The following is a 107,429-nucleotide window of genomic DNA, read 5'->3' on the forward strand; positions in this document are numbered from 1 at the left end:
AATAAGAGTAAAGTGATCACTTAATTAACAAATCTGTTTGGCTCCTGTAATAACTGTTCTTTTGCTTTGTACAAAGAGAGATTCCTGCCATAAACAGAGTGCAGGCAAGTTTTGTATCATTTTTCCTGCGAATATTGCTGAGTATTGTACAGATGACTGTATACTGAGTCTCTGGGATTCATCCATAAGTAACCATTACTTTGCACTACAGGAGTTTGCAATTACTTTCCCAGCTTCATTCTCTGTTCTGTGGTGTTTTCTTTTTGCCTTATACTGAAATGGAAGCATCCTGCTGTAAGCACCAGTATCGACTTAGTCATCCTTATTTATTTATCACTCAGAGTGTTCCTTCTCAGCAGGTCAGGAATTGGAAAATTCATGAACCAGGCCCTTCTAATCTGAGTAGTTTCCCCAGTATCATGATTAGCAGATTTTGTGCTATTAGTGAAAACTTTTTCCTGTTTCCTTTTCAAAATATGAAATATGAAAGGAGCAGAAAAATTGGTTTATGCAAATGAGTCCTTTACAACTACAGAATATGTTTTGCAAAATGTAAGTTGAAATCTGAACTGTCACAGAGTTCAAGTTACCTTTTTGTTGTATTTATTCCTTTTTTCAGAGGGGTCATGTATCAGCAAGAAAGTTGAGAAAGAAGACATGTAAGAGTAAGAAAATATGTACTTTATGAATGGTATTTTTTACATCTGGCTTTAAAAATCTTAGGGTTCAAAGTGAAAAATTCTGAGCAGAACAAAAACATCATTAGTAATTCAGTTGCTTTCTTACTGACCAGCTTGTCTTGACAGGCATGGCTGCGTGTTTACATACATAACTTGGACACACAGTCGAAGACATAAACTAAGATATAAGGACATTTTTTGTAGTGTAAGTACTGCATGGGAATGCAGTCACATAAACATTGTGATTACTCAGCCAACTGATTAGCATATTGTTAAGAGTGTGTATTTTCCTTTTCAACTATAAAAGAAACAGGACACATTAAAAAACCATGGAAAATGAGATATAATAGGCTTGTTACCAAATAAAGTCTTGTGTGCTGTTCTTAATTTGTAAGAAAGACTATATTCACAATAGATTTATGGCAGCTATACCACAGTTACAAAGACTTTAGTGTATTCACCCTTCTTATGCCAGGAAGTGATACACAGGAGGTGATTTGAACAAAACCAGGTCTATGAGACATAAGCACAATGTGCTGTGGCCTTCCTGGTATTGAACTCAGCAAAAATGTTTCTGTGGAGTTCCCAGCCAGGGTACCACACAAGAATGCTTTTGCTATAGAGACATTGCTTACTTAAGTATGTCTGTTAGTATTTCAGTGACTATTTTAACAACCACTGATGATTATTCAACTGGCCAGTTTCAACATTGCAAAAACCCCTGCTCTAACTCTACTTGGCACATGGCTGAGAGGTCTGGAGGCCATGCTACCAATTAAATGGCTTTGATTGAATATTTACCCTATTCAGTAGGAAGTGCTGATGTTTCAGTGCCCTAGTAAATTCAGTGGGAATTTTAATTTGAAGCTGAGTTTGAAGATCTCACTAACAAACCTGGTGTAATGAAACAACAGACAAGTCTTGAGGAAGAGTAGGGGATTGGATAGGAAATGGTGGAGGAATTAAGGTAACTTTTACCTTTCCTTCCATAACCTCTCAGTGGAATCAAAAAAGGGCTACCAAAATGTAAATTGTTCTGGATGCAAAAGTATTTGTCTTTGAGCTACCACGTGAGTGAACACAGTCTGTAACTTACTGTTGGTGGTCTTGTTCTGGCTGCTCAGGAATGTGCTGAATAACTTCATAAATCGTACTTAGCATATCCTGGCCTGCAACAAAGTCAGGGCCAGGAACAGATTGACTTGAAACCTAAAACCAACAAAGTGTATTCCTACTGTAAGTACAAATATGAAAAGATTCAACAGAAATTAAACTGTTAATGTAACTTGTAATTTTTTAAACTTTTCATCAAAGTTTTGCTTGTGGATTGAATAGGAAATCTCTCCTAGTTTACATTTAATTTTCAGTAAGTTCTTGTCACATTAATAGTAAGGCAAGTATTAGTTTTAAATTCATTTAACCCCTTTAAAGATTTAGGATGCAGCTTTTGCATTTAATACAGCAAATGCTTCATATTATTGTACCACAAGTCAAGAAAGGAACATTTAATAAAGAGAAAAGCAGGAGAACAAACAGTAAAAAAGCAGTAAATATTCAGGGCTTGGGTTCAGCATAAAATTCCCACTGGCCCATCAAAGAGAGACAAATGCATGGAATTTCCATAAATCAAGTAATATTGGCTGTTCAGCACGTTAAGTATATTAATTTCCTCTTATTCATGACAACAGATTTACCTAGACTCTACATCCATAAGGAATTATCAGTCTTTCTGCCTATACCCAACCTCCAGTTCTTCATTATCTACACTTTCTAATTTTCTCCTTTCTCTGCTGACTAAAATGAATCAGTGGATCAAATACTGGCTTTACCTGCAATGCTATACATTTGAGTAGCTGAACATAAATTAGTAGAGTTTTTCCTGTTTCTTGAAATTTTACTGGAAGTTATAGTAGATTTCATTGCTTGTACATCCATCCTGTTGTTCCTGGCACTGCTCTCTCCCTCCTGACCTGCTAAGGCCCTGATCCTGCCAGAATGTGATATTGTGATATGATCAGCTTAAGGGATATAGAATCATAGAAGGTTTGGGTTGGAAGTCCCTAAAGATCATCCAGTTCCAACCCCTCTGCCATAGGCAGGGACATCTTTCACTAGATCAGGTTGATCACAGTCTAATCTGACTCTGAACACTTCCAGGGATGGGGCATCTGCAACTGAGACAACTTTCAGTTGCCTCGCCATCCTCACAAGTAAAGAATTTATTTAATCTAAATATACCCTCTTTAGTAATAAAATAATATTGCAGTGTGCTTAAGGCTGTGATGATCTAGGGCCTGATCTCTAAACTTAATAAGCCTCTTACTGGCAGAAACTGTAAAAGAAGCAGTTCAGCTGCTCTATTTTCTAAAAGTCATTTATCTCTGCTGCTGTAAAAGTTTGCCCTCTCCACTAACATTTGCAGTAGCACTTTAGCCCTATAAATGTATATTTCAAACTTCTAACTCCATCAGAGAAGATAAATTAATCTATGGCTGTTTTTTGACATGATGTATTATGAGTACTAATCATAAAAATAAATTAGGTGTGACAACGTGACCCTGTGACCATGCTTTACGAGCTCTCCCTTACCTGACCAGATCGATGCCCTCCAAAGTTACAAGATTACATTGCTGACAATTTTCCCTAGCAAAGAGAATGCCTTTCTTCTCTTTCCTCCCAGTTTTACCATTGTCCCTAAATTTTATGGCCCTGTTTCTGATTTCTTTTTGGTCCTTTTACACTATATCAGAATGGTCTCCAACTGCTATGCAGTAATGTCAGCAAAGACAATGCAAGGAAGCAGCAAATGTTGCAGGACTTGTTTTCTGCTAGCGAAATTCCTATGCTTAACTCCTACCCTACAATACACAAAACCAACCAAATAATTTTGTGAAACACAGCCGAGACGTAGCTTACATTTACACTTAAAATAACTCCGAGACTTTTCTGCACTGCCAGGGCTGAATGTTGCATGAGCAGAAATATTAAGGTCAAGGGAGAAAATGGCATCACAATAGCAGGCTTGCCTGTGTGACACAAGTGGCTACTTAACTACCCAACATTACTAATATTCTTCTAATATAGGGTAGTTGAATGAGCTTGGTTATTCCTTATTCATTATGTTGATTATGAAGTACTGAACTAGTAACACAGGAAAGAAAGAGCAAGTACTGTGTGAACACCAGCCATGAATATGGTGTCATGCACACATCCATAAAAAGCAACAGAAGAAAACCCACAGAAGGATTCTGGTACAGATATTTATTATAATTAGAGAAATAGAAGAGAAACTGTCTATTTATGATGTAAAATCACATACCCTAGAGCCACTGGTAAGATTTGGAAAAGTGATGAACTCATATATCCCAAAATCATCCAAAGCACTTTCATGTCCTAAAGTTAGAACAAAGATTTAAAAAAGAAGATGTAATATGAACCTGGAAAATAATGACTGGCAAGGTATTTTGCCCTAATTTTTTAAACACCTGAACACTGCTTATGTGATCTGCTTTAGACCACTTCCCTGCTGAGCTCCTAAACTGGTGTGGAGAGAGGCAGGACAGCAGCAGAGCTGGTGCTTGGTACTTGGTGATTTCCCACACCTTGGACCAAGTGAGGAGCCTCTTGCTAACCTCAGCAACACTTCTGGTAGAGACATTCATACTCTTCCATATTCTGGAAGGCTAAAATGACCAATTTACTTTCATTTCCCATAGAAAAGAGGCTGAATAAATAAACTCAGCATATCTAAGTGTAGTGAAGCAGTACCATCTGAATGTTTTACAATTCTGAGAATAATAAAAGGGAACATGGTACCTATAGATGTCACGTTATTATTTGGGAGTTCAGATACACCTTGTATTTAGGTGTATTTAGGTGTAGTTAGTCTACCCTCCCACTGTCCAGGAGATGTGAGGCTCTTGGTTGTGTCTTGGGCATCATTCCACATCAAAGGTTACAGCACTAAAACCAATGATGAATTTCCATCCTTTGCTATGATTTTGATGGACTCTCTGTGCTCAGGTGAATGTCCTACCTTCCTAAGCTTCATATACTTCCCTCTAGTTGTGCATGTAGCAGTTTATGGTCTGCTCTGATGCTTTGGTAGAAAGGAATGGGAGTAAAAGTGATATCCTTCCAGAGGATGGCTGGTGTCTGGCATCTCCTGCCTAGGATCAGGTGGGAAGCATAGTGGAGAGAAAAGAGGCAGTGAAAAAAACCACTCTGGGCCCTGATAACACAGAGAAAGGCAGTACAGAATATGATAGAAGGTTATATTTGTATACTGCAATGTCATTAACTCATGATTTTGATAACAACTGATGCCATGAGTATTTTCAGTTGTAATCCTCCTATGGTGTATCACCTCTTACTGCTATCCCACAATAACACTGATTTGTCATATTGGTGACAACAGTGGAATACAGGTGTTCCAGTCCCAGAATACTGGGATTAATAGGTAGAATTCAAGACAGCAGTACATACTGCTATGAGCTCCAGGCATGAGCTAAACCCATGCTGACTTCTCATTTAGGTCTGATCTTAATTAAGCTATCATAGAGGTGTGCAACGCAACATGAAAACACACATGTCTTCCTTTTGTTTTATTTTTTTTCTGTATTTTGTGATGCTCGTTTTCTTTTTCAGAGCATTACCTGAAAATGCCTGTGCCTTTCTGTAATCAGCCTCTGCCCTAGAAAACATAAACACATTTCTCAGTTTGACGTCATAAGCCAAGGAAAGAAAATTAATATGATAAAATGCAATTCTCTGGATGGAAAGTACTTTAAGATGTAAGATGAATTGTTTTTCTACCTGCTCTGTAGCTTCTGTTGTATCACTGAAAAGAAGAAAAAAAAATTATTCTTTTTGCTTCAAGGGTCCAAAAGAAGAGCTGGACTGTGCTTAACTTTTACATACCTTTATGTGGCTGATACTTTTTCCATAGGAATAAAAAGGCCATAGCTAGGATCAAAAATAATGAAATTCCTGTTATTACTGCAAGAGAAGACAAAGATTTTCCTTTCTGGGCCAGCTTTTCCAACCCTGTGACAAAGAAGATGAGTACTGTATTTAGTTCCTTGTTCTTTATAATGTGCTACAATGATACTGAAAAATGCATCTTTTAAAATTATTCTGAAACTAGTAAAGTTGCTTAGAGATAGAAAACAGATGCATAATTTGGGTCTTGATAATGGGTAATATTTATTTTTCCCCACAGATCTGAACTGGAAAAGCAATTATATGCATATCAGAAAAGACTTCAAAGCAGATTAGAGCCTGGAGCTAAATGGAAGTCATTAATGTAAACCACAAATTACAGCATCAAAAAAAGAAAATGTATATTATAACTTGAGGTATAGAGGAACTGAATTACCAAAAAGGAAGTGAGTGAGCAACTTGTGCTAGATTGGAGAGAAATCCTCCTAACAGTTGGGAGCTCTAAAGTAGGAGAAGACAAAAGATCCATTTGATTTGTTGTAAAGATTTTTAGATCACTGACAGTCTGGTTATTTATCAAACTGCATCTGAAAGCAATTAATTATCACAGAATCACAGAGTGAGGCTGGAAAAGACCTCTAATACCATTAAGTCTAACCTATCACCAAAGATCAACATGGCACTAAGCTCTATGTCCAGTCGTTCCTCAAACACCTCCAAGGATGGGGACTCCACCATACTGTTTGTATTTATTTCTAAATATATTAAAAATATTTCTTTCCTTTGCTCAAGTCTTTTTCTGGGATATGCATTAACAGGACTTTTCCATCAGGATATTCTGATACAACACATACACAAATTGCATATAATTACATACCTAGAAGCACATGGAAAACATTTGTAATGAATTTGCAAAGACAAGAATGTGAAAGTTAGGAAATGCCAGACGTATCTGCTTGTGCACTCTTGATTTCCTCCTTTTGCTCTGAATTGTGCAGAATTCATGTAATTAAAGGACAAGGCACAATCAATACAGGTAAATTAATGTTGCATATTTGCTAGTGCCAGATTTATTAGTACTATTAAAATGTGTATTATTCAGCTAGATGTGTTCCCAATAGTCGATGAACTCCTCTGCAGAGGGCTGCTTACATCTACTTAGACCTTTGTGTAATTCACTGGCATTGTGCTGGCTACATGTGCAGTGGTTTTCATGAAGATTAGATATGAAGATTTCTAGACAGATGTGTCCTAAAAATACGGGAAAATAAATCACTGCAATTTCACCAGTTTTTAAAATAGTCCCTTGGTGTACTGCTTTCCTTAGGAAGAAAAAGCCCAAATGCTGGAGAATCAGATGAGTCCTTAAAAATGTTCCTTAAAGTGAGTAATTTCAAATGTAGACTCAATAAATCACATCTCTATAGACATATCAGCACAGAAAACAAAGAAATGCTCTTTGCATGCATCTAACACACTCAAGCTGACTAAGCTTGAAAAGTGAGCAATGACAGGTGTACATGAGATACCTCATCTTATTTTAGAATCTTGGCTGAAAATGGATAACAACTTAGTGCAACTACTGATATAACTGTAACTTATTAAAATAATTGTTTCCTAGATAATTTTTAGGATTAATTAGGCAGCTGTCCATAGCACCATATAGGTGAGTTTCTGTCCCATGGGGAAGTTGTGTAAGGTCTTCTGAAACATCAGAGTTCCTGTTGCTTCTGAAAATGGGGTTTCCAGTATTCTGAATGCCATAGTCTAGCCTCTGTATCTAGGATTATGGGGGTAAGGAAAAGGAATATGGACAATTTTCATAGTCTTTGCTTAGTATGTTTATTCACTTGCAATGTGAATTTAGCCTGAGCAGCATCACCGAGAATGAATTGTGTGTGAATTCATACCTCTTAGAATCAGCCAGTCCTGCTCTGCAAAGTGTAGCCTTGACATCTCCATTTAGTGCTTTTTGAATAAACACTCATCTAAAAGAAAATTGCTCCAGAGGGGGGAAAATATCTTTTTCTATTTTTAAATACACTAGAAAAAATGTTTTGATAAGATGTAAGTAAAATATTTGTAATTAGGAAATCTACTATTTTAAGTGCAATCAACCATGAAGCTGTGGAGTCTTCCTTCCTTTTTGGCCTTTGAAGGGAAATCTCAGCTAGATGTTACATGAACTTCCTGGAGAAATGTCATGTTTATTTCTATAAACACATAGCTCTGACTGCATTTTCTTTCACTAGTAACCACAATATTTAGTTTTTGAGTGTGGTATTCTTACTATGAAATTGCAACCTGTATTCCTCCCAGCATACTAAAAGCCCTGGATTCATGATGAATCAGTAAATAGCCTGAATCATGGACATATCTTCTTGTTTACCAAACTAACAAATTTGTTAGCTCTTTGCTCAGCCCACATGAAATTGCTTTGTTAAATTTTCTAACAGGCAATCTAGTAATTATTGTTGAACATTAATAGCATATGTGCCTTATCTGAAAACACTTGTATCCATCTGTATTGAGAAGAGACATCAGACTTCTTTGATATCTTGTTCTTTGCTCTATGCTTCTGGAGATTTTCTGAAAAACTGCTTTGTTGCTATTGAACACAATCATAGAGGAGCTGAGGTTATACTGTAGGAGCAATGAAGGTATGTGTTCTTCAGAACCCAGCAATCAATCCAGAGGTTCATAAATATGACAAGGAAATTATTTACATGAACATTGTAATAAAATCCCACAAAATTTCAGTGTCTTAGTGGGTTGTGTTCCAAGCTGTGTCACACAGCAAAAACCTTATCCCACAGAATGTCCAAAAGCCCCTTTACCATATTCTTAGCGAGATGTAAATTTCAACACATATTCTAATAACGACTTCCTTTTTCTGGGGCATCCACTCAGATGTTACACTTTACAGCAGTAAGGTTACATTCTTACCTACAGACGTAACAACAACTGTGAAGTGAGTTTCATCTCGTTTCCCAGTCACGTTGTTAAAAGCACAGCACATGTAATCCATTGTCTTCTGGGCCACTTTATCAGATACAACTTCCAGATGGGGTCCATATTTGATTACTTGAGTGCTATTGTCATCCCTTTGAATCCATGAATAAGTATTTGGTGGGTTTGAATCTGCTGAGCAGTCAAACACTACAACTTGCCCCACGTCCACTGTAAACACTGCCCCTATATTCAGACCTTTGTCTGATTTGACTCTAAGTCCATAAGGTCCATCTGCATTGGGGAAAAAAAAGAGAAATACAGTGAGAAAATGAAAATCAAAGTATATAATTAAAAATTAATCAGAAGTGTATCTCTAAAGTTAGAATATTTAAGTTAGACTAGCCTTTAGAATGGCTGGTATTCAGTTATTTCAATGAAAAGGCTTTCAGTTCAATAACTGGATCTGTGCCAGGCTTAGCTCAGGCTACACCCACTTAATACTGGTCTAATTGCTGTTTAAGGAAAAAGCATGTGTCTATGTATTTTCAGTATGATAAAAAGAATGAAAACTGAAATCAGTTGGATTTCTATGAAGTAAAGGAGCATGTCTTCTTCAGGAGCATATTTGATTTCTACTTCAAAGCCAAACTTACTGGCATAAGTAATTTCCCAACAAATTTAAAAGTGAACAAATTGGCCTTGTAATGTTATCTTCACTGCAATAATTTACAGTACAAAAATTACTAAGGGAACTAACATACAGGTATAATATTAAGTGGGGTGTGCCTTAGATGAATTCAGAAAAATTTTTCCATAAATGGCTGCCAGAATAAACTTTAACTTTCCCCCTGTTTTAGTAGGTTTGTACTACTAAATAATATTTTAAATAATTAAATATTTTAAAATACTGAAATAATTACTACTGTAATTATGCTTTTTTCAAGAGCAAGTTATTGTACTGAAAGTTGTTTTTCTGAATATAATTAGAAGAAGCATATGTTGTTCTAAAGTCATGTGTTCATTACTCAAAAAACTGAGCAGATGAGTATTTTTAGTGCAATCTGCATAGGAAAATGAGAAGGGGAACAATATATTTAAATATTATAAGAATATTTCTCATGCTGTTTTTACTCGACCATTTCAGATCATTGGGGCTTTTACATCTTTACACATTAAAATTATTTTTACAGTTACTTAAGTATAAAAATTTATGTAGAGAATATAATAATTAAGTATGCCTTATTAAATAGCTTTTTATAGTTTAAAAAACAAAACCAGAAACCCCTAATAATTTTAATGTTGTTGATTCCCTGAGGACTTGCATGAATAATCAAAAATGCACAGAACTAATATGACAGAGCAAAAGAAGAAAATATATGCAGAGTGTTCCTTTGGTAGGATCCCTGAAGATCAGTAAAGCTGTCTCATACACAATGGTGTAGCACAAAACAGGCACAGTGCTGTGCCCATTGCAGACAGTGGAATCTAGTAAAACTTCCACCTTCCTGTGGTTGTCTGGGAGAATTAAATGGGAAAATCCCTGCTACATGAAGCTGCACACTTGTATATTTCAGACTTTATTTCCCACCAGGAAATTCAGGACCATGTTAGAATGTTCTCTAATACACACTTCTATTTACTGTTTGCCTTTTTAAATGAGATTTATTTATTCTTCAAGAACACACCTAAGCCACCAGCACATAGCACAAACCATGCCATTTTGCGTGCACCTCTGTGGTTTTTTCCTGTTTGTTCAGGCCTAGACAAGAGACCACAGATCACCACATATGACCTCAGTTTAGTTCACTTTTAAGTAAATATCTATATTTCACAACATAAACTTGTCAATCTTTTAATTTTCTCTATTTATTTCCTAGGGGTAAGCTTTTTGCAGTCTCATTTTAAGGAATGGCCAACATCATGCATAATATTTTCTTGGGAAATGCAATACAAACTCACTTCAGCATGAATTACTGCTGCTCCAACCTACATTGCAGTGGCCACTCTGAAGAATCATGGCTTTTCTTTTCACAAGTTCTAGATGCTGGGCTGCTTCCTCACAGGCTCTGCAGCTCCTGAGTAATTTGGTTTATTGTCTCCAAGAGCCAGCTGGACCTGTAATGACCATTTCTGTGAAGTACAGACCTATACCCCACTCTTTTGGCTTGGCTGGCCTCACTTGAGTTGCATGTTTCTGTGGAAGGGGAGCTTGTCACAGAGGCTCACCTCTTATGGGTATTTACTTCCCTTTTTTTCAGATCTGAAAGGAGAAGGCATGTACTGGCCTTTGATGTTTTTCGTAAATGAATTAAAGCCCCTCACAAACTATGTATAGGCAGGAATGTTTTTTTTTTTTACTTTTCAGAGCAATTCAGTGGTTCTTCCAATCCAATTCTCCCTTCTTAGGAGAATTCTCTTTTATTTTCACAGGTAATATGACTTAGATAGGTGTTAACAGAGATTATTGGTAAGAATAGCTGACTGGTTTACATGTTGTCCTCACTGTAGTGGGTGGTTTGCCACAGTCTGCAAAAGAATTAGAACTGAGTTCTGCTTTTTTATCAGTATCATAACTGTGCAGCATAAGAGATAACACTGAGAACTATATTTTAATGGAAGCTGCGAGTTGAAAGAAATCGTTATACAAACGCTGACAAACACTGGCTGGGAAAGTAAGTTGGAAAAAACCAGAGGGGTTATCTTAAGAAATAGCCAAATCTTGGCAAAATCTGAAAAGTGACATTCCTTGCTGAAGTCAACACAAGGATTGGGTAACACTTCTGTTTTGCCTGGAGCAATATTTTGCCTCTCCTGGGCATTGTATCCATCAAGGTCTCTAAACAATGGGTAACTAACAGTTATACACAGCTTCAAGGATGATTCTGAAATGTAGGCAATTAACCATTCTCTCACTAGTACTAAGTATATTCTATCTTTTGGAAGGCTTGAGGAAGAAAATTCCACTTAGCCTTCTGAGTTTAACTCCATCAACACAGTACAACAGTGTCTGCTGCAGCCTACAGGAAAGCAGCTTCTTCCAGTCTTGAAATAATTTGTTTCTGAGTCACATTACTGCAATAGCCATGTTCCAGGCTGCATTATCATCATAATTAATGGAGAAGCAGGACAATATTAATAAGACATGAATTAAAAACCATTTTTCATACCCAGTAACAACCCACAATGACAGCCTTCATGGATCCCTCAGCTCTATTTTCTCTTTCCAGTATTGCTCTCTACAGAAGACTGCCTCTTGTCTCAGTAAAACCAGTTAACTAAATGATGTGTAAAAGAATAAATCAATCTTTCTGAGTAACAATTTACTGCTCCATGGGAATATTTCCAATTGCTCCCATCACTATGAGACAGGTGCAGTTTCCAAGCAGATGGCAGGTATTTACCGTGAGCGACCTTTTCTTTATCACCTCCAATAACTCCCCCACAGCAATGACATATGGCAGAGAGAGATCCTGGGGCCTGTTCTGGATTGTTATTGACAACTGGGAGCTGGGAGACAAAGTACTTCTGCAGGCAGAGGCTGAACCAAATCAGGTGACTTCATATAGCTCAGGAAGTAAGACCCCAACTCCCATCACTGACTTGGATATAGAGACTTTAAATATCACAGGTATCTGAAGTCTTTCAGCATTGCATTGTTTGCTCTTAATATATTTTTTAAGCTGTTATATTATGCACAAAGCAAACCCTCAGTTCTGATGAAGGACATTCAGAAAATGCATATAACAATAATATTTACACACACAGAAAAAAAGTGACTCTCACAGTTTTTGATAAAGATGTATATCACAACCATTTAAACAGCAGAAGATACAAGAAATGCGGACACTTAAGTAACTTTGAGATTTTAAAATTCTTGTAAACAGTAGGTCAAAAACAGGTTTCTAGTTTAGAACTTAGACAGATTTTTCAATTTACTGAAAAATGCATGCAATTGAGTGAGGAAGAAGGGGGGAAGCAGTACCAGAGCTGGGACTGAAGGGCACACACGTTGTCAGAACAAGTGTCCCAGACACCTGCCAGTGCCATCAGTGCTTTGGAGACAATCCCATGTGTAACAGGTCAGAAATTCAAATCTCACATGAGCTGTGCAACAAACAGAGCTGTCTGAAAGGTAACAAGGGTGGCAGATGCTTTTCTAGTCTGCTCCTACTTCATTGCATGGGAAGAGGCTGTCAGGATGGATACCATGTCCCAAGCTCTGTGTAGGTACTCTTTGAAGACAGATCCGTATAAGACCAATTCACACCTCATTAAAGTGAGAAATGCAGTAGAGGAGCTGCATTCATACACCTTCAGGTCTCATTCTTAGGACTTCAAGCACATAAGTGAGCTGAGATTGTGACTCTAGAAAAGCAGGCATATAAAAATGTGCTACCTCGAGGAAAGAATGTGATGGATTTTTTTTTTTTTAATTACAGTAATGATAAGTTAAAGCTCTATCAGTGCTGGTTATTTCCTTGTTTACCATGATTCCTCTGTCTAATGAGATGGAAGCTCAATTAATATTTGCCCTGTTTAGGACTCTGCAACTGCTTCTTCATCTTCAAGTCTGCACTGCTGTCAATTTTATAAGCTCATATCTAACAATGTTCTTGTTAATCTTTTTTAATTTAGGCAGTCCTTTTCTCTTCTCCTGGTGCAGTGTGGAGACCCACCCCCTCCTCCAATACTTTAGATGGAAGTCATCCCCTTATGCAATGAATTCTTCAAGTTATAACAAAAATCTCTGAACAATAGCAGAATAGACAATCAGAAATGAAAGGAGATGAAAGGAGGAGGAGGAAAATATAAGAGGTAAAGATGTAAGAGATGTAGGCTCTGAATACGTTGGTAGTGCAGTCATAACAAGTTGAGCATAGGCTGCCTACCAGCTGCCACAAAAGCAGGAAAAAGCTGCTGAGGAAAGCAGGAATGAGCACCAGCCCTTGGCAGGACAGGAATTCAGTTCCAGTCTTTGCTGTGTCCCTTCCAGACTGGGCCATGGGGCAAACTGGCTGTATCTGAATAGGACTGGTGACAAAGTAGGTCCCGGCCTTTCAAATTTCAGCTCTCCTCTGAGAAGGATAATATGACCCCTGAGGACATGAGGATTAGAGCATAGCAGGTGACATATGTGTACCATGTGCTACTTGAAAACAGTGGAGGCACTGGGAATTCCTGACATGGATCAAAATGAGAAGGCTCTAAGATTTATTTTCTAATCAATCTTGATCTTATCAGCAGAAGTTCATGTCTTTTATTCTCTGAAAGGTGTGCCCATTTATTTTTTACTAGCAAATCTCATCCCAGCTCTATTACTCTGTCAAAGTCATTCAGTCCTCCTATTTAATGTCATGAATGAACTTCATTGAGATACTGCCTATCCTCTTTCTGGTGCCATTAATGGAAGTATTAAAAAAGACTGGACTTGAAATGATCTTGAGGAAACCCACTAATACCAGTTCTTCAGCCTGGTACTTCCTGTGCTTAGCTTTTTGATACTATTTGGTGTCTTCATTTATAACAACATTTTCATGTATAATGATCTCATTATTTTTTTCTTTTGAGTCACCATCTGAAGACATCTCTGGAAATTTTGAAGTTTCTATTTGAATTCTGCAATTGAGACTGATCTTTATGACTACACAACACTAAATAATTTTATGATCCCGTCTTATGTTAGAGCTATTACAAACAAGCTCATTTTGAATGCAAGCTCACATACAATGTTGACTCCACTGTTTTCTGCCTGTTTTCATATTTGGAGGCACTCCTTCCAGCAAAATCATTCATACAAAGATAATAATTAATATTTCATATACTCACAATATATGGTTGGTGCAATTATCTCACTTTCCATTGCACTGACAGGGTTAGATACCAGACAGCTGTAATTCCCAATGTCTTCTTTTACGGCAGGAACAATGAGAAGTGTAGCATTGTTTGATGAAAAGATATAATTAGGGCCAGCATGAAGACGCTTCCCATTTTTCATCCACTGGTAAACTACCCTTGTACCTCTATCCACAGTACATTTTAGGGTAATATTCCCTACATACTCCACTACTCCTGAAGATGGTTCAGTATGTACAGTTGGCTTTGTGACTGGAACTGTAAAATAAAGAGATGTGAAGAGTTGTTAAAGTGACAAGCCATTATATAACAGTCTTCATGGTCAAGGTGATTCAAATAGCAACCATCAATCTTTCTCTAAATTACTAATATTTAACCTTTAAGTGTACTTATCTCTTAAATACACTTAAAGGTTAAAAAAGAAGACATATTCTCAGCTGGTGACTGTAAGAATTGTATATAAATAAATAAATATAAATGGTACATAAATAAATAAAACCAGACTGTTTATAATACTGGTAATAGGATGAAGTCTTCAGTCATGTGTACCACGGCCTCTTGCCTCATATACAAGTCACTGAATCCACAGAAATGAAAAGAGCACAAAGCATGACACTGCTCACCGTGTGTGACCTCAGCATGATGCCAACAGCTTTGCCCACACTGGGCACCACTGAAATCAGGGCAACCTGTCATGAGGATGTCTGCAGATTGGGATGGCTTTGGGAGTTAAATGGCACCTACAACTTTGTCACCTCAAGATGTCATTCATCTCATTCCTTCCAACCCTGAACCCTTCAGTTACAGGATTCCCTCTGTATAATCCAGAAATTACAGAAGCCTGCTGTCATCCTTTTAGATAATTCTTTTCCATTTTTTTTTTAAAGTCCCCAATACAAAGAGCAGAGGCTAAAGAGGGAAATTCAGTAAATTTATGAATTCAGATCTGGGCTTCTTTTACAGACTACAGCCACCAGCAAAAGTCAACGGCTCCTCTTTGTTACAGGAGGTAAAGTTGTTCAGGGAAAAAGACTATTTGAAATTCAATGCATCCTCGTGATAGCACAGCAGAAACTTATGAAATCTTATTTTTTGTCTAATGTCTAATATCATCTTAAATGTTTCTATGCCTCTTCAGATTTTTACTTATGATATAGAAACACCAGTCAATATATTAATTTTCTTTAAAGATGACATATTTTTGTATTCCCTCCACCAGCAGTAGAAAAAAACATAATTGTATGCATTTTTTCATGTATGGTTTCATTAAATGAGACACCATTGCAACTGGATACTCAGAACCAGGACTTCAAAACTATAGCAATTTTATTTTCAAAATGAAGATACTATCTTTTACCAACTTACCATCAACAGCTACTTTAATCTTTTGACTTGCAGCTATGGTCCCATTTCCATGGACATTGACTTTTACAATGTAATTGCCTTCATCACTGAGATGCAATGGGTTAATCCTCAAAGATGCATTCGGTGGCATAAGGGTAAACTTGTGCTGGTATTCCAAGTCTGGAATTACTCTTTGATTTACAGAGCCAAGCAAATATTTTGGATTACTTTGAGACGTCTCAAAAAGCCAAATTATCTGGATTTCAGAAGCTGTAGCATTGAAATTGTAGTCAACAGAAAGATGAAGTGGCTGCCCCTCAATACCATGGATGGTATGAGATGGTACTGTCAATTTCAAGGCAGAACAAATCCCTGCATAAAAATGAAAGAACAAACAAATAAACAAACCCAAAACACAAATGGAAACCCCAAAAAACTCAAATGAGAAACTTTCACAGTGAAAAAACTCTCTAGGCTAAAACTTACATTTTTTTTGTCTGGTTATAATTCAGTTTATAAGTATGAAAGGGGAAAGAGCTCATTCACCTTGGTGAAGCTGGATCTAACTACAGAGCTCTAGCCTCATATTATACAAAAAGCCAAAGGAAGGATCTTTTATTGATGAAAGTTTGACAAAAATGAGATAATGTACATTTACCTAAATGTATAAAATATGTTCCCTTTAAAATATTTCGTATTTCTAGGTCTTACACTGTCTAACACTCTTGGATTGTAAACTGAGACTTTATGATTTTTTCTGGGTTGGTTTGGCTACAGAGGAGCTTCTTAGGTACTCTGCCAGTTACACTAGGAAACTGACTGAAAATCTGACAAGCAGCACTTTCATGAATTCTGACTAAAACTATATATAATTATTATTGCTGACTGCTCTGTACCTGTAAGACTAAATTGAAGAAACAATATAAGGCTTGCAAAATTCAAGTATTCTAGTCTTAGGAAATTGCCAGAATTAAGCCCTGCTGTTGATATGCACAAAAGTGAAATTTGCAGCCACATGATAAATTCTGTTTTTTAAGAATTCTGTCTCTGTTATGATGCAAAAAGGCCACTCCTTGGTTAATCACTGTCTTTCCAATACATTTTTTAAAATAATTTTTTCTTGTGCTGGCCTAAGACATATTTATAGAACACTATTAAAGCTTTAGTCTTGGAACTAAGTGATTGATTTTCACATTAACTTTTCCACAGCACTCATGAGAACAGCATTGATGTAAAGAGTTGACATTAATGAACTGACCTCACAACACCATTTTAACTGATAGGACTTTAGAGATGAAGAATTTAAGCCCAGAGAAAATTAACTGCAAAAATACAGACTCATCTTGGATGATCAATTTGAAATATAAAGGATACGATTTTTCAAAATACATATAAAAATATTTTGGTATGTTCAAGATGCAACTCCAACTGACTCTAGTTGCAGGTTTAATTGCTCAGATTTGTGACTGCAGGTGGTAAAAAAAACCCTAGGAAAAAAGCAACCTCTTATAAGCAAGAAATGTAAAAACTGTGATGTAAACAATCCATCTGCTACTGCATAAGAACACACTGGAGACTGAGAACGCAGTGCCCTGGTTAGCATGCAACACTTTCACCATGCACCATCTATCCTTTTCCTGCTAATGATCACTTTTGGTTGGACTTGATGATCCTTGAGGTCCCTCAAACCTGAGATTCTGTGCTTCTTGACATGCTTCCAATTTCCTGTAATGAAAAAGTAACTTCCCAGCTGATGTACATGGAATGTATTTCTTATTTCTACCTGGAAAGAGCTGGGTGGGTAGGGAATAGCAGAAGGAGCAATGTATGAAAAATATGTGACTGTGCTCACTAATATAATGCAGAGTTAACTTTGTTTCTTACATTTCCTACTTTCATCTCATTATTCTTTATGACAGAAATTGTTAAAGATTCCTTTATGTCTAATTTCCTAGGATATGTGACAGAAAAAAAATCAATTCAGTAGCATATTATGGTATCTGTAAATGTCTTTTGGGTTAGAATAATAAAATTTCAGTGCACAGTTGTTTGCCATGAGGTAATGGCAAACCAAACTTGTTGGGGATGAGGGTGGGGACACAAAAAGGGCGTGGTGGTTACAGATGCAGCAGTAATGCCAGCAATTAATGTCAGAGCTACTCTGGAGTGTGAGTAGTCTGGCTCATGGGTAGCCAGCATGCTGTACAGAATCTGCCCCAAAGAAGTAATTTTGTGGCTGGTTCCCTTTTCATAAAGCTGAGCAATATTACACTCAGCTAAAGATAGCTCACAGCATTTCTGAGGGCACGGCAGGGCAGCCAAAGGGAAACACTGCAGAATACTAACAGGGAAATACAGAAAGACAGTGAAATCCTTTGACAGAAAGCCTGGAAAACCCCCATTAATGGGGCTAAGGAGGAAGCAGACAGAGGGCTTCAGGCTGCAGGGACTTGAATTTGCAAAGGACTGGCTGGGGTTCAGCTGAGATAGGAGAACAGGGTAAAAAAAAGAGGAAGAGTGTAGAAAAAATGTGGAGTGGCTTGAATGGAGGATACATAGGACATAGATGTTTACATGCTTAACTTTCTAGATTAAAAACCTAAACCAGCTGATGCACATCACATTGAAGCCTGCTCCTCTACCCCTTTAAAAAAGTATTTGTACCCTATTACTCTTGCAATTTTCTGACACTGCACAACCCTTCAAGGCTTGCTAGACTCTGGTTAACAGGACACATTAAGTATTTTGTTGGTTATTCTAACACTTCTCAGATGTTAATATGTTCCCTGACAACATAACAGTATAAATCAGATTTAAACTGCTCTTGTCCACTTGAAAAAGAGAGAAATATGGTAACTCCTCAGTAGAATCCTTTATGAAATATTTAATGCCAGAGATCTACTTATATAACCTACCAATTATATAAATACCCATTTCAATTTTTAGATCAACTGGAATAAAGTCAAACACATCTCTCAAACACAGAGAGATTTGTAATTAAAAGATCTGTCCATATACTTACTCATTTTTTATGTATGATGCCGTTCAATTTTTGGGTTTATTTAGCTGTCAATAGGTGATTGTGTTGTTGGACAATATGCCAGTCAAAGAAGTAGTGCAATCATAAAATATGGAAAACAAAGAATATTTCTCAAAGATCTGTTAATGCAAAAACTTAACATAACCTAAGCAGGTCTTGTGAGCACCAGGATAACTGGGACCACCAGTATGGAAGGTGACAGCATAACTGAGTAATGAAAACAGAATCAGGGCTGGAACTGATTCTGTACCTTCATAGCAGCTAAAACCTGTTGGAATAGAAACTGCAAATTAACTTTGTTCTACTTGATTTACAAAATTTGCTCTGTGTAGTGTCTTGGAAAGATATTTTGACATCTGCAAGTAAGGAAATTCTTTTAGCTGGGACCAGAGGTGGTGAGGGCAGAAAGCCCATTTTCTCCCCAGCCCCTTCAGGAGTGGCTTTGGATAACTCCAGTTCTTGTTGCTCTCTCTGGCTTTGCTGGGGTGATTTTGTGGAGTGCCAGCATCCCACAGGAGCTTCCCCATGGCTGGAGGGGCGAGGGAGAAGGCAGGCTGAGACTGGGGCAAGTTATTAGATAATGGTGCTCTGTCAAAGGCAAGGGTTTTACAGTGATGGAAATATTCCAGTCTTAGCAGAGATCATGTCTTCCGCAGTCTGGAATATTCTTTACTGAGAGGGCTATCCTCTCCACCAAAAGTGTTGTCAGGCATTAGAATGGGACACCCAGGGAAGTGGTAGAGTCATCTCCCTGGGGATACTTCAAAGATGCAGATGTAGCACCCAGGAACATGCTTTAATGGAGGAATTTGCAGTGTTAGGTTTATGGCTGGACTTGATGCTCTTTAGGGTCTTCCCTGACCTAAAGGGTTCTATGATTCACTTGTAGTAGACTAATTTTGATTTTTAATTTAAACTGGAGACTGTTATGACTGATCTTTAAATTAAAGTTAATAGCAAAATCAAGCCAATGTGTCAAACTAAATTCATATTTTTCAGGCCCAAATCCCATAACATTCAAGCCTATGCCTACTGCTTCACAAATATAATACACTTTTCTTCCCAAGATGATGAAATTCCAAGATCTAACTTTTGTATCATGATTGTAAGGGCTGTACCACAATGACCTCCATTTGGAGCTCAGTGATCTATGCTTTGCTTCCATTTCACATTTCTATCATCAGTATTAGCAAGCACAACAGAATCGTTGTTGACATAAAACAAGGGCTGCAGTTTTAGTTTAAATAAAAAACTATGACATAACTTTTGAGTTTATGGCATAAACTGAAACCTGCTTAGTGAGATTTTAGGTTTCTCAGAATTTAACATGCACATCTCCTTGTCAAAGTGAGTTTGGATTCTCAACTGCTTTTCACCATTGTTCATGTAGCCCTTCAGCTCTCCTAAACTTGGTGCAAAATGTCACTAGATCAGTGAAATATATATTTTTTCCCCTTTTTACAAGTATGTTAATTTATGGAACAAAAAACCCCAAACAACCCAGATGTAAGGTACAGGAAAGCTGTAATTTCTATAATGGAAAATTTGGGAATATTCTTCCTTAGACTGGGATTTTTCCCCAAGAAAAGGTTCCACTGAGATTTGTTACAGGATTTAATTTCATTTACTGAGGTAAATGACTTTAGTGGCCTTTGTGTCATATCTCCAGTGCACCAGATTTCACCATGATATGAAGTATGGGCATCACATTTCCTTCACTAGAAAATGTGTATATCTGGGTAAGGATGTAAGGTTCATGGTGAATGAACATGTACTCTAAGCACTCTGTTTGCATGACAGTAACTCTTGCAGGATTTTAATGAAATATATCCAATAAAGTGGTAAAGTAGACAAAGCACAAAATCACTGCTTTTTATCAACCAAACATTTTTCATTTTTAAAGAAGAGATCTGATAATCATCATATAAAACATCAATCATTATGAAGCCAAAAGTCTTGAAAAAGTTTTGAGCTCCAAATCAAGGAAACTAGGTGACTCTATAATAAGCTACAACTGTGAGCTTCACAAGGAAGATAAAAGTTATTCCTATACATGAAGGATTAGAGGATGCACTACATTTGTAATATTATGTATTTCCTCAGTTGACATTTACAAAACCAATTAAATATAGAAAAAGGTAATTACAGTAGTTTGTAGAAATAAGCTTATCTAACATTTGATTACAGGATATTTCTGTCAAAGTACATAGAACATCTATTTTTTATCCATTGCATGGATCACAAATGCACACTTACAAAAACTGCACACAGACACCAAACAAACACACTATTAATGGGGAGATATTCTTCAGCTGACCAAAAGCTTAATTTAGTTTCAATACCAAATATATTTAGATGTTACACATAAATTAATTAATAGTAAAGAAGTGAAAAAGAATGTTTCAGGGCTGTCTCAGTAAATTTTTAAACAAGTGTGTAACAGCTTCTGTATAATCTTTAGTTTAGAACCTGTCCAGCCTTGTTAAAAAGAACACACAATGTATATGTTACTCAATAAAATGTAATAGTATGTATTTAATCAATACCCATGTTTTTATATGTAGATTATGTGTATTTAACCAATACCAAGTTTTACATAGAGATTATGTATAGCACTCATTTTTGTTCAGCTGCTAAAACTTTAGCTTCACCAATAAAACAAAGTGCCACTATCTGATAAAAAGCTTTTAGGCTACCTTTCTGAAATCAAACATCTGACAATACAACAGAAACATCTTTAACTTTATAAAGACAAATCTAACAGAACCAACTCACATTTCCACAATGACAACCAAATATAATTCATACTGCATCTTACCTACAAGCAGAAAATATATTTTGCACTGTAAGTCCCAAAAGAAGTTGGCTAAAGGGCTCCATGAAAGCATCCTGTCCCACACAAATGCCACCCTCTCAGCACTGAGCAAGGGCTTGGACCTGCAGCTGCTGGTTTATTTGCTAGGGAAATCAGCAATGAGTTAACAGGTCCTATCCTGTCCCCTGCCTTAGGTGATTTGAATATGTGTATACAAAGAACAAAGGGAGTGGAACACCTGTTAGATGAGGACCCATCTTCATTGCCTCTGACTTTATCATAACCCTTCCCCAGCAGTCACAGCAAATATGACACAGAATGTAATAAATGGGGCACACAATACAAAGTACATTTAATTAATGGAAGTAAGTAAACGCACCAGGTGAACAGATTATACTGTTATTAACTTCCTTTAGTTACAGTTTCATAAAAAGTACTGTGATGCTACATGCTTATTTCAAACTAAAATTAGTATTCACAATATTTTTTCAGAACTTTTAAAATGATAGCCTCTCATTTTCTGTTACAACCCCCCCGTTAAACAGCTGTTAAAGAGCCTAATTTTTTTCTTAGCACTTTCAAGCCCATAACATTTCTGTATTTTTTTCCTTAATATAAGTATAACTCAGCGAAGAGTTAACTCCCTTTCTCTAAACAACATGTGATGTCAAGTGCCTATGACACATCTTTGAAATGAAAATCCTATGGCAGGAGTGGACAGCTTACTACAGTTGTTAAGTGCTGATTATTGTTTCTTCTCCATTAACTTACACCAGTTTAAATTAACATTAATGTAGGGTTTGGATTTTGTCCAAAGCTGTCACTCACCATACAAATCAGCAGCAAACTGGACAGACCCTCACAGAGCTGTGTAGTAACAGTTTGCAACAGCAAATATTAGCAGCGACAGAGACGGTTTATCCATAGAAAACCACACAATATTTTTCACTAAACAGCACTTAGGCAGACTATTATGGATTAACAAACATTAGGCTAGACTGCATTCCACTTTGTGCAGGAGCAACTGGTAGGAAGGAGTTGCCTCCCCCTCACTGTGTGCTGGGAGCAGGGGTCCAGCAAGGTGCTAAGCCCCCAACAGAAGAGATAAGCACTCAATTTTTACCTTAGTTAAAGAGAGGTGAAAACACCCTGGTGCTTCCAGGTCCAATATAAGAAATACAAAGGTTATCCCAGGTTAATAAAGCAGAAGTTTAGTGATCCTACCAGAAATATTATCACCACCTGACATATGTCAGGAGATGAAGAGGGTACTTCATGTATTCCCAAAAGCGTTCCATTTTCCTGCCAACCTGAATGTTCTTGTTTGGAAGCTGCTTAATCCACCTAACTTTAGCCTTGATATATCAAATTGCAACCTTTTATAAAACCTAGGTTAGAAATTATTATCAACCTGATTTCACCATGTAACAAAATACTGGTCATAGATTCCAACTAAGTTCTAACTGAAATAATGGGATGTTTAGTACTGGAATAAAACTTGTGTTGGCACTTTAAATGTCCCATATGGGCAAAAAAAAAAAAAAAAAAAAAGATAAAAAAGGAACAGATAAGCACAGTTATGTTTTTCAATTGCGTCCTGTAATTTCCAACATTTGAATATATTATTGATGTTATTAATATACTGCAAGTTTTTACACAAACTCACACAAATGCATGTGGAAAATGGATTTTATTTTCAGTAGCTTGTGTGAGTTGTTAAATGGCATTTAGACTTAATACAAATAGAAGCAACTAAATTAAAGCAACACTGTTTGCAGCACCAACAATCTGCAAATTTGAGTTATTTTATTAATGAGAAGTAACTTTGTTACATGCTAAACTTGTTAGAGGTTTTCCACGAAACAATTACACGGTATTCCCAATGGCAGCCAGAAGCAATGAGCTCCTGCCAAAGGAAGCAGGGACGGCCCATGGCTCCCGACCCTCCCTTTGCCAGTGTGTGGTTTCGAAGGCACCTGCTCTGACTGCCCTACCGGGCACCAAGCCAGCAGCTGCTGCGGCGCTGGGCAACAGCAGGACCGGGAAACACACGGAGCTGACCTACGTGCCCTGGAGAAGGAAAAAACTCCTTTTCCTACAGGCACAGCCCATGCGCAGGTGGCCTCACCCTCGAATGCTGCCTCCACTTAAGCAAAGACTGTAGGATAAATTCTTTCTTTTCTTGTGCTGATATAAATTAGATTTAAAAAGCTATCTGGTGGGTTTTGGTGTGTGTGTTTTTTTTTCTTTTGAAGTTACTATCAATACAACTAAATAAGAGTGACACAAGCTTCTTTTGCCCACGCAAAACTCCATCCATCACCCGTGATCAGGCCAGACACGGTCTGTGCATAACGCCCGAAAGAACCCGAGACAGCCCGGAAATTCTCGCCTATTTGTACGCTGTAGCTTGTCTCTACACACAGAACCGCGTTTAATCTCCTGAGCTAAGCACGTCCGAATGTACACACCCGAGCCCCAATACCCAAACACCGCAGCTCCAGGGCCCGCCCTGCCGCCCGCGCTGCCGGGACTTGTAGTCGTGGCGGCCGCTCGGGAACTACCGCTCCCAGGGAGCCGCGGGCGGGCGCGGTCAGGTGGCGCCCAACATGGCTGCGCCGTGCCCCGGCGCCTTGCGCGGCCGCTGAGCGCAGTCGAGGCGGCGGCGGGGCCATCATGCAGAAGATCAAGTCGCTGATGACCCGCCAGGTGAGCGGCTCTTCTCGCGGGGCGGCGGGGTATCGGGCTCTCCTCGGGGCCGCCGTGCCTGCCCGGGCACTCCGGAGAGCCGCCGGTGCGCGGGCATCGCCCTCTGCCCTGCCGGGGAGGGCTCGGGCCGTGCGGGCTCCTGCTGCTCACGCATCCGCCTTGTTTGTCTGCTCCGAGAAATGGAAGCGTGCTCAGGTGCCACAGCGTAGCTCTTGTCACAACAGAGACATCGTTGTTGAAGATGACAGGGCGGGCCCGTGTCAGTTTGCTTTTTTGACATATAATTCTGAGCGCTGGGCTGTGGTTCTGTAACATGGCTTTGTCTGGCAGCAAATGCTTTTGCTCCAAAGGGAGGCGAGGCTGAGAAGGTGCCAGGGACAGATTTTGGTGGGCACACAGTGAGTGTGTGCCAGAGCACTCGGAGTGTGTCTGTCACCTCACTGCTGTCTGCTACTTGTACCGATTGTCTCCAGGATTATGTAGATCTAAGCCTACTTTTGGACCAATATTTTTAAGATTGAGAAGTGTATCAGCAGAACATTCCAGTTATTCCCATATATAAGATATCCCTGAAAATAAGCCTCTTTATTTGTGTCTTATTGGAGAACTTAAAAAAAAAAAATCACTTGTGTCACCCACATCAGATATTCTAGATAGTTATAGAAAATCATGGGAAAGTCAGAAGCTTTTTTTCCCCTTGAACTATGCCCTCGGAGTTGTGATCCTTATGCAGGAGGCAGGGCTCAAAAATGAATACTTGTGTGAAAGTGGAATTGCCAGAATAGTGTTCTGTTCTGCTTCAGTAGAGGGTTACAGGGTTCGTTTTCAGCTGGACTGGGAGGAGTGCTGGGAAGCCTGCCCAGTGTGGAGATGATGTTTTCTGCAAATGATAACAACTTAGGCAATTTTCAGTCATTTGAAAGGATTAGGTTCCATTTACTATTTGATAAGTGAAACATTTTATTTCTTCTGGAGGTGAGTCACTAGAACTGCATATTTTTGAGAGGACTTGGGGAAGATTTTGTGTGAAGTATGAGAAATGCAGCAGTTGCTTTGCTTATTTCTTGCTTTGAATTTCTGATGCGTAGAGGTGAGTCATCTTTGGTGGCAACTGCAGAGGGAGGATGTTTTGAAGTGATGTGTGACAAAATCTGAGAATCAAAACCAAAATGGAGAGGTTCTGCATCTTGGGAGGATGAAACAGTTGTAAAATGTAGTAGTTAGCACTGAAATTATGTACAACGCTTTGTCAGTTTCAAAGAATAAATACAAACTTTCTCACCATAAACTGATATAGTAGGTCCTTTTAGAAATATGGGTACCCAGGACCAGAAAGGGGCTTGGAAAAAATACTGTTAACATTGATCACAAGAGAAGGAAGAAAGTCTGCCTGAAACTTTTGACTCACAGGAACACACTGAAGTCTCAAGGGAAGCTGGAGTCAGAACCATATCTGAAACTTGAGTGTGTAGATTCATTTCTGCTTCTGCCTAGGGAGCTGGGAGAAAATATACTAAGCAGCCTGTTCTGTGGTATTGCTGCTTGAAATGGTGAGATGCTGTTTCAGGTTGTCAGGAGAAGTGGGTGCCCCATCCCTGGAAGTGTTCAAGGCCAGGTTGGATGGGGCCCTGAGCAACCTGATGTAGTGGAAGGTGTCCCTTGGAACTGCATGATCTTTAGTTTCCTTCTAACCCAAACCTTTCTATGAAAATTGTAAATATGTTTGATATTCAACAAACATACATGCTATTTATGTGGCTATATGTGTTTTAAGGAGTAATAATTATATAAAGCAGCTAGTGTGGATTATGCAACCTTTTCAGTTCAGTTACACATAGGGAAAGCCAGTCCTAGTAGTGGAATATGGTAAGTAGAAAAATATGCCATAAAGCAGAAATAATCTTGGAATAGAGTAGCTGGCACCTAACTTGAATTCCGCTATTTGATTCCATTAAATCATAAAGTTACTGATACAAAGTATGCTATGTTTTTTGGACACATGCTCATTCTAAAATTTAAGATAACATCTGGACATTGACAGGAGGATGTGAGTGAGTTTGATAAAGAAAATGTTAGTGAACTGTACTGAAAAGGTACATATTGCAGCATAAAACTGGAAATGCTTAGATGTTTGTGGAACATAATTTATATACCGATGGTCTTGCTGAAATGTTGCTAGAATGAGGTCTTAGCCTTCCAGCTGCATGTCAGAGTATTTATTAAGGGACATGTAGATACCTATTCAAAATCAGGTAAGACTTGATTGCAAGATGCATAAAGGAATCAAACTGAACTGATTATTAAAATTATTTTAAAGGGTCTAAGAAGTCCTCAGGAGAGTGTTAATGACCTCAGTCCTATTGAAAACTTACGGATTCCTACAAAGGTATGATACAGCATCCCTCCCCTCCCACTCCCTTGTAGTTTTTCATTTTACAGTTAAATGAGTTATGTCTTCTTTTTTTCCTTAATACCAGCTTTACTGTTGTTCTTTTTTCAGTTTTATTTCTTGCTGAAAGTCTTTTAGAGTGTTTTAATGAAAGAAAGAGCTGTGAGACAACTCCAAATGGATTTGTATGAAAATTTTTTCTTGAAACTTATCACTGGATGCAGATCTTAATATTATTTGGGTTTCTTGCTGGAGTGAATTAAAAAAAAAAGAAGAAAAAAGAAAAATGCCTTTTTGAATTTTACTTTGGAAAGTAGATGCTGCGTGGATGGCCTGTATAGTACTAGTCTGAACATTTAGTTTCTTAATGATTTTGGTGCTCTAAGTATATTTTGTAATTTCATCGTTTTAATCTTCAGCATGTCTAATTAACTTCATGTTCTACTTTAAAAGTTAGATCTTTATAATAGCAGTAGTTTTTGCTATTTTTTTAGGTCTCACTATTTAAATTAAGCCACCTCACTGTCATCTCACAAGTCATGCTGAGTAATCTGTGTGTGAGGGTACAATTGTCACAATAATTGGGTGTTGCTTATTCCCTGTTGATCTGAGGGGAGGATTCACAAGACTTCTGTAGTTGTTGTCTATTATTGTCTGTGAATTTGGTCGTTGCCTTTAAGATACTTAAATTACTGACTTGAATTTAGATGACCTATTTTACAATAGTTAAAAAATCAAACTGAAAGACCCCTTGTGTTTCTTTGTCTAAGTACTCTGTAATATGTTGCCTGTGCTGAGGCAGGTCAGAGAATTAGCATTGCTGTATATTTCAAAAATCAGGTGAGAGTCTCTGAATTGGTACATTATACTTTGTGAAACAGTGGCCAATATATTGATATCAAAGAGCAAAAGTATTCAGTTGCAGCAATGTTGAAAAACCTGTCACATCTCCATTGCTTAAATTTCACAATTGCAGATTCCTGCCACTCCCTGAGCAGACAGATTTTTGCCAAGTTGGCTCTCCAGGTAAAAGCAGATGTAGGGTATCTTGGCTGGATTTCCATTCTGTAATGGTTTGATCTTATATGTCTGATAAGTCTACACTGTATAGCAATAACTGTTTTTATTTAACTCTTGAATCATTAAAGTCTCAAGCTGTTTTGATGACAGAATGGTTATGGTGCTGCACTTTTATCATCACACTTCCACATTCAAGTTGGTGTCTCCAGACTGATTTAGGGCAAATGTTACTGAAAACTTCAAAAGCTGCATTAAAGCTATACAGAAGTATACAGAAGGAAAGGCTGCAGGGTCAGCATTAATTAGGGCCAGTATGAATTACTGGTGAAAGGACAAGCCATTGGTTAGACAACCCTAGGTACAAACCCATGGTTTTTGAGATGAGGAACTATCACACTAGTTTGGAGGTCAAATGGGAAATAGGGAGGACAGGAAGAAGAATCTGCTGACATTCCATCCCCTAAGAGCAAAACCAGCAAAATAGCAAAATTCTTTTGGGTCTTGATATCTGAAAGTTGTTGATTTGCTGACTGTTTGCTGACTGTGGCCAGCATGATGAAGTGATGACTGTACTCAATTTTTATTTTCAGGCAATGAAATTGTTAGGCATTTGGACATTTTTGTGAGTACATGAATGTATTCACTCACTTTAACTGGTACTCCAGTAATTTCTGCAACTATTTTGAAAAAGTTCAATTTTTATCATATGAAGGCAAATCACCAGCAAACTTGTTTAACTTGTTAATACAATCTTATTCAGCCAGCTCACTCACATAGGGAAGTACCTCTGTAAGTGTACAATAGTTTGAGTCTCATAAAGTCTCATAAAGTAGAGAAGCCAAATCTGAACTGCAAGGCTGGATATGACAATTTGCCCAGAGAAGCTGTTGATGCCCCATCCCTGGCAGTGTTCAAGGACAGCTTGGATGGAGCTCTGAGCAGCCTGGTCTAGTGAAAGGTGTCCATGACTGGAACTAGGTAATCTTCAGGATCCCTTCCATCATTCTCTGATGATTCTTTGATGATTCTATGATATCTAGAAGAGAAAGTTGTTTGTAGAAGGACATAGCATCTATTTTGACTGAAATACCTTACTTCATTGGCATACCCTGATTACCCAGGGAAACTAATTCTTTTTGAACCATTCTGTTATTGTTGTTTCCCAAGCTGATAACAGTTTTGTTAGCAGATTCTCTCACAAAAGGTTGAGGTAGATATTTTGCATGCTTGAATTCAAGTGTGTTGGATTAATGGTGAATTGACTTTCAATTAGGTTATGTTTATTTTGATGATAATCAGCTCATATGCAATATATAATGGTAAATAACAGTGAGACTATTTAAAAAATGTTTTTCCTATAGATAAAGGAATGTGGGTTTCTATTTCCCAAGCAGTAGCTGAGTGCTTTTCCGGAGTGCATTAAGTAGCAGTGTGGCTAATATGTGTTCTATGGATAGAACATATCCAACTTTGTTGTTCTCTCCATTAAGAAAGTTGTTTTCAAAGTATAATGTTTGTTTTGGTAGAGTGTGAGCTTTTTAGTAGGTACTCTACACATATTGAATAAAGGAAGATCAAAAGGAGGTTCTGAGCATTTTCTATGAAAGACAGGGAATACCACAAACTTCTCTGTGGTACTGCCTTCCCTGGCTGGGGGAGGGAGGGGCAGGGAGGAAGAGCAAAGTAAGTTTATTGATATAGTTATGCATTGTATTTTATGATATTATAGACATTAATTGTTATATAAAACATATAGAGAAATATTAGATTGTTTTATATATATAGTTATGTATATTGTTATATTGAATATATACTGTTATAATATAATATATATACATTAGATTAGATTCTAGATGAAGGTTCTTCACCCAAGGGTGGTTGAGCACTGGAACAGCTCTCCAGAGAAGTGGTCACAGCACCAAGCCTGTCAGAGTTCAAGAAGCATTTAGACAGTGCCCTCAGGCACATGGTGTGACTTTTGGGGATGGTCCTGTGCACGGCCAGGAGCTGGACGTGATGATCCTTGTGGGTCCCTTCAAACTCAGTGGATTCTGTGATTATAAGACAGATATAATCTTTAAATATATCTTTGTATATAGATAGAATTCAAAGATTGTGTTTGCATGTGTGTATACAGATACATATATAGAAGCTTTATTACTTTTATTTCACAGTGGTGCATTGTTGCAGCATAGCTGCTGATTGAATCTGTTGAGCACAGCCCTTATCCTTGGATATAGGATTGGATTTTAGCAGAGGTGTTATTCATGCTCAGAATGGAGGGATATAAATCAGCAGCATATTCATTGGTGTGTTTTTGGTTCATAAAAGAAAGGGATCAGTATAGGTATAGGACCAATCAGTATAGGGCAGACTTGGCCCCTGGTAACCTCCAGATAAGTGTGCATAGGCTGTTGCTGAGCTTCAGCTTTTAACTAGATTAGAAACTGTTTAGAATTTTTTTTCTCTAGGTAGTATCAGTTAACTTTTTTCAATGTCTTCACTTCCTAGTCTTTTAGCTGATAGTGACTGGAGTACAGAGAGTGTTTGCTTCTACTCCTTACAAGTAATGCTTCATTCAACAGGGAAATATTGGTTTTGCTGCTACAGGCAACATAGCATACAAGGAGAGTGTGATGCACTGGGAAATAGCTGGGTAGACATCTAAAACTTGCTGAACTGCATTTCAGATGAGTTTGCAATGAGATGACTCTTCTGAAATACATTTCAAGGAATTGCCACAGGCTTCTAGACTGTAAACTCCTATTTCCGTAGAACAGGAACACAAAATGATGTGAGAAGTGTGTGGATGTAAGCACTGTGTTTTATTTAGCAATGGCTTCTTGGAGCACGCAAAGCTGTCAGACTTCTTTTTCCTTCTTTCTTTTCCTTCCTAGCTGCTGTCTTTCACTGATCTATTTAGGTGACATAATGAGAGAGGCCTGCTGCTGAAGGTTGCACTAGTGGTAACCTGACAGGATAAATTGTTTTTCTGTGAAAGTATGATCCCAAAGTACTGGGGAAAAAAAGGTGCAGTTGGCACCACAAGTCACACGAGTTTTAGGTAGGAGGTGAGGCCTCTTGCTGAATAAAACTTTGGAAAAATGAGTAGCCTGTGAAACAGTATCTTACCAGGCTGTGTTGGCCCATTATTGATTGAAGAGTTCCTACTGCTGAATGCATATGTTAGCCTGGACAGGTGGATTGAAGTGCATATTGTGGTGTCCACCCTGCCAATATGTTGCTTTTCCTGACCTCCTGTGTATCTATTAATTCTGTTTAGCAATGGCAAAGTTTTCTGCAAGGGTATTATCATGAGATTCCTGCTGTCACAATTTTTGACAGGCTTTTCTGTTCAGAATAGCACTCGGAATTGCTGAATTAACATAAAATGTAAGATGTTAAATGTAAGATGTTAACTGCTGACTTTTTTTCTTTTTAAGGAAGATACTTATATGGCAATAGCTAGACGAGTTTTGGGGTGGAAAAATACTTTGAGGGATTTAATAGAGCTTCTCTCTTTTCTTCTACTAAGTGTGTGAGTACCAAATCAACAGAGCTAAACTGGCCCTTTGCCAAGACCCCTGAAACTGTGGGCTTATTTCTACATAGTAAAATTGTTTTTGTATATGTGATTGAAAGGATGAGGAAAATAGAATATCAGCAAATAAACTTTAGCTAGGGAGAGTTACCTCCTTCAGTGGTGAGTGAATAAATTTGCCTTATTTCAAACTACTGGAGTGTGATGTGCTGAAAGCTGCAGGTTATCATGGCAGAAAGTCTGGTGTCAGATAATGTAATTTATGGCGGAGCTAAAGTTTATCCTGGAAAGTTATAACTAGACTGCTTTTCTAGAAAAAAAATGAACGAGGTAAAGAAAAACCTTGTCATCTAATAAATATTTTCCTGAGTAGTGTTTTGGCAAGAAACACTCAGATGAGTGATCTTTCTGTGACAGAATAAAATGGTTTCTTAGCAATTTTCATAGGCACTCCAACATCAAATCCAGAATATGTGTCCATAATAGCTTGCTTAATATATCTTTAGCAAATGTGAATCACCACTGACCTATGGTATTGAGATACTTTTTCACCAACATGACAAGGTATCACTAGCCAGAATTTCAAATGATCCTAAGCATTTCTTCTTTGATTAGTTTTTCATCTTTTTTTTTCTTTTAGGAAACAGCCACACAGGAACTTGTAGGCAAAGATTAGATGATAAATTCAGTTATTCCATTTGCAGTGGTTCAGTGTGTGAAAAACGCCAATCACTTGTTTTTAAAAGTTATTTAAAAGTTTAATAGTAATAAAATGGTTTTAAAAATAGTAATACAGTTAGAGTAATAATAATTTGGACAGTTTGAATTAGGACAATATGAGACAATAGAAACAAAGAATTACGGATGTCCGGGTACCTTTTTCTGGGCAGCATAAGCCCGAAAAAGGACACGTTTACAAAGGATTAACCCTTAAAACTAATAGCCTGTTGAATATTCATACATCTCATACATGATGCATAAATTCCATTCGAAAAAGGATTCAGTCTGGTCATCATCAGCTTCTTCCTTCTAATCCTAAGGCGCCTTCCATCCTTAGCCAAGCAGGAGGAAGTCAGTTTCTTCTGATAAGAGAACAACAAATTCCTTTTCTCTGAGAGATTTAGGTGTCCTGTGGCTGCTATCTGGTGTGAGTACCTCATTCCTTTCTTAAAAAAATATCCCACTTACGTAGTTCCTATTTTAACTACAAAAGTTACCTTTTAACTACAAGACTACATTTATCATATTATTAAAATATTAATACGGCACTACTAATCAATACAACAAAATACATAGAGTAAATATCTGCGTAGAGCCATATAATAGGTACTTTTCACAAGTGGACCCCGTTGCCTGTCTTGGATAATTTTTAATTTTAGTTTCATATAACTAAAACTCAATGTACTGTAAGATGTGAAACTGATTTACAGTGAGGTGTACATTATGGAGCTACCATTACAGCTATATAACGATATTATTTCCTTGTTTCTCTCGGTGTGTCGGTGCAGTCCATGTCCTTTATTGGCTGGCTGTGGGTTGCTGCGTGCACCTGCTTTGGTGGCAGTGACTGCATCAAGCGTTTCAGGGGGAGACCGGAGGCGCCTGGGCGGGAGAAGGTGGCTGCTGGGCAGCCCTTCTCCGGTTCCCCGCTGCCTCTTCGGTGTTTTTCTCCCGTTCCCCGCGGCCCCATCACGGCTCGGAGCCTCCTGGCTGCGGCCTGGCCCGCGGCCCGGCGGGGGCGCCCGAGTACCGCCGGCGGCAGCACCTGGGGCCTCCCTCGGCCTCGCATGCGGCCTCTCGGGGACGCGAGATACACTTGGAACCCGTTTTTCTCTGTGTCTGAGTAGTTGCTTTTTATTTCTCCACCGCCCCACCTTTTCCTTCTTTTCCCTCTTTCCCCTTGCTCTTTGCCTTTCCTCTTTCCCCTTCTTTCCCTTCCTCTTTTTTTCTTGTGAGAAGTATTTCAGCGGTGGTTCCTCTGATGCTTTTCCAAACCGCTCACTTGTGAGCCCTTGGCTGCCTCTTAGTGCGTAGAGAAGCAGTGCCTTGCTGTGTGCTGTAAGGGTCACTTTGTCTCCGAACGTCTGCACATTGACCTTATCTCAGCTGACATGCAAAATAAGCAAATGGGTGGCTGTTCAGTCATTTAATCTAAAATTGGATGCCACACTGGTGAAATAAACCTTTGAACTCTTTGTGATGAAAATACCAGCACCTTGCCCCACAGGAACAGCTCAGCATTGCTGGGAGGCTCAGGGCAATTATGGGACTCTTCAGTCTGTTACATTGCTTCACCAGAGTTTAGTTTCATTATCAAGCAGTTTTATCCATTTTATCTTTACTTTTGATGAAAGAATATTCTAGCACTTCTCCCTTTTGAGGCTCTGATAAAGGATTTTTCATTCTTTTTGTGTGAACGATGTCCAGGAGGTGACCAGTGTTAGTTGTAATGTCCAGTGCAGCAGAGGAAGAGGAGGGTCAGGCTGAGTCCTTGCTTTGCTTCAGCCACTGGAAGCATCTGGGTTGTTGGGGAGGCCTTCCAGAGGAGATCGTGACAGCAAGGAGGGGGATGCTTATTTCTGCAATATTGGCTTTCAGAAGGCTGACAGCACATCTCTGCTTAGACCACTGTGCTAAAATCTGAGAGCTGTTAATCTTGTGAAAAGAAGGCAGATCTGTTCTGGTTTTACCTGTAGAAATCAAGTGTTTAATGGCATATCTTTTATTTCAGTGAATGTGTGGGCTGAACTGAAAAGTTTTGCATTTGTAATGACACTGTCTACCTGTCATTTACAAAGAGAGTTCTTCTGTTTTAAAAAATTCAGGTTTTATTTGTTTTGGTTTTGTGCAATTTTTTTTTCTCCTTCTGGAGAAATAGTTTGCCAGTTTATTTTTAGTTTATTATGAGAATTTCTAAAGGTGAGGAGGAAAAAACTGGACTCAGCATGCAGTTGGTGCCATAAATCAATGAAGAAGTGTTTAAGTGGCTGCAATGTTGAAGCCTACACTGTTTTTTGAGAAGTTTTAAATGTCTTGCTCTCCCTAATGCAAGCCACAGTGTACTGTACTTTCTGTATTTTGCCATTGCTTCTTGTGTTAATGTTGGAAGTTGCTTTTGGAAGATGTTAGTTTTGTTAAAAGGTCGTTCTTCCTAGGATGTGTTATTACATGATGGAAATTCTGTTTTGTTTTGTGCAGGAGGAGCTCAGAGAACTACATGAAGAACCACCTGATCCTCAGGCACAACAGGAAATAATTAACAGCATTGAAGAAGTTTATTTTTCCAATGACTCCTTTGATATAGTGAAGTATGAGTTAGAGGTAAGCTGCCATCTTGAAAGAAAAAATGGTAACATAACAAAAAATGAAGACCAAAAGTATGCTTGTTTCAATTAGCTTTTTTTTGTTTCTTAGATCTTGTATGAATACAGCACTGAACTCCCCTAAGTTATCTTGCAGTTGTGTGCAGCTTCTAGCATAGAGTATTGGTGCCTATATATAATATATAGTCTCTTCTTTTAATGTAGTAGAATATGCTTACAGGCATTTTGTAATTTAAACTGAAGTGAAAAAGTCAAGATAGCGGAGGAGACAAATCTGTTCTATATTTTGTGTATTTTTTTACCAAACTGAGAGAGCCATTTTCTGTGATTGGGTGGTTGTGTGCATACATATATGATGTAATATGAAGTAACTTTGAGGTAATTATAATACTACATGAGGCAATTATGATCATATGTTGTATATTTTAACACTAATTGATTTCAGTATCCATCATTTAAAACAATGGATTAATTCTGCACATTAGATTACAGAAGTCACAAGAATGTTTCTTTAATGAAACTGATTGCCTAGCTAATGCTGTGTGTGAGTTAAAAACATTTAATTTCTTACTGATTTTAATTTATTATTTAAATGCAGAGGCTTCCTCCAGTACTTAGTCTTCAAGAACTGGAAGAGTACAGAGACAAACTAAAACAACAGCAAGCTGCTGTAAGTGAAGTTTTTTCCTCTGTACCATTACACAATTTGTTGTCTTGTGTGTAAGTCTAGCAAGAAGTGTAACTGAAAAAAAATTGATTTCTTAACACATTAGATACTAAGTATTTCTTTTAACATCATGTTGTGTGCCTTTATAGTGGAAAATCATCACTAAATCATACAATCATATGAAATCATGGAAGTAAATCTTAGTGTTAAGTATTGTAACAAAGAGCAAATGTGCTAACTATTTCTTTAGAAACTTGACTTTTTGAATGTTTATCTTGTAATGTTCAACACAGTGCTGAATAGTGGAGTAGTATCTCTTAGAGGGATTCCTGGCAATGTAAGACTTAAAATGTTTTAAAAACTCTCTCCTTGAAGTTGCTGTTTTGTCTTACTTTTCATTTGCCAATATATTAATTGTTCACAAAAGTATTTAGTGAACACTGATAGAGAGTTATTATGTAATAAACCAAATGAAATTAATGAATAGTAAGTATGAGGTATGAGGCAAAATTGGAGTTGCAGCATTTGAAAGGTGCTTGTTATGTTGCAGACTTTAAAATTTTCTATTAATGTATTAATTGTTGTTCCATTACTCTTTTGAGGTGTATAACATGGTGGCATTTGGAGAATATCTGCAAGTGAAATAGAAGTAGTAATCCTAATTCATGTTTCAAATAAATGAAATATATAGGAGAATCTTGCTTTGTTAACAATACATAAAGCAAAGGCAGAAGCCTTAAGCTGCTTTCCCCATAATACACCTAGGAAGTTTTGTGAAAGATTAGTGAGAAGTTGAGGAAATGAATATTCCATATTTCTCACCAAGATTTATAAGGAAAGAAGTTGGAAGAGAGTGAGAAGTAGTAATTTTTTTTGGTGTGTTTGTTTGTGTGATGGTGGTGTTTTTTTTTTAATTTTAAGATGGTGACCTTGTTTTGCAAGGAAGTGCTCTCAAGACTGAGACAACTTCAGTGAGATATGCTGCATAATCCTGATATGTGTTATCAGTGTCTTGGCCATTTTTTGCTTGCAGGATTGGAACTGGCTGCAGCTGAGGGAGTAGTTTCAGGGCGTGGCTGCTGCCAAAACATTTGAACGGGAAAGTGCATGCAGCTAATGAATAATAGGGGAGAGAACTGAGCACAAGGCTTCCAGTAAATATGGCCAGATGTGGCTTTTAGAATATAAACAGGTAAAAAATCTCAAGGCCAAAACCTTTGACAAGAAACATGTGCCCAGTTCCTTCCTCACCAACTTCCCCCAGTCAGGATTTGTCCTTGCTTGTTTCTTTCTTAATTTTGTCAAAATGTTTTTCTGGTATAGGAAGGAATTTCCTCCTTAAGCATGTGCCAAAGTGCTAAAATGTCTTATATATTGTGTTTCATGTCCTTATGTTATATTTTCAGGTAGAGTGTGAGAGACTGTTGCATGTTTGCTTCTCGTGTCTCAGTTGTGATCCATTTACCTTGTGATAGGTCATTTTAGACCTACCTGCCATAAAACATGTTGGTGTCTTTCATGGAAGACAAAACTGTAGAATGTTGTATGTTGTTAGTTCAGTCGTAAAAATATTTTAATGGTGAACAGATTATTAGATAGAGGATTCAAGAAGCCTGTTGACATATTACACAATGGCTCTGCTTTTGCAAAAAAGTAAATACTGCCTTTTTCACTTCAATGTCTGTACCTAGAGCTGGCAGAGAAATTTTTAATAATAGTTTGGAGATAATACCACATTCTGAATTTCTCTAATGCAAAGCACTTATATGAGTGTGAATTACAGGTACTAGAGGTCTGATTTTCACCGACTTACTGATTTTGCACAGCTGATCTTGGTCATCCTGTTGTTTTTGGGGTCACTATAGACTTCTGTAGTTTTCTCAATAGTTTTCCATTCCACTGAAAGGATCCCAACTTGCTCAAACATTTTCTAATGTGTGTATCATAATAACTTTAATTTGTAATTGTCTTGTTACAGGCAGTTTGAATTAGAAGGGCATTTTAGTTGTATGTCTGCTAGACTTCATTTTAATTAGCAGTCTAATATCCTTAGCTATGTTGTTTTTTCTTCAGGAGATGAAATATTTTTTTACTGATGTGATTAAGAAAGAGAAAATTGTTTGTCCCTTCAGGAAACCATGATAACCATGGTCACATTCAGTGCTAGCAGCTGCATTTCAGGATTCCAAGACTTAGCACAATTGTATGGAAGATGCCAAAAGGTGTGTGACAGTTTGGAAATAAATGAAATAACTGGGGATAGTATTGCTCATCTGAAAAAGTATCTGAGAGTTTGGAACCTCAGAAAGAAAATTAGTACCACTAAGTACTGGAAAACTAAAAAAAAGTGCCTATGGCAGGTGCTTGTCAATGTTGAGATCGTTATTAGTCAAGGGTAACTGAGAACTGCAAAACAAAAAGTGTAAAAACTGAGAAGAAATGTATCTTTTATTCATGTGTACTGCTTGAACATTGCTTAACAGTACTAGAGCATTGAATAACTAGCAGGTATATCCATGTTCTAAAGTTTTTTACAGGTACAGGACTAGTATGAAGAATATGTTGAAAAAAGAAGGTGAAAATTTCACAGTGCATAGACTGTGGAGTGAACAAAATTTAAGAGCCCCAGGGTCATGTAGGCTTGTGTAGCATTCAGCTTGATATTACCCTATCCTGACCCCTCCTCGCTCTGGAGTGGTTCTTCTGCTGTCCTGCCGAGGAAGGAGTTATTAGTTATGGAACAACTAAAAGATTAAGAACAGCGGAACAGTTTTAAATTTGCTCTGTGGTTCTGGCCTGCTTTTGATATGGAAGGAGGAAAGCATAGCTGGGTATATGCCCCTTGTCCATTGCCCCCTGATGACACTGGAATACTTCAAAGACCATTTATGTGCAAGTGCTCTTCCAGAGGATGGGAATTGAGCTTGTGGAGCCAATATAAGATTGCTGCAGGAATGGTGACTGAAGAGCTCAAATCTGTGCTATGTTTAGGCAAACATAGCAGTCAAGCAGTCAGGTTTACAAAAATCTTTATTTCTCTTTGCCAGTAGTGCATTGTGTACTGACTGTCATCACCAGCTTTATTTTATTTCCATTTCTGAGAGTATTATTCTCCCGAAAGAATATAGAGCAATACCAATATTTTCTTTGTCATGTATGAAACCATTTATTTAAATATTTTTAGTCCCTGATGAAAACCAAAACTAAATACACTATTCTCAAGCTGGCATTTATAAGACTGTTGCTGTTGGATTTCTTTTGAAGTGTTTGTGGACAAGAGAGGTAGCAATTAAGGTAGCAATGCCTGGTTTTTAAATTGAATGCAGACAGCAGCTCTTAGGAGCATTCTACTTAGAATTATACTCAGATCAATGGAGAAAATTTTAAAATATAGATATTCTGTGTTCTAAAGGAAGGGTATAATATGTAGAGGATGCATATTCATTTTGACATAGTTTTACTTTAATGCAGTATCAGTCTCAAAGGTAGGTGTCCTTATGTTAAATGTGTTGTGGTCTAACTCTAGATGGCAATGAAGTATCACACAGCCTCTCGCTCACTTCTCCGGGGGGAGAATGGGAGGAGTAAAAGTGAAAAAGCTCATGGGTTGAGATAAAGGTAGATAATGCAGAAGAAATAGCTAAAAAATAGGTAAAGCAAAAGCAAGTGAAGCAAAACAGGGAATTAATTTACTGCTTTTCATGGGCAGACAGCTGTTCAGCCTTCTCCAGGAAAGCAGGGCTCTATCATGTGTGGCATTGAGCATCCTTCCCTTCTTTCTTTTCCCCAAACTGCAAATGCTGATTGTGACACTGTACATTTAGGATATCCCATGGGTCAGTTGGGGTCAGCTGCCTCAGCTTTGTCCCCTCTCAAAGGTTTGTGCACCCCCAGCCCGCTTGCTGGTGAGGTGGTTTGAGGAGTAGAAAAGGCCTTGATTCTCTGCAGGCACTGCTCAACTGGAACGCTTCTGTGCTACCAAAACCGGTTTCAGCCCAAGTCCAGAACAGCCCCATACCAGGTACTTTGGAGAAAATTGAATACCCCAGCCCAAGCCAGCACACCATTGTGTGTATATCATTGACTTAAATTTGAACTCTAGCAATAGCATGAGCAAAATGTAAACACTTGCAGTGCCCCAAATTATTTCTGTTTGCTTTTTTAGCTTGTTCCTTAACAAGCAGAGTTAAGTGAGTAGTCTAAAAATGTCCACTAATTGCTAGATGACTTGTGAATGTTTCTCTTATCTTGGTTCTAAGGAAAGCTGATCATAATTTTTACAATTTTTTTATATGTTGTTGTGGAATATTTATTAATAAATTTGAAAAATGCAGAACTTAATGGTAGAGAATCATAAGCTTGTAGAATTTTAGCATGGGCATGGCCTGCTTAGTTGAGATTGCTATGTATCACATGGAGTGTTCTTTTTCAGGTATCTAAGAAAGTTGCAGATTTAATCCTTGAAAAACAGCCTGCATATGTTGAGGTAAGACAACTAACAGTTTTCAAGAATAAACTGCTCAATTTTGTGCTGCTATAATGCTGCAGTTGTGTTGTTATAGTGATTTGTAGTAGGGGTGCTAGTGCCTGGTTGGTAACCAGCTATTTTTGTATGCTAAAGCTCTGTCTCTATAGTGAAAGCCAACGGTGTATTGAGTTGAAAGTCTTTAAGATGATAAAGGTTTTGTCATATGGTCATTTTACAAGACCTTCTGAAGAAATCAGAATTCAGGAATTCACTGGCTTGGCTAATACCTGTAATGGACTTGGAGCAGGAGCTGCTTTATTGCCCTTGTTTAGGAGTGGTGTCACATCTTATTCCATAAGAGAAAGCAGTAGTGGTCTTTGTTAAGATCTGCCACTAATCTCAGGCAGTTTTGAGAATCACAGAGTCACAATATGTTGTGTTAGAAGGGACCCACTAGGATCATCAAGTTCAGCTCCTGTCCCTGCAGAGAACCATCCCCAAAAGTCTCACTATATGCCTGGGAGTAATGTTCAAACAATTCTGCAAAGTGAAAATGCTGATTTTTATTAAGTTAGCCTGAGAATGATCCTGTTGTGAATACTTCTGTTTGTGTACAGCACCTTACATCACCATTGCTGTACTGGTGATTATGGCAATTCTTTGGGCAAGAAGCTGGAGAGAATGTGGAAGAGCAAAGATGGCTTCCTGGCTATTAACCTGTGGTAGATGGAGCTGCAATCATTTTCCTCTTATCCAGAGGACACAACATCCTTTTTGTTCTCTTGTTCTTATGGCCAGTGCATCCAGCCTTAGTGAAGTTGCCATCTGTGTTCTGCCATCATTGCCTGGGGAAAGGAGTGCTGCTGTTTTAGGAACCATGCGGGGGGGAGAAATGACCATTGCTTGCGTCATCTCCTGCAATAGCAGGTGGAAGAAAAAGGCTGGAACAGTCAAGTTGTTTCAGTTTTAGTTGAAGGGGTGATGAGGTGGGAGGCTATTGCAGAAGGAGGCTGGTAAGTGCTACTGGTTGAGTCTTCACAAGGTAGTGTAGAAGGGGGAGAAAGGGTAATTGTGTGGTATAAATATATTCTGGTATTATTTCACTGTTACGTGGGTTTGAAATTGATAGTTTTGAGTGAGTACTGCTTTTCCTGAAATCCAGCAGCTTCACTTTGAAAACCTCTCACTGCATAATGGAACTGCAGCAAATGTTCTTGAATTTTGCTGTGTAATGCTAATGTTCCTTTTGCAGACATCTTAGTGAACTTGTTTCATACCTAGAAGTGCTTTCGGATATTCCAAAAGGACAGTTAAAAATCTATTGTGCCAGTAAAAATCTTTTAAAAAATTTCCTTAAATGCTTTTCTGCCTGATTAAGTCAATAATCCTTCAGTGTTACTTATGGGCACAGAGTTATTCTTGTCAGTAGATTTATTGGAGATTTCTGGTGGGCATTATGGGTCTCACTTTCCCACTGATACATGAAATGAACGTCCTGCTGTGCTGTGTGAACTTGTAATGGCAGCTCCAGTTCAGTGCTAAACTACAGTAATAATTCATTACAAGAACCAAAAATGCAGTTGAACACATGTCCTGGACACATTTTTCACTGTGCTAGGTGTAGTTTAGGGGTATCATGGTCTGAAGCCCATGTCTAGTGTGAAGTACTGGTCTGACAGGCACTCCTGTGGCCACAAGAGACATGCCACAGACACAGGGTAAAGGATTTACAGTTTTCTGTGCTTGGAAGAAAGACATGCTTCAGGAGCAACCAGTGGATGAAAGACTGTTTCTGAGAAGAGAAGAAATTGTATTCAGCCCTCAATGGTGGGCAGAAGACTCCCTCTTTGGAAATATTTAAGCTGCTCTCTCTCCCCATTTCTCTCCATCCAGTTGTGTTCAAAGGAGAGATTTTACAGAGTCTTTGCAAAGAAGCAGGACTGGAGTGGAGTAGCTCCTTATTGTATGTGTTTCCTCTTGAACAAGGGAACAATGGCTTTTTGAATAGCTCTGGTATTTGCAAAGTATGTTTTTAGAGAGAAGTAGAGGTAGGTATTGAGGAAAGTAATCTTCGAGTTTGGTTTCTTAAGATATTTTGCATATCAGCAACTAGGCTGTCATTTATAAAAAAGCAACACTGGTAACATAAAGGAGCAGGTTGTGGTGGAAGATGCAGCTTTGTAATTTGGGGACTGACCAGGAGCTGATCTAAAACTGAACTGAACTTTGAACTCATTTTTGCTTGTCATATTATTAGAGTTAGATGAGTTTTCAAAGTGAAAATCTCCCTTTTCATGGAAAGCACTTGATACATTTTGAAATGATGAGCAGAATTAAAAAATAAGAAAAACCTCCCCACCAAAAAAAAACCCAATCCCAAAAGAACAAAAAACTCTCAAACAAACAAAAAAATGTTTTTCTGTAGCCTGAGGAGAGAATGCACTTTTCTGCAGAGCTGTTCTAACAAAAGCAATCCTAATCATTATATTAAAACATTTATTTTTTTCAAGGAGTTGAGATTTCTAGGCACTTCACTCAGTCAAAATCAAGCTAAATTCAGGTCACCTCTGCTGAAGAGTTTTCAGCTGAAAGTCAACAGGATACAATTAACATTCATTATGATGTGACATCTATTAAATTGGTAGAACACAAGTGCTTCTAAGCAAGAAAATGCTGTGTGAAACATAATTTGTGTTTTTTGTTTTGCTGCTCTCTGGCATATTAATTCAAATTAAGCCCCGTGCTTCTATCCCTGAAGCTTTGATCATTCTGTTGTATGCATTAATGATGTAGAAATTCTTAGGCTAAATGCAATATATAAATGTAGAGGGTCTCACTGCCATGAAAACAGATTTCAACTATTTTATCTTCAAAAGAGAGTTGTATTTCAAAGTATAGTTTATGTTAATGTTGCATTGCAGTACTTAGTGTATATAAAATGATGAAACAAATAATAAATGAAGTAACTCCACAAAGTCATTATAACATCTCAAGAGGAATGTATTAATCAGTAGTCTTCACTGGTGTGTAACTTGTATATTTGTTTAACTTGTATATTTCTTTAACCTGTTGTCTCTCTGTAGGAGCTTGAACGTGTTACATCATTGCAGAGTGGCCTTCAGCTGGCAGCGGTTATTTGCACAAATGGAAGAAGGTATTTGCTTAAGGAACTGCAGAGATTGAAATTGGGGAAGTGTTTACAGGAAATCTGTAAACCCAGGATGTTTGCTTGCTGATGATATTTCCTGTTCATGTGCTCAATGCTATTAGCAGTAATAGTTAGAGATACTGAAACAGTTGCAAACTCTTGCAGCTCTCACTTTTGCAATTGGTAATTCTCTTTGAAACAGAAAGCTTTGGAGATATACCACTGATCCACAGACAAGTGCAGAAGGGAGGATGTACCTTCTTAGCTGTCTCTTGGTACAATCTCATTTTCTGAGTTCCTCTAACAATGCTGATAATCCTATTTTCTACCATGTATTTTGTTGGATTTGTTAGAATTGATTAGAAGTAAGTTTTATTTTGTTAATTGTTGAAGATTATGTTAATTTTTACCTCGCAGACACCTGAATATAGCAAAGGAAGGGTTCACACAAACTAGTTTGGGGCTCCTTGCAAATCAGAGGAAACGACAGTTGCTTATTGGACTGCTAAAATCTCTGAGAACAATAAAAACACTGGTATGTACAGTTGTTTTTGTTCAGTGACAAATATGTTTCTTAATTTCTGTGTAGTAATGACTGGATTTTTTTTTTGTTTTTTTTTAGCAAAGAACTGATGTGCGTTTGAGTGAGATGTTGGAGGTAGGTCCCTACCATACTGGTATAATTTGGAGGTGTTCTAAGCCTACATTTGTCAGTCATCTTAATTTCTGTCTTGCAAACAAGGTGTGTGCATGGAATGAAATTATATTTTTGATCTTCTTTTCAATTGAGAAAAGCTTCATATCAAATTAGATAGCCCTGCTGCCAGGGGAGAGTATTCTCTATCAAAAACTCATTCCTGCCTTTACATCTGGGCACTGAAGCTTGAGTTAGTTCAGTAAAAATGTTGTGGGGTCTTCACTTAGCCCTGCTCTCAACTTATACCCATTTTCTTTATCCTGATATTTGGGGAAAAACAAAAAAAAGGTGAGATTTAGCTGATTGTTGATAATCTGGGTCTGGGTAAAGAATTTCTATTGATATATTACTATACAAATTTATAGATGGGCTCCCTGCTTAGTATTTCATTTGTAAATGTAGTAGCCTTTTGTCCTTATTCATTGCATTGACTTTTTAATTCAATTGTAGAAAAGATTGCAACAGGACGGCCATGACACTGAAAATTCAGATGCTGTTATGTATACTGGCTAAAAATGCAGTAGATACTGCACAGAGCAAAATAGGATCTTGTCTTAAAGTGATGAATTGTATGAAAGAAAGCCTCAGGATTTTATTGACAGCTATAGTACTTGTAGTGTAACAATTTCAACGTGCAATTTTGCCAAATATTTACAGCTAATACTGGATGGAATGTCGTGATGACAGTCTTCAGTTATTAAATTGGAAATTGAATCTTAATAGTTTCAGCTTTCAAGATTCTATGAATTTAATTCTATCTTGAGTAAGTCATCTTGTGTCAGCAAACTTTCTTATTCTTCACCAAGCAAAACTGCACTCGTTTTCAGGTGGCATAAATGCTTTCTGCTCAGTAAGCCCTGTACAATGATTAGCTTTTAACTTCTGTGCTGCATTTTGCTACCCAGGAAATTAACTCTTCACTGCCCACTGGCAGGAATTGTCCTGAGGAGGTGTAGTTGTTGCATCCACACACAGACCCTAATGTCTGATTACCATAATTGGTCAGTGATTTTTAAGGGCTGGAACTGCTGTTTTGGCATTGTGCAGTTGTAGAGCTGTGCTCAGTGTCTGCTCCCAATAAATTATCCCAGCTATTTGCCCATTTATTTTCTGTACTCCTAGAAGTTAGTAGGTTGGAATATGCATGAGAGCTATTAGTAGCTGCTCAGAGAAGAGAATTTTGAAAGGGTTCCCAATTAAAAAAAGACCTGGAATGAATTTATGGTAGCTTACAGAGCTGAGCTGCATCTGGTGTATATTAGTAATATATCTTATGCAAGCAGGGTTTCTGATTTGAGCTCTGTTAGACTTGCTGGAACAAGTACCAGGTTTTCAGTGGAGAGAGATATAAAGAGCTAATAATGCTCTTTAGACCAGTGTGCTGTTCTGTTTTCATCTAATGGATTATGTATTTGGGGTTTTTGTGTTTTTTAGTTAAATTGGATCTGCATTAGAATATTGCTGTTAAAACCAATTTCATTTCAGAACCTCCTCTATGATAATAGCTGAATATAAATTACCCTTGCGTTTTTGCTCTTCAGTCAATGACTGAAATTCCAGTAACAGCTTTGCATTTGAGCTCTCTAAAGCTTGTAATATAACAGATGTAATTATGACATAAACCAGAAGCTCTTAGCTATTCAAGAGAGTTTCTCTTCTTCCAAGAATCCTTCTGGTCTCCTGTTTAATAGAATACCAGAACAGTAGGTATATGCAAGGCAATGCTGATGTCTTATTGGTAGGATCCTTGGGTTTTATGTTTTTGTGTGTATGTTTTTGTTTTGTCCTGACATCCTCATAATACTTCCTGATTGAACTGTCTACTTATTGGATATTCTTCTTAAATATTAGGACAATGCATCCATAGTGTGTTCTTTGTTTCCTGAGGCCTTCTATGAGTCAGTTGTGTTGAAGCTAATTTCTAATGAGCTGGATGTGTCAATTTAAATAGTGTTTATTTGGGCATAATGTTGGGATTGTCTTCCTTGTCTCCTTTATGTTTCATAAACAATGGGAATAGCTTGCCTGTGCCTGAATTAACCTCTTTCCATGCTCATGAATAGATTACTGGGAAGATGCTAGTTGTTTGTGATGTATTTTTTATGTATGGATAAGGAAACAATGCAGCATGTTGTTTGCATAAGGTAATGTAATGTAATACCCAGTGTTTTCAGATGTTGCTAATGCTAAATTACCTGCACGTTAAGTTCTGCAGGAGACCCTCACTTTTAACTTTTGAAGTTAACCCTAACTCTTTAACTAACCCTTTACTTAGTTAACCCTAACTCTTTTACTGTGGAGACAGGAGAGGCAAAATATTTATTCCTAATGTTTATACATAAGCATGCAAGAAAAATGGGTATTGCACTGTTACTTCAGATGAGCTTTCAATTGTATTTTATTCTAAGGAGGAGGATTATCCAGGAGCTATTCAACTATGCTTGGAATGCCAGAAAGCTGCCAGCACTTTCAAACACTACAGTTGTATAAGGTAGGGTGACATTGTGCAGATGTCAGCTTTTATATGATTTTATTTGTGATCATTGATTCTCATTCTCTAAAGAAAGTTAAATTGAAGAGCAATTTTCAGCTGAGAAAAGTAAAATTGAGGCAGTTGTAAAAGCTTAAGTATCCTCTGTATTTTTCCGCCTCTCTCTACCATGACTAACCAATCTTCAGTAATAAGAGCACATAATGAATGTTTAGACTATATAATTGTTTTGCAACTTAAAGTGAATTATAACTGTGCTACAACCTCCCGCCTAGAGATACCTGAGCTGAGTTTTTAATGAGAAGTTTCTATTCTGGAATTAATTTGCCTATAGCAAGATTGCTTCTTCAGGATAACTAATGAAATTAGCTAGTGCAGAGTTTCATGCTGACATGAAGAAATTGCTTTCAGAACCTAAACTAATACAAATATCTGCAGTTTCTAACTTAGAAAGACTCAATGTTTTCATCGCTTAAAAAAAAAAAAAAAAAGCGGGAAATACTCATAAATTCCAGCAGGAGATGCAGTAACATCAGATTATTATGGAGGTCCATAATAAAGACCTCCATAAGAGAAAGAATAAAGAAACACTGGCTACTCTCTTTAATGTTTAATGGCAGTTGTTTTTGATGCCATTTTTTTTCTATTTAAACTTTTTTTTGCAGGATGTTGTACCCAATTTATCCAATAGAAACAAAAAAGGAGGGTGATGAGTGTATCATTTAAATGTAGAGAACTAAGCAGAGATGCTAAAATCTGTCTTTTGATAATTAATGTAGGCCCCTAAGAAGATTCACAGCACAGAGGGAAGTTGTCTAAAATGAGATATGGTGATTATTTAATGAAAACTGTGATTTCTGTGCAAGAAGAGAGTATCCTGCCTATTTCTTTGTTGCTTTGACCCTTCCAAACAAAAACATAGTAGTCTTTTTGTTCTTTTTTTTTTTATTGCTGCTGAGATTTTTAAAGATATTTAAAGATATTTTAAAGATATCTTTAAATATAAAGATTTTTAAAGATATTTTCTGAGATTTTTAAAGCTGGTTGTTGCAAAGGTGCAGTGGTGTCTTTCTTTGTCCTAAATAGTTTCTCTTATGGTAGCTGTTTTTGGGGTTTTTTTATACCAAATTTTACATTTTTTTCTGAAGAAGCTTAAATTTTCTTTTTCTGATAGCATTTCTGTAAGGGGTTCCTGAGTAACAAATAAAAATTACTGTAGTTTGGAAAGATTTGACAGCCTGGCCCTTCTGGGTATGTTCTGGTGTAGATCACAGTACCATACCAAAACACTTAAATCCAGTTTCTTGGGGGTTGGGAATGTCTTTGAATTTTTGGTTAAATCCTAGCAGGATGGAGTCTTGTCTAGACCCTCTTAACACTGTTGCATTGTAAGCCTAGAATAATCTGCCTTTCAACATAGCAGTGGTGTGATGGTGCTAGTCTGACACAGCAACAGCAGCTTAATGGTTTATGATGAATTGCTATGTTGTGACTCAGCAATAGGGTTTTTGGAAGTAAGAAATGGTCTGTTTATATAATCAGTAATTTTATTCTAAACATTTTTTTCATTCATCAATAGTGAGTTAAATTCAAAACTGCAAGACACCTTGGAACAAATAGAGGTAAGAATTATTATACTGGTGTTCAATATATGCTAATATTTGACCTCTAAGTGTGTGATACTATTTAATCTCTAAGTACTAGAGCTTTCTAGTTAAATGTTGTTAGCAATTATAGAATGTGTGCATTTCTTTCAAATACTCTCTTTGGATGCTGTAGCCACTGATGTTCATGTAGACTTTAGTGCTGTAATCAATCTAAATGCTCTACAATATGTTATGACCCAGTCCACTAGTTGTGCTCACTGTAAGTGGTAGAGCAGTCAAGTTAAAGAAGTACATAACATTTGAAGTATTGAGCTTCTAAACAGTTGTGAAAAGTAAATTAATAGCAAGCCAGTAGGTTTGGATAAGCTGTACAAGAGATCCCAGTTTCACAGGAAATTTTAGAGATTAGCAAACTGGAAACTGCTGGATAGGACTGTGCTAAGCTGCTGGAAATAAGACTTGAATAGCTGTGAAGGATGAGACTAAGGTTGGTTTAAGTTGGTAGATAGCATGACAAAAGCAAAGGAATACAAAATTTAAGTGTCTTCCCAGAAACTGGTGGAAAAAAAAGGGAATGCTTTGAACTCCACTACTAGGTAATTTTGAGCTGGAACTTGGCAAGCTTTTTGTAGGAAGTCTAGCACTGTAGGTATGTATAATGTGTATGTGATGCATGTAATGCATACACATGTAATGTTCAGCAGGAACCTGAATCAGCTGTTTGAGCAGCTGTCTACACCCGTTGTCACATGCTCTTCAGAAAGTCAGACTAGCACGTGTTTTATCATACCTTGTTATTTAATTCACTGTAAAATTAAAATTTTGTCAATTTCCTTCAGTTATGTCTTTGTACTTCAGCTTTTATGCAAAGCTTTTTTTTGTTCCTTTACTCTTTCTCTGACAGTGTTTTATTCAGAGCATGTCTGGTTCACAAAAGCTGGTGGAATGACTGTTTTCTTACCACTCCAACACAGGCTGTGTGAGAGTGAGCACTCTTTTTTCCCTCATGAGCGAATACTGATGTTGCTTAAAAGGAGAAATGCATTTTTACTTCCTTCCAGTAACAGCTTTGAAGAGCAAATTCTGATCTTATCAAAATATGTTAAAATGTGCCATATTGGTTGGTGAAAGCAATTCACAGCTAACTAAATAATCACATTCATGATTTTTATTTATTACTTGTGAATTTATAAAAATATCTTACTTTCTTCCTCTGAAACTATCTTATTTTTTACTGGAGTTATGCCTGTGCACATGGAAGAAATATCATGGAAACATGAAGTCATCCTGGGGTCCATGGAGTATTGCTGAAAAATTCATGGTCTAATTGATATAGAATAATATTCTGCTGCTAGGCAGAAATTCCATAATGAGTCTTTTCAATAGTTGAGTGCCTCTACTTAAGTGCATTCCTTTTTCCTTTTTTAATATTTTTTTAAATTTAGGCTTTAACATAGATTTTACTTTTATACTAAGTTACATACAATGATGGCTTTTACAAATGCAAGATGGCTTTAGTGGAAGGTACTATTGAAAAATGTAACAGAAAAGATTAATGTTCTCTGTTTAATATCTCTGTTCATGGGCAGTTTGATATCCCAGTTTTTTTCTTTGTACAGGTGTTCTGCAAGAAACAAGAGAGAATTTTTAAAAAAAACTGTAGATGTCTGAAATTCAAATTGCTGAGTAATGTTTTAGAGAAGTTCTGAGTCTTTAGGTTACTTGTCCTTTCACCATTTAGCTTAGGGAAGAAAGTACAATGCACAACCCCCACCAAATCTCTAGGATTACCACCAAAAATATTTTGCGGCTAATGATGTAATTAATGAAAATTTTCCAATGGATTAAGTACATAAGAGGCTGAACACCCATCTACTGTGGTTTCTATTTTTAAGAGCAAGACTGTATTGCAAGATCATTAAATAATAAGAATTGAAATGGTTTTAATATTTAGCAAGGAAAGAAAATATTTTTTATTGTGTATGTTATGTTATTGATTCATTCTGTTTTTATTTATTGTTGGTTGAAAAAAACTAGGATTAGGTTGTGTATCTGAATATATTGCAGTGTCTACATGAGAATTTGTTATTAAGCTATGTAGTCAAATTCTTGAAAGCTTTATTAGTCATGAAATACATGATCCTATTGAAGTTTTTTTTTCACTTAGTTTACATAGTAGATGAACTTCATTTTCTGCAGAGCTGTTCAGTATGCTCAGACACAGCTCTGCTGGCAGAACCTGTATTTGTGTGTCTCCTTTCTTTTTTGACTCTCTCAGGTACTGATTGTTGTGCTGATATAGTATTCTATAAATGGCTGTCTTGCCAATGAACTTTATATTCAGGCAGTGTTAGTTCCATTTAAGAGATGCAGTCAGAGGGTTAAGAAGTCTGTAATGGAATTGATTGAGCTGAAATCCCCAGATCTGTTTTTTTTTAGGGGTGGAAGTAGACCAGTTTAGAAATCCCAGCTCTCCCATATTGATGTTCCTGGCCTTCTCAAAGTAAACATCACTTTAATTTGACTGCAGAGTTCTTGCTTGTTTTTGGGAGTGGTGGAACTCTTTGGCTGACACTGAAGTACTTACACTGTGAGAACTGACACTTAAGCACCTCAGAAAAGTCCAGTCACATACAGTCTTAGTTACTTTACAACCATAATTATCACACTGTTTAAATAAACATCTTCCTCACTTGTTGTTGTTTAAGTAATGTATTACGTGACCTGTTTTTTTTTTTTTTAGTGTTTAATGCATGTTTTTCTTCCATTTTTATAGGAACAATTGGACGTAGCACTTTCCAAAATATGCAAGAATTTTGATATCAATCATTATACAAAGGTTCAGCAGGCTTACAGGCTGCTTGGAAAAACACAGGTTAGTACTGTTAAAAACACAGGTTAGTACTTATCTTCTGAGGAACTCACAAAGAATAGTCATGTCACAGCATGAAGCTTTGAGTATTGTGATGGAAATTTATTTTCCTAGTTGTTGTGGTTTAATCCCAGGTGGCAGCTAAGCCCCACACAGCTGCTCACTTCCTCCTTGGTGCAATGGCAAAGTCAGAGGCAGGCAGTCATGGCCAGGACAGCAGGACTCCATCATGTGTAACAGTGACTTGCGAAGATAAACTTCATCACTCCAAACGTCCCCCTGTTCTTTCTTCTTGCCCCAGCTTTTATTACTAAGCATGACACCACATGTTATGGAATATCCCTTTGCTCAATTGGGGTCAGCTGTCCTGGCTGTGTCTCCTCCCAACTCTTTGTGCACCCCCAGCCCCCTCCGCAGGGTTGGGGTGAGAAGCACAAAAGACCTTGACCCTGTGTAAGCCGTGCTCAGCAATAGCTAAAACATCCCTGAATTATCAACACTGTTTGCAGCACAAATCAAAAACACAGCCCCATGCCCCATACCAGCTACTGTGAAGAAAATTAGCTCTATGCCAGCCAAAACCAGCACACTAATGCTAATGGATCTTGCCAAATATATGTATACAAAGGTTTTTATAATGCTCATGTAATTTAACAGTACTTGCTAAAGGTAAGCTCTGTGTTATTGCAACCTGTAATTTTTTGGACAGATCATAACAGTAAAAGTTGCATATTTCAGCTCTGTTTATACTGCTGTTTGCACTATTCATTCTATTTGGTGATGTGAATACTATTTTTTTATTGCTAGATCTGTTTTTCTGGGTTGTACACTACCTCTGCCTTGAGTATTTCCATTTTATAATGTACTGTTAACATGACAACAATGGAACATGTGAGGAGATTGATTTTTGCACTAATGTACATCCCATGGCATGTCAAACACATACTGTGAACATGTCTTGAAAGTTACACTTGTGTGTGCCTGGAGCCCTTTCTGTGTATGTAAGAGTATACCTAGGTTCTCCCTTAGGATGGAGTTCTCTTCTGTTTGGTGCACTGTCTTGAGGCTTCATTGTGGAAACCCAGGGCATCTGGAATATTTCTCTGTCTGCTCTAGGGTGTCCTGACCCCCAAGGCAGCACTGACTTTGACCCTAATTCATGGAGAAAGTTTCCTAGAATTCAAGATAGACTAGAATCCACAAAAGTGTAAAATAGATTATAGAGAGTAGTGTAAGTGTGTCACTTGGTAAGAAATTTAGGTCTGAGGATTTTTAGTGTGTTGTGGATGGAAGCAAGATGGAGGGCATAGGGTGTCATCCTGAGTTTCTTCTTCATGCTTTCCTCCTTCCTTCTTCTTCTTGGGTTTGGGTGGCACTGTAATTGGGTATAGAAGTCCGTATTGCAGGCTCTGTGGGATCATTATTGGGTAAAAAGGGAAAATAATCTAGGTGTCAGTTCTTAATTGGTTAATTTAGTATCAGAAGACCTTGTAACAAGAGTTGGCCATTTTGTGCCTTCTAATGAAAAGCTGCTGAGCTCACAGTAATGAGACTGTTTTACTGATAAGAAATAATAAACACCCGAGTCTGAACATGAACTACTGTCTCAAGTGCTTTCAATCCAGACCCAGAGAAACCAATACTTCATACTTATTTGTTTCTCTGAGAAGGAAATTCAGTTTACTTAAGAAGGTATGAAGTATGGCAATATATCAAGATCCTGTGGAATAAGAAGGATAAGGAGACAGGAAAGTCTTGGAGACATGTTTTGTCAGTGATCAGTGCTCATAGTACAGGCTGAACGTGGTGGTGCCAGTCTAACAGGGATTATTTTACTTAGGGAAGATACTCCCCCAGAAAGCTTTAGTTGCTAAAGATCAGGTCAAAGCACATGTCCCCTGGTCAAGACAGGACAAGAACCCCAATCATTTTTTATTATGCTTGGCTTTTTTAATGCTCTTTCCAGATTTCAGGAGCATATCTGATATAAGATTGCCTTTCTTGGGTTTGTTTTAAAGTTTTGTTTGTTTGTTTTGCATCTTTCGAATTAGAACCTTTCTAACAAAGTTGGGTTCATTTTTTCCTGGCTTGGCTGTAAAACCAGTGCAGCTCTGCAATAGGATAGAAGTGAATTCATCTTCCCATACTTTGTTAATGTGCAGAACTATTGGAATGCCTAAAGACTGCAACTTAAAATCAGGGGAGAAGATTTTTTTAGTGCACTGTATTCAGTTTCTTAGTTACTGAAGAAAAATAGGCACTGCATGTCAAGCACGTGGCATGTTGAGAAAGGCAGATATTTGTTGGAGACGAATGGTGTTTCTGACAAAACAAAAGTGTTATTTGCTACTGCATGATTTTGCTTGCTTTTTTCCATTATAGAGTGACTTGGTTTTGGCATTTTTTTATTACTAGTAAAGTACATATTTTGGACTTGTCCTAAAATAATTTAGTTGCATATTTATTCAAATCTCTCCCTTATTGACCTCTTCTCAGTAAACAAAATGTCAAAGTCCTTCAGTATCTTAAGTACTTTTCTTTATTTCATTTATCATTCTGTTTTCTTTAGCTAATTCAGGTTAAGACCAACTATAGGAAATCGTCTGTTTTTCCATAGGGTTTAAGCAGAATTGCTTCTTCATTTCTTGTGGTGTAATTGAGTTCTCAGCTCTTGTTGGTAGCTAAAAATGTTGAATAGGAAGTAGTTAAACTGAACACTTACAAATCTGCTGATTACATATATGTGAAAACAATGAGAAAATTCAGTTTCTGAAATGGAATAATGTTATGTATAATTTATTAAGAACGGGGACACTTGGTAAATATCCTGATCTGAAACTCAGACATGATTATGGCAAAATTAATATGTTACATAATCATTAGTCCTTAGTACATATTTCTTTTTCCTGGAAAAGGTAGTCTTTTTTTTTTTTTAAACAAATGTTGATTTTTCTACCAAAAAGAGGAATTTTATAGGAAATTTATTTATATGATGTGCATGCCTTTCTGTAATGCTTAATTGTACTTTGTGTTCTTCACTCTGGCAAGTGGATGAAGACTTTGTGCTTTTAATTTTAATGATTGCAAAGGAAATATTTTTTATTTACTTGGCAGTGTTTCCAGTGTTCTTCCAGGGAGAAAGAGCATGAATCCCAACTCATGTTATCAGTGATTGGGAGGAGGGTAAATGAGTGAGTAAATTCTATAATTAGCTATATTATATTATTATTTACTAGTGACAGTGTACAAAAAAAGGTAAAGAGGGAAGATGGCAGAGGGAACTGACTTTACTTGCAATACCTGAACTCTTTTATGTGACCATATTCTAATAATGCCAAGATCTGTATTTGGTATTTTTGAGACAGAGGTTGGAGGACAGGCTTACAAGTGTTCAGTACGGAAAAAGATGTATGTTAAAAGATGATGGCTAAAAGATAATGGCAGATGATAAATTGAATTTTACTGTTTGGTTTTATGTTACTCCATTTCTTTCAGACAGCAATGGACCAGTTACATATGCACTTCACCCAAGCCATTCACAACACTGTGTTTCAAGTAGTCCTTGGATATGTGGAGCTGTGTGCAGGAAACACAGACACCAAGTTCCAGAAGTTACAGTACAAAGACCTCTGTACAGTATGTAATTCTTGCATATATGTATTTTTTTATCTGATTTTTTTCACTTTTATAAGTGTACGTTTTGTTAGTAGGGAGTCATTTGTTAACCCTATGGCTACTGTAGTTTCTTAATACAGCTTATGACTATTTGAGCTATTTGTTAGTTGTAACTTAATGGTAATTTTGAGTGCACTAAATGTTAGCACCTTGGAGATCTTGTGCACTCCATCTAACAAACAAAGACCAGCATTTCAAAATGTGTCTTCAGTATGATATACTATAACTATTATCTTTGAATTTCATTCCAGTGCATTTAGGTAGTATTCACAATTTCTCTGATAATGCATTTCAGTAAGAATTCTTGTAAAGATTCTAATTTAATTGGTGTCTTCCCATTATTCCTGACTTTGTATCATTCACTTTTCATTCTCACATCTAATTTTGCACTTTTGATACCAGGATGAGGGACAGCTATAATATTGAGATGAGAAAGCCTGATGATAGGCAGATCATGGGCTGGGAATATACATATATTTTCCTGTACTGCGAATTTTAAATGCAGTTTCTTGCATATTTTGTAATGTTTTTAGAATGAACGTACAAATTTTTAATTCACTCTTTTAATTTTTTCACTTGGGATTTTACTGTTACACCCTGAGAAATTTTCTGAGATTTCAGTGATGGGGAAGAAGTATGTGAGATATTTTAGGTGGTTCTAATGTAGAATTGCCATTTGAAATTATGTTTCTATCTTGAATGTTCTTTAGGATATTTTTTTCAGTCACAGATGAAGCCCTCATCATACTTCATCAACTTAAGGACCCAGCCCATCAGTTGCAATTTATTAAATTGAAATACAGTCACAAGGAGATTAAAGTTCATATTCTGATCCATTTTCTGTTCTTTCACTTCTTTTATCTCCTGGGATCATGTAGCTGCCACTAGTAATCAACACATCTGCATTGCAAACCATTTCATTTCAAAGAGGTGCCTCTTTGACTTAAAAAGTTTACATTATCTAAGAGCCTTCATATAAATAAAAGTGTGATAAACAAAATAAATTTAGTAGGAATAATTGACTTAAGTATTCATTATTATAATGAGTAAGTTTTTGGATAGTTGGTATTTCCACTTCACTGAGATGAATTCTAGTTGCAGAAAGCCAGCAAACCCTGATCTTTGTTCTCCAGACTGCAGTCCTTTCTTCTTTCTTCTGTAAGCCTTCAGAGTGTGGTTTTATTTTTGTTTTTTAGTTTCTAATGAACTTTTCTCCCAGGTTTTTCTTTTTCTTTTTTTTTTTCTTTATACTTCTGTACGTCCTTCAGTTTATTTGTCATTCCTTGCTAATACTAATGATACTAAGCCCACTTATTTACACTTACAAACTACTGCTGAGCTGCTTCTGACCAGTTCTAAAATCCAGGTTTAGTGTTGCTGTTTATTTTTATACTTGAGTGTGTGGAAGAATCTTTCAGGTACTTGGAAATACCAATTTTGTAATACACAGAAAGAGGGTGGCTTTAACTGCATGGTTACAAAATTATTACGTCATTACTTCTGTTAGTCTTTACTTATACAAAGTATTAATGACATGATGCTTGAGTTAATGTGACCCTGCAATAGCTGGCATTCTGTATAAATGAAGGTACTCAGATTTTAGGACTTTATTCTACTGTGAATATTGCTGCAATTGCATTGAAATTTATTTTTTAAATTTTTCATTGCTATCTTGGTAACCATTAAATATTTAGGAACAGGCTGCAGATGGGAAATGTTGGTCTCTTACTATGCTGTTCAGTATTGGTTGTTGCCTGTTGTAATGCATTTGTGAAAAACAGGGTGCTAAATAAGATGAGCTATCATAACAATTCAATTTCTAACTTCCTGTAGAAAAAACAGCAGGTTTTCATCTCATGCACTCAGTTGTTGAGGAATAAATTGTTCAAGGCTGAAATATGAGCCCTCTTTCTCTTTGTTTAGTTCAAGTGAGAACCTTCTTCAGGCAGCCAATGCTGTTAACCCAGGATGCCCTTAACATGTAAAGGGTTATGGAGTACTTACTCTAATTAAGCAAGGGAAGTCATATAAAATTTAAGTATTCCTTTTGAGGCAGGTATGCTGCTGTGTGCTTCTGGAAATCTGTCAAAGTGAACTCATCTAGCTTTCCATTGTAGATCGGTAGGGGAGGACTACAGTGGCTTTTTTCTTTGTTATGTTTGCATCTATTTGAAAGTCAGATACTGAATATTATAATAATGCAAATCTTTTAAAAAAGAGTAATATTTTCAGAAATTCTTAAGCATTTATGAAAGTTAGTGCCTGTCTACTCAGGGTCACTGATTCTTTGTTGAGTCTCTTTTCTTAGCAATATGCCATGCTTTTACATGTTTTCTCTTTTTGAATATTTCTGGAGCAGGGCAAAGTTTTGCTGCTTCAGTCTCAAGTTTTGATTTTCTTTATTCTAGTATAAGCTCAAAGAAATTCAGTTGTTTCCGTAGTTTAAATTGAATTATCTTGGTATTTAGTAAGTAATCCTTTCTTCCTGCCCACCTGAAAGTCAGTATGTCTTCAAGTATAGTGATTTGCAAAAGAACTTTAGATTTTAGATACTAAAAGCTCTGAAATACAGGAAGAATAACATGAGTTAATAGAGAAAATTGCTGAATCAGCAAGTTGCTTTTTTTTAACTACTACTTTAGAGCTCATTCAACCCAGTGGGGTATTTGCCAGGAAGGCTTCTCTGTAGCACTGCAGTACAGAAGTCTGTGTCCCTGAACTGCCACACAGGGTGGTTGCATCCCTGTGGTAGTGAGATGGCCTTACTTCTGCTTTTGTGTCACTGTGAAGTAAATGTAAAAGTAGTTAACATACAGGCCAATTGAGGAAATTTAAAAGAAGATGGTAACAAAAACACTTTGTACTGTTGGACAGCATTTGATTAGTTGACCAAAATCAGGAATCTGTCACTTCTTAAAATACATTGAAAATGAAACTGTTGTGTGTCAGCTCTGCTATATAAATTTGAAGAGTTTCTTATGGTTTGTGTTGCTGCAGCAAAAAATAAACACCATTTTGAAGTTTCCCAATGCTGTTTGTTGTTCTGTAGCACATCACATCAGACAGCTACATTCCATGCCTTGCTGATCTCTGCAAAGCCCTCTGGGAAGTCATGCTCAGTTACTACCGAACAATGCAGTGGCATGAGGACCATGACCAAGATGAGGCAGCAGTTGTGTCTTCTGGTAAGAAACCTCTGGGAACAAAACTTCTGATATTTGGAAATAACTTAAGCTCAAGTTATTAATTTATGTGTTGGTATCTTTGTGGTCTTGCCCCAGTGCCTTCAGCATTTTTGTTAATAGTGTGCAGTAAGGACTAAAGCACTCACTGGATTTTTTTACTCTCCAGTATAAGATTAATTTTTTAATGAATGTTTGTATGTGCCAGTCTTGCAGATATAAATAATTTTATTTTAAACAGTGCTTAGGGAAATGTCATTCCCTTTTGTGTTGAATCTTAAAAAAAAGATCATAGTTACATTTTCTTCTCTTGTGTCCATCTTGCTGTGATTTTTGCAGATGTAAAATCATAGAGGTACCATAAAGAACTTACTTAATGGAAAAATGGTCACAGTAAACTCCTAATTCAGCCACATTGCCACTTACAAAACTAGCTCCCCTTAGAGTCGTTACATGTGACGTCCTGAGGAAAGAAAACAATCTGCACTCTAAAGCCTTCTACAGGAGCCATTAAGCCTAATAAAGTTATCTATACAGTCAGATGCATAATTTTAGACACACTGCTTTTAAATGCATGCCAGAGTGTTTTGGTATGTTTACTACTAGCCTTCTGTCACTCAGTTTTTAATTTTCTGGAGTTACGGCTTAGCTGTAATGTACAACTGAAATGTAGTGATCTGCTGAATCACTTTTTCAAATACTTCAGCAATGATAAAGCACACAGAAGGGAATTTTAGAAGTACAGTTTAATTTCAGAGGGACTGTAAATATCTACTGGTTGTTGTTTTTCTAAAACTCATTGCTTATTCTACAGTAATTATTGAAACTCTACTGGGAATTCTCATTTCATACTTATTGATTTGATGGCTGTGATATGTGGTAAAGTCAAAGAGTAAAATTCCTGTAGAATGGGCATGTGTGTCAGAGGGAACCAGGGAGCCACTTCAGGAGATTATGCTGAAGTTGTTCTTCATATAAGCCCCACAGACTGGAGCAGTAGATGTACCACTATATATGGCTTTTGTAGTTTTGGGAACTCATGGCTGTCCCAGTATTGTCCCAGTTAATCTCAGCACTCTTAGAAAGTGCCTTAAATGTGTCAAGGGACTATTGATCTTAAGGCACAAGTACAACTGTAGAAGTGAGAAGCTGGACTTGAAAGACATTATAAATAAAGCTCTTAGTATTTTAGTAGTGAAACTTATACAAAAGAATTCCTTGGAAAGACAGAATTAAGTATATGTAGAACTTGTTTAATCAAACTGAACATAAAATTAGTGAACTAAAATTATCAACATAATGTGAAATGAATGCTGTATTTATCTATATCTGTGTGATATTTAATGAGTTACTACTTAGTCTATGATTTTGTTGTTTGTATGCTAAACAGCAAATTGCTGTAATATGAGGTTTCATCCCTCAAAATAAACTACTTACTGGAAAATTTTCCATTACACTGTTTGTTGTGGTCAGAGCATTGTTTATGTTTTTAGTAAAGAATCAAACAGAAAATTTTAAAGGGACCTATGCAGATAATTTTTGTTTTCCCTGCTCAAAGCAAAGTGATCTTTGAAGTCACACCTGTTTGTGTGAGGGCTTGCCTGGTTTCATAGCATGCAATTTACTGTGGTGTTGATGTAATTTACAGGTATTAGTGAGATAATGATTTAACAGAAGACCTGAAAGTGAGTGGTAAAATGATCACTATAGCATTTAAACTTCTGATTTCACATGTGTAATCCTAGGAGTAAAAGTTGGTAACAGCTCTAGTATCTGTAAAAGATTCAAAGAAAAGCGAGAAGAAAATTATATAGGATGTAAATTCAGTTTGAACCATTTTAATTTTTAAAATGTTTCCTTTATAGTACTATGTAAATTCTGGGCAAGACCTGCTTAGTATTCAAAGAGTGAAGCTAGAAGACAGAGATTTGATTGAGTCCTTTTTTTTGCTTTCCTCTATCATGCAGGGATTAAACAAAAACCTTTTGTTATTACTGAAAGCTGCCTTTTTGAATTTTGAGAAATACTGAAAAACATGAAGAATCACTATATTTAAATCAGACATCTAGAATAATGACTCCTGGATGGTTTTGATCCTTCTTTTTGTGTAGTTATGAATATATGTGTTCTCTGCCTGTTTCAAATTCCTCAATGCAAAATGTGTAAATGCTTGTGCAGTCCTTGATTTTCAAGGAAATTATCCTAAATTAATGTGTTTGCATGTGTGAAATTAGCTGCAGTGCAGTTCATTAAAGGACTGGAAACAAGACCTCTTAGCATGACTGCCCATAAACCAAGATCATTGGGAGACTGACAGAGAGAGAATATTCCATTGATTATTTTAGTGAACAATAACATTTATATTGCAGTGTCTGTCCAACCATTCCTTCAAGAATGGCAGTTTGGGAGTACAGGGACTATGGTCTTAATCTAGAGACCAACAGGTAAAAGACACTGCCTTGTTGAGCATTGTCTTCAGTCTGCAGAAGTTCAAAAGAGAGGAGGTTGCAGAGACACACAAAAAGTGTGCTCTGGCTAAGATTGCCGGTTTTGTTTCCTTGATAGTCTGGGAAAGGTTAAATCCACGTAGAGGTTTTCTGTTCCTAGAAATTAGTCTTAGATTCTTTCTGTTTGTGTTTCATTTAATCTTCCATGGAAGATCAGGAAAATGAATTTGTCAGAATTCTTACTTTCAGAAGATGAGCATATTTAGGTACAGTTAGTAAATTATGATTTATGTAGGCAGTGGGTAATATTTGTTTTATTATTTTTCTTTCCTAAGAAACATTTTTTGCATGCCCTGTAACAGTAAATATAGTATAGAATTAAGTTTAGGTCTTGTTAGCACATAAAACAGCCTCTTATCATCTCATTTTGAGTTATTAGGGTAGATTCTCAGTTAACCTGCAAAACCAGTCTCACTGTCTTAACAAAAGAGGAAGTTGAACACAGATTTGCAACCTTGAAAAATGAATATCCCTAATATAAACCCATATTCCAGAGCGTATTTATTGTGTTTTTAATTTTGACGAGGAGTTATTCAATTCACAGTACTGGAACTTTTACATTCTGGCTGGTTATTGTGCTGGTTCTGTGTTCTTGAGTTCCAGCCTTGTGGGCACACTAGCTCAACTAGCTTGCCAGTAGTTGTTGGTAGTATTTGTATGTCCACTCCTGTAATCCCTAGCTTACAAATAAAGCTTTCTCAGTGTTTGATGAAGTTCATAATTTAATAACGTGTCCTGCCACACCTTATGGCTCCATCTGAAAGAAATCAAGCAAGACCAGCATCCATCTCAGTATTCATAATCTGTTTTTTGAATTTAAATGGAGGTACAGATGTAGAAGATCTAATATTTTTGTTGCTCCTGTTAAACTTATATAAATATTTTTTATAATAGGCAATAGTTCTTGTTCTGAGAAACATACTCTGGAAAGGTTCAAATCAGAAACCAGATAGTTGATCAGGAGAAGGATAGTTTACATGATGCTGTTCTACTTAGAAGAGCCTGGCCTAGGACTGGGAGAATGAGGCACTGCTGAGTGCTATTTATAACTGGTGATTGTTACAGAAGAGAACTGCTCACTTGACAGTGAGCACTGGATGATCTGAAGGAGATACAATCAAAACAAGGCCAGACTGCTGTGCTCTATTGTTGTTTTGGTTTAATTGAATTGTCAGTGTCTGATACAAGTCATAACAATTCCTATTAGAGGATGTTTTTTCTTTCATTCTCTTAAATATGTGGTAGTCCAGACAATGCTGCAGGGTCTGTTCTTCATACCTGAAAAGGCTGATAAAAATCTTGTATCCAGCCTCCCATGCCTTACTGGCCTCTTTAGTAAGGTGCTCACAATATTTACATGATATTCATCCAGACTGCAAGGTCTGGATTCAGGGCAAGGCATGACAAGGAAAGAACACTTACATTGTTGATAAAAATTTCACGGTGCTGACAAATGGAGGACATATGTTCATTGTTTATGTTTCTGGGCTCTTCTTCAGTAGACAACAAAATTAGACATGAAAAATTGCTCTTTTCTCTAAGGAAGGTGAAGCTAAGCCAGGAGTTTGTCTGGAAAAAGCTGTGAAGCCTAGTAATGAAGCACTGCAAGGGTCAGTTAGGATGAGCTCTCACTGTGATCCTTGCAGTACATTACTACCTAAGGAACACTACTGGGACAGATGTTTGGTGTGCAGGTGAGGAAACTCTCCTGGTCTGCATTTACATATAATGCTTATATGTGCATTTTTCATTTCTGTTCAAAAGTTTAGAGCAAAATAGTTCTGGAGTTAGCATAATCAATAATATGGCAATAGCTAAGGAAATGTAATTCTGTGTAGGATAACTTTCAAAGCTTTTGGAAATACTTAAAATGCCTTTAACCTGAAGTTTCAGATGGCAACAATGTGATTGGAGCTGAAGAGAACAGTTTTGACCGCAACTATGTAAAAAAGAAATTGGAGCATGGGCTTTCACGAATATGGCAGGTATGGGTTTTGAATTTTGTTTCCCTCTAAGTATTTATTCCCCCCCCCCTCTTCCACCTCTCCAGTATTAATTATGGTTATATTTATACTAATGTTCTTAAAGAAATGTCTCCAGATTTTTTACAGGGACTTTTTGAAAGTGACCACAGAAATATAATTTCTATGACTCAGTGATTGCAATGCTTCCAAACTCAGTCAGATACCAAAACATAGTAATAGGACTTTTTGTCTGATCTCATTTATTTCAACTTGTGTGCTGCCACACAATCTCTTTTCTTCTCATGTGCTTTTCTCTGTATACTGCTTTATATTTCTGGTTTAGCCATAGCTCTGGAGAACCTGAAGCCTTGTGAACCTGACTGGTTTCATGGTATTCCTGGTGTGATTGCTGGATCAGTTTGGTGTGCAGTGTCACCCAAAATGTATAATGTAAAAGCTGAGTTCTGTTTTTTCATTGACAATAAAGCATCTAGGATTGACTCTATCTGTTTAACAAAGTGCTAAAGAAACTGATTATAATATTGTTTTAGAGAAATTACCATGTTACAGAAAATGGAATTCTATTCTAAATCTCAAAAAACAAGTTTTTAAGTGCAGGCAACCAACAAGTGTTAATGAACCAGGCATCCAAGCCTTCACTTATTGTTTTCAGTGTATTAACTATTCAAAAATTTGTTTGTGTTTTGTAGGATGTTCAATTGAAAGTGAAAACATACCTTCTGGGAACAGATTTGTCTAACTTCAAATATGATGACTTCATATTTGTACTTGATGTTATCAGCAGGTATGCTGGTGTGGTTGTAAGACCTTTAAGTACGTGTCCACAAATGAGCTCTGATAAGATAGCACTGTTGATTAAGGCTGACATTCACGTTTTGATGCCAATTTCATTCAAATGTGCTGATAGCTTGAAGACCAATTCTTCTATATGTGAGATTTTTATTAGGATCTGTTTAGGAGAGGTAGCATGAACCACTTTGCTGCTTAAGTGTGATATGGTTTCAGTATTGTCTGCTTTTAAGATAAGGTATGTGCAGGTCTAGCAAATTTTTTTCTAAGAGCTTTTAAAGGGGGTCTGAGTCAAGCAGAGAAAATTATGTGATACTGCCAACCTGTACAATATTATCTCCTTCTTTTTTGGTAATAAAATGATAGATTGAGACTGTGAACTGACAGCTTGCCCTGTGTAGCAGGCTCTCAAAAATACATTTATTTTGCTTATGGCTCTTTGTCTCTATGTGTATGGCACACAGTGATAGCATTTGAAGGAAAATGAGACATGGGACTTTAGTGGAATGCGACCTTAACATCGCAATGCAATGTTGTCCCTCTGTGTTTATGAAGATACGTTTACACTCACAGTTGGAACCGTAGTATTAAGAAATCAATAGAAATGTCTAAACTTTGTTTTATTACTCTAGGCTGATGCAGGTTGGAGAAGAATTTTGTGGCAGTAAGTCTGAAGTTTTGCAAGAATCTATCAGAAAACAAAGTGTTAACTATTTCAAAACATACCACAGGTGAGGCTATTATATGTGTAGTAGATGATTCTAATGACATTTATTATTGTTGGGTAAATGCTTTCCAAAGGAATTCCGCTGCATAATTTTCCTGCACTGAGGTTGACTGTAGAGTATGTTTTCTGATGACAATAAGGCTCTGAACCCTGGAGGAGGGGAGAGGATAGAGAAGCCTTTGCTTCCATTGTGTTTGTGGAAAACTGGAGTTCTGCAGCAGGCAAGTCAGATAAAGATGAACAACTTTTTAATGTAGAATTTCAGTAGTTTTTTAGGTTGCTTCTTTTTTCCTGGTGTCCTGAGAAGGAATGCCTCTGAAGTCCATACTTTGTAGCAAAATTGTGTCTTCTTTTTCTTTGCTATTGTTTAAGAAGACTCATCATGATTATGACATCATGAGAAGACTTATGACTATGAGGTGTTTTTCAATGTGCAATTCTGTCTTGAATCAAGTAAGATATTTAGAACTGAGTCCAACCTTTTGAGTCTTCACGTGTCTTCACGGCTTGTTCGTTGACAGGGTGTAATTACATTTCAGTCATGTGTTGTCATATCACATGAGGCCAGTCATGTGTTGTCGTGGACAGGCATTCTCTGGACTCAGATATGATATATGGTTATAACAGCATTGAGACTTATCTTTCTGTTTTTGTTGTCTTGATTTTAGAAATGTTTTGATTTGGATGATGGACAACTTTTGTAATTCTAGTTGTCTAGCATTATGTTCTTTCTGTGTGTGAAAACTAGGAAGATGTGAGAAGATATACAGCCTTCCATGTTCTAGGAAATGCTTACTTTCCTAGTCTTGATCTGTTGCCCTCTTGTTTGGGAGCTGTCATACAACTAATACATCCAGAGCCATTTGAGAAGTCTTAGGCTTTCTGCCTAAAATCCATGAAGTATGAAAATTAGTGCAAGGAGGACATGAAACAGTGTCTAAATTCAGAAGATGAGAATGTGGTTTGTAATTTCTTCCAGCTTTAGTAGTTTGTTGCTAGGAATTCTTTCTCGTCATTTGGTAAAGACATCAGTTCCAGTTGTCTAAAAAACTTGAGCCTTAATCAGATCCACATTATGTCTTGTCAGAAGATGCCACTTATTTTTATTTCTTGAAATTTTTCCTAATCCTAGGCAGAATTTCATTAACTGATTTTGGTCTACCTAACCATATTTTAACACTGACTTATCACATAGTGCCTTGTTGGGTTAAGTAAATATAATTTTGACTGTTACAGTCCTGTGTTTGTTTAACAGTTTAAGTAATCATGGGCTAATTTTCTGAATTATCTTTGAGTAAAATAAAGGTTAAGGAACACTGCTGGAATATGTATAGAAATAGTAATTTTTTGTAATAACTTGTGTTTTTTAAGATAATGTAATTTTTGTGAAAATAAATATTTATTGACATGAATTAAATTATATGAAACTTTTTAATACTTTCTACGTGTTTTATGCTGCAAGGGTATTGTGAAGATTAATTGGCTGATGTTTTCATTATCAGAAGGAAAACCATAAAAACCCTGTCTCACAGCTATATCCCCTAGGTTGTTTTATATAAAGCTTTAAGCATCTTACCTTTTCAGATCAAGCTAAAGTGGCTTTCACTTCTCTCGGGTATTTAATTGGAGGGGGGGAAAAAAAGTAGGAGTGCTTTTAAGGATTCATTAGTACACAAGAGCTACACAGAACTGAAATGCTCAGAGTCCAGGAGTAATCAGTTCTTTGTGTAGTTTGACATATCTGGCCTCCTGGGGAATGTGGTGTTATGGAGAACTGCCAACATAGAGAAAATACTAAAAGGAATTGGCTGTGTGATTCAAAAAACATAGAAGAGAACATAGTACTAGAGCACACAGGAAGCCTTTTTTTTGAGTGCAAGCTGATTGTTCTGATAAATCAGAATGGGCTTTTGGCAGAGCATCAATAAGATGATTTTTGAAATGCAATTTACTTTGCACTGATACACTTGTAAAAAGATGTGTCTGATCACTTAAGCTTTTCAGAGAATGAATGCATCAGGTCTTCACGCATTCCCCTTTCTAAATGTAAGGTAAAAATTAAGAACATTTGTTTAAGTACTCTGTCAGAGCCTTGGCTTCAGATTCTAGATGCTACAAAACCTGTTGTGTGGCTTTTGAATGTTTGCTTTTCTATGACTCTCACCTCAGTCTCCCTCACAAAGACTTTTAATCTCTAATGCTGGTTTTCACTGCATCTCTGTCTGTTGTTTCTGTTGACTTTACTGTGAGAAGATCTGCAAGCTATGGGTGCTCAATGCCCTGAAAATAGCACTTAAAGTCTATTTGTGTTTAACTTGGGAATTTAAATAAACACAGCAAACTGTTGTCACAATTCAACACATTGCTTATCTCATTGTGGCAAGCAAATCTTTATTTTAGTGGTGGTTGTAGTTCATTATTGAAGGTGTGGTATTCCTAGAATATTTTATTGCCTAATTAGAAACCCAGTGCATAATTTACCAACTGTTACTTGTTAAACAAAACAATATGCCCTATATTAAGAGGAAAAGATAGAGCAGTGTGATCCCAAAAAACATTCATTGCTGTCTTTTCCTATGTGTTCCATTTATGTGGCCAATTTTTTTTCTTTATCAAAGATGTTTTTGCTTATGACAGAGTGGAGGTTTTTCTAGTGATTAAAAACAACAGAAGAAATACAGAGATGTAATGACTTGATTACTTTTCCTTATTACTGTATTACTGATACCAAAGTAAAATTAAGCTATGAAGAAAATTAGAGACTAATAGCCATTTTAAGTTTTTTCTTGGAAAGGTTGGTATGTCTGTAGAATATGATTTCTTTCCACTTCCCTTTGCTCTCTCTCACTGGCTTCAGTGTGTTTGAAAGAAACACCTGTCTTATGTGGGCTCTCAGAAGCTGTTGTGCTGCTAGTGGAGTGTTTGTGTATATTATATTGCTTTCTACAGTTTACAGAGGAAAAAGATCCAGTATTTCTGCATAATTGTAGCTGTCCCTCTATAATTTGTAATGGTTTTGACTGAAAGAATTAGTTTATAAATTTTGGAGATAGTCTCAAAGAATATCTTTCTCTGGAGGTGTCATAAAAATACTCTGCTTTGGTAGCCACAGCTTTTGAGTGGTTTGTCAGTTGGAAGAGTTGCTTAAATACTTGTTTTAAAGTGTAACTTATTGTACAGTTCTGGAAGGAGTTTTTCACTGCAGAAGTGAAGTAATTGCTAACTTTGTGATTTACTCTTTCTGCCAATTGAAAGTATTCATTTGTGTTTCAGAACCCGTCTTGAGGAACTAAGAATGTTTTTGGAGAATGAGACCTGGGAACTTTGTCCTGTTAAATCAAGCTTTAGCATTTTGCAGCTTCACGTACGTTCTATGCATAAAATTTACAAATGTATTAATATTTAATAACTGAGAGTCACAGTGTTCTAAGAAGTAGTAAGATCCATTAACTACTGTACAAATGTTTTTAATTGCTTCTAAAAACGCCTCAGTTTTACTTTATGATATTAGAAACTTAGGAGTTAAATGGTTTTGAAACAGTAGTGTTTCTGTTTCAGGCAGGCAGTGGTTTTTATGGAAGATGCTAGAGTTGTAAGCATAATGTTAGCCTCAATGTAATGTTAATTTCCATGTATTGTTAATATGTCTGTTTTTAATTTCTAAAATATTTATCTGACAGTAAGATGCTAAAACATGAGTGCCTGCAAGTACTTACATGAGCACTCACTAGCTTGTACCAACTTGGCATCTGTTTCTGGAAACATAGGTCATACAGCCTCATTTGGACAAAAAAATAGTCTTCTGTGGTGAAGTCCAACTGAAAGCAAGTAATCACTGTACTTACCTTCTAATCATCTGAAGTGATTTTTTTATTTTTAGCATGTGGTGGATGAAATTAACTTGTTTTGCCAAATAAAACATGGTGCCTGTGATTAAAGCTATAACTGCAGTTCAGAAATGTTTTAGCACAGCAATGTTAAGGAAGATCATTTTGCAACCTCTGTGGAGTTAACTGTAGAAGTAAGCAATAGGCCACAGGGTCACTGAAAGTATGGAGGGAACGGGAGGGAAGACCCTCAGCAGCATCCAGCAGCAAAGGAAATAATATTTTAAATAAAGAAATGGGATTATAAATCTACATACTGCTCAAGGGGCTGGAGCAGCAGAAAATGGCAGAAAGTTACTGATTTGTGTAAGCAAACCGAAATCTAACATTTTAGTCCTTTTAGCTGCATGTGTTTTAACCTTTGAACCTTTAGTTAAATGAAAATGTACATTTTACTGTTATGAATATCAATAGCTTGAGTGTAGTAGATAAAAATGGTATGTCATCTGAGATAAGTTGTGTTTTGTTAGGGGAAAAAAAGTAAAAAAAAAAAATCATGCCTTTTGGATCCTGCTTGGTCCATACACTTGCAAAAGTTTGTGTACTCACCTAGTGCTCAGAAACTCTGCAGTGGGTTTGAGAAGTAAAATATCTTGACAACTTTTTAAAAATAAAATATCAGCAAGAAAATTTCAGCTTTAGTAAATTACTAGGTAACTTGTGTAAAGAAAACTGCATTTTTGGATATGGATATGGATAGAATTTAAGTCACCTTATTTCTGTGAAATAAAAAACACAGTTACTTTTCACCTAGTTTTAGACAGTAAATACTTTCAGAATACAAATATATTGCATGTTGTAGTAGAAAACTTCTAAAAGTACAAAGACAAGCAGCATAAGGTTGTCACTTTTGAGGTTAACTTGAGCCAGCATGAAAAGCATGTTTAAATAAGCAGCAAACTTCGGCTAAAAGTTAATTGTCCACAAGTTTGTTGTTATCCTTTGTTTTTATGGAACTGGAGTCATAATAATATTGAAAATGTCCGATGAGAACGTGGTTTATTTCTGTTGGTAGGAATTTAAGTTCCTGGAGCAGTCGCGTTCCCCGTCGGTGTCGCCGAGCAAGCAGCCTGCCTCTGCGGCTTCATCGGCCGTGACGCTGTTCGAGCAGTACTGCGCCGGGGGAAACCCCTTCGAAATCCAGGCCGACAGCAAGGATGATGAGACAGAGGATGTGCTAGCTTCCAATGGGGTATGGAGTGTTCCAGAAAAAAAAAGCAAATAGTGCTTTCAGTAAATGATGGTATATTTTGTGAGGCAATGATGGTAAAGCGCCTTAGTACAAGAATCTGTTGCCTGCAGTACTTTGCTGTTTTGCTTTTAAAAATGCCAGAAAGTCAGGCATCCTGTTTAAAGTTCAGTTTGTTTTGCACTGAATCAGTACTTTTTTCCACTGAAGTCAAGCATTCCTGACGGTTAGCAAGACATTTTCCACCTAAATTAGTATTTTTCCAGAGGCTTAAGTTAGCCTTCTTTGTGGAGGTGGTTTTATCATTTTAGGACTTGCTTTCTGGCTTCATAGGAAGGAGTCATTGTGGGCTGCTCCTTTTGTTGTATTTGTTCGCTCAAATATGATTTGCTGTGATTTTCTGATGTTTGTTACATCACTTTTAGTTGCAATTGAAGTGCTCAGGGCACTCTCTTTATTGTGAGTTCTTCTGTAAAACTGAACAATAACTGTGTGGAGTTTTTTTAGAAGTCTGTCAAAAATCAGTGATCAAATGTGTTTCAATGTAAAACTTGGTACCATTTTCTTAAATGCTACATTATCATGTTTTTGTTTAATCTTTTGTTATTGTTTATTCCTTTGAGGACTGATGTTTTCTTGGGCTTAACTTGTGCTGCTGAGGCTGGATAGCATCTTAAGAACAAAAAAGAATAATTGCTGCTTAGTGATTTCAAACTCCTCTGATACCTTGCAGATTGCTGCTAGTGAATGAGAGCCTGCATTGTTCCCATATTTTTTGTTTAGTGACTTGTAAGCAGCATACTTGTAAGCAGCAAACTTGTAGAAATTGTAGAATTGTTTGTAGAATTGTCTTCATTTCTTGGCTATGGATAGGCTGAGGTGTTTTTATTTCTCTCTGCACATTTGTATGAGACGTGAAAACTCTGAATACAAGTTAGGACAGACCTTCTTCAGTGTTTCCATTTCTAACATTTTAGCCTTCAGAATCTATTTCTCCTTGCTCCAAGAATAATTTAGAAGACATTGTCTTACTCTGTGCTAAGCTTTTGCAAGCATTAAATCATTTGATGAAAAACTAGGTAGCAAATGCTGATAAACATATTGTAGACACTGTTTTGAGGGCTTTGCCAGCATGAAGTGTCACACTGCTGCCTTCTGTCAGTAAGACAGAATCACTGAATTGTTATTGTTCGAAGGCACCTCTGTCACAGAGACTGCAGGCTCATGAGAGAAGTAGTGGTCCTGCAGGTCTTACTGGAACTCTGAAACCTGCATGAGTTACAAAACACAAGTGTAAAACAGACAGAAATTTGTCTCTCTGAATGGAGGCACAGAGCAAGTTAATTAACTTGTGTACAGGATATCTCTCAGAGCTGGTATTAGAATGAAGTATTTTATGTCTGAGGTGGCTGTACTCTACAGATAACTGTCCTACTTTCCCTTTTGACATTTTTAGTCTCCTCTCTGCATTTCTGTCCCAGAGGCAGGGTAAGTGAGGTACTTGTTAATAGATCCTTTGGGATGGATTAGAGTGAAACAATACTGAATGATTGGTGTTTATACATACATATAAATGGCAGGTTTATTGTAGAACAATTTGGTTTTAGTGGAAATGAGGTATGTAGACATTTTATCTAGCATGTTGTTAGCTACAGTAATAGAACAATATGAAAGTATCAAGATATAACTTAATGAAATATAGAAAGAAAAAAGAAGTAAAGGGTAAGAGTAGATTGTGGAAAGATAGCACAGCTCTTGGATCTAACTGTGACTTGGTTTTTACAATTTCAGTGTCAAACTGATGGCCACAATCTTGATCTGTTGGGGCTGAGGGAAACCACCAAACATGAAAGTTCGCTGGGTTAATAGACATTCGTGTTCAGGGGAGAGCAGCCAAGGTACCTCCACTGCAGGGGTGTTTTTGGCTGCTGTAACACTGTGGATTGTGTGCAGTCCTCTGGTGGAAGGCTGCAGAAATGAGTCTGGGGGCATTTTGGGGGTCTTTGATGGTTTGTGGCCCCTTCTAAATAACTTGACTGCTGTTTGACCTGGCTAAGTTGAGCCAATTATGCGTTATCAGAAGGGGTGAATACCTTAAGGCTTATGTGATTCCTCCTCATGGGAAGGACATTGTCATGATAAAAAGCATTATCCTGTCTCACAGTATCTGTTTATTACTGACCTTTTTCCCTTATCTGTGTCAAAAAATGGCTTGTTGCTAAACGCAGGCTGGTTTTTCATGGTCATCCTCTGGTGGTGGGTGTGCACCTCCTCTGTCTTATGGAGATCAGAGGTTTTGCCAGCACAGCTGGCTGTGCAAATCTGGCCTCAGCAGAGCACCTGCTGCTCTTACAAATTGCCAATTGCTTGAGCCATTAACCTTTAATGTTTCACAGCTGTCTGTTCCAAAGTGCTGACACAGAAAGAACTCCTGTTTAATATGTAGAAGGTACACCTATTTTGTTATTCTTTACATAGAAAGATAAACAACCTGCTTAAATAACGCAGGATAAAATTTTTACTAGGGTTTTGTGTTTCAGTGACCAGTTACCTGACCAGTTTAGGTGGAGGCACATTTTAGCACTGAAAATTGGAATTATTTCAGATGGAGGTTGCAAAATTTTGCTTCCAGAGAATATAGGCATGTTGCCAAATATAGAAAGAAGTAGCACGATAAGGACATAAGCATTTAATTTACTTGTCAGTTTATCTGTAGGGTGGGAAGACCTGTCAGGATTTCTTTTGAGAATTTTAGAGTCTTTAAGTGCTTAGATGTTGCAAAATGGGGCCCCTGGACCCAGTTAGCTCAGCTCTGTATCTTGAGCTTTGGTGAGATGCTTTATGTCCCTTTTCTGTAGCTTCTTAAAACGTGTCTCTTGTGATACAGTTAACTTCCAGTATTATAACACTCTTCAACTTTGATGAATCTTACAGCTTCCTGGAGGTTGATTTGAGTGGATTGCCTTAACACTTCACCTCATTACTGCTACAAGATACCTGAATTCATTTTAGCACTTCAAAACTTTACTGCAGACTGTGTATATTCAAAATAGATTTATAATGTCTCTTCAGATTGAGGTCACTGTTTAATAGTTGCATACTTTAAAATACAAATGCATTTATTTCATTAAAAAAAGCTGTTTGAGATCATTAATAGCATTAGATTGAGGGGACTTAATAAAAGTATTTTTCCATGTTAAAAAAAAATACATCTCAAAATCCTTCTTATTCTATGATGTTAACACAGTTCATTAATGTCAATTGACAGATTCTTACATCAATATGAACTGTAGTTAAAATTTGTGGTCAGTTTATCATTTTACTGTCCCTGGATTTTAATTGAATCAGCACATCATTTATTATATGTTAATGCATAATAAGTGGTGGTAATTCTCTGTGCTACTGTTCCAGTCAAGTTAGATAAACTGTGGTTCTTTTTGTGCTTAGTCAAGGCTGACCTCAGCTCATTTTTGAAATACTGAGCTGCTTTCTTCACAACTTTCCTTTGTCTAAAATGTTCATGATGCAGATATTTTGCCTGGGAATTCTATTGGTCTGAACATTTCTTTCGAGTGTCTCATACTACATTCTCTTTTTTCCAGCTGAGCTGGTTTTGTGTTGAATTTGTTTGTTCTGTGGGGCTCTTGCTTTTGTACATAGTGCTTTCATAGTGCTAGCCTTGAAAACTCTCAGCAACTTGGGACCAAGGCATGTGTGACTGAAAAAATACATGTCCTAGTGTGTTTTGGCTGCCATTTCTTAAAGATCCTGCAACCAGAGTGTGTTACCTGTGTATTGACTGTGTGGATAAAGTGGCTTCAAAGCAGTGTATGAGTTAAGGAAAAGTGTCTCTCTTCAAGTGCAAATGCATTCTGCATAACTGCAAGTTATTTTTTGATATTGGGTTATTTTCTTAATTAAATGTGTGCAGTACAAAGAAGTATTTTGTGAAGCAATAGTTTAGTTCTTCTTGCAGTAATAATTAACTATTATACATGCCAGGAGTTTTGTGTTTTTTGTTTTGTTTTGTTGTTTTGTTTTGGTTTTTTTTTTTTTTGTTTTTTTTTTTTTTTTTTTTTTTTACTGCCATTGTATGGATGAATTTTGAGGATTTATTACTGTTTTTTTCAGACTGTAAGAAAATAACAAAAGCTCAAATATGTTTATAAACCAACTAGAAAGGAACACAAATTATTGGTAGCTGAAATAGAATGATGGAAGTATTTGCCTAATCACCATAATATAATTTGCCTGCTACATTTTTAAAGAGTATTGTCAGCAGCCTTTCAACAGCAAAGTTATTTGTATCCCAATCAAGGTAAAAGCCAAAATGCGACCAAAGTGCAACATTAAATGAGTGATAATGTTATAAGAAAAATAATTATCGTCAATTTCTTATTTATTTATTTTTTTTACCAGTATGAATCAGATGAACAAGAAAAAAGTGCATATCAAGAGTATGACAGTGACAGTGATGTTCCTGAAGAGTTGAAAAGAGATTATGTGGATGAGCAGACAGGAGATGCCCCAATAAAAAGGTAAGTTGGCTGTGTGGGTCCTTGGTCTAATTCACATGGTTTTCATCTCAGTATTCTAATTAGTTCAGTTTCTGTAATCTACAACAGTGGAATAATAATCAAATAAACATTATGCTGCCTGCACAGTTAGAAGGCTCAGCACTTAGATCTCCAGAGCAGGGAGGAACATTAAACCACTCATCATTATTGCAGAGAAAACCTGAAGAAAGGAACGTTTTGAAAGCAGATGAAGGATCTCTGAAGCAGGTAGTGGAAAACTGGTTAATAAGGACTATATGTTAACTAAAGGTCCTTCTATAGCAGCTGTTGTGCATATATGTAATTTCTGTTGTGTCAAAAGTGGTTGTTTGCAGACAAATGCTTTGAGATTTGGGCTTCTGCAGAACAATAAACTTCTACAGGTTAAGGAAAAAAAAAAGATTATTCCATAGCTTGAAGACAGTGCTTTTCAATTTTAAGTTCTCTTTTTCTTTAATATACCATATATATATATAAATAAATATACATATTCTATTTTGATGTCTATAAAAAGTATTTTACTTATATATATTCATATTTAAAAAGCCAACTTTTTATCCTCTAAAAGGATTTGAAAATAAGTTTCTGTCTAGGACACTGTACAACTTAGATGTACATTGGGACTCTGTGAAGCAGGCTAACATTTTTTATGTAGGGTTTGCAGGACAAACAGAATGCCATCACTTGGATCAAAGCAGAGTAGCAGAATAGTTACAAGATAACTCTTTAGGATAAAATATTGTTAGCATGATTCTTTCTATAAGGTTTACAATGTAAACTCCCTCCTTTCAAAGGAGTGATGGAGATATAGTTAAAAATCATTTATTTGGAACAAGCAAGAGGTGCTGTCCATAGGTTTGTGCTGTGAAATTCAAATTTTTGGAAGAATATAATTTTGAGGTATGGCAACTGGCAGAGGGTTTCTCTTAAAATTAAAATGTGTCTTGTTGGATAAATATCGAGTCCAACTTCCTGCCTCTTTCAGGACTAAAATTTGTGAAAAAGTTAATGACTTTTTTAGTTTCACCTTCCTCAAAATTGCTTCTATTTCTAGGTAGCAACTTTCAGCTGTAGCTGACAAATCTGCCTGGTTTTTTGTGACTTGTGTTGTTTTTATTCTCTTTGTGAGTTATGAATTTGATTCAGAGCAAGAGACTAAAATGAATGTTGGGGCAAGACAGATGCCTGCAGAACTCCAGCATGAGAATAAAAGTCAAAAATTCCTTCTGTAGTACAATTCTGTGTAAATTAGATCAGGCTTCTTTCTTAAATATTAGAATCCTAACCCTGTTGTGCTTTGGCATAAGTAAAATTCTGCACTGGAAGACATACTGTCTTGTGAAAGAAGGAGGAAGGAATAATGCATTTTCCACTAAATTTCATTTGTATGTCTTTGAATATTTTCACATTTTCTGTATTTTGTTTTGTTTTTTTTTTAAGTGTTTCTCGAGAAACTCTGAGGAGCAGAAAGAGATCAGATTATAACCTCAATAAAGTGAATGCACCTATTCTAACCAACACTACACTGAATGTAATAAGGCTTGTTGGTATGTAGAATAATTGTTGTTTTTTTGTGAATGTTTTTGATTTTTGTACAAACGTATGGATTATAGCGAATATGTTAAATGATATTTAAGGCCCTGAAAAATATACTTAGTTGGGCTCTATTTCTGCTCTTTGAAAATGTTAATAAGATAGAAATAAAGCACTAAACAAATTCCTTAATTAAACAGACAAATTTGCTTATATCTTGTGCATTATTTTATCTGGAAAATTAATCTGCATGCATATGTTGGTTTTAACTTATAGTGCTAGTTTATTTGTCTGAAATATTGAATGTGTTAGAAGAGTAGATATAGGAAGCAAGATTTATTTTAAAGTTAAATAGTTGCAAAAGTAAGAACTTTATGACTACTTTTTTTTTCCATTTCATTATTCAAATTCTCACACTCAGAATAACTGTTTTTACTACATAGTAATGAACTAGAAGAAAAGAGCTCTCATACATCCTAGTAATCTCTGGGGAGTTTAGGGAATCTGTATCCCTGCAGGTCATCAAGATGTGACTGGACAGGCTGCTGAGCAGCCTTGTGGCTTTAGGCCTGCTCTGAGCAGGAGGTTGTACTTTGCCACTTCTTGAGGTCTTTTCTTGCCAAACTTTTCTATGAAAACACTTGCCTCCAATTCTAGGTGTGATGGGATTGATTTTTCGTGATCATGCCTTCTGTGTGATGATCTAGATAATTGTATGATAGCAATTTTCTGCTACTGACTTCTGTTTTATTTATAGAGAAGGGAAAGTAATTGTTTAAATATATCTGAGTAGGCAGGAGAGAGAGGAATTCTGTGTGTGTTGCATTAATGAGGTTTGCCTCCAAAGTTTGAAAATTATTGTTGCACTTCAGACTAAGTGCTTTTCAAAAAGGTTACTCTGATACCTGTTATAGCACCTTTTGCTCTCTTTGAAGGCAGCATGAAAGTCAGGAATTAATTTTCTAAATCTTCTTTGCAGATTTGCTAAAACCTTTTTTTCCCCTTGAGAATTTACCATATAGACCTGAAATGAGAGTTCATTCTGTTGTGACTTTTCTGTGATTGTTTTGTGACTTAGGTTGGAGAGATTTCTTTGCTCTTTCTGCTATAAGGTTTTGCTCTGAAAAAATTGAGGATTGAGTAGAGAAATCACTCATGACACTTTCTTGCAAACATCAGCCTCTGTCCCTGCCATAAAACACTGTACCAGTAGGTGAAGCAGTATTCTGGTTTTCTGATTTTACATAAGGAAAACTATTTGTAGATTATATTGATAACCCCAAAATTAAACATTATTTTAAAAGCTCATATATATGCTTTTTTCTCCTTCTGGAATTATTATTAATTTTCAAATTTTCTGCTGTTTGAGGTGTTTTATATTGTTTTGGTAAGGAGTATTTGTGACATTTTGTATTATAGTGATGTTATTTAAAACATGGACTTGGAAAGGACCTCCTGCAGGGGGAAGATGTCATTTAGTACTGCCTGTAAATATGCTTGTTTTGAGCTCCAGCTTAAAAATACTTCTATTCCCAGCACTCATTGTAATAGGAATTCTATTTCAGAAGCCTTTTTCAGCCTAAAGAATTAAAAAAAAAAATCCTCCTATTTTCTGCTGACTTGATCTTATGACAAAAGAAATTTTGAGGTTTAACAGATAATTTTGTTTTTCAATGCATACTGTTCTGCTATTTTTACAGGAAGTGATCCTATTCCTTCTCAGTCTGATTTGCTAAACAATGTGCCAAGATTTCTAATGTCCCCTGTGTTTATCCACCAGAAATTTACATTTTCTGCTCTTCTTATAATCTTACCAAAATCATGCAATACTTTGGTTGAGATCTTCCTGAATTTTCCAATTCTTTTATCATTGCATCATGGTCCCAAGTTCCTTCTGTTTTGCACCTCTTTTGATTTCTTACAGCTTCCTTGTACTGGCAGTGTGTAATGACCTTGTACAGCCAGCAGATTCTTCACTTTCCCAGTTTTTTTCCAAGAGATAAGCTGCTAGTTTATAGTAGAAAGATGCATGTTTTTCAATTAATTGTCCCCTAAATGTATGCATTTACAATTTGTGCTACTGAATTTCATCCAATTCTTATAATAACAGTCATCAAGTCCTTCTGTACATTATGTCAGTCCTTTTTGTGTTTTGATGGCGCCTCTTTATTTTTTTCTATTATCACTCTCATTTCTTTGTACCAGAGTAATTAATGAAAATGTTAATGAGATGGCTGATTGCTGGGAACTCCACCAGTAGCTTTTTTAGTTGCTTCCCTTTCCCACACATTCTAGCTTCATTTATTTACTGTGTAATGTTGTTATATTAATACTTTTACCAAATCCCAGATAGATGATATATACTGTGTCCTTTGTGTGGAAAATCAGGTACTTTAGTCTGGTACAGTTCACTTCTTTTAGATCCACGATTTATCTTAATTTTGCCTCCATATTTCTCTTTCTGACGTTTCCATAATTTCTTCAAAACAATCTGAAATTCTACATCCCTAAAGTTAAAACAGTGGATCAGTAGTTAATTTGGATTACTTTTTTCCTTCTTTTATGTTTTCCTTTGCTGTTTTTCAGTCATAGTGATGAAGATGCAGATTTAAGTTGCCCAATCAAGTAACAGAAATAATTGTCTTACTTTTTAGGAAAGTAGTAATGTCCATTGTGTCATACTGAATGAGTATGACAGTGTTTGTTGTAACCATTTGGAAGTATTTCTATGTGCTGTATGCTTTGTATGGAGGGTAAATGAATAATTTAAAAAGTAGTTTTATATTTATAAACTACATAAATGAGTTGCTAATGTATGATTGAAGTGGGCGTGGCTACAATTTTGTTTGAATTTCAAATTAACAGTTCATTTTCGAGATTTCTCTCACATTAATTAACTAAGGTAATTAGTTCTCTTTCTAGTATGAAGTAGCCATTAGACTAATTTATAAGGTTCATATTTCCTATCAAGCCATTGCATGTTGAATTAAAATGTAAAGGAAGGATAAACCAGTGTTAAATTTGTATGGAATTGTTTAACTAAGCACTGTATATCAGCAAGAATAATTAATGATTATGTCATTATATATATTGATTCGGTGATCTCTTAATTAATATTATTCTGACCTAAGAAATAGTTTAGTGCGTATTTCTTATATTGTTAGGTTTTAATGCTTTTTTTGGCCTTATTTTTGCTTGTGTTAAGAATGGGGTTTGAGGACAAATTCTTAGTTTTTGCTTGCTTTAAACCCCATTATCTTGCAAGAAAATAATAATAGTGATGACCAACCTCAAAGCAGAAGTTGTTAGCTGAAGTGAGTGATTGGTAACATAACAGAACCTCTTGCGACTTAACCTTAAATCACACAGTGTTTAACAGACTTTGCACTTCTTCCTTCAGAGCAGTGTTTTAGCTCTTAATGTGTGTCTTCCTTCCACCATTCCATTTTCCCAGTACCTGGGTCAGGGATTCCCAAGGTCTTGTCAATGGAATCTGATGCACAGAAGGCATTTGATATATCAGCCTTTCCTGTGTCCCCTCACCAGGGTTCCTTCTCCATTTAGTAGCAGGCCTTTTGTTATTGATGTATTTGAAGAAGTCCTTCTTGACCATATTTAATTCCAGGTAGGCCTTAGCTTTTTCTGTCTTTATGTCTGCTCACTCCAACAGCATCTCTATATTCATTCCAAGTGGCCTGTCCCTGCTTCTACCTCCTGTATATGTCTTGCTTTAGTGAGTTTTGACAGATGTTCCTTGTTCATCCATGCTGGTCTCTTGCCCCCTTTGCCCAATTTCTTGCTCATCAGGATGCACCATTGTTGAGCCTGGAGGAAGTGGTATTTGAATATTGACCATCTCTCTTGGACCCTTTTTTCCTGCAGAGCCTGTCCCCATGGGATTCTTCCAAGAACATCCCCAGAGATGCTGAAGTTAGCTCTTGAGAAGACCATGGTTGCAATTTGGCTTGCTGCCTTGCTTCCTTCATGCAGGATACTGAACTCCACAATCTCATAGTCACTGTAGCCAAGGCTGTCCCCAACCTTCACACTTCTAATAAGGCCTTCCTTGTTCATTTGTATAAGGTTGAGCAACACACCATTCCTCACTGGTATCTTCCATCATCTCTGTCAGGAAGTTGTAGTCAATGCTTTACTGTTTGTGCTTTGCTGTTTTGTTCTTGTAGCACATGTCAGGATGACTGAAGTTCCCTATGAGAACCAGGGCCTGTGACCATGAGGCTGCTTCTACTTCTCTGTTGAAAGACTTCATCCCCTTCCTTCTCCTCATCAGGTGGCCTGTAGGAAACACCCCTGACAGTGTCACCCTTGCTAGTCTGCTCTGTTATCCTAACACTTGAACTCTGGACTGACTCATCATCCACCCCAAGACAGAGCTCAGTACATTCCAGGTGTTGCCTCACATCAGCACCACTCCACCATTGTGCTTTCCAAGTCTGTCTTTCCTAAGCAGCATGTAGCCCTTCATGACAATATTCCAGTCACACAAGCTATCCCAACATAGCTCCATAGCTGCAATGGGATCAAAGCTCTGTGACTGCCTACACATCTCTAATTCCTCCTGTTTGTTCCTACTGTGTGCATTGGTGTACAGGCACTTCATAGAGGTATTTCAGTATGTCAATATCCCAGTGGGAGTGCAAGGGGATGTCCCATAGTCTTGTTTTGTGTCTTTGGCTGCTTGTACCTGCTGGAGGTATCCCACTTAAACCTTATTTTTCTGCATGCATGGTCACTGTAACTTTCCCCTTACTCCATCTTTTCTAGTTTAAAGCTCACTTTACCAGGTTGGCCTGGTAAAGATTTATTGGCAAGAATTTGTGTGTGCTAATTTGTGAGGTGCATCAGTTTTGTATAGATTAGTCTGATAAAGAATGCTCTCTACTTGCTATCCTGAAGGACAGAAGGAGTTCTGCAAACAATACTTCAAAAGAAACCTGGCAAATGTTAGCAGTTTAAGCTATCTAGAGCCTCTAGAAATTCAAGCTACTTTCAATTGCTGAATCTTTAAGTGTGTTTTTCAAGTATTTCTGGAAATTTCTATTTTGATACGGCTTTGGACTGTGTTTATGCTGTTTGGCGGTATTCTTATATATCCCTTTTTAACCCAAACAATAATTTCAGCCCAAGTATAGGTAACAATGTGTATACACTAAAAATTGGTGTCCTGTTAGAGAGAGCAACGAGGAGGAAATGTTCTTGGAACACTTGTTGTGTCAAGATGCTGAGTGATGTAGTAATAGAGAAATGTTCTTGGCACTGCAAGATTTTTGTAGGTGCAGTACTTGGGCAGTACTTGCATAGCCCTTTGGAAAAGCATGAGACACTGCCCAAGAGATTACCTTCAGTATTGATGCCAGCTGCACAGATACTTGGAAGACTTAACTGTCCAGATTGTGACTCATCACTCATATTGGATTGCAGGCAACTTGAAAAATATGCTTATCACAGAGTAAGTGGTGCAAGTCAGCCTGTCCAATACAGAATATTCAGATAGTATGGATGAAAGTGACACTTGCTTTAATTAGGGTACCAGTACTATCCTTTCACAAACATCCAAAAATTTCCACATTGGACTGTGCATTGGATATTCCCTTTTAGAATACAAATAGAATTTTTAAGTCCACTTTTCAGTTTGTTCATAATAGTATGAGTCAAAATACTAATAATTAAGTAGTATAGAGTTAACAAAAGGGCTAAGGTGACAATTATAAATTATTACAACCTGTGTCAAATCTCTAAAAATAACAAAACATATGCTTGCATGTCTCAGCAAACAGGGGCATAGTCATTCAGTAAGGAGTCTAAATTAGATAGAAACCTGGAAGGTCGCAATGTCAGGCTATTTCTTAGTTCTTACTCTAGTGCTCTACCATTTTATCAGGTATGTAGCTGTATCATGCCTGTTTCAAGTTAGTTATCTTGCTGACCTACACAATTACTTGCTTGAAAAATTCAAATAACTCCCCCTTCATTAAAAGCTAGCTTTTGTTTCTTTGCTCCCCAGTTTCTCTGATTCAACCAATATTTTCTTTATCTGTTAGTAGATTATTTCTCTGGGCAGAGTATTAACTTGAAGATGACTGTTGTTGACTACAGGAAAAAGAAATTGTTTTACCACCTTCCTGTAATTTTTCTAATCTGTCACATCTAAACATGTCTGGAATATGACAATTTGTGAAATGACCTGCTGTATCCTACATGCTAGGGTGGACTGGATTTGTGTTTTGGTTAAAAAATTGCTGTCTGTCTCTTACTGTAATAACCAAACAGTTTGTTGGTAACAAAATAACATTTGTTATATGTTATGTTTTTAGAACAGTAAAAGGGCCAGCAGGATGTCATTTTTGAGGTATCTAGCAGGAAATGCGGGGTCTCTGCCATATCAGGATTTTCATTAAATGTGCTTCTTTTATGACCCAATGAAGAGCCATGTCCTATGCTGGAAACAAAAATACGTGAAAACTATATGCCCTGTGAGCTAGGCTTGTAAGGAGAAATCCCTTTTGGACTCCAAATCCTATGATCAGTTTGATTCAGATAACATATAGATGAAGATCCTGAGGCCGAGGTTTATTTATTTTTTTTAAAAAAGTTATTTTCTGAAGTCCAATTTGTTACAACAGAGAATAGTAAGGAAGAGAAGGATTTCTTCTTCTCCCTGGATGTTCCAGGGTACTGACATCCTCCTTTACTCTTAGTCTCTCCCCCTGGAAACATTTCAAACTTAAAACTACTTGAGATTCTTACCACAGGATAGAAAGGAAGGAGAGCAGAAAATGCTGTATCACTGATGTGAAGCACATAACTCCTACAGTTGTTGGGTAAAATCTAATATTGGGCATTTAATTTTTATACTGTGTTTTTCTATTGCTTGAAAAATAGCCATATGTGCATATATAAACACACTAAAGCATAAAATCTTCAGTGGCTCTATATAGCATTTGCCAGACACTGTTTTAGCAGATTATTATTTTGTACCTAAATGAAGCTGAAACTTATAGAGGATCCAGACAGTTGTGTGTTGAATTTGGTACTAGAAGGCTAAGAATGGTTGAGTACATTTTGGTAAGGATTAACATCTATATTTTGAGAAGTATTGGTGTCTTAAGCCATCATTTTAGCTTTGTTTTTAAACCTTTCCAATCTGTAAACTGTTATTAATTTGTTGTTAATAAACGATGAAGGCTGCATAATACACTTGATAAAATTGGCTTTGAGTTTGTCTGAACTGTCGTTGTAGCACTTGTGCTGAGGAAACTGATCTTCTGTATTTGATTTTTAAGGGAAATACATGCAGATGATGAATATTCTGAAGCCTATTGCATTTGATGTGATCCACTTCATGTCCCAGCTCTTTGATTACTATCTGTATGCAGTCTATACATTTTTTGGCCGAAATGACATGGTAGGTAGAAGCATTTTTCATTTTCAAGTATCACTGTACACAGAGAATGAAAATACAGAGGAGATCTCTTTGCTTAAAATGCTACCTAATATGTAATTCCCAGAAAAATTAGTGGCAATAAAATGGATTTGAATGTAGGAGTAAGAAAAGGCTGATTAGATCAGCAATAAAGGAAGGAAGTACTGGGAATATTATTGTTAGCGAGACATTAATCATATTATGTTTTGAATAGATAGACTCTCTATACTTTTTTCCAGCACTATTGAAAAGGAGGAAAGATACTGTGAAATACCTAGAAGTAGTAGTAGAAAGGGAGATTGCAGAAGGGTGGTTTGAGCCTAGACAGTATAAGGGGATTGAATTTTTCTATATGTATTTCTCTAGTTTACATGAGAATAGCAAATGTAGGAAAAGGGGGCCATGAAAGTTAAGTAGGTACTTCAGTTTAAGAAATTCGAAAGACACTTTTTCATATCTAGTATTTTTCTGCCAAACTACTTGAATTAATGAAAACAATGTTTTTTTGAGTGATCTTGAAGTTGAAAAAAATGCTTGTTGGCAATGTCTTTACATAATATAGATCAGCTGTCAATAGAATTGTCTTAATAGCTGCACATGAAAACAACTTTCTCCTATCTTGGCCCCTAAATTACTCCACAAGTAACAGTGTTGAGGGGTGCCAAATCCATCATCATTTGTTGGCAAATTGTAATGAATTTTCAGACTCAACATATGGTTCTAAAAGGTTTTGAACTGTTTGGCAGGACAAATGTATTTGCAATTGTGTTTACAAGATGGGTGGAGGGTGTTTTCCTTTTGTTGGGTTTTTGTTTTCGTTTTTTTTGTTTGTTTGTTTGGGGTTTGGTTTGGGGCTTCTTGGTTTGTTTTTTAAGATAATTGATTTCCATTGGCTTAGTTGCTCTGCTATTCACATTGTGTTGCATTTATTGTTATTTTTTTGCACCTCCTGTTTTGTGTTTTTAAAGCCCATACCAGCTTCCTCATTTTGTGCTTTTAACAGAGAACAGCACAGTGCTAGGCAGGTAAATGTTCTAGCAGAGGGGTGGTAAAATTGTGATGGTTTTGTACTGTGTCTAGTGTTTGTTTTGACAGATTGTTTTCCATGGGAAACACAATGCTTGCAAGGGTTTGTGATTGTAATAAACCCTTTTGTAATGCTGCTTAAATGTCCTCACTCCCCATAGTGTTTCTAAACCTTTAGAAATTAGAGATGGGTGATGGTATGTGATTTAGACCACTCAGAGAGTTCTGGTTTTATTTTTATTCAGAAAAGAATGTCAAATGGGATTCTTAGAGTATGCTGGTGTAACTTCCTTAAATGTTTAAAATTATTTGTGAATATTATGGTTATTTTGTATATGTGAGTTAGTACACACATAAGGAGAGTGTCTGGTTATACAGAGTTCATTGCCAGCTTAGTGAAAACCAAGGATTTAAAATATATATGTTGAGTTCTATGGCTGTTCACTATGCTGTCATTGCTTTTTCCAGACCTTGTTCAAATCATTATCCTATGTAATCAGTATTAGCTTTCTTCGCTTCCAAAAATTAAACACTGTTGTAACCAGAATTGCTTTCAAAACTTTATTTGTGGGCTGCAAATTAAGCCTACCGTGTCTCAAATTATGGAGTAATAAAAAAATATTGCCTGTATTTAACATCTACTCATTAAAATTGAAGACATTCATGAACATGCCACAAAATAGTTTTCCGTAGCAGAAACAAATTGAGGTGAGTTTTCTTTTTTTTTTTTTTTTGACAGGACATTGCACTAATTTATAAACCTACTTTTTAAAGTAACTATAGGAGATTATTATAAGAGGTAATTACTATAAGAGGTTAATGATAAGAGGTAAAATTGGTGATGAACAGAATTATTCTGCAAATTGTTTAATGCTCTGCTTACTAGCCTTACTAGGTCATCAATTTATGGAATTTAAAAATCTATAGTTCTGCAAATAGAAGTAGCAAGAACTTGTATGAATTGAGTCAGCTGTACTGATGAGTGAAATGTTCATGGTGAAGCCGTGAGGTTCTGTTCTTGTGGATGTGTCTCCTAGATCAGGTTATAGATTTCATCAGAGTGTACTTTCAGTGGGAATTCAACTCAGATGTAAATTGTCATTTAATATATAGGAGGATTGGGGCAGATGGACATTTTAAATTAGAAACTTGGGATGCAGTAAATGGTGACCTGAATTGTACCTGTCTTTATTCACACAGCGGGGAGGAGGTCACATAAACTCAAATATTTCCTTCCCTGAAGTCTAATAATGCAGCATACAACAGTGCCCTAAATAATGTTCAGCAAATTGCCTTTTGGTGTGAATCACATACCAGAACTGTATTCAAATCCTTCCAGGTTGTTGACTTAAGTTTGTGTTTGTTGCACATCCCGTTTCCACTTTCTTTGTTGTGTTAGTTTGTTGGGGGATTTTATTAACAGTAGAAGATAAGAAGTTACAATAATTATGCATGTCAAATCAGACCCTCAGCTGGTATAATCCATTGCACTTAGCAGGAAATTAGTGTAGCTATATATATGTGTGTGTGTATACATATAAAAATAAAATAAATACATATATATAGCATAGGTGTATATATTTAACTATATATCCCAGCTGAGCATCAGCCCCGTACATTTCTGAGCTGTGAGCATGAACGTGGCACATTTCTGAGGTAGATCTTTGTAGGCATTAAGTAATAATGACTGTTTGTAAAGATCAGTGGTTATAATTTTTACTTATGCAAGATATATATCTGATGATTACAAGGGATTGTAGAAAAAAGAGTGAAAACCATTTGACTTGGATGTGGTGTGAATGCAAAGCTCAGAGATGGTGTTGTGGGGAACTGTTCCAGGCTCAATGAGAAATGTGGGGAGCCATTCCAGGCCCAAATGAGAAAATCTACAGCCCTGAAGTTAAATACAAAAATATGTATTTAAGATACTGGATGTTTTATTGGTATGAATGATACTTTGTCATCTTCATGGAAGTTACTTAGGTCATTCTTCATACCAGTGCAGTGTTGAGTGCTGTGACCTCTGTTGATTTTCTTTTCATTTTGTGTGGCTGTGATTTTGTGCTAAAATTTTAATGTGAGCAAGTTGTAGATAGTCTTTGCAAGCTCAAGTTTTGCTGTATAACTTTAAAGTTTAAACCAAAGAGATTTCCTTTCCCATCTCAAGTAGAATGCATTTCTTCCAGTTTGAATCTACAGGACTGGGCCTCAGCAGCAGCAGATTACGCACCACACTGAACAGAATCCAGGAGAGTCTGATTGATCTGGTAAGTACCTGGATGTTGTTAATGCTCAGTGGGAGAGAGGACTGTATATGACATTCAGGAATTATATTTCATCATGGCTTTTTGATTTTTTTCCTCTTTTCACATTCAGTGTGAATGTATCTAATAAGCCTTTGTTGGCTTCATGATTGGTTGGTTTCGTGATGTAGAGGTCATTATTGTATTAAATCACTTGTTTCCAATGCACAGCAAAACTAATTAAATAGATTTTGCTAGATGTAACAGTGAAATTCGATATTTAAATCTTCTATTACGATTCATGTAATAAAGAGAGACAATTCAGTATTATCTTTACTAAGAGACATTTTATAAAAAGAAATCGATTACTCATTTTTCTTCAGTAAAAGAATAGCAAAACTGTAAGGTCTCCTGAAGATTGTTCACCTTTCAGGATAACAGAGGTTGTATACTAAGACCTTCCTTCATTTTGAGGAACTTTCCCTGATGTACTTTTTTGGATTACATCCCACTGGTCATTTTGTGTTTTATTTTGAAAGTGTGAAAAGTAAATATGGTGCTCATGTCACACTGGCAGTAGACTACTGTCCTGCACAGGAGGATGGTAAAGGAGACTGTAGGTAGGTTTTGTGGATTCAGCTGAACACCAGAGTTTATAAAGAAATATTGCTAAAAACTACACCAAAAATGGAAGTCTGAAGTTTTCATATTCCACCTAAATATCAAACCCTTGAAACGTTCTGAAGAAATTTCCTCAGGGTATCATAAATGGGTTATGTAGTAGTTAATACCCTGGATGCTACAGAAGGGTTTTAGTTTCTGAGGCTTCTATCTTAGAAAGAAGAAAAATATGTTTTACTCTGACTTGCACAAGGATTTGACACTCCAAGAAATGTACTTCATGCTTCTTAAATTCCTTGAAGCATTATATCAAATCCTAAACTGTTCTCTCAGAGAAGCATCTTAAAAGGCTTGGAGGTCATTTCTTATACAGTCAGTAGAGGGAGTATAAGATAACTAATAACCCTAGGCCTCTGAAAAGGAGAAAAAGGCTTCTTGATATTCTTCTCAAAGGCAGTGTATGCAGAAAGAAAAGTTAATTATAGGAAGTACTTCCAAATCAGTTAAAGGTTATCGAAAAATGGCAAGTTATGGAATTAATTTTTAAATTAATTAATTAATTAAATTTAATTTCTCTGTAGTGATGGTTCCTACAGTGCTTTACAGACTTCATTTTTTTAGCAGTTAAAATAATTGAAAAAAATTCTAGGAGTGAAATGGAAAAATAACAGCAGTTTGTTTTCTTCCTCAGTCATTAATAGTACTGTAATAGATAATGTTATTGCCAGTTGAAATTAATTGCTATGTTCAATGTAAGATTTGAAAGAAGAAAGAAATCTTAGCTAACTGCTGTTAGCTTAAAGACTTTCCATAAGGTTTTTAATATCTTATGAACTTAAGCCAGTCTTATAGTATAAATGGTAATTTTTCACTTTTTAATATATGAGGAAGTTAAAGTATTCTGGGTATTTTTGTTTATTGTTTGCTTATTTTTAAAAATTTTTGAAAGTCAAGTTTCATTTTCATTGTGTCATAAAAAGCGTATTTCTTGAGACTGCATGGATGGTTCTGAATTGCTCAAGGAATTCTCCTATCTTCTTTTAAATTTTTGTAAATTACTTTTTGAAAGTGTTCATGTTTGTGTTGTGGCATTCAGTCTCATGGCCTCTTGGGAATTTACGGTTGTTGCCTTGTCTTCTACCCATGGTAACTTTTCTAAGGGCTTAATTTCTGTCACATTTCAGTTCCCGATGACAGCATCAATATTTTATTTCCATAAAGATGGTCTGAATCTGACAATTCTGAGTCTGTGACCAAAACTTGGCCAGAGTTGCATAGAGATGAGAATAATTTCACAAATCTGTCAGTGTCTGTGAAGGTTGAGCTACATGGTCTATATCAAGATGCTTCAGTAAGTTAGACTGGATAATTTCTAGCTTTCCTCTTGGACTTTCTCAATTACTTTTTTTGAGATATGTGTGAATGAAGGCCTCTTTACTCAAATTTATTGTCAGGATTTAGAGGAATAATTGGAGGATTGAGTGGCCTCCCCCTCCAGCTTTGTGTGGAAGTCTGGTAGTTTCTATTTAGGATTGAATTAACGCTATCTAGTTTATACCAGATGCCTTTTTTTTAAAAATAATATTCATTTTATTGTTGTTCGGCTGAATTTTAAGTTTCCTTTGGGAAGGAAAAAGTGATGTGGAATGGGAGTTCCACTTCTGGCAAGTTAAAGCACTAAGTGTTCTTTCTTGCATTTTTGTAGCATGTTCAGTATGAAGAGTATGGAGGTCGATTGGAGCATTCCCTGTAACTCCTTATGGAGCTGCTTTATTTTCCCATTATTACAGTGCAAGAAGTTTCTTTAATATATGCTGTGCTTACAGTATACTAACCATACTTGGAAAAGAAGTATTTTCCTGGATTTTATTTGGACCGCTGAGTGACTGGGTCAGATTTCTGCCTTGTGGCCAGTGCGCAAGGGGCTGCAGCATTTGAAGCACGTCCTCTACTCTTCCCTCCATCCCTTCTCATGCATCACGTGCCTCCTGCTTGTCCCCTCTGAGCAGGATTCAGCTGTAGCTGAATCACTTCTCCACTGCTTTGTGCAGTCTAACACTTCATAGCAAAACCAACTGTGCTTTATAAACTGCAGCAAGTAAGTCCTCCTGCAGTTTAGATTAATGTTTTACACAGCAAACGGGAAATAGCTGAAATGTGAACATGTATTTAGTCCTGCTAACTTCTTTGCAAGGCAGTAATGTGACCTCAGCTGTGGTACATATTATTCAGTGTCAGAATGTTTTCCTACACTGATAAATGATAAACCACATTATAGGAAACAAAAACCCCCAAACAATAAACAGTGAACCAAACTGCTTCAGTTGGTAGTAAATGAGCTCATGCTGGTCATAATTGGGATACAAAAACATTTTTAATTTGAGCTTTTCTGAAAATTTGGATGTTCTGTATGATGTAATCAAAATGACAGTAATAAAATTCTTCATTATGACAATGATAAAAGGACTTAAAGGACTCTTTACAATTGAGCAAGCATGTTCTTAAAACACTAGTGCTTTAGATATGCTTCCAATCTCAAACTGTAACAAATTTAATAATAATGGAATCCAATTATGGCTTTTTTAAAAATACCGTACTGCTAATCCAGATACTGGTTTAAGTATGATATGAACTTTTTTTGGTAAATAAATAGACTTAGTTAAAAATAAATAAAAATGGTATACCTTTTTTAGCAAACCTTTATTTGCTTTCTTATAGTACGTTATGTGGAAGTGTGCTGACAGCTTACAGTGATTGAGTAAGCTGTTTTCTGTATGTAACCTCCTTGTCTTAGCCTTAAAGCAATACCTTTAGGCTAAATCAAAAGTATAAGAAACAAAAGCACTGTGAGTATTTGTTTTAAAGTAGTTTAGGGTTTGAGAGTTAAGAGAACAGTATGACTTTCAAAGATTTATTTGGCCACACTGTATTGAACTTCATATGTGTATCTAACTTCACAGTCAGGTCTTTGCACATCTAGCACAGAATAGCTTTCATGCAGATCTCTGCTATGCAGCAGCTTCAGAGTTCGTAATTTAATAATTACTTCTGGATCCTCCAGAAGTAGCACTCTACACCTTCATATTTACTCTACAAATATCTACACTCTACAGATTCGTGTACGCTCTACAAACACACTACCCATTCATATAAGCAGATTGTATTAAAAAGAAAACACAGAAAGAGAATGCTGAAAAGGGGATGAAGAAGTGCTGTTCTTTCATCCTCACTCAGATGTGACTTAGATTAGGCTAAATACATCAAAGCAAGCCCCTTTTTGAGTTGCTTGTATCTCCTCACTGGCAGTTTCCAAGTCGGTTTGTAGAGGTACCTGCACACATTGTCCTTGTGTGTGTAATTTCTAACAGAAAAGTATTTTTACACAGTAATGATGTCCATGTTAGTTCACTGTGAGCTTTAAGTCTGTAAGTACAAGGCATCAATCAGTTTCTTGGGTGCTTTGGTGGGAATAATTAGTGCTTTGGAAGGAAAATACTTCTGATTCCTTGCTCTTTCTGTTTTTGAGCAGCTTCCTTATATTCAAAAAATGTAAATGTAATCGTGATACTGTCATTGCCTAGATCTTGTTTGTGAATGTCCTGTGTATGTAAATAACTGCTTTGAGTGATATTGCTGCAAAAAGAGATTTGGGGACCAAATAACCATGGAATACTCATAAATAATTAATTGTAAACAGATTTGCTCAAGCACAAACTGAAATTTAGAGTGAAGTTTCTTAAAGTTACTTACAGCAGTAGAAAATCACTGTAGTAAAGTATCTAAGTATTGCAATGCAACGTATAGAAGAGTAGATGGAAGGAATTACTTATATAAATGAGTATTGGTCAATGTATTTTAGAATCTGTCTTTACTTTGGTCTTTGGACTCCTTCCCCAGAAAGTATATGTCTTTTGGCAGAGTCAGGTTACAGATTGATAGTGCAGAGATGGAAAATGTAGATTTTTCAGATGTACAAATAAGATAAAGATTGGTGGGAATAATTTTTTTTCTTCATGTCTGACTTCCCATCCCATTTTGGCTTTGACTCTTTTATCCTGTGGAATTGTGCAATTCAGTTACATTAGTCCCAGTGCTGGAAACAGTTTGGTTTTCCTTAAAATGTCACATCACAGGCCTACATTTTGTAGTGTGGATGGGTTCCCTATTACATATAGTTTGGCAAAATACTAGTGGCAAACTCTGGAGACTCTTGCCTGTGGAGCTGTTTACCTGACAGGGCTGGTCCTAGCACAGGATGCAGCTCCTAAAGGGCACAGCTAAGGTCCTCAGTGAAATGGTAGCTGTGATTCTTGGTGAGGTTTTATTTAGCTGAAGAGTGCAACATTTCTAATCCATGCTTGGTCTCCTGCTGCTTGAAAGGCAAAAAAACCTGAAGAAAAAAAGAAGAAAACACTGTTTGTGGGTTTTCTCTTTCCCCTCTTTAAAAGAGATTTTTAAGTGTACATAGTGACAGTTATGTACATAATGACAATTTTTAAGGCATTGTATGAATTGCTTATCAAGGGAAGAGAACTGTGTATATACAGAGTTCTGACATGACAAGCTCTTTGAAATTATGCTAGGACTTCCTCACATTATTCATTTAAAGTTCTTCATAGAAGTTTTTTTTTGTGTTTACTCGACTGTAGTACCAAGTAGACTGCAATGATTTATTGAAGCTTTTGAGCTTATTTAATTGGATATATTTTCTGGGTTTTGGCAATTGCTTGGTCTCTCTTTAAGCAGTCTCTGGGACATCTCATTTTTGTCACTTCTGACTCTTGCTGGGCACTAAAACTGGGCTGTTTCCAGAGGGGTGCAGGTGTCCACAGACTCACAGCTGAGCCCTTGGGAACCAGCAGCAGCTCTTCTTGAGAAAATTTCTTTGTACAAGAAAGTGGTGCAGTAAAAATGTGTATGAGCAGACCAGACCAGCTTATGTGGTTTTTTTGCAAGGTAGTGGTTCAGGTTCTAATGATGCCTGTGTGTGTGGTTTTCTGTGGAGTCTCATTTGACATTAATTTTTTTAGGACATAGTTCATGACTAATTTTCTCAGTTATCTGTCAGCAAACAGTGATTCCTCACAGAGGGATTGTTGCATTGGTTGAGACAACCAGTAGTAAATAAGTCTTCCAAATTCTTGTATTTTTTTAATGCAGAAGATCTGACATTTACCTTTGAAAAAAAAAAAGTCAAAGATCCCAGAAGTGATGCAAACTTAATTGAACTGTTTACTAAGTCAGTGGGACTGACCCAAATGAGTTTTGGGACATGCTTGTTTTGTGACAAAGAGCATGGAGGATCCCCAGTCTTGAAACCAGAACCTCATGCTTGCTGTGAGGCAATGCTGATCGATTCAACCCTGAGGACAGTGTGAAATGTGTGCACTGTAAATGTTGGGAAGTTTGGGGATCCCTTTTATGGCTCTTCAATAATGCTATAAAGACACCATTTGCATGAAAAGGACTGTAAATAATAGAAAATTATTAGCATGGTTTCTCAAGATGGTTTGTAGTTTGGTTTTTAAAGAAAAGGTTTCTTAAAGCCTGTAGAGTGGTGATTACATGTTTATGTTTGATTTACTTTCTTGCAAGTTGAGGCAAGATTACCTGCTTGGTAAGTTTTGTGCCCCTCAGCAAGGAAAGACTAATCTTGCAATTTAAAACATAGTAGGAGTATTATAAAATACCATTTAAAACCTTAACGCTTTTACAACATATTGAGGAAATACTTCTACCTTGAAAGCAATGTGCTTTTGCAATTGGCCCTACCTATAATTTTCAGCATTTAGATCTGCAAGCTCAAAGGGGAGAAAAAAAAAAGCCTGATTGGTTGCTTTCAGTACATTTCATGTGATCAAAAATTCTTGTATGTTAAGCATCTACTTGGATTTAGTTGAACTATTTTCTGTCAGCTTTTGAATACAATAAGAAGTTATGCTTTCTTTGATCAGTTTGCTTTCTTGTAATTGATGCTCATGGTATTCCAGGAACTATTAATTACAGTTTTTAAAGAGAGATGATGGAGCTGTCCTGTTTTATGTAAACATTTGGGGTTAGTCTGCTTTTCCTTGTCCATCAGCACACATCAAGTTCTTGGCAGTAGTGTTGGTATGTTGCAGCTGCTGTAGACTGTTCTTTTGCCAGAACATTTTCAGATAGTACAGTTTTGTCCATACTTTTTGAACACCACTTACTCCTTTAAGATTGGGATTCTTCAGTAACATTTGGAGTTACTGCAAAATCAAACTTAACATTTTTGCTATTGTGTATGTGTATTAAATCAAAACAATTCTGAAACTGAAATCTTATGCAAAAAGTATTAGGCCAGAAGAAGAGCAGTTTTAAAAGATTATTGGTTATGAGTGTGATCTGTAGAACTTCATGTGCTGGGGACAGGTTGTAGAGTTTACTGGTTTTTGTTTAAAGTTGGTAGAGGTGGATGATTGTAATTAACTGTCAACTATTTCACCATAATTGGCAGATAATCAGTTGCTTCACTTGTAAGTTCTTTTGGATAACTGAAATAAAAGTGTTTTTGCTCCCATGAAATCAGCCCTGTAAAAATGTCTCTCTTGCAAATTAAATGTCAGTTTTTAAAATTAGATAATTATCTTATATAGTTTATACTTCCATTTAGCTAATTAGTTTATATGTCCTCTTCCCATTGAGATGGAGGGCTTAACAAAGTCTTGCCACTGGGTTCAGCCAAACGTGAAATGAAAACGTTCTCTTGTTACAGATGACATTTTTAAAAGAGATTGAAGGAGAGGCTTGTTCCTTACACAGATAGATTTTTTTTTTTCCTACCTGTTCATTAAAAATTTTCTTCTTGGGTGTAAACAATTAAATGATGAAGTGAAGTACCCAACAATTAAACAATGTCACACTCCCATTCATCTGATACCTGTTATTTGCTGATACATACCGTTTGGTTGTAAAAACATGTTCCAGATGAGTTTTAATTCAACTGTAGGGGTCTTGCAAAGTAACTTCCCAAAGCATACACTGAACTCATACTACTGTTATTAGCAACCCTTAAATAGGTGAAACAGCCATAAGCCTGCTTTAACACTTCATCTTGATATTTTCAGGTCTTTATAGCAAAGCAGCTTGTAAAAATAATTGCCATTTGGGTATACCTATCATGTGTAGCATTAGAACCCACAGTTCTTTTCCTGTGACAGTATGAGCAAATTAAACTAAGACTAGAGAAAATTTAATAGGTAAGACCTGCTGTAAGGTGTCTGCAGGCATTACTAGTCAACCTGTCCTGCTCTGCCTACTGCAGTTCATTTGGTTATTGTTCAGATCAGAGTGGTGCTTTTAATATTTTTAAATTTTTTTTAACACTTTGAGTTTTTTCTTTTTTGGCAAGGAAGGAGAAGAGCATCTTGTAGTTTGCATCAGTTCCATGTATTCCTTGAAGTTATTTTATCAAATCTATTTTGTGCAGTTTTCTTACATGGATATTGTGTGGGCTGTGATACGTCTTTGACATTTCCCAGTTCTGCTGGATCAGCAGGACCTGCTACTCTGATGCAGGGAGGAGCTAAGCAAGTTTATTCTGCTTTAGTATTGCTCTCTGCATGCTTAATCTTGGGTGCTACAAGATGTTCTCAGTGTGACTTGACATTTCTTGAAATTAAAGTTCAACTGGCTGCTATTTAATTTTCTGGCTTCTACTCCCTTCCTCTTCCTCTTGAGGCTGGCAGTTTTACAGGACCCTGCTTGTTTGCTGTGGTACACAGAGGGAGTCACTGGCAACAGACATTTTCTTGCAGATTTTCTTCATTACTGGAAGGGTTAACTTTAACAAGTCCAGTACACTGAAAAACATCTGATTTCTTTAAATAGTCTGTAGCCTTTTTTCCTGTTCCAGCCTGTGTGTTTTGCCCCTTTATTTTCCTCTTTCCGTCATTTGATCAGTTCTGTTAATGAAGGCAGGAAGAAAAACCACATGCATCACTGAGACCCTTTCAGAGTGATCCTGTGCTTCTTTGGGGTATTGGCACACTGGCTTTTTGCTTTCAACATGCTTTTGCAGTGCCTGCTTTTTAGAACAAATTAGGAGAATGAAATGCTCATGCTGTTTGGCCACGATATTTGAACCAGAGTTTGACTCCCTAGTTGAAAGGAGCATTATCTCTGACTTGGCCAGTTCTCATGTACCTTTTGTGTTCTTCAGATGCAACACATTTTTGTCATTTAAGAGTTGTTACTTACCTTCATGGGAAGCAAAAAGGAACAAAAAAAAGTTTAAAATGTGTTTGAAGTGCCAAGCAACTTTGAAGTGAGATAAATACAAAATGAAGTCTTCATAATATTAGGCTTTTACATAATTTGTAATTAGTCTTTGAAAGAAAGAAAGCTTCTTAAATGTTTACTACTGATACTCTTCCCCCAGCTCTGTCACTCATTGTCTCTCCTAAGGATATAGCATTGCTTGGTGAGCTGTGGGTTTGGCTGTTTTTGTCATGTGTAAACACTTCAAAATTGATTTATTTTTAAAATTTTTTGTTTGTTGGGTTTTTTGTGTTTTTTTTTTTTTTTCCTGTTGCTTTGGGTGGGTTTTTTGTTTTTGTTTTTGTTTTTTTTTTTTGATCTGGGTTTTTGAGAATGGAATGAAGTGAAAAAAGTAAAAGAGTGGACAGATAAAGAGGGAATTTTAATAATTAATCAATATTGTCTTTGCCTTAGTTAATGTTTTTAGAGAATTGATTGTTGTGGCTAGATGGTTAGATGTCATTCCCTATCTGCAGTAAACCTGTGGGTGTGCTCAGGAAGTACCTTAGAACTCTCTGAAAGAGATCACAGGATCTTCAGCAAATATCCAGGCCCTTTGGCTTGCTTCTCCATTCTGATAAACTCAGCAGAGTGCAAATTTCATAGTATTGTGAAGCATCTTGTAATTTTAATTCCAGATTTATCTAGCTGAGTGCGAACACAGATCAGAGCAAAGAAAATGAATTTTTCAAATAATATAACATTGTAGCTGGCCTTTATAATTGTTCTTAGGCTCATTGCAACTGTATCTCATTACATTTGCCATGAGCTTCTTTTAGAAGTTTTGTCTTCTGCTCACTGATGTATTTCTGTGAGTTCTTTTAGTGCTACAAATGATGTGTTGATGGAATTTCTCAGTCAGCAGTCCTTGTTTTTAGTGTCAGAATTTCTGTGGGGAACCATCAAGGTTCCCTGCTTTATTGGCCTTTTATGTCTGTAACCTAATTAGAATATTTTTTAAGTAAGTCTGAAGGTACTTCCTCACCCTTGGTAGTGAGAGCTCTGCTTTCCCAGACTGTGCATTGTTCCATCTGGTGTAGCCCATTTTTATGTTTGTGTTTGATGTCTCTGGAGATGCAGAACTGAAAGAGCCTTTCTGATATAGCAAATCCACCTCCTATTGCCTTGGGCTGTGACACCACAGGAGGAAACTGCCAAATAAAATCTGAGAGAGTTAAAGTGGAACTTGTGAATTTTTGTTCCTCCACACCTCAAACCACTTTTAACAGCTTGGCCGCTATTATCTTCTCAGTTGTCTTATATTCTTAATGTCACTTTTGGTTTGGCATTCATCCAGGCAGTAAACACATTCTGGTGCTGCTTTGTCTATAGCAGCAAAGTTTTGATCTTTCTGCTCATCCTGTATCACTTAAATTCTCACCAGTTCCTTACACATTTTGACATAATCAATTTTCACCTGCCCTACCTTTAATTGCTGCTACATCAATGGGTCTGTCAGATATTTTGCTATCTGAATAACTGCCCTGTTGATTTTCCAGTTTTCAACTGATTGTATGTGCAATACTTCTTCTCTTGGTGTTTCAAGGTCTGCAATGAAATATTCCTCTTTGTCTCAATCCTGACATCTAGAATGAGCGACACCACTAATTTCCACCAGTGTTTCAGGTGCTCACTGCTCTCCTCCTTAAGCAAGTGTCCAAACAAAATCTGCTTGAATAGCAAGTGTTCTATTTCAGGTAACTTCTCACAGTTGTTCTCTGCTGTGGAGCCCAGAAGAAATTCATGGCTACTGTTGCAGTTAGCTTGAGTCTTTCTCCCTCTTTCTGTAGTTACTTCAATGCAATTTCTTCTGGTTTTATTTCTATCTCTAGTTGAAACAAACAAACAAACAATTCACAAACCTGAAAGCTGCTTTTTTTCATTACGTTGTTTTTGTTATTATCATTTTCCCTTGTTTAACTGCATTTTCAGAATTACATTAATTTGTATTTTTGAGTCCAAACATAAATGTTATGTTTAAGCATTGTTATTGTCATATTGGTTGGGTGTTCCTGTGCTGTTTAGAGCAACCATGTTGAGCCATTGATGTTAGATTCCTTAAATGTGGGGGGTAGAATTTTTTTCTCTATTTTCTTCTTTAATTTTGGAACAAGGCACTGGCATAACCTGTTTCTCACTTCAGATTCTACTCAATCCTACTCAATCCAATATTTCCTTGCTTTCTATCATCAGGAATTTTTCAGGATAGAAGTTTTCATGGAATGGATTAGTTGAGGTGTTAGGGCATGGGTTGGTCTTGATGATCTTAAAGGTCTCTTCCAACCTAGTGGTTGTGTGATTGAGAACATTGGCTGTTTTTTACCTAAGTTAGCCACTGCTTGTATAAGCAGTGAAGCCCATGCAGAAGTAACATTTCTTTGATATGCCTCTTGATTTGGTTGCTGTCAGATTGAAGATACTTTCTCCAAGGATGAGAAGTCAGTCTCCCGAAAGGAAATTGGGCTAAAGCCTGTTTGAGGATTAAGACATAGTGAGGAGATTGTTTGCTGCCTTTTTCTTTTAACTTATTTTTTCCTTGGCTACTGATTTACATGATCTGATTTTTTTCACCCTTTCACTATACTGTTTAAATAAAATAGGCTTGATTTAAATTACATCCTAGAATTGGAAACATTCCTTCATCTTATCTGGCATCTGAAACTGTTCAGCTGGAGCCCTCCTTGCTGGTTTTGTGGAGTGTAATTTGTTTAATCCTTTGTTTCAGGAGGTGTCTGCTGATCCTTCAGGGACTCTCACAGCTGCTGAAGAGAGAAAAGAGAAGGTGCCAAGCCCACATCTCAGTCATCTCGTAGTTTTGACATCTGGCAATTCGCTGTATGGCTTGGCAGAGAGAGTGGTGGCCACAGAATCCTTGTAGGTTGTTTACTATACACGCTGTATTTGTGATCACTGAAAGCTATTGATAGTTTAAAAAATTGTGGTTACATTTCAAAACCTTCTTGACAGGTCAAGAATTCCTACCTCTCAATGTGATTTTAAGTATGAGTGATAAAGGTGATTTTTGTAATTGAAGGTACTGCAGTCTAATTCTTAGGTCTAGCAACATGCAAACACAAGAAATGAAATTTTACTGCAGATGAGACAGTAATTTCTGACAATACATGGCCAAATGTATAATGAAAAAAGTTTAATTTCAAAGAGGCTAGTGGGAATATTTAATCTGTATGATTCATTTTCACCTTATATTAAATACTTGACTCAGAACTGCTTAGTTTGTATCAGTTTGGCTTGAATCACTGTATTCTTTGCAATGGGTAGAAGTGTACCTATGTCACACCTCAGGAGAAGAAGACATTGTAAAGAATTAATGCAAATGTAACAAAGTGATTTTTATTTGATAAGAATAATAATAAAAGTCAGCTAGGAATGATTTTTTCTTCACATGAGATGACACTTAAAGATTAAGAGTTAATTTTTTTTTATTTATGCTTAGTTAGAAATATATTTCCTAGGAATATGAGATCAAGTTCTGTTTCATAGATCCACTAGCACAAAATTTATTGGGAATGTTCTTTTGAAATTCTAATATGGATTTATTAATATTGATGTTGACTGTCCTGTGGTGGAAATTGTGTGACTCTTGGTCACTGACTTTACTAGACCTAGGCACGGACTTTTGCAGTGTATCCTCAGAAAAATAGAAATATGAATTTTTGATGTTCAAGCCTTAGTCTCTTCATTAAAATATTTTCTTGTTTGTAAATACATTTTAAAATTGCCAGAATTGAGACTGCTCGTTGATATACTAGCATGCAATTGATACAGTTTTTCTCGGGACTAAACTTTCCAAGGTTGCATATTGTTATTGCCAGATACATCAGCTGTAGAGTAAAAATTGTAAAGAGACATGCCAAACGTTGCACTTAGTTCACAGTAAATTTTCTTTGCTTTCAAAGGGTATTTCTGGCTGAGCAGTTTGAATTTCTTCAGCCTCATCTTGATGCAGTGATGCCAGCTGCCAAGAAGCCTTTTCTTCAGCAGTTCTATTCTCAGGTCAGAATGGTGTAATTCACAGCTGAGTTTCATACAGAAGATTTGAAACTTGTACATTATGGTGAAAATACTTCTATATCGTAGTTATATGTTGCTCCTACTGAAGTGAATTTTATTTATTTTCTATTTCAGACAGTGTCAACTGCCAGTGAACTACGTAAACCAGTTTATTGGATTGTTGCTGCTAAAGCCATTGACTATGAACAAATGCTTCTACTGATGGCTAATGTGAAATGGGATGTGAAGGAAATCATGTCACAGCACAATGTATATGTAGATGCTCTTTTAAAGGTGAATAGTTTATGGGAAGTGGTGTGCTAGAGTTTATATAAACACTGAATTGCTGTAATATTTCACTATAACTGTTAAAGTGGCATGGCTAGGACGATATATCATCCTTACAAAGGGAAAATTACTATGAGATCTGTCCAGAAGTGTCATTATTCTTGCTTCTAAAGCATTGTTTTCAGTGATGATTTTTTGACTACATGGTGTGTGAAAGTGACCAAAGAAGTTTAATGAGTCTCACATCAAAGTTCTGAATGGTAGAGAAGTGTGTAGTAAACAGAGTAACACTGAGGGAAATTCAGTGGCCAGAGATAGCATTTAAAAAAAAAACCCCAAAACACACTATTTGCTGTTCTGAATAATTTTGCTGATTGTCTTTGAGATGTATCATGGGAGCTATAGGTCAAATCAGCACCAATAATGATCATGCAGTATCTAATTGAATATTTAGAAGTTAATATTTGAAAAGAAATCTAAAGAGAAGTTATTCACCCAACTTGTCAATTGCATTCAGTAGATGTCATTATACAATTGCCATGTGTTAAGGCATACAAAACTAGTTTTTGGGACAATCCCTTTCTCATCTTTTTATGTATGCCTAATTTATGTTTCTAAAGGTCTTCAGAGAGAAGTTCTGGCAGTGGAAGGATTATGCTAATTAATTATACTGTATTAATTACTAGTTCTTTTCAGAGAAACTGAAATTTTTATTTTAAAGATGTGTGAAGTGTGAATCACAGAAAAAGCTACACATCTGTGTGGAAAAACAGTTTGGATAACACCTTCATACTTTGTAGCTCTTCTCTGCTATAAAAAAAAATCAAGCCAAAGAAGGAAGAATTTGACAGAGGATGTATCATTGCACTGAAATTGATGGACTCTTTGTGATTATCCTTGTTTATAGTGCTGTTACCAGTTTGTGCTTAAAATACTTGATCTCAGAGTAAAGCTTTTTGTCTTCTGTGTGTTTGCAACTGCTGATGAACTTGCTTCAGGACATTCAGAGCTAATACCATTTAAAACCAGTTTTGGTTTCTCTATTCTATAGCTAGTACTAGTTGCTACAAAAGCTTTTAAATAACTGCTAAGTAATGAGGGATTTTCAGGGTACACTGGGACTCCAGGAACATCAGATGTGAGCAGAGATTGAAGGAATAATCAACTACTTTCAGTCGTGTGCACACATACACAAAGTTCTACATTCAGTCATAGTATGTTGGAAGCAGATAAAATGGGGAAAGAAGATGGTTGAAGAAATAGGTTATGGAGCATTAGACATCTTCATCTTCAGAAGAATGAATTGTATACCAGTTAAAGCATGACATTGTGTTGCCAAATTAATCTTTCAGAAAATTTGTGGTAAATGCCAGTTGGTTACTGTGGTTCTCTTCTGACTTTCTTCACTTACTGAATTTTTAAGAGAGTCTGTAAGAAGAAAAGGAAAAAAACCCTAGATTAACAGCCTTGGAAATAAAATCTCTGTTGGGCAAGTATAATCTTAAAAGACTGCACTGCAAATTACTTTTGCTGGTTATACAGAGGAGCTCATTACCATTCTGCTTGACATTGAAGTAATTTGATACTTTTTATATGATAAAGGCTTTAATCATTGGCAGAGGACTTCTGTTTCACTTTAAGTCACAAAAATCTTTGTAGCAGTAATTGCATCCAGTTATGACTAGTTTCTCACTCAAAATACCAGCTGAAATCCATCCAGGCCATTAATTATTTGTGTGGAAACAGGTGCCTTCTTTTAACCTGAACTGTTACCTAGTGCTGCTGTGTGGTCCTAAACTGTTGGATTTGGCCTCTTTCAGTGGCTTCTCTCAGCTCCTTCTGAAGCACTGAGGAATTACCTAATGTGAAAGGTTGAAGAATGAAAAGGGGTTATAGTGTTTCTGAGCTTCTCTTTGAAAGCCGGTGGGGGTGGGTATTTAGAGGGATAAAGAGATCATCACTGAATTTTCTTCAGTGGCTGAATTTTGACTTAAAGAAGTTAAATATGAATTTAGGGAGTAAGGCAATGAAAATGGCATTTGAAGGATAAGCTGCTTGGTTCATTTTCAGAAGTGTCAGTTTCACAGAGAACTGTGGTTCTGGGGAACAGAGCAACAGTTCCTTTAAAAAAATTCACTGAGGTAAGGTTGTGAGTGATATACTAGAAAGTGAAATGTTTTCTACTTTACACTTTGAGTTGTCTACAATCTGTGCCTATGAAGCCTCTCTTCTTTGCTCTTACTTTTCAGTATTCTCTTTCGTGTACATTTCTAATTAGTTGTTGCAGTTGTTGGATGTACAGATGTGATCTGCTTTTACCTTAAGGAATAAACATCTTTTATGTTCTATTAGGAATTTGAAGAATTTAACAGGAGGTTGAGTGATGTTTCTAAGAGAGTCCGTATTCCATTGCCAGTCTCCAACATCCTTTGGGAGCACTGCATACGCTTGGCCAATAGAACCCTTGTGGAAGGGTAAGTAATTATGAAGGTCTTGCTTTGGGATAAGTATGTCTATAATGATAATGTTTATTTTATAGAGTTAAAAATTTTATTGAGTTAAAAGTTCCAATTTTATAGTGTTGTTGTGAGTTCATGTGCTTTTGGGGACCCTAAAAACTATCAGTGCTTAACACACTCCTTAGCAGTTGTTTCACAATCTGGTGCAGCATTAAGCCCAAAGAGGGTGGTCTTGATCCTAGATACTGCTGAAGAATGACGATGAATGTTTTACTAATGCATTTGAAAATGCAGCACTCCTTCAAAGAAACTTCTATATGAAAATTATCATTTGCAGCAGACCAAAGAAAGAAGTTGCAATATAATTGTCAGTACTTCCATGGTGATGCCATTTATCCTTGACAAGAAAGAAAGATGGAGTTATCAGCACTATCAGTTTTCTTAAAGTAGCAATGGAACGTGATTTTTTCAAATTCATCAAGAACAGAGAGATGTCTTAGTTGGCTTGCACAAGCACCTTAGTCAGGAACCTACACCTTGCTCATCCCTTGCTCTTGTGATCAGTGTCCCATTCTTTTTGGAATCGATTTTGTAGCCTGAGTATTGTAGACTTTTCATTCCCTGAATTTGTTTTTATGGTTTTGTCCCATATGATTGGGCTACATATGATTGGGCTCTTACCAGAGCTACTTCTGCATCATTGAATATGTGCTGTCTTCCACTCCCTCTACATGTTTCCATACTTCTTTCCTGGTTATCTTTAGCCTATTCACTCCCTACTGCCTATTTTACTTCTTTCCATCCCAGTCTCCTGCTGTCTGCTCTAAATGAGGACCTCAACAAAACACCCTTCTTCTCCAAGTGTTAGCTACCTATTGAGAATCATCTGCTTCCATAAAGCCATCATTTTTTAATCTCCTGCTCATTTTTTTCATGCCATCATCCTTTTGCAGTCTCTAGCAGTCTCACAATTTCATGTTCAGGGTAACAACATCTATGCATGGTCTGTCTCTGACTTCTCAATTCCTATTCATATAATACGTGGTCTATACAACTAGCTCCTCTTTTTTAAATTTTATTTTCTACTTTCAAATAAAAGAAAGTCAATCAAAGGCCTAACTCTTCTCCTCTCAGTTCCCCTTGCCTTTCAAGTTGATAACACTGTCAATCACTATTAACCTCCTCTACCTCAGCCTTTGTGTTTGTTTTCAACTTGTTTCCTTTTCTTACATCACATCTCATTCATCTTTTGTGGCTTCAGTGTTGATGAACCATTTAATCCTTATCTGTGAAGATCATCACTCATATGTCTTGCTCCATGCCACAGTTTAGGTTCATATTTGTGACTTTCCATGAAACTTTGACCTTTACTTTTGCCTAAGCAGGTTGGATTAGGAATACTTTCCTGATATACTTTGTCCTGTACCATTTCTGAGAGTGTATAAAGTACTCATTATCATCTTCTCCCAAATATTTGCCTGTAATTTCTTATTCTTGGCCAGTTCTGTTATTTTTATGTATCTTGTAGGTTCTTTTCCCACTGTGAAAAGGAAAGGAAAGTGTTCTGAATAGCTGACTCTCTGAATGTGTAACTTCTTTTATCTCTGCATTCAATGAATGTATGGAGTTAAAAGCCATGAAGGCTTTTTAAGACTCATCCAGTTAACTGAAATTACTTTCATCAGGCTCTTCACTGAATGAAGAATTGCCTCCCCTGCAGTCAGCTATATCTTTCTTTAAATTTAGTCCTTCCCTATCTCCTAGTTCTGTGCTCTCTCCTGTTTCCCTGCTGGCTTCTTAAGCCAACTGAAAATCATCTACTAGTCTTCTATGAAGCTCCAGAGGACTTTTGCCTTGGCCCTCTTTCTTTTTGCCTCTGTTACTTTTGCATTCTGCAAATTCTTTCTGTGTACCAACTCTAAGTATGATATTTCTTCATATTCTTAACCTGACCTTGCTGTGCATCCACCTGCATGTTTCTGTTGCCTCTTCTGTATCAAACCTAATAATCTAGGGAGTGTATAATAATTAGGATTAACTTTGTGAAACAGTGAAAAACTGAGCTTATTTTGGATTTGGTACAGGGGAAGAGTGGGGCAGGGTTCTCACTTGTGGGAGCAGCTGGTGGATGAGCTGGTTTAAGTCTCTCAAGTCACTGTGCCCCTGACCCTGTACACAGTTGAAATTGGTGTTCTTAAGGGCATTGCAGTGTCACTTCCTTTGATCTTGACAAATGCAGTTCCTTATCCATTTGAAGAACTGCAAAAATTGTTTTCCTTGTTTGTTGCCTATCACTCCACTGTGATCATTGCTAGTGTTACCCTGCCATTAAACTCACCTACTGTCTCCTCTAACCTGTCACTAATTTCCTGTCAACCTGTTCTCATTAAATCCTCTACTTCTCACAGAGATGTGCCAGTGCTGCCACCCTTCATCCTCTGGCTGCTGTGGTTTTTTTTGAACAAGTAGCTTTGTGTCTTTGCTGCTCCCACTTGGTTCAGGAAGCTCCTGGTAACCATTCCTAAAGCTGCTCTGGTACCTTTGAAACTCCAGTGGTTGTGATCACTTGAAACCACTGTCCAGTGTGCTAATTAGCATTGGTTTAATTTACTCTAACTTATAGTAAATTGTTCAATGTGGGATTTTTTGTGGCTTTTAGGAGAGGAGGGTGCGATTTTTCTAAGTTTCACTGGGTACAGTGGGGTTCTGTTCAATAACTGGGCTAAAATGTGTTGTACTAATGCAAATAAAACTCTGCAGCAGACATCCTAAGAGAAGCTGTTGTCTGCTTTTGACTTAAAACCATAACTTTGCTCCTCCTCAAGCTTCAAAATACTAAGTTAAGTAATTACTAATTAATTTTGAGCAAAATTAATTTTTATTTCCTTCTAAGTTCTGCTTTTCACCATTTCTCTTTTTAGTTATGCTAATGTAAAGAAGTGCAGTAATGAAGGACGTGCCTTGATGCAACTGGATTTTCAACAATTCTTAATGAAACTAGAAAAGTTAACAGACATTAGGCCTATTCCAGATAAAGAATTTGTGGAAACCTACATTAAAGCATACTACCTGACAGAAAATGACATGGAATCCTGGATAAAAGAACATAGGGTAAGAGTTAAATTTGCATTCTTTCCCTCTCTATTGAGAAAATTCACCCTGATGATAAAAACATCCTAACAACTATAAATAATCAATTATTTTACGTGTTAAAAATGAATATAGGCATATATTAAAATATGTACATATTATAAAGTTTCATTATAATAAATATTATTATAATAATGTTTATTATAATAGAAGCAGTATAAATATAAGTGTATGTGTGCATGGATATGTTCAACTTCATGATATGAATGATATGATATAATGCTTAATCAGAATTTCTTGCTGAGATAAGTCTATATTTGTGTTTTGAAAATATTCAGATGCTTTCACTCTAGCATGACTAACAATTATAACAGATCTTTGTAAGTAATGTCACATGCTATTGGGGATACCCTTCTTTGAAGTAAAAAGTCTTTTAAAGTGAAGCACTTGAAATCTGTATTTTGGGATTAAATCCCACTAGAAATGGAGGAAAGAAAAAAGTCTGAGTGAATTTTCCTTGTATTGCCTGGAGACCCAAGAGAGATTGTGAGTTATGGGGTTTGATGACCTACAGGGAAAAACTCTTTTTTAAAACACGTTGGTGGAAGCTATGTTTTGGATATTGTTAAGACATAAAGGTATTACTGGCAAATATGATATTTTCTCAGGTGTTAAGAATTGTTTTCTTCACATTTTTGACACTTTTTCCTCCTTTATCATACACTGAAATCAAAATCATTTGGAGACTCTGCAGACAGAGGCATTTAGAAGCTTATTGGAAATGGGAAGTCAAAATAAAAAAGATCACCAACATTTATCACAGTTTGTAAAAAAAAAAAAAAGGTTTTGTGTTGAAAGCTTAATCATTTGCATACGTTTTCCCACCAAGCCTCCCAAAGAATGGAAAACACATTAAAAATTGATTTATGTACATGTTCACAGACTTACTTTATGTGAACTCTTTCCAGTACTTTTAAAGTCATAAGCATTTTCCATTATAAGCCACCATGTAGCAAAATACAGTTTTGTCCTCTGCCTCAACTATGAAAACTATCCAGACATGACTGCACTACAGCTTTAAATCTTCCCTGTGTACTGATGCTTCTATCAGTTGTGAAATCCACACTGAGTATGTCTGTGTATTTTAAAATTTTCTGTCTTTGTCTGGTGTTTTATTCTGCCCTAACTTGATCTGGTTTTGTTTGCCAGGAATATTCCACTAAGCAGCTGACCAATCTGGTGAATATTTGTCTGGGCACCTACATCAACAAAAAGGCAAGACAGAAGCTGTTAGCTACCATTGATGACACAGACAGGCCTAAGAGATAACTGGAGAAAGCTGCTTTCTTTCTGACATGTGAAGCATGCAGACATTTCTCTCATGGACTAATGACAACATTAGAAATGTTGTGCATGACCTTTCCTAGCAACATTGGAGACACTCTGAAGTGAAATTGGTCTAAAATATGACTTTTCTAATCTGTAGAATTATTTTCTGTTGTTTTTCTTTTTTTTTCTTTTTTTTTTTTTTCTTATTACTTGCCCTTAGTGAAGGGCCACTGTGTGTCATTGATGAGCTGTATGTTCTACGAAAGTGTATACTGTAAGTAAAATCAAAATCAGAAACACAATGGTTTAATATATCACTGATGCTCTTTTTAAATAAAAGGGCTACTTGAAAATATGATTTCTTTCCTCCCTGCTTTCACCTCCAGAAATTGTGCTGTATTATAGTTCAGTGTAAAGTGAAAGGATATGTATAATAATTTGATCTATGTATCCTGCATGTGGATTAAGAGTGCAGACCAACTAAGTACTCTCATGTTGGAGCCCATCATCTTCATATGTATTTAAAAATGTCTGTTTATTTCAGAATTAATTTAGTCATATCAAAATGATTGACTTCAGATTAATAGAAGATAATAAACATTGTATGCTAATACAATTTGTTTGTGAGACTTTGTTTTTCCAATTCAGCAATGCAAAATGCCAGCAATAATGCCAGGGAATCAGAGGAATGTTTTTCTGACCGAAGTTTTGGATTGATACTAAGATAGTCTTCCTGTTTCCTGCTTTGCTGTTGCATCCTGAGTGATCTTGAGCAAAGTAAAATGGCTTGATTGCATATGTGTCCTGGAAATCAATTTGTCAGAGCATCACTGACTTCACTGAAATTTTCTGCTTTACCTTTGGTTTTCAGTATGTAAATTTTCAGGAATTTTATTTTTTATTACACAGTCGACTTTCTGGAGTGCTGTCTGACCATTTTAAAGGAGCTTTGAGCTAATAGGTAAAATTAATTACAGGGGCTGCAATCCACTGGTGTGTGCAGCATGCTGAATTCTTAGTTTGGGATTCATACTTGCCATTGTTCATTAGTTCAGACATGAGGGAACCAGGAGTTAGTGAATATCAGCAGTACTGCAGTGACAGAAAGTTGCCTCATGGAGTCATCATGATTGTTCTTTTCTGTGGCCTGATTTCCTCTTCAGAAGTGTACTGAGCATCATTGTGTGAGTTTAGAGAAAGCCTGTATACAATTTTAGAATAATAATAGAGTTTACATTTTAAACATTGACTGTGTGGTATTCAGCTTCCTTGTTTATCTGTATTTCAAAGGAAATAAGATTTAAAACAAAATTTACACTGTTCTTTATTGACCATGCTGTCTTGCCTAGTTCTGTTTAAATCTTGCTTAGAGGTTTGTCACCATATATGTTGAAGCTGAATCACTTTAATCCTAATTAAAAAGGTGGGACAGATGAAAGTGTGCACTTCTGCGTCAGCCTGTCTGCCCTGGAGTCAAATCCTGAGCGAGAGCTCTTGGAAGAAACAGAAACATATTGGAGACTATTAGTGTAAAATATCTTTCCATTTTCTTCCCCTGGATGAAATAAGAAATTCAAATATCTTTACCAGAGATTTGGTGAGCTGAACACATTTAATTTCTCCTGAGCTGCTTAGGTCACTGTAATTTTAGTGTTTACCAAAAGGTAGAAGTATTATCATTGGAATGCAGGGTCAAGGTGAGCAATTGCATAAGCCACAATCAGGAGTGATTTTGTTGTAGTATATCTATAGTTTGACTTGTTATTTTTAAGTAAGCTCCCAAACAAATCCTTGCTACCCAGGATTGATGCCAAGCAAGAAGCTACATAGCTAAATGGCCTACATACACTCTTAGATACATGTTTTTAGGTTGCCCTGTGTGAAATCAGGTGTTGGACTCATTGATCCTTGTGGGTGTGTTCTAATTCAGAATATTCTATATATTGGTTGGTTCTGACTGGCTAATGAAGCTAAGTTTTCATTGAGTGCTGAATTGTTATCTCACTAAGGATATGTTCGGTAGTTGCCACCCTCTGATATGAGAT

General features: G+C 36.6%; 2 protein-coding genes across 2 annotated transcripts; one reads left to right on the forward strand and one right to left on the reverse strand.

Moving 5' to 3' along the window:
- Positions 1-1,772: 1,772 nt before the first annotated feature.
- Positions 1,773-21,698, reverse strand: HEPACAM2 (HEPACAM family member 2). The gene is made up of 9 exons (XM_058817208.1): positions 21,629-21,698; positions 15,792-16,142; positions 14,400-14,684; positions 8,568-8,864; positions 5,601-5,726; positions 5,496-5,520; positions 5,336-5,373; positions 4,000-4,073; positions 1,773-1,889 (listed from the first exon to the last, which is right to left on the reverse strand). The coding sequence occupies exons 1-9, from the start codon at positions 21,696-21,698 to the stop codon at positions 1,773-1,775; spliced, it is 1,383 nt and encodes a 460-aa protein (XP_058673191.1).
- A 2,529-nt stretch (positions 21,699-24,227) lies between these two features.
- VPS50 (VPS50 subunit of EARP/GARPII complex) lies at positions 24,228-106,000 on the forward strand. The gene is made up of 28 exons (XM_058802934.1): positions 24,228-24,334; positions 26,652-26,720; positions 34,483-34,605; positions 35,206-35,277; positions 39,707-39,760; positions 42,826-42,896; positions 43,308-43,425; positions 43,513-43,548; positions 45,996-46,078; positions 47,658-47,700; positions 50,462-50,560; positions 54,053-54,193; positions 57,282-57,417; positions 61,809-61,906; positions 62,596-62,690; positions 63,328-63,426; positions 66,696-66,786; positions 68,325-68,501; positions 72,918-73,036; positions 74,495-74,601; positions 81,892-82,013; positions 85,244-85,324; positions 96,933-97,081; positions 98,125-98,221; positions 98,354-98,512; positions 100,859-100,980; positions 103,887-104,076; positions 105,265-106,000. Exons 1-28 carry the CDS (start codon positions 24,302-24,304, stop codon positions 105,382-105,384), a joined length of 2,904 nt encoding a protein of 967 aa, XP_058658917.1. The 5' UTR covers positions 24,228-24,301; the 3' UTR covers positions 105,385-106,000.
- Positions 106,001-107,429: the final 1,429 nt, after the last annotated feature.

Source organism: Ammospiza caudacuta, chromosome 1, assembly GCF_027887145.1.
Source record: "Ammospiza caudacuta isolate bAmmCau1 chromosome 1, bAmmCau1.pri, whole genome shotgun sequence".
In the NCBI taxonomy this organism is placed as follows: domain Eukaryota; kingdom Metazoa; phylum Chordata; class Aves; order Passeriformes; family Passerellidae; genus Ammospiza; species Ammospiza caudacuta.

Excerpts from the sequence above, each read along its gene's own strand:
- VPS50 (XM_058802934.1), top strand. The coding sequence starts at position 24,302 with ATGCAGAAGATCAAGTCGCTGATGACCCGCCAG. Across the intron at positions 35,278-39,706 it reads TAAAACAACAGCAAGCTGCT|GTATCTAAGAAAGTTGCAGA; the intron begins GTAAGTGAAGTT and ends GTTCTTTTTCAG. Across the intron at positions 74,602-81,891 it reads GAATGTAATAAGGCTTGTTG|GGAAATACATGCAGATGATG; the intron begins GTATGTAGAATA and ends TTGATTTTTAAG.
- HEPACAM2 (XM_058817208.1), bottom strand. The coding sequence starts at position 21,698 with ATGCTTTCATGGAGCCCTTTAGCCAACTTCTTTTGGGACTTACAGTGC. Across the intron at positions 5,521-5,600 it reads AAAGTATCAGCCACATAAAG|TGATACAACAGAAGCTACAG; the intron begins GTATGTAAAAGT and ends TCTTCTTTTCAG. Across the intron at positions 1,890-3,999 it reads ATCTTACCAGTGGCTCTAGG|GTTTCAAGTCAATCTGTTCC; the intron begins GTATGTGATTTT and ends TGTTGGTTTTAG.